This window comes from Haemorhous mexicanus, chromosome 4, assembly GCF_027477595.1.
Source record: "Haemorhous mexicanus isolate bHaeMex1 chromosome 4, bHaeMex1.pri, whole genome shotgun sequence".
Taxonomy (NCBI): domain Eukaryota; kingdom Metazoa; phylum Chordata; class Aves; order Passeriformes; family Fringillidae; genus Haemorhous; species Haemorhous mexicanus.
Window position 1 is genome coordinate 34,290,602 of NC_082344.1, and position 144,179 is coordinate 34,434,780.

The window sequence follows — 144,179 nt, forward strand, 5'->3', positions numbered from 1 at the left end:
CTGGCAGGTGGGAAGTGTAGTCCCAGCTGGCCTGTCAGCCTCAGTGACTTTCTAAAGCACCTAAACCCCAAGGCATGACTGCCCACCATGGCCTGTACCCTTCAGAGCCAGGATATTTTTGCAAGGTTTCTCACATCCAGATGATGTGTACAATTTCTAGTTATTTTTCTCAAATGCTGTAGAAAATTCTTCTGCAGATACCAAATCTCTTCCAGGCCGGTATTCATTTCCTAGACATTTGTGTGTTTGTCTCCTGGAGGTGACTGGAAGGCATTGCAAAGGCCCCTTCTGGCACTGTCAGGATGTTACTTGTGCCAGTTAACCTGGGCTTCCCACAAATAAAGACACTAAACCTTTAGCTCCACAGCCACGGCTGTCTTCTTTCTTTAGAAGGTATTTACTGTAGAACACTCTAGTTTGTTGGTAGCTGCAGTGCATAATCTGATCTAATGCTTTAGGTTTAAAACAAAGTAGATGCATCAGTCTTAATAATTCATTTGCAGTCACAGAGAAATATTCCCAAACAAGCACATCACCTGAAACTCATTCTGAATGCCATGAAGATAAAGGAAGGCCTTTTCCCACAGAGTGCATGATGATACAGTGTCCTTCCCATATGGAAACCAGAAGTTGAAATTACTTAAAAAAGAGATTAGGGCAGTTAACAGAAAACAGGGGAGTGCAGTGGCTCTTGAAGGCAATTTTACCTTTACACCTTGTAGCTTACCATGTGTCATGGCAGATGCCAGGCCCCCAGAGGACAACACTGTTCTGGTTATGGCACTCTTCTCCCAGATAATCTGATGCTGCTTGTGGCTGGGGCAGAACATGGGATGGTTCCTGTGATCTTCACTGCCTTCCTTAGGAGCTGTGGATACAGCGAGCCTCCCTGCAGCTGCTTCTGGAGCAAAGTTAAGACTCTCTGAGAAAAGGTTACCAAGGCATTTGAGCTGTGTCCTTGTCAGCAGATGCCCTTTGCTCTTTCTTCTCATGGTACACACACCAGCCCCAGAACCATCACAGAGTATAACTGGGCTAAATATGCACTGGGTGCAAATAAAAGGCTTTGCAAAGCCAGATACTACCACAGTCCTTCTACTCTGGGACTATGATGAATGTTTATGCTCACAGCACTGACTGTTCATTAGCAGAAGCTGTCATTTTTTCATCTGAGATCACTTAGCTGAAGTGTTTTGGCAGTAAATTTCTGGCACCTCTCTTCGTGAGGAATGCCACACAGCAAACTGCTCACCAGCTGCTGCATCTACACTTCTAAATAATTGACAGTTCCATTTTGTTGATTTTTACAGACATTGATGTAAGTGACGGTTCCTTAAGAGATGTCTCTGAGCTTAAACTGATGGCATATCTGAAGAAACAGCAGGCTGGAGATGCAATACTTCTTTTTCCTCTTTCTCCTTAATGTAAATATCTTCAGCTTGAAATGTCAAATATGGGACTCTGCCATATTTTTATTTCTCTATGTATAATCAAAAGGAAACATATTTCCAAAGATGACATTTTTTATTGTGAAATAACCTGTTGCTTTTTTAAATAATGTTTTAATTGTGGTTGTCAGGAGGTTTGGAAACTAGTTTTGTGAATGGCAGTTCTGAAGGCAGGAAAGAGGGAGGTTTTGCTGTGTTTCCTCATGGGAACCACTCTATGCTCGCCTGATCTCTGCCAGGTTCTTGTGACTGAGACATCACACAGTGTAGTTGGGTGTGCTGGTCTGCAGTGCTGCAGCTCTGCTGGTGACACTCAAACTGGAATTCAACCTTCTAATCTAGCTGAGACTACACTGGTCAGTGTGGTGGAAGACTAGGACCTAAGCCCTACACCAGAATCCAGAGAGAGCTGTAGGGCTGGAATGCAGGCCCAGCCTCCTCTCCACATGGAGAAGGCAAGCAGCCACGTGCTGCAATCACAAACATCCTGCCCAATGGTCACACATCTAAATATTCTATTAGACTCCATGGCAACAAACAAAACCAGACCATAAATGCAGAAATCTTGCAGATCAGTAGATGGGCTCTGAGCTCTTGGATACTAGACTACTTGGATTAAACTGTCTAGCTTCATAATGTTTGTGGGGCAGGGAAGGGAGGGGCCTTAAACCCCTCAGTTTATTTTCATATCTAAGCTCTTGCTCACATTTTCAAACAGATGGAGCAGATACTCAAAAGGGAATATCACTCTCTGATGGAGTCTTTACACAGTTTTGCATAACATATTAATGAGTTTACTTGGCTTGTTTATAGTGCTCTGTTGACTAAAAAGTATGACCTTTTTTTGAAGAAATGCTTTTCTCTAAAAAATGTTTGTTTAAATCAGTCAAAATTCTTTGTGATTTAACTGATTTTTTTGGCGAAAAAAAATTGGACCTTCAAACAATGCAGAAGTTCAAATGATTTGATTTGTCATTAAGTTGAACTCTTTTGTCTCCTGGTTTACTAAGGACTCAAAAAACCCATAAATGCTTTTATTTGAGCTGTCAACTAAATCCATTTTTGGTGGTGGTTATGATTTTACAAGGACATAATTCATTGAGCCTTCTTCACCACTTCCTGCAGTTTTGGGGGGTTGTCTACCAACCCCAAAAACTTATGGTCTTAACACCTCTCCCATGCAGGCAGCCAGTGACAACCATTTGTCCTGCTTACTGAAATTTAGAAATGCCTTCCTAGTGAGACTTGCTGCTGTACAGCATTAATACTCCCTAACCCTTCTGATCCATAAAGAAAGAGTTCATAGGGAAGGTTGCAATGGTCAAAATGCTCAGGGAGCTTATGATCTGCATGGACACTATGCTCCAAACCTGGGTGCACAACCACAGTTTTCCTAAAGCTGGGTCTATTTTTACCTACGTGGGACTGTCTGTTGTGTCTAGAGCTTTTATTTCATTAAATGTAGCACATAGGAAGTTACTCCTCTTAAAGCCCTCTTGGCTCCACTTCTCCTGCCAGTAGAGGCAGTCTCTCCCCTGTGAAAAGTGCTTGTGCTATTGCCTCCTCCTAACACTTCAGTGTTTTACAGTAAGCAGTTCCTTGGAAGGTAAAGGCCCCAGTCAGCAGTTTAGAGGCCTTTCTCATTTGACTGGATCTGGATTTATTTGGTGCTCAGCAGGATAAGTTCAGCAGATGGAAATGAATACTATTATCACTGTCATGCCTCAACTCTAAACCCAACCAATATGCAACATTTTCTTGAATGACAAGTGCTAGAAAAGGACGGACTTGGCACAGGAGTCTCTCTGCAAAGTACAAACATGAGAAAGTCCCCACACCACGTAAGGTCTCCTTTATTATAGACGCAAGGCTGAAGGCTCAGCTCACATTTACTTAGACAATTGAACAGGCAGCCTGAGTTAATCCATTAGCCACCACGATTCCCAGCTCTCTCCTTGGACTGCAGAGTACTATGACAAATGTGGCCAACATTGCACCAGGGTAGAGTGCCACACCAGAACCAAAAGTATCTGATTGACCCCTTTCTGCCATAAAACTTCCCTTGGGGGCTTTTCATTCACTGGTCTCTTGGTTAAACTGCAACTTTACTCTTTGGGCCATTGGTAAAAGGTAAGAAACTGCACAGATCTAAGATCTGATCCTGTTAATTTCATGGACTACAGATCATAGGGGTTTTACACTCTTCTTATGTCAAAACTAAAACAGTCAGGAAAAACAATACTAGACACCTTGTATCATTACAGCAATCATTAGCAAGCAAATTCACAAGCTCATGACAGGTTTTGATGAGGCTGTGAATTTACTTCATGAATTATATTGTAAATTATACAATATATGCAAGAACACAAATTTTCTACCAAACTATATTGTAAACTATCTTTTCCCTTACCTCAGTCTCACCTCTGTGAACTGACATTAGGTATTTTATTGCTGTTTAATTCCCTCTTGAGTCACATTTCCAACATTTTGTTCGGCCAGGCTGACAAGCCCACAGTAGTGACTCCAGTTGTCTCAATGTCAACATTGACTTAATATTTACATTTATGAGTTCCCCATGGTGTGAGGGACTACCACATTTAAAAACCAGCCCCTTCTCATGCAGCTCTTTACAAACTAATTATTGAGACCTGTGGGTTAATCTATTTGACTATGTCAATGGAAAGCATTTCATGACCAGTCAGAATAAGAGCATCACTTGCTTGCCTCTTCTATCTGCCACCTCCAGTATTTCCCTAACAGGAACTTCAGTGCTAAGCCTTTCTGCTTAGCTTCATCCACTGCAGCTGACCCAGCTGGATTAACCAGTTTGAATTGTTTAAAAGCAAAGCCAGCTGCAAACCCAAGTAACAACTCCTCATCTTCACCAAGCCACAAAAAGACAAGACCTTTCTCCAGACATCCTGTGCAGGAGCTTAGTGAGAACAGACTCAGCATGTCTGTCTAACTCCAAAGTGGGGTGCTAAAAGCTCTCAGGATGTTTTCAATGACAGCAGCCACAGCAGGAGGGTGAAGTCTGGGTTTTTGTTCCATGGAACTTAGGACAAAGCAGTAAACATTCAATCTTCTCACAGGAAGCTTCTCTTCACGCTACTGTTGTTTTGTTCACCCAAGTCTGAGTGAACTGGATCAAAGCTCCATCTAACCCAGAAAATCTAGTTTTTTTCAGAATATGTTCCCAAGTTCCAGCCACTTGTGGCTGGAGGATTTCCTGAGCCAGAACAATGTCTTTCTATGAAGGTCTCTGGAAAGGGTTTTCTTCCACAAATTTTTGCCGGACATTTTTAAAGTTTGCATACAAACACAAGCCTATATATATAGGCCTATAGCACATTGTTGTTGCTATTGATACCTTAGTTCAGAAGAGACTATGTATCATTGGTAAGCAAAATTATTGTTAGAATAGCCGCTTAGCAGGGGCCAAATGGTTACATAAGCAAAATGAAGCCAATTAAAAGTCCATTTTTCCCCACAACCACAGTCTTCTGAATCACTCATTGTTCAGGCTGAAGTTTTCCATGCCTAAAGAGAGGTTTTTTTATCCCCTTACAGTCAAAGCAAAATCCCTGCAACCATTTTTAGGTTATGGGAGAGTGATTCTAACCAAATTTTTTCCAGAAGAACTACAGCAAAAACAGATGAAATTTGACACTTGGCCATGACTGAGTAATCAATGAAAATTAGTGCCCTTGCATGCTTTGAAAGTAATTTGCTTTAATTTAGCAAATTTGTGGCTTTTCACAAACAGCGTGCTGTGTACTCATGGCTAAGATGTTGTCCGCAGGTGGACATACTGAAAGGGTGAGTGAGAACGTGCCCTGATTTGAAAAAGATCTCTGTGCTGCTGCAGAGCCTGCCATTCACTGAAGTCACACTGTAGAAGAAATAATTCTCTTTTATGGGTATGGAGATCTGAGCTAATCCAGCCCTTGAGTTTCTTCCTAACTCCACCAGGAGTGAGGGCCTCGTACTCAGATGTAAGAATAGGGTAGCACAGGTAAAAGGGAAGAATCAATAAACCAACTACCTTTTCTAAGAGCTTTAGTGAGTTTGAAAAAAATCTGCTTCTTACTCTTCCCTAAGAAAATCCTTGCATCAGCTCAGCTTTGAAGATGGGAGAGTTCTCCCTCAGAAAAACCAGTGATCACCAGGCAGTCAGGGATTCCCTGAGATAAAAATGTTGGCAGTTCGGACTCTTACCTCCTAACTCTTAGTTCTTGGATGAGAGCTTTTACTCTTTTACAGCCATGGAACATCAGGAGTTCTGGGTCAACAGAGGCAATCTGAGATTCCTGCTGTATTCTGGGCATTCCTTAGGACAGTGATGACAGCCAGGTCATCTGAGCATGACTCTTTAGAGAATCAATAAAGTTAAAAGCTGATTGCTCAGGGCACATCTCTAGAAGTACCTGTTGCCTCAGTAAGGAGTTCACTGATTGAGTAAATAATTCAGCATAGGCAAGAACCTTGGCATGACCAAATGCTTAGAAAAGTGATAAGGCAGCGACTAAGCTAGGCTACTTGAACCTCCCACTCTGCTTTTGGAGGGAATATTTCTTTCAATGGTGGCCACATCCGATTGTTTTAAAAGTTTCATTGTGCTTGAAACAATATAAGAAATCACATAAGGCCGCAACCAGCAAAGGAACAAACAAAAATCAGCCTCAGCTTCATCCAGCCACATTTTCTGAGAGTTCTTCTAAAATATCTCAATATCCCTGCACAACAATCATCTGCACCTCTTTGTTTACATGAATAAATGGTCCCCACGATGTCAGAAAGGTTTCAATTCTGGCATTTATCTTCAAAGAAATTCTTATTACGCAATTTCCTCCATGTCAATTTTTAGCACTTTAAAATAAGATTCCTCCTCTGGGAATCCTTTCCTTGGACAACTAATTACAACAGAAACTCTTTCTTGGCAGAATTTATAAATGCAAGGATATAGAAAATAACACCATTCTGACTAATCTGAAAATTACTGTTGTCTTTTACCTCTTCTTAAAGTCTTTAAAGCATTTGGATGATACAGACAGACTATTACCTTGAACTTATGCACCACTGGGAAATGCCATTATCCACCAGGCAATACTGAAACACAGATCTCTAGGAGTTATTTATATGATTTACCCCTTTTGTGTATTTGTCTTTTTATTGTTGTTGTTAAGAGCTTATCGTTTTAATATATTTATCTATTTTGTCATTCATCAAAGCACACAACTTTCTCTGAGCCCTCTGGGAAAATGAAGTGAAGAAACAAGGTTGGCCAGGTACAATCACATAGAAAGTAATGCAGAAAAATGATGCTAGAGTCACTTTCAATATTGAAAACACTATCATGGATGACCAGGGAAGCATTACATATGAAGAAAAAGAAGTCTTCAATTCTGTAAAACCTTAGGTTTTCACTGCTTTACAAGTTCAATCCATTTGCAAATTTGCAGCTATAACTGAATAAAACCTGCTACATAATACCAAAGAGAAAAAAATCCATGACAATTCCTATTTCTTTGAAAACACAGAATTCTTTTCAGTACTAATTTTAGCAGTAATCAAGACTGAAGTGTGAAAGGTATCTAATACAAAATAAGCAACTTATATGTTCTTTCCAAAACATCAAAGATATTTTACTGCTGTGTTAATCAACCTCTAATGAGCAGTGAAGGACCAGCTGGAATACTCCAAAGCATCTCAACACAGGCAAGCAAGAACCAAGTCAGACCCAAGAAGATTAATTTTTTAAATTCTTTGGCAACATAATAAAGTTGTTTCTGTTAAAAACCCTAAATTACCTTTTCTTTTATAGGCTCTCAATCCCACTTTTCAATTTTTGTCACTTGCCACGGAAAGACTTTGATCATGTGGTAAATGGTTTTACAGTGGGCAGGAGTGCAAGTGGCAAGATGCAGAACAAGGAACTTATCCTCAAGAGTTTCATTTTGATGGGTTGCCTTTGATCCCACAAAGACCAGATTACAACTTTAAAGTCCATCCTAGCAGTGGGTGCATCACCTCAGGAGCCCACCAGAGAACAAAGCACATTCCAAAGACAGAAATTGCAGGACCTGGCTTAAAACTCTTGAACTGCAATTCAGGAACTTCACCAAAAAAAGAAATCTGTTACTTGTGCCAAGCCATCTAACAACCACAGAATTTGGGAAAGTGTTCACTTCACTTCCTTTTTTATCTGTTTGTCCAGTCTCCAGCTTTCCCCTTCAAGATCACCAGGTTTGTTGACAGCAGCCACTGTCAAACAAAGTTATTACTTGAATGTTGTATTGAATTTTATTCTCTTTTGCCTATACCTTGTGCAAATGACAGGAGATGTTTAACTTTTATGGGAATGCAACAGAGAAAAGAATTTGAAATTCTTCAAAAGATTTGAAATGCTATGCAAGATGAAAAAAGTAAGAAAAGCATTCAGGATGTCTACAATAAAAGAAAGAGAAGGAGACAAAAGAAGTCAAAGATTTGTTTTTCCTTTGGTGAAAATCAGCCAGGAATTCTTGAAATTCTTCAAGCTACGTTGAGCAACATCTAGATCTAAATGTGAAGCTGCACAGGATTTAAGCACATGTTTCCATAGACTTTTCAACCACTAGAAAGTTTTGCTCTGACAGAAAGACTGTCTCTTATCTTATTGGGACTTTACATCTTTTACAGCCTATTCATTAAAGTTGTTTCTGATTCCTAAATTTGGTTTCTGAGTAGTGAGTTTTGTGAAAGTCATAAAGTGTTAGAGTTAATGCAGAAGGAAGCATAAAATGATGTGATTTTTCATGCTGTGAGCACTCTTCCACATATCTAAGAGGTCTGTCCCGGGTGAGGATTCCCACTGATGCCCCGGGGAAGAATTGGATTCAAAGGAATCATTCCCAAATGGCTAAGTTACAGTCTTACACTTGCAGGAACTGAAAAGATGGAAACCTTGTGGCTGATGTCTAGAAGAGGAAAAGACATTAGAGAGAAGAAAAGCAGTGGGACTTCTCTCTCCTGTGTCCCCTGACAGAAACAGGCTCCTGCCTTGAAGTCCATTCGAGAAAGGACATCATATTGCATCTGAATTGAGCACTCAGAGCAGGAGGAACATCCACAGGAAAAAAGAACTGATTAAACCACCAGCAATCCATTTAAAACAACAAAGCCTGTTGGGAAAGTTCCTGGGGAGGAGGTACTACTGTTGAACTTGAGGCAGTTCCTCCTAGATTTCCATATACAATAATACAATTATAGGCTGCAATGCATAAAACCTGGTGATTGAATCATCCCTTGAGCTACAGATGATGCTCTGCAGAGTATCAGCAGATAGGAACTTGGGACCCAGCTGCGGTAGTTTTGGATGCACAGAGGATTCAGACACCAGTCCTGTGAGCAGGGTGATGCCTTCCCCTAGTTGACTCTTCTCTCCTCAAAATAAACTATGAATCTCATAAATGGAATTAGCCTGCTCAGAATAAAAACTACTGATAAACCTAATGAACTGCTTAGGCTGCAAACAAAATATTTAGTTTAATTAAAGAAAACAGGAAGCTCTTCCTACCTGTCTATGGTTAAAAAAAAAAAAAATCTGTCTGTCACTGATCATGAGATATTCTGCTTTAACAAGTGCCAAAAGTTCTGAAGATCCTTTTTAGAGGTTTCTAAATGCATTATTTATAAGTTCCCTTCCTCTCACAGAATTCTTTATAGTTGGAATTGTAGTATTAATGGAGCTTGGCTTTACAGGCAGAGACAGAAATAGAAACAATAAAACTTTAAAACTTACTAAAATATTTTACGAATAAGCTGCTGTAAAATATCAGGCATCTACAGAGATGTGGTGTGAAATGCGCGGCTTCTTGGAGATGACCTACATAACTCACCCACAGTACCTTCACTCAGAAATACTGAATCTTTCCAAATGCACACTGCAAAACTTTCTCAGACCACATTCCAAAAATGTTACAATTTTTATATCTATCCCAAACACCTATCTTCTGTACTTTCACATCTCTAAAATGGAGTGAGATGATTCAGTAATGCAACATTTGATAGCAAAATATGCTTTCAGCAATCTGACTACAGCTCTCTGGTTTTACTTCAATTCCCAAAATAATTTTTGGCAGGAAGAGATATTGTTTGGCAGGAAGAGATATTGGGGGGGGGAGAAAGAGAGGCAAGGAAACAGGCAGATTTGTGAAACTGGAAGCTTAAGTAAAATGTGCCTGCCTTTGAATTTTCATCCATTATTTATTAAATGTGAACATCTCTATTACATTTCAAAATACCTTGATGAGAATTCAACCAAAATATTTTTAAATATTTGAATCCCTGGGCAAATTTTGAAAAAAAAAAACTCAATTGGTCCCAAACTCTCATCAAGAAATGGCAGTTCTAGATAGCCTAATGGATTAAACAGAGCTCTGTGAGTTATGGTGCCCTGAAGAGTACTGAAGCCCATGCCAATGTGCACATTCTCTATTGTGCTTGCATTCATGTTTTATGCAACCTTTTCAAATGATTGTATTTTCATTCTCTGCACAAATAAAGGTAAATTCTTTCTTCAACTACAAGTGTGTGTGAAATGCTGTTAATTCAGGAGTGTTCAATACTTCTTTCTGGTTTGTTCTTCTGAAGGAAGAACATGAAGAACCTCCAACATTATTTATGGATTATAAGCATTGTCCAGTCCATTAGTTAAGTGAAGGAATGGAGATGTTACGAAGGTCAGAGAACACATAACTCTGGCTGAGTCAGACGCTGGGGTATTTTGCATACAACAATCAAATAAAAATTGGTCTACAAATATAAAGTTGCAATTATTTTTAGTATTTAGGAACACTGGAAAAACAACTGAATTAAAAATATTTCAGGGTGTTGAAAATGTAGGTTCTGATGACAGCCACAAAAATTTCTCAAGGATTAGAGAAAATGACATATGGTGTGACAGTAGAAAAGGTTAAAGAGATTAAAATAGATACAGTTACAATGAGCAATCACATCAGGTGCTCCTTAACCTAAAGCAGAAAAAGATATTATATGATCCAATAGTTGGTGGATGAAATTTGGCCAATTCACATATGAAATTATTCCAAATTCCCTTTTTTAATCTGACCAAACTCTGTTTCAATCAGCCTTGTTTCTGTTGCTGACTCGATTGGAAAATATTAAGCAGTCCAGAAAAATCTCTCTGTCTCTACCAATGACCTCGCTCCAACTCTATTTTTCCCTGCCAATATACTCTGCAATAAATGTATCATGTTGCAGTTCTAGAATTAACTCTTACTTGGCACTGTGTCAAATGTCTTTCTGAATCTCAAATACATGAATTCCATTGAATTTATGCATTTAGCTATCTTCTCAAAGAGTGCAGTGTTTGGGCACATGATCTGCCCTGAAATTCATGCACAATACTATTGCATCTGTTTATCCTGATTTTTGCCCAAAGCTGATTCCATTCCAGTGGAGGTAACTGTTGGAGAGCTGGGTGAATCCTTTTATTTTCCCCTTCTTTGCTAGTCATGACTCCATCATGACTTCCATAGGCACACTTTTATCCTTTTCTTGGTGAAAAGCCACACCATTTCGTGCCTTACCATACCATGCTGTTGGGCAAGCTAGCTCTGCACCCACATACCCTATTTCAGCCTTAGGACAAGAACTATTATTTCCCCTCTCTTAGAGTACATTTTCTTCACCTTAGGGGTTATCTCTTTTCCTTCCCTGCCCTTATTATTACCTTTGTCCTGTCATTAATCTCATGATCATCATTACCGGTAGCTTCACTGCAAATTAAGGTTAAAAATGCCTTCACTTTAGCTAGAGGAGATTATTTTTAACCTCTACCTTGATTTTCAGGGTTCCGACTTATTTTCTTTCTTTTTATGAGCAAAAAGCCTTTGGCTTGCAGTAATATTCTCAAACCTATTCATTGACTTTTTGCAATCCTTACACTTTGTCCCCTTTTAAACATAAGCACTTCTTACTGGACAGTCCATACCCCATGGGGTTTTTTTGCCCTGAATAATCTTTGCTATCCAGATAGCTCCAGCTAATGTTCACATCTTTGGCTTGATACAATTCTAAACCTCTCGAGCATTCAGACTGCTGTGACCCAATGCCTTCACCTCTATATTTATGAAAGTTTGTTCTTTGAAGTCAGTAATCCTAGAATTTAGTTTATATGACACAGTAGGGAATACGATCAAAGCCTTCGTGGGTAGCGTAGCTATGTCAGTGTGATGTTCCACTTGAGCTAGTGAACTTTGAGTCTGTTAGCTGGAGCAAAGAATGTGGCAGAACAGCTTCAGATATTCAAATCAGCCCATTCAGAAGTAATCACTTTGCTAGGTAGATAATGTTGTGTAGACTTAACTCCTAGTTACACACTTATTTCTTCCTTTCTTTGGAACAGGCTTTTAATTTTTTTTAATTTTAACCAAAGTAACTTTTGGTTACAGATACAAGCTTGTTTTCTGCAGTAAAGTTTTCTATACAGATCACCTTTTGTCAATAACTTTGTGAATAAGTGTGTTAGCTCTATATAATTAGCAATATCTGTTTACCAGCCATATATATTATTACAGAAAACACCCCAGCAGTACAGTTACAGAAAATCCTATGTGTACATATATACTTATGCCTAAGCCAACCTTAGAGGCTACAGCTGGCTCTGTAACCAACCAAAACCTGGACAGAGCACATTTTTTGAACTGGAATAATTACAATTGGAACTCATCCCACCTCCTCACCTGATTTTTCTCTTCTATTTAACTAAACCAGGCTTGAGAGATTATATGTGTGACCTTCTCCACACTGTCTTCCGTTATTCCTTCCCTCTACTTGGCTGACCAGCAGAACTCTGCTGAAGGTCACTGTCATGCTTTAGGAATGGTGTTCTCCAGTTTAGTGCTCCCACACTGCTGCTTGCTCCCCCTCTCCACCCTCACTCCTGTGTTGGGATGGAGAGGAGAATTGGAGGAACTAAAGGCAAAAATCAAGGGTTGGGATAGGAACAATTTACTGGAACGAGCCATAAGACAAGAAAATGAACAGTAACAGTAACAATACTAGTGACAGAGGGCATAAGAAAAGAAACAATTCACAAGGAAAAAAAACACCTGACAATCGAGAATAATGGATTGCTCCCCTCCAATGCAAGGAACTCCTGTTCCCTAGCAGAGATTTCCCTTTCCCTGCCCTCAGCAATGACATGAGGTGGTATAGAATAGGCCATGGCCCCTCCTGGCTACTGCCGAAGTTAACCTTGCCCTGGCTGGAAGCAGGACAGTCATCTAGACTGCAAAGTCCTGATGCCCCAGCTTTTCATCACTATCCCTGACAAACTCCAGCAGATAGTGTCTTTTGTCAGGAGACTGCAAATGAGCAAATAAGTTTTTTTGTTTCTCAGAGATTATATCCGTGTCAGGTCTTTAACATGTAATTCTAATTCTGACCCTGGCAGGGAGCACAACATTAATTTCCGAAACAGCTGAGCTGTCAATTACTCAGTTCTCTCTAACAGGGAGTCCTCACTACCAGAGATATACTCTATGTCTGTTATGTATCTTTGCTCTTCCATTCAACTCCAGTTTATCCCATCTTCTCTTCCTTATCGTAAACCTTCATCTCTCCATTGCTGACACTCACATCTCTGCTGAGGAGAGTCACCCAGTAAACAAATATATATACATTTCAAAAGAATGTAATCAGCAGTCTCTTGAAAGATTTGGCTCAGATTCATAATTAATTTCTCTCTTAGGAAGAACATCCCAAAATCTGTCTTTTTATTATTTATTTTAGGCAAGTTTTTGTAAACTACAAGCTCAGTAAGTGACAGGTTTGATGGTGTTGTTTCAGTTCCCATTGTTCCGTAAGGCATCACTAATTCTGGAATGGGATACAGTATCAGGCACTTTTGTTTATACATGTGAGAATTATCATTGCTACAAAACAAAAGAACAGTAACAAAGGACAAGCAGGCCAGCACTCCCCAAAGTATTACCTTGCAGTATTAACACAAGATATTCCTAAGGAGTCAAGGTCTCAAGCATGTGGGTGAACAGGATAGGCCTTTTACTCACTGTCATATTTTAAAATTTGGTTATCAAGATGTCCTCCTTGCTTCATCATTTTACCTTTGCACTAGTTGCAGTAATCAAATCTCCTTGTTGCTTTTTATCTCCGTGCTCTACGTTTCACTATTTAACTCTGCAAATCACAGAAGACTTCATTAGACCCCACACAAAAACTATTGGTAAGAGGAGGCTTGTGTTACTAAACCTGCATTTAACTCTAATTATAATGATAGAACACACCACATTCTTTTAACAGGAAATACTCACAACTCGGCTCCACACCTTAAGTGCTTAGGGATCAGAATGCCCAATTTTCAGTTATTAAAACTAAGTTAAAAGAAGTATGTGAGGGCTGAAAATGGTGAACAGTGAAACATTTTAGCTACATATGGAAAAAATCTGAAGGAAAAGTGGGGAGTTCAAACATATCAGCGATCAAGCCTAGAGTTTATGACATTCAGCAACAAAATCAAATACACTTTACTGCAATTCTATTGCTAGAGAAAAGAGCAGGCTGCTGAAATTTACCAATCTCTACCCAGTGAATATATAATCAGCCAATGGCACAAGATGCTCCATTCATGTGGTGGAAGACAGATTTCAAAGTTCAAAAGCTGAAGATTTCAGCCTAAACTGAAAAAACATGTGCATCTCTCAAAAAACACAATAAAAAAATCAATGCCACAAAATCTCCCAAAACCCAGATAAATCCCCAAAGATCAATCAACAATTCCTAAACCCTTCCTGTTTACCTTAACAGTTACTAGGATAATTTTGAAGACTAATTCAACCCTGTACTTGATCTCAGGTAGACAAGTAGAGAAGAAAGTAAAGAAATCTTTGTCTGAAGGTGTAATTATTTTGTGCATTCAGTAAAAGCAGTAGCAAATCAGGCAGCCAACTATAGTTTACATAAAAGAAGAATAGAGAAATAGTAAATGACCTTTCACTTACAGACCTTCCCAGATTTCCCTAAAAGTCACTCCAAAATAAGCATATAAAGCAAGGTTTGCATCAATCACCTGGAAGCACAGAGGAACCTCCACTCCAAATCCCAGCCCCCTGGCCCATGGCTGGTTCTACTATTTTCTAGGCTCTCGATTTCTCTTCTCTTAATGCTCCCTCCTGTGGGTTTACAGCCCTGCACACTGGGGAGCCAGCTCTCCACTGCCACTGACTCTTGCAGGAGCATCAGCAAGACATATGTTGCCCATTTCTTCTAAGTGCATTTTTTATTCAAGTCCCACTTAAATCAGTGGAAGAAGTCTGGGATGTTGGATCAGAACCCAGCATTAAAAAAAAAAACCAACTTTGAAATTAAATAGAACCTTCAGTTTGTTAAAAGGGAGATGCTGGAAAGAGAGTCCGCAGCAAGATGGGGGTCGAGACAGAACTTTCAGAGGTCAATGCAAACAAGTTTGATTTGCTACTCTTTTCTTTTGGTTATGGCACCAGTAACACCATTTTGGAAACTCTATTGAGTTTCCCATTTAAAAGTTTCCAACAAAATGGTGGAGGTGGATACAGGCAACAGCCAGGTATTCTCCCAGGTCGAGCTAGTGAGTAGGCACCACCCAGCTGCTCTGAAATGCCACTTCTATATAACAGTTAATGGCAGCTGAACAGCTCTCACAACCAGCAGCTTAACTTCCATTTTCTGAGTTTTCTGAGAGCTTTTCATAGACAATCAACATGAAGTTCTAGGGAAGGTGACCAGCATTATGTAAATACTAACTTTCAAAAAAAGTGTAAAACATTACTGTTTTCAAGAGGATAAGGCTACACAGATGTGATGGACAGTGTTTGGTGTGGTTTTTAGGGCAGAAATACCTTATTTTAAACATGATAGTCAAGAAATCTGAGTTTTCTAATTGTAATGAGATTTTCATTTGAAGTTTTGAAAACTATGATCTATTCCTTCAGTCCTTTACTATGACATTTGCATTTTCAGGCATATGGTTTGGCTCCTAATGTTTCATCCAGTACAGGACTTATTAGGGTCAGTTAAACATTTATATAGTAACAAGGCAGCAATTGTGATTTTTGTGATTATCATGAGCTAAAGGATTTGGTACTTTCTTCATTGCTCAAATAACTCATAAGTGTCAAGAAACAGAATAATTTTGTAATTCTAGCCTACCCTGTTGCCTCTCGATATTCCTTACAGATGCTTTTCTATTACTTTTTACACATTACAAAAGAAAAACATCTGATGTTTTATGAAGAATAGCCCTAGCAGCAATGTAAAGTGCTAGCCTTAACCAGAAAGTTTTAGATCTTCATTTTTTCCCTTCTATAAGGCCCCTTTTCTTTTGCTTAGGCATCCACATTTTTTCCAGTGTTTTTAAATGTTGTATGTATTTATGGAGGAATTTTCAAAGCCACCAAGAGGATTTTGGTGTCAGACTGCAGCTTTTTGAATGAATTCTGAACATACAAATCCATGCACAGACTGAATATACATTAGGCTTTCCATACGTGCTAGCAAACAGCTAACAGAACTAGCAACTATGAGGCACCCAAAACTATACTCAATTTGATTCTGCAACACTTTTTTTATTGCAACCAGATCATCTACAGGCAACTGAGCCACACATTGCCATGGTGAGTCGGTTCTGTTGTGACAGACATTAAGAGCAAGAAGCTGCAAAGCGACTTCACTTGCCAAGCAAGCCAAATCCTAAATATAAACCTCCCACCACAGTATATTCTTCAATTACAAAGTCACAACTGCCTCCTATTCCAATTAGTGTTTTTACAAGATTTTAGAGAACACCCCCTTCCATTTGCAGCCAACCACTGCAATTTCCTTCCTGCAAGGATTCAATTGCTCTGTGTTCTTCACCCCCAGAGGGCTGGTTTTCAGGGAGCAATGTAGGCATTGCCATTGGGAGGAGGTCTAATCCCACTGGCCTCACACGTGCCTATGGTGGCTAACTGGACTGCCAACTGGTCTTTGTGCCGGAGGAGTATAAAGCTATATGAGCACAATTGCTAGTCTGGTACTAGCTGATGTTCTTGATGTTCTAGTTTTGTTTTTGTGGTTTTTTTTTTTTTTGGTCAGGGCAGCTTTTTTGCAGTTTATAGATGTCCCAAAGAGAACAGTTAAATATAGTTTTCAGGAAGCTACATGTCAGTTATAGAAAACAAGTGACATGCAGCCCAGAGGATGGATGGCTACCAAATGTAAATGATACTAGGAATTGTCAGTGCAATAGACTTTGCAACAAGGGTTCATCTTTATCACAACTATTTTTACCTAAAACTGCTTCAGGAATAATATTTGTCGTCAGCTGAAGATAAAGTACAAAACAAATATGGACTTGTGTCGGTAACTAGTGTTTTTAGTATCATTTTAGAAAGCAGGCCTACAATGTTATAATCTGTAAGTAATGGGTTCCCCGAAAATATGAAGGTTTTTTCCCTTTGCACAGAAATCTGCTTGAACGTCAATATAACAATTACTACCGGTAGATGGAATTTTTATATCCATTTGGTAGTGATTTACACCAGTGTTTTCAAGGCTGCCAACAAGCAAATCCAGAAGGCAGGCAGCCAAAATTCCAGAAGAGACAACTGTCTTTTATTTTATAGCTTATGCTTTTTGAGCTTAATATGATTTTCCACTAACAAGTTCAGTACCTTCTCCAAAGTGCTAAAACTGGTGTGCAGAATTGCAAAGTAACACAGCCTCTTCAAGGCAAGCTAATATTAAAGTCATGGTAAATTATAAAAGTTATACTGTTTACTTAGGGGAAAAAAACCAGTAAGGTTAGAAGAACTGTGCACGATTTATTGCAGGCACTTGTTTCAACGTTTAAGTTTTTGAGCTTGACTATATATGACACAACAATATATTAGCTAAGCGTTGTTTCCCATTTGATAAAAAAGAAAATCAATAAATACTTAAGAAACAAGGAGAATATTGCTGTTACACTTAAATGGAGCACAAAGTATTCATTGTTTATATCGTGTGATTGATAAATAGGATGCAAATCATATCTAATCTTCTTAGAAAGGGATCAAAACCAAGCTGAATTTGAAGGAGCTAAAAATGCACAAACAGAAACAATTTTCTTGTTTTTCAAGAACTCTAGGAGGTGGGCACCCATTAGCAAGGTGAGGTCCAAATATCGCCCTAAATATGATTAGTGATGCTTTCTAATGATTTCTAGTGCTAATGGCATTAGAACATTTGTAAGAGCCATATTAGCAAAGAAAAAGCTACTCATCCATTAGCAGAGACTGTATACATGAAATGAAGGCCTTGTTACCTGCTTCAAATCCATCAATGTGAAGGATGAAACAATTTTGCTGTGCAAAACATTCATTCTTCCACTGATCCCATGCTGAAAAGGTGACTCCTCTCTAAGGATGGCACGTGCTCATTGCTCACCAGAGCAATAGCTGCCACTTGTCCATGACCATCTGAAACTAAAATCAAATTAGGGAAGTTGTTGACTTCACAGAAAAGGTAGCTCTGCATGCCTTCTGATACTATACCTGAGCAGAAGTCAACACCCAAAGAAGACCTTTCAGTGTATTAGAAATTACTTTACAACTTCAGACGTATAAGTTAAAGCCAATCAAGCTGTATACGGACATAATGCCAACAGACAGAGTGTTGACAGCAGAGAATAACATTCATTCTGAAATTATGTCCTTTAGCTGAATCTCTGCGCTTAGATATGAACTGGGAATTAATTCCTCGTTTTTCTTTCTTCTCCCTGGCACAGTTTTTCGTCTGACGACAAAACTTGCCATCCCATCTTCTTTCTTAGTAAAATTTGTCTGTCCCAATGAATTCCTAAGCTAAGTCTCATTTCCAACTCTATGGCAGTACAAAGAAGAAATGTCAGTTTTAAAAGACACATAGCATCATGGATCCTGTTGCATGTGCAAGATATACAGTGTCAGTGTAGCCTCAGAAATAGGATCTTATTCAAAGACTGGTTATGAGCCCACAGGCTGCAATTGTTGACATGCATGCTTGAGGAAAAGCAGCCACTGCACACATGCTACTGATCCCACAAAATCACTCAGCCTAACCACACTGCATGCTTTCCCTCCACCTGGTATGACCTGCGCAATACATAACTCTGTATACATGCAACTTGTAGCAGCAGACTCCTAGGTACCAATTACACATTTCTACGTGTGATGCAAAGGACTTTGAAACATACATTGAAGAAAAACCAGTTATTCTAGATGTATTGTCTGTGTATTTTATTGATCAATATACAAGCATATACAGCATGTGTATGTGTCTGGATATACATACGTACACAAAATGCCATGTGTATGATACATACAACAAACAAGGCCAGATTATCTGGTCTTGCAGAGATCTTTGGTCCAGCACAGAACCAAAGACCAGGGTGGAGGCATACCCAACCTTCAGAACTGTAACACTGTCTGCTCTTACAGCTGCCTGAGCCCCAGGGCACCCTCTGTAATGCTACTAAAAGACAATAGGTATCTACTTCAGAACTAGCAATAGAGAAGATGGCTGCTTTTATCTTATCATTGATTATTCCGTTTTCCAAAGGTCATCCATTATTCAGATTATTGTGACTTGCTGGCTTTAAACCAGTAGATGAACAAAAGGGGCACAGAACCTGCTGAGTGGGTTCCACAGCACAAAGATAGCTAAGAAAGCCCACTGAGGAGCCATTGCAGATGATGAAACCACACCAGGCCAAACAGATCGTTGGGACCCAGAGGCTGAGAGGTGGGAAACCTGGGTTAACACAGGAGAAAGAGCTCAGTAGGAACCCAAGACTTATCCTTCATCCACCCCCACATCTGCTGTACTTACGCATCTCTCCAGCACTCTCCTCTAACAGCACCACAGAATCAGTCAGAAACCACCAGTATGCTAACAAATGCTTTCCACAATAAATAATTACTTCCATTCATTTGTTATTAACGTATTTTATAAGAAAAATGGTAAAATTGGTCAAATTGGTTATCAGGCACTTGGCTGTGTGTTTTACATAGAAACCACAGTTGTGAACTGAAAGAGAAACCTCACGCTCTCACAGTGTCTTCTGGGAAGAACAAGAGGTATAGTTACCAAATTTCTGCCTACTTTGTATTTTAACTTTTTAAGTTCATGAAAACAGAAAGAATACTGGTGATGCAGCTCTGACAGGCATATTTTGCTGTTAAAAAGTAACAAAATACATTTTAAGCCATATTTTTTACCATAAAATACTGTCAGTTAACAACCTAGACCTGAATTTCTTCTTCTGTTGCAAGTTCGTAGCTTGGATCAATAAGACATGTTCCTATCATTTTCCCATTAGAAACTACTGGAGAAGCAGAAGGTGTCTGCATGGTAAGTAAAGAGAGAGTAGGAGAAAATCTGGGGGTCATGGTTGGTGGAGGGTATCCATGATAATGGATAATGGGAGAATAAGGGTATTTATTGAAAGCTTGCCCTGATGTTATATTTGGCATTCTTGGTGGCACTGTCCTTATGCCAGGCTGTGCTACTGATGTTATCAAGGGAGGAGGGAAAACAAGAGATTCCTTCTCCTGAGAGAAGCTGTGAATGTGAGCATTTTCATCTTTCAGTTCTGCAATATCATTAAACACTGAGGCAAGAGGTTGAAATCTGGGTTCACAGCTGAGCACATAATCCCAGTTATAACCACCTCTGAGATCCTCATCTGAGGTGCCAGCAGTTGCAAGCAAATCATACCCAGAGTCTTTCCTATGTGGCATCAGGACATAGTCTCTTGAGAGGTCTGCCATCATGCCTTCCTCTTTTATTCCAATTTCTGTAAGTGTTTGAGGCAAGTTTTTGTGTGCATAGGCTGTGTCACAGGCTTCCTCTCTGCTTTCTCTTTTAACAGTCTGCACATTCTCCATGCTTTGCATGGTAGCTGTGACATCTGTTTCTCCAGAATGATAGGAGAACTGATCAGACTGTCTTGGGATCCCTGAATCTGGCATCTGCGAGCCGTGCTCGCTCAGGGCTGAGCCAATGCTTTTTCTGCAAGGACACTCACAGATCCGTTTGATTTCCTCGTCCTCTGCAGTCTCCCCTTCAGCAGAACCATGGCCACTGGAGTCTGAATGCCTGCAGGAGACATCATCATCCTTCCCCTCTCCAAGTCCTGCTAGGCTTAGCCATTTTGCTATAGCACCCATGGGAAGCATACTGCTCTCGGTACTTTGGATTTTCTGGCAGTCCTCATCTTCTCTTATTGAATTCACATCAGCAGCTGAGGAGGATACCGGGTTTCTTTTCACACAAGCATTCATCAGATCTTTCTGCTTAAGTCTCAGAGTAAGTGTGATAAGACTGATGGCAAACAGCAGAAACACCATCAGTGAGATGGAAACACTCACTGTCAGGCTGTGTGCTGACACTGTGGGATCACTCTCAGGAGAATTGGAAACATTGACGAAAACAGAGCATGCTGTGAACCTTGACACAATTTTGGGGCTATGAGCTCTTACCAACAATTTCAGAGTATCATCATTCCTTTTGATGCCATTTTTCCTTCTGTGAACAGTCTGAGTCAAATAAATATCGCCACTGGTTTGATTCACAGAAAAGAATGGAGAAGGTTTTAGAAGGGAGTAATGAACAACTCCGTCCAGTCCACCATCACTGTCTGATGCTGTCACTCTACCAATCAACTGGCCTGCTTCATTCTTCTCAGGAAGATTAAAGAAATAATGTTCTTGTGTAAACACTGGATCAAATTCATCTCTCCCCTCAATATCTACCTGAACTGTAGTGGTAGCCAGTGAATCACCTTTGTCTTTTGCTTGGATTATGAGACAGTACCTATTTTGACTTTCATAGTCAAACATTTGCTTTGTATGAATATCTCCTGTTAAAGGATCAATGAAGAACATGTCATGGTCTCTAGCAGCTTCACGATGAGTCAAACATGAAGACTGAATGGAGTAGGTAAGGTGCCCATAGGAGCCTTTATCAAAATCCAATGCACAAACAGCACACACAAAAGAAAAGGTAGGCAGATTTTCACTGACGGTGCAGCTCAGACTGGGAAACAAAAAAAGTGGGGCATAATCATTGTCATCTAGGACGCTAACAAGAATAACAGCAAAAGCCATATTTTTTATATCAGTTCCTCCATCTGTGGCTTGGATAACCAAAGTGAATTTCATGGTATCCTCATAATCCAGCGTTTTCGTCAAATTTACAGATCCTGTTCTAGCATCCAAGCAAAAATGCCCCCTGTCATTTCCAGAGATGATAGCATAAGTGATCTCTGCATTAGGGCCTGCATCACAGTCTTTTGCTGAAATTTCAGTGATGCGACTGCCTATGGGGATACTTTCTTTGACATGAACATGATACTCTGGGCTACTAAATACTGGAGGGTTATCATTAACATCCAGCACGGTTATTAGCACTGTAGCAGTTGAATTCAAGGAAGGTGTTCCACGATCAGAGGCAAGGAGAACCAACTGGTGAGAAGCAGCTGTTTCCCTGTCAAGAGCACTGCTCAAAACAAGACTGCCAACAAGTTTGTAGGATGCTTCCAACCCCACGACACTTGTTTCTACGGAGAATAAATTCTCAGCATTGCCACCAATAATAGAGTATTCAACAAACGTGTTGTCACGCGTCCAGTCGCAGTCGATGGCTGAGAACAGGAGGACACTTTCCCCAGCTGAGGCATCCTCACTCAAGCTGAGATTGTACAGAGCCTTTGTGAAGCGAGGGGCACAGTTATTGACATCTTCTATGTGCACCTCTAAGGATGTAACTGCACTCAGAGGGGGACTGCCACCATCTGTGGCCTCTATCAGGAGATGAATAATGGAAATATTTTTCAGCTGCATAACTGGTTCCGTGAAAAACAGTGAACCTGAAAATAAAACAGAATTAACAAAAGCCCACACTTCATAGCAAATAAATGTGATTCCAAAAGCTGATTCTGAAGAGTCATATTTGAAAATGACCCAGCCATAATGGCTGTAGACAACAAAATTACTCTCCTGCATCTGAAGAGTAGTGAGTCAATGTTTGGATGAACATCAGTGACAAGTGGCATCCCCCAGAGGTCTGGGACCAGCGCTGTTTAATACCAGTGACACAAACAGTGGGATAGAGTGCACCCTCAGCAAGTTTGCAGATGACACCAAGCTGAGTGCTGCAGCTGACAGCCTGAGGGATGGGATGCCATCCAGGTGGACCTGGACAAGCTGCAGGAGTGGGTTCATGAACCTCATGAAGATTAACAAAGATGAGTGCAAGGTCCTGCACATGAATCAGGGCAACTTTTGATATTGACAGGGGGCAGGGGAGGAAGGGATTGAGAGCAGCCATGTGGACAAGGACTTGGAGGTACCAGTAGATGGAAAACTGGACATGACCCAACAATGTGCACTTAGAACCCAGAAAGCCAATTGTATCCTGGGCTGCACCAAAAGCAGTGCAGGCAGCAGGGAGGAGGACATGATTCAATCCCTCTGCTCTTGTTAGAGTCCAGCTGGAGTGCTGCATCCAGATATGGAGTTCTCAGCAAAGAAAAGACATAGACCTGTTGGAGCATGTCCAGAGGAGAGCTATAAAAATGATCAGAGGACTGGAGCTCCTCTCCTAAAAAAACGCTGAGATAGTTCAGCCCAGAGAAGGCTCCAGGGAGACCTTATTTTGGCCCTAAAGGGGGTTTATAAGGATGGGAACAGACATTTTAGTAAGGCCTTTTATGATAGGACAAGAGATATTGGTTTTCAACCAAAAGAGGGTAAATTCCCATCAGATATGAGGAACAATTTTTTTCAATGAGGGTGATGAAACACTGGAACTCCCACCCAGAAAGGTGGTAGATGCCTCATCCCCAGAAACATTCAAGGTCAGGTTGGACAGGACACTGAGCAACCTGACCTATTTGAAGATGTCTCTGCTCGTTGCAGGGGGGTTGAACTACCCGACCATTAAAGATCATGTCCAAACTATTTGATGATTCTAAGACATCATAGCTAATGCTGTGAAGGCAAGGCAAGACCTCCCCTCAGTGATGCCCAATCAAATACACATACTGCATTTAGACCAGAAAAAATATGCATGGTTTGGGAACAAACTGAGAACTCCAGTCTTTGATGCAATAGTTCCCCACTGATAACGGCAGATTTAGCAAAAACATGATGGACTTTGGCCATCACAAATGTCCAGAACTCAAGTAATCACTGGCAACAGGTGAGAAAGCAATAGGACTCTTTGATTTATACTTAAAAAGCTGAAATTATAAACCATACAGACTCACCATTCTTGTGATCAATGGAAAACCCCTCACAGGAAGAGAGGATTTTGTAGGAAATCATTCCATTATGTTCAGAATCTCTATCTACGGCAGAGAGTGTCAGAACAGTGGCATTCATAGAAATGAGCTCTGGCAAGTTCACCTGACAAATAAAGCAAAAATAGAGCTTAATAAAAGATTTCAGATATTAAAAATTTTGCCTTTCTTTGAACTTATCAGTAAAACCCACACAATTCCCAGCTTTGGAAGAAGTTTTACCTACCCATTTTCTTCTGGGACAAAACCAGAAAGAGTTGAGATATGAAAAACTATGCCTTCAATATGGCCAAAATTCATAGTAAGCTTTAAACAGTAGTAAAATCCATCTAGTTCATTACGACAGCAAGTTCAGAAAATAAATGAATCACTTTTTTCAAGAGTACACTTACGGACTGAAACTAAAGGCTTTTCCCTTTTCTTTCAAAAACCCCTTAATTTCCATACATGGAATACAGTCTGCAGACTCTGTCTGGAGTATGTGACTGAATGCTAAAAAAGCCAACATGTGCACCCTGAAAACTCCAGCACTTAATCACTACTAGATTATTCCTAGAATTTGACTTTTCAAAATGCTTCCTTTTTCTTTCTTCTAGGAAACCAAGAAAATCCATTCCCTTTTTAAGAATTTTCATTGTTTCAAGTCCAGATACAGCACTTTTGTGACCAAAGTTTCCTTCCACCTTATAAATCCAATTTCAAACTAACAGTATGCTATAGCAGCTACCTCTGTCATAACTTGAAGTGTTAGTTTAAGTAATTTAAACAGAGAGATTATATGTATATAATAACCACATATGTATATTAAGCTATATGTGAGGAGCATAAATACGAAAACACTTGAAGGAACAATAAAAGGGTAAAAATACAGGATGATGAATAGGGAATTATACATATCATCAACCAAAAAGAAGCAGTGTATCTTACTTGCCAAGCAACACATCAAAATATCAGGACTGTGGAAACAGAAGTTCAGTAGTTTACATTAAAATAGTAAATAAAGCTACACTGTTTTGAATCAATTAATAATGCTCCCTACAATGTCTGCTCCAATCTACAAAAAAAAACTCTGGCACAGGCAAGTACTTGCATAAGCTAATCTCCAAAATCAGACACATATGAGGATTGAAGAAAATAAAGGTCTAAAAATCACTTGAGTATTAATAATGCATTTTTTCCAGAGTGTGGATTTATGATTTTTAGGGGGAAATTTACAAATTCAGTAAATTTTTAAATTTACAGGCACCCAAAAGTTTCACAGGTGTCTACAGTTTGTCCCAGAGGTATCTAAGTGACTAAACTACTGTGCCTGCAAATGCTCAGAGGTACAAAATCCTTTACTAGGCCAAATGTTTAGACTTATTTCTTTACTAAAACTGTCTGAGACTTACAAATGGAGCATTATTAAAACCACGTGGTGCCTCATATTTTTGGCTCTGAGGACATCTACCACACACAAAAAGCACCAAGTCAAACAGCTCAGTTCACAGGACTGCAGAATGGCTGGGGCTGTTGGGTACCTATAAGGTGTAATCCTTGGTCAGAGTAGGGTCACCTAAAACAGGGTGCCCACAACTACATACTGCTGAGTTTTGAATATCTCCAGAGATAGAGACGCCACAACCCTCCTGGACAACCTGTGCCAATGCTTAGTCGCTGTTGGAGTTTGAAGGAAAAAAAAAAGTTTCCTGATGCTTAAACAGAACTTCTTGTACATCCATTTGAGCCCACTGCCTCCTGTGTTTCAACAGAGAAGAATTTGGTTTGCCCATCTTTACTTGCCCAAGCTAATATTTAAAGAGATTGGTAAGACTGATCCTCCTCTCCCTGAGGCTGAAACATTTCTTTACATAGAGGGTGGTCAAGCACAGGAACAGGTTTCCTCAAGAGGTGGTCAATGCCTCAAGCCTCTCCATGTTTAAGAGGCATTTGGCCAATGCCCTTAACAACATGCTTTAGCTTTTGGTCAGCCCTGAAGCGATCAGGCACTTGGACTAGATAATGTTTGTAGATGCCATGCATCCCAAACTATTCTACAACTCAATGATTCTATTTTATATATGTTCCACTTTCTTTAATCTCCACTTTTCTTTATGGCCCACAGCTGCCTATAGTCACAAAAAGATTTGCTTTCACTGTTGGACAACTTCACTTCTACAACAGTACCAGTTCAAATGCTTGTCCAGGAGTCCAAAAGCAGAGCTCTGTACCCTCTTCAGTCTCAAGCGATGTTGGGGAGGTCAAAACTCATATCCTTCACTCCCTAGGTGAGTGCCATAGCCATAAGGCAGCATAACACATTGCAAACTTTATGTGCATCATGTACCACAAGGGCAATTGCTACACCTCTGTGGAGCTGTGTAACTGAAAACAAAGAAATCCATGCCATAGTAATTGGGCCATTATAAAGGTACCAACTTGTTTGGTACCAACTTCTTACTCAGAAGTAAGAAGTTCTTAACACCGGACCCTGCTCCCCAAACTGGATTGGATTGTATCCAGTAACTCCTAGTGCATGGTTTATGAGCTAGCATTCACACCAATTGCCTTCTGAAGACAGAAACCAGAAACGTTGGAATTGAGCAGTTCCCTCAGTCCTTTTAGCAGAATTCTTAGGAAGGGGCTGGAGGTCCCTAGAAGAGCCCTGCTCTGTTTCTGCTCAGTAATAGTTTGCAGAGACCTTTCTTCTCTGTGCTCACACGCATTCAAAGACAAATATGAAAAAGCACACCTACTATTTATCATCCTATATGGAAAGATACCACATGCTGATTGTTCATTTGCCACGTTCCCACCTGATAAAAATCTTGAGTAAACACTGGAGGGTTATCATTGATGTCCAAAACAAGGATGGTGAGTTCTGCTTCTGTTTGATGCACAGAATCTGAAACTATGATATGCAGCGTATACGTAGCAGTTTCTTCAAAATCTAATGGTTCCACCACTATGATGACACCAGTGTGTTGATCGATGGCAAATTTCATTTCAGGACTATTATCAGAAATAAAACCAAACTGAAGTGCTGGCCTGGAGTCTGCATCACTTGCTGACACTTGAGTCACTATAAAACCAGGCAGAGCATCTGAAACAATAATTTTGAGAATAAGTCAGAGTTAAAAAATAATGTTACAATTTCTGAAGATTTTGCCTATTTTGTAATATTGGATCTTGGATATATTAAGTCTTTGTGTATAGCTTTTGATGTATTTAAACTTTGTGTTTTACAATAATCACAATAGCCAGAAAAGCTATAGAAACAGTAGTGTATTTCTTCAAAGGTATGTGCTGTATCCCAATTTTAATTTGGGTTTTCTTTAGACTTTCCCAGATCCAGTGTAGTCATACAGTTTCTTCACCAGCAGCAGGAACTCACATGGTTTTCCACAAGCATTTATATGACAAGTATTTACTGAACAATGCCACAAGAATATTTAACTGAGGCATTAGAGACCCTGATCTGTGTAGAACCAGCAAATGCAATTCTGGAGCTTTTCCAAATGAGGAGAAGGCCACTAGAGAGAAACAAGGCCTTCAGACAGACCTACATGGCACAAAAGTATGAAGAGATCAAGGTATTATCCTACGAGATTGAGAAACTAGATACAGACAGCTTTTGTCATGGACCAATTTGACAGTACCAGAGATTGCAAACTGAACCTATTAGCGATCATTTCGCAAAGCCTGGAACTAACAGAAGCTAAACCATTTCTCATTTGCATGCCTTGGGCATGAAGCCTCAAAAATACTGTGCCATGTCCTACAGCAAGTCCTTAAATGGAATACAAAATACTAATTAAGTAACCTGTAGTTTAGAGCTGCTGTGAATCTATGAATTCTGTACTTGTCATTATCAGTGGCAGGTAAACTTAGGAAAGACTAAAATATATCAGAAAAGACAAACTTGATATCAGGAGTACTGGTGTTTATAATTTTTCTGCTGTGTCTCTTAATGCATTCACACATAAGATGCCTGTATTTGAAAATTACATAAGATGCCAGGACTCAAGCTGTGCAGATGTCGAGCTAATGTCACACAAGACACAAGATGCATGGTGGGTTGAGAACTCAGGAGGTCCCGAGTCCTTCTCTTAATGATCATCAACTGGACTTAGCTATAGAGTTTGAGTAACATTTCATTCAAATTTATAGAAAATATTTCTTTCATCACAGTGAAATTCAAAATGTCTCATTTCTAGCAATGCTGGTTTTAACGCCAAACATTTTTATTGGAGAAGAGCAGAAATCAAAGACATATGAAGAGTACAATACTGAAAATGAACAGATTAAAGTTGTATTTCTGCAGACTTTTTCCTCCTTCTAAATAGCCTATGGTTTTATTCCAAACTATTCACAATGTATAAAGATTAAAAATAATGACTCTGAGAATAAAAGCAGATCAAAAATTGCTTTGATATTTCAGCTTTAATACTATCCATTATAATTTTTACTACAGTTGTTTGGTTACACAAATCACCAAAAGCACTAAATCATTATCTGAGAATTCCTAGCCTTAGGAATTAGGAAAGAAACGTAGCTGTACTTTCACACTTACTTTCTGGGACCTCCACTTCACCTAGTGGTTGGACAACTGGAGCGTTGTCATTAACATCTAACACTTGTATCCTCACAATAGTTGTAGCAGAGAGTCTGGGGTTTCCTTTATCAGCAGCTTGTACAACCAACCTACAATTAAAGGAGGCACTAATCGTCACTTTTAATCAGAAATCACTGAATTATCGACCACTATTATAAGCAGGGGAAATTGTAAACCAAAAAACAACAGCCATTTCTGTTCCTCATTGCAGCTCTTAAATCCAATCTTTTTTTCTGTAAGGTTAACTGTGCACAGTTTTAATTTTTGGTTTTGCAGGAAAAATGTCCTGGAGATTCTACATGGCAAAAGAATGATAAAATCATACAAAGAAAAGGAAGCGCTTGTCTGTACTCATTTAATCCAGTTTAATACCAAATCTAAGTGGTTAAACAACTCTTTCAAATAAGACACAGTTCTCCTGTTGGTAATTCAGCAGGAATTAAAACCTTAGTACTAAATTATTATTTGCAGGAACTTGACTCTTCTCATTGTTTATAAAGGGACAAAAGTGATGTGGAAATTGGAAAGCACAAAAACATCCAAAATAGTATTCAGCCAGGATGCCTGCAGACACAGAGCAGCCCTTCTATTACATTATAAATGCAAGCGATAAAGTGAAAACCCTGAATATGTGCACCATTTAACAATGGCAGAGTTCCCACTGATTTTAGTGGGATCAGAATCTTGCTATCAGATTAGAAGAGTTTTGACTTTAAACTTCCATTTCACATCTGCATAAAGATGGGCTGTAAATTCTGTAAACAACATTTCCACAAACAATGTAGCAAAGAAAATGGTGAGCAGCAACATGATAAACATGGATAAAAGGTTTACTCCTTGTGGGAAGCAGCTTCTGAACAATAAAAAGCAAATCTAACTGAGATTATTTGGAAGTCCTTACCACTTCCCAGTGGGGAAGATTCCAGAAACTAATTCAAAATTAAATCTAACTCAACAGGCAATCTTAAAAAAAAAAAAAAAAACAAACCAAAAAAAAACGGAAAAAAGGAAACAACAAGCTAGGCTAAAGGATATACAGGCTAAAGCTGAGCATCTCAGTTAAATGTTCTATGAACTAACAACTGTTTTCATGTTGCACCTCATTTTTTTTTGCCTCCCTGAAGGTCTCCTAAACACTTTGTTTCTCCACCTTTCTTCTAAATAACAGTTAAAAACTGTCAAATAGATATTTTTCTTCCTAAATGTTCACTTGACAATATGGAATACCAAGGCTGTAACTCAAGCTGTGGCTTACACCATTTCCATTTCTTGACCACACCAGCTCTACTCTGGGTATCCTTGTGGTTTCTGATCCAACAGAAGATAACTTGAATTGCAGGCTAATATTCGATCAGTGACCATGCATAATTCCATATAGAAAGTGTATTTTTTCTAGAATGAATATTGGTAAGGTATGCATATGGAAATATTTTACTAAAAATAATCACTTTCTAAGGTTTCAGGAAAAAAAGCCTCTCATAAAAACATTTTAGCCAAGGCATTAAAATTAAGGTTCTGTCAACACTTTCTTTATAAACCCTGTTGTAAGGGACTTAGAACTTCTGGGGATGAAAATGTTCAATTCAGATATATAAACAACTCCTTGAAAATTGGAAAAAACAACAGCAACATTTTGACATCAAACAGGAAATAGTTTTGAAAGCTTCTTTTGCTATTCACTTTTCACCTAACAATGTCCAGATTAATAGCTTGTTTTATAGAGAAGGAATATGAAGCCACAGATTCCCTGAACAAACTGTCAAACTGAAAGTCTAGAATTTTAACATAGATACGGAAATAAATCAGGCTCCCATTTAAAGTGAGATATGAGAATTATTATGCTCTCATGTTCAACATTTCACCAACAGTAAACATCCTTAATTTGAAGGACTAATTCCAGGTGATGTATTAAAGAACTAGTAACAAATAAAATGTAGTATTTAAGTTTTTGAAAATCAGAATGGACGTTCTTGATTGAGTGAAAAATTGAACAAAACCCCCCAAATGAAGTGTCCTGTGTATAAAGTTAAAACAAAGTATTTTGGGGATATAATTAACAAATCAGCCTGAAATTAAAAAAAAACCCACATAGTTTATCAATATTCTTGGATGTGGTTTTCTACAAGTTATTCTCATTCATAAGAATTCTTATTGGATGTTTAAAACTTTGAGGTCCCACTGGACAGGAAAACATGCAAATATTTTAACTGATACCACAACCAGATGGGAAAAAAAGAGTAATTTCTACTGACACATACACAGAAATACTACTTCTTGTGGTGACTGCAATACTTAAAATGGGTCTATTAATGAATCTTCATAGTCATATTTTCTCTTCAAGGCATTTTTTATTTGCTTTCTAATTCCAACTATGGCATGACCCATAAAGAAAAATTGTCATGTCCACTTGGCCATATTTATTCAGAGTTTCAGAAAAACTGGAAAAAATTCCTACTTAGTGGAAGACAGGTTATAGATAGAAACAGTTTAAAAAGAGTCTTTATCACATTATTGAGTAGAAACTTTGAACTATCTACCAAATAAAAATGAGAATGTATCCCTGTTTCTTGGATTTGATTTGAGTGTTTTCACTGTGTCTTTATAAAGTACATTTCCAGAGAGGGAATGGCTGTACAGTTATTAAGAAACTAAAATCCAGGAAATGTCATTGTTCGTATAGTGAATAATCACACCTATATCAATAAGTGTTGTCATTGACTAAACTAGACTATATTTCTTTCTCTAAATTTGGAACTACACAAGAATCTATAGTACAAATGGGCAGCTTTAGAGCTGTTCTCAGTGCTGTCTAGCTTGCACCCAGGTTCTGTGGGTAATGGATATTAACAGGAAACTATGAAATATGTAACATTAATATTCTCAAGTTAGACTGGACAAAAAGAATACATTTTTATGAGAACCTTAAATACAAACCTGTAAGATGAAGTGTTTTCATAATCTAGGCCTGTATTAGTTGCTAGAATTCCTCGCGCTGAATCAATTAGAAATGTTGCATTTTCATTACCAGATACAATTGAGTATTCAGTTTCTCCATTCAGCCCACTGTCAAGGTCAGTTGCAAATACCTGTTTGTGAGCAAACCTGAGGCTTAATTAAAAACAGTAGAACATGATTTCAGAAGGAAAACTCTTATACTACAGTCAGATATTTCTGATTACTTTCCTTTCAACTGCACGTATTTAAATAAATCATCTTTGTCCCCAGCTTGAGTGTTGTGTAAGGTCACAAAATCTGTTCATGAACTGCAATGGGCTGAAAATGAATGAGTAATTTGAAATTCAGCTACATAAAGCATTAGACCTGAATGCAATCATTTTACTATTGGGTTGCTGTTAGAATGCTCTCCCTGTTGAGCACATAAAAATGCACTTTCTCAGTGGTACAGGACTGACCTTTAAAGTATTGCTGCTACACAAACAGACAAAGGATAAAATAATTAAACTACTATGTTTTCAGAGATTTCCTGGAATAGTTTGATAATTACCTTTTAAAAATACCAACCAGAAAATGTAAAAAGGGCAGAGGCAATCTGTAAAGATTTGCCAACAGAATAAAGAACGTTCAGCAGCAGTGAACAGGTTTCTCAAAGAGTCCTCTTACTCTTTGAAGAGTAATCTTTATATTTTTTTGTTGCTGAACAAGCACTATAATGAGTCTGGGATCCAAAACATAGCAGAGGCAACCAGTCAGATTGAATAAAGGAAACATAATAGAATATATTCTGTCATAAAATTCTGATTACACATCTGGCTTGAATGCCTTTTGATTTTTCTCCATTCCTGGACATATGTTTCTCTAAATAGAATGTCCATCAGTTTCTAATCACTTTGCCCTGAAGGCATTTGTAGCTTTTCATTTATTTATTCTCTAGAGAGGGAATATCTTTAGTACCTAACATGACCCTCACCGTGACCTGACTTGCAATGCAAGAACATGTACTGAGGAAATTATGTGTTCTTCTAGTCCAACTGATGTCTTCTTTTGCTCTAACACAGCCAGCTGGAAACATTTTGGGAGAATGGACCCATTCAGAGGAAGAAGTGTTTGCACATTTAAATTAAGACAAGCTGCTCTTTAGGCATCAGATTTTAAATTGAGCACTGGGGTTTGACTCTACTAGTCTGATGAGTAGAAAGTATTCTTTTTATTGCTATAGTCCTTTCAGTAGAGGCATTAATACAAGACCCAGCCTATATTGTAACCAGAACCACATATTTGAATGGTATTTTTCAATTTCTTGAAGATAGAAACAGAATTCTTTTAAAAAGAGAATTTAAATTCCAGGAGCACAGTTGCCCAGAAGAAACAGAATTCTCTTTCAGCTCAACAGACCTGAATGAATTATCTGATCTGAAACAGGGTCTAGAAGAAAGAATCATGTAATATTTTAGATATCCAAGCAGACTAGTAGCAACACCAAGAGCCCTAGTCCCAGTTTTTAAGACAGAATGGTCCAGGACAGTGCTAACAGGATTGTAGTCATGAATAGATCAGCCAAACTTCTTTTGAACAACAGCACTGTGCTTGGGAAGATATACTTTCACTTACCTGTATGATGTCTGTTTTAGGACTCTGGCCTTCCCATATTGATGTTTTGTAATAGCTTTGCTCAAATTTAGGTGTATTGTCATTCACATCTTGAATCAAAACTGTCACTCCACAGAACACTGAATTGAAGCTATTTTCAGCCAAAACAGTAAGATATATTTTACACTTATCTTCATAATCAAGGTACTTTGGCTCTTTTACTGTGATTGTGCCTGGTTTATTACAAGAAAAAAAAATCTCAAGATGTGACATATTCATTCAGGAAAAAACATGTACAAATGCAGTTATAAAATTCCAAACATATATACTCACCTCCATTGAACACATGCCAGAATTACAGCAAGCTTGCCATTGTGTCCTTTTTCTACCTACCATCACCCCAACATGCTAGGTACTGATAAATCTTGGATAGCTAAGTTTTCACCAGCCACCACTACACTGGCAATTTCTAAAAGCTAAGCCAATTTACTAGCAGAGGAATAGAGACACAGTGTCTGCATGATGTTTCCTCCTCAGCACATGACAGTGAGACAGCCATGTCAGAAGAGACTTTCGTCCTTCATCTGACAGTGGCTACATCTTCCCCTTCACCAAAATCCACATCAGGCAACAGCTGTAGCAATTTCTGTACCTGCCTGACACACAGGCAAAACACTCACTCCTTCTGATGCAGCGAGCCCCCTTCCTCCAAGCTGTTACTCCATCAAAAATAAATAAAGAATGAGACTTATTGAGATGACAAGCACAACTGGCCAGCTCCACATTAAACATGAAATGTCCTTGGAAATCCAGAGACATTGTTTCAATATTCTAGGAACATACTCATAATTTTCTATTACATCTAAGCATGAAACATACTTGATTTGTATATTAATTTTCACTCAAATTCAGTTTTGCATGGACTTTTCAGTAATGATGTCATGAATCTTGTTATCCCAAACTTGGGCTATCATAAGAATGTACCAGCTGTGGCTCCCCAAACTAGTGCTTTTTATTTTTTATTTTCTAGGAAAAGCAAACATTAAATATTGTTTATGGACCTGCATCTTGAACATAAATATTTCAAAGGTGTTTTATTTTCAGCATAACACTTTAAAATATCACATTCTGTATAAAGAGAAAAGAAAACAGACAGCGACAGAAGAAATACATTTCCATATGACAGAGAGCAAACTGAAAGGCTCGAGTGAAGACTGAAACAAATAATCAAGTCTGAGGTACACCACCTAGGAGGAATATGTGAAGAAACAGAGTTGCTCATCCTTCAGAAGTTCACTTGAAGAAAAAACAGGGTAACAATCTTCAAATATGCAAATTACAGAGGAGTTGCCTTTGTCTTATGTCTACTCTTACTAGATTATGAAGGAATAAGTTTAAAACTTTTCAGCAACCATTCAGATAAATATGAATAAAAAAATTTCCAATTGCCAAGACTTTCACAGACTTTTGAGAGGGTTTGCAGAATCACTGTCCCTGATGGTTTTTAAGGACAGTACAAATTTCTATCATATTTTGGCATAATTGATTTCCCTCCTGCATTGGAGGGACAGACTAGTTGATGTCTTTGAGTCACCTCTGACTCTTTCTACAATTCTACAGCATAATAAAAAATTTGAAAATGGTATAGAGTCTTCTCCAAAGTGTGGTTAATTAACATTAGGTTAAGCCAGGAAAGGCAAGTAGAGCAGAGCTTTGGCTGTTCAGAACAGGAATTACAGATAGGGCAAAATTTTGGTACGGCTCAAAATACTTCTGCTGTAGAAGCAAGGGGTAGAGTAAGTACTGGCGTCAAAATTATGCTAATGTAAGCACTGCTCTTCAAAAGTCCTTAAAGGCTGAACTTCAATTAATTTTTTTCTAAGAAACACAAGAGAGGCTTCAGAGGAAAGGAAACAGAAGAAACCACAATGGATCAAATGTCTCAAAAGAAGGCTTGTGACATTCACTGCTATAGAAATTCCACTCCTGTTTGTGAAGACAGTGCTCATGAGACCCTTCAAAGCATCACATAACCATTTTTCGGCCCAGCTTGATAAAAAAAGAGAAAATACCATTTGAATTTTCTTTTTTTTGAGGTGATATTGGAGAAGATTCACTTCCTCAGTAAAAAACCTATCTGGGTCTAAGATGCTCTTAAAGGCCAATCTCGCTAGTTTTATTTCAGTGAAATAAGAAGGACTTGAAAATCAAAAGTATGCACTTCAAGAACCCCTCATCTAAAAAAATTATTCTAGTGGTATGCCATTTGTTGCCTGGAGACATCATGATAATCAGAGGTTAAAGTCTTCAGAAACTCAGAGATAAAGCTATTTATTAAGGATACAAATATTGACACTGTTTCTGAGGAAAACTGCTTACACTGTCTATACGCCATCCCAAAAAGAGAGACTGCAGCTATTCAGCAGGCAAACATATTGCAGATGTTTAGGAGCTGAGAGGTAACCAGAGTAGCTGTGCTCTCTTAGAAGCACAGCTTCTCCTCCTTTTTTAGAGGAGAAAATGTAAATGTACATGGGGAACACCTAACCCTCCTGCACCTGAATTCCAGGCAGAAGAGCAGGCGAAAGCAGAACTGCTGCAGAACACAAGTACAATCACAAAAAAAACCAAACCAGACTTGACTTTAAAATGTGTTGATGTTTGCCTGAAACAAAGAGCATTAAAATCAACAAGTGTCTAATGCTTCTACTTTGGAAGTGTTTTGAAGGATTTTTGTTCATTGAGTTTTTGGGAAACTGTATGATGAGAAACAAGCTGGAATCTCAGCTTGAATCACAAAGCGGTAGTTTATCAACTCCCAACACCTGGTGATCAATAGTAAATCAAAACGGAGTGTTTTAAACAGGTATAGTGGTGCTCAATTTCTTTTTACCTCAAGTTTATAACAGTGCCTGGATTTATTAATGACCTGCTTATTGAAACAGAATTATTACTAGGGAGTACTCTTAAGATATCTAGCCCTTGTTCTTGTGGTAGGAACTTGCTAATGCTCCAAAATACACATAGACACTTGAAAAAAAATATAAAATGTACCTGTAACAGGGTGTATGGAGAATATTTCCTGGTCACTGAAAATGCGGTATTTTATGTCTTCTCCTGTAAATTTGTGTTCATAGGCTTCTACTGTTAGAAGGGATGTACCTATGGAAGCAATAAGACATTTTTATCATGTTAAACAAGAAGATTTTTTCTAATTTTATAGTATTGATATAAATAGCAGATACACAACTACACACTAGGTTAGGTGGTCATTCATTAGTTTAGTAAACGGTAAGAATAATTCTCCATGATTTTTCCTATATTAAAAATTCATAGACAAAGCACTGTCTATCCCTCCTTCCTCAGTAAATTACACGTCTGATAACAACTTTACCTGCCTAAATAAAATTATGAGATTTAACTTTTCCTAATTGCAAATTCACAGGAACCATTTGACTTCTCTCTTACCTGAAGTCATATCTAGGGTTTTTTTTTGGGTTTTGGTGCATCATGTCACCCACAAATGACCAGAAAGAGTGTATTTACTTGTCTCCATTTATCAGGATTCAATTTGGGTTTTCGAACAGTACCTTAAATGAAATATCCTTCAGAATTTTAATTAGTCATCTTTTGATAAAGAGAAAGAAAAGATGAAACTATGTGCATAGCTATGTGTCAATTCACACAGAATCCAAATTCCATGAAAAGACCAATAATTTAATATAGAATGCAGGAGACATGAAATTGAAGTCCCATTTGGAATAAAATGAAAGGGTAAATGTGAAACTCAATAAATTATCCTGCTCAGAACCATCACATTTAACAAAAATATAGTAAGTTCAAAAGGCATTATCACAATCTCCAAATAATTATTCTTTTCAAGTGACTTACAAAATTGTCTAGCATATATGGTCATTGATTTTAATGTTTTTAATTTTTAATTAAATTGTAATTGCTTCCATGCAGCTGTGATGGAATGAGGCAACCTAAGTCTTTCAAACAGCATTAGAGGCAACTAGTTATTATATCATAAAGGTGATAGTCAGTGTCCTGGATGCCACAGGAAAAGACTTTAGTATAAAAAAATGAGAGGAAATATTGCCATTACAACAATCCGATACCTTTTTCATTCCAGCAGTTACATATTATGTTTTTAGAAACCAGAATTTTTCTATTAAGCGTTTACTATTTGCTCTCAAAATCTATCTGCCAAAAGAAAAAGTATGCCAATTTTGACATGTGATTTTCTGTACTTGTCAATATACTTGTTAGATATTTACTAGAAAAGCTCTGGAATCAACGTCTATCTGTTCAATATGTAAAGAGACATGTATGAATGCTGACCTAGAGTTTTTTAGGAACTAAAATGAGGGGCTGTAGGCTGAATTTTTATTGCCAGGCAACTTTGGTTTACTACAGAAAGCCTCAAGGACAATCATTCACACCATCCTCAGAGCAGAGTTAGAGATAAAAAACTCCAAGGTCTGAACAATATCCCTCTTTATCTCTTAACACACTCTGCATCTTTTTGTTTGCTTGTGTGTTTAAGAAGAAATACTACCAGAAATAAAGGAAGCAGCAACATTTCTACTTGAATCCTTGTTTTTCAGAGGTTAGGTTAATAAACTCTTTTTCTGAGTGCTTATATCCTAATCTTTAAGCTCCACATTTTTCAAGCAGATAGAGTTGTTTACAGCTTCTTTTTAGCAGAGTACAAATCTCTTGTTCTGATACCCTTCACAGAAAATGATTCCTCCAAACAGTGAATTTTTACAGTTCATTGTCAAAAAAATATGACCAAAGTGTGAGGTCAGCTGTGACATAAATAGACCCTATACAGATAAAGAGTAATAGAAAATGTCCATCTGCTGGAACTCGCCATTCCAATCACACGCACTTCAGACATTGCCTCAAGCAGAGGTCACATCATGTAGCTCTTAACAGAGAAAAATCAGGGAAAGGGAGCTCTCTCCCTGCAAAACACTTTCAGCACTGATGATAGAGCAAGGCAGCAGGGAGATCAGGCTCAAAGCAAAAGCAGTCAGATCAGCTTGAAATTGACCTCTGAATTAGTAAAAACTATTGAAAGACATGAAGAGTGATGTAAAATATGTAAATCCAGGGTTTTTTTCAGTTTAATTACATACAGTCTGACTGCATATAGAATTATCTCAAACTGCTTTATACAGCCTAGATCCCACCATTATGCCTGCAGACTCAAAACCAAAACACAGCAGAGTGAACATTTGCCTACCTGGCCAAATCAGCTCCAAAACACTTGCTGAATTTGTTAGGGCAAACATGTTTTATATATATGGGGCTTTTTATGTATGTCCTAACACCAGCACCACACAGAGCTGCTGTGTCACTGTAGCATTTTCTTCCTTCTTCAGTCCTCATTATAGTAGTCTCTTTTCACTGTCCTCTGCCATCTAACCTGTGTTCATCCTTGTCATTATTTCTTCAGACCTCTTAATTGCCATGAAATGAAAAGCTTGGCACAGAGATAATGATTCAAGAACCGTCTGGACACAATTCTGTGCCATGTGCTCTGTGATGACCCTGCTTGAGCAGGGAGGTGGCATCAGATGACCCCTTTGGTCCCTAACCCTAACCCAACCTCACCCATTCTGTGATTCTTTGACTTAAAGAATGAGGAGATACATATTTGATATCTAATAGAAAAAGAAAATATAGGAGTTGAGAAATTTTACTGGTGAATCTGTCTCCAAGTGTTATGCAAACAACCATTCAACTAAAAGTTGGGTAAATAATAAAGGTTTTTTACTCTCTGAAGAGCACAGTCACTTGATTATTTATTGATTAGCTTCTAAATGCCTGCTGTAGAACAGTTTATAATATTTAAAGACATTAAATATTCAATATTAAACAAAAAAAAAAAAAGAAAAGTGGTGTTTTCTAAAGGTCATTAAACTTGGAGGTTAAACACTTAAAGAAAATGTGACCACAAGGACCAGTTCCTGAGGCACTTGCCCATTTGATGGGTTTAGACTAAATTAAAACTAAGGACCCTTGGCTTTGGTTTTTTTGTTGTTTATATTACTCATATTTTTTACTCTTTTTAAAATAAACGTAGTGTTTTTCCTCTCCATCAGTTAAGGCAGAAATAAAATTATGAAGAGAAGCCACATTTATTAATACCAGTTCTACAAATAATCAGTATGTAATGTAAATCTTCCCTGGACTGAATACACTGGTACTATTCACATTTGTAGGGGTCCCAGGATCACATCTATCCTATAAGCTAACTTCTATGAGAGTTTTAATTACAATCATGCTTTTCTTCCCCACTGAAATGTAAAATATTTGATATTTATTTATGCTTATGAAAAAAGGAAAATAGTATAAACAGAGACAAACAGTACTAGTATTTGGTAAAATCTCTTATATTCTTAGAAGAATTTGATCTTCTTAGCAAATAGAAGTATTATTAAACACAAACTAACATTTTGTGATCAAACCCGCCTGTTTACCCTGAAGCTTTGCTAAATTTCCTTTAATCAAAACAACTTAAATTGAATCTTAATTATATTTCTATAGATTGAATGGGAGTACACAATGGCATTCTGATACCACAGTTTCTTGGGGCATTTCTGTAATTTCAGGCTGGCTTTTTAGCCTGACCCAGGAACACATCTACACTTTAAAAAATCTAGGATCGGAGCAGTTTATTTATTGCCATAAAGTTCTGATCTTTATTTTCTTTTGTTAAATTCAAAAATTTGGCTTGTAGTCCCAAACAAGCACAGGGGAAGGAATGGCTGAATAACCACAGCAGTAATTACTGCAACAGCCATCTTCACCCTTCAGTCTCTCTTCTGTTTGCAATCATCCAAGAATATTGATTGGTTTTCCAAAATTACTAACACATTTCTTATTTACTGATTCATAATCCAATATACAGGCTGTTACTCATGATCTAGGAATCCACTAGTCTCACAAAACCCTTAGGATATAAGGGAATACTGCCTTGGTTTTACTGAGGGAAGTTTGAATTCTAAAAGAGAAATTACTTGTTCAAGGTGAACCTTATGAGCTGTTTTAATTGAGAATATAGTGCGAGTCAGATCTTTAAATACACCTGGCCAAATAAATAGTGAGACTTGTGGACAGAAATATGTGAAAGCCATTCATTTCTGCCCCTCATCAGGACAGAACCAATCCCTGATGCAGGAGAAGATACCACATCTAATTGGCTGGAGGGATACCTATTAATGTTCTTTGAATGATAAAAAGTAGAGCAGTAATTCTCATCAATATCCAGAACAAATGCAAATAAATCTGTAAGCGCCTTGTGACTGAAGCTGGTTGGTCTATAGGTGGCATTCCATAGTGCAGTCTCTACCTAGAGAGACACTGTAGAAGCATGTCCAAGTGACCATGTATAAATGGCCTCCGACCTTCTCTACCCATCCTACTCCTCTTTCTCCTTCTTGTGCAAAGCCTAAAACTTCAGTAAGGTATTTATGAAAGCTACTACAGTTTGTGAAGGGTTTTGTGAAAACAAGAAATGAAGGTTGCAACTGGTTCCCAACACTCAACTCATCTGAGTTTGTGTGCACTGCCTAGTGAAGAAGTAAATGCTGTCCACCCATCATTGAAGTAATTTTGCTAAATGAATGAACCCACTGATGATTAGACAATGCCTCCTCCATTGCATCTTTTTCATGCTGGTGCATTTGAAAGGGGCAAACAGGTATTGGCTACATCCACATTAACTTTTCCCTGCTGCTGCATGTGAAAAAACAAAAGGTTTCCCTATACTATTCAATACAATTTCTATTCCAAAAGGAGGGGAGATTGGTGACTACAAGAAGAGAGATTTCATGCCCACCTGCTGCACTGTTCTCAGGCACACTTGCTTCGTATAGGCTGCGGCTGAATGAGATCCCCTCCTCTTGCTCTTCTGTAAAGATAATGACCACAGCTGTGGCTGTTCGAGGTGTGCTGCCTTGATCTGAAGCTGTCACTAGCAGCTGGGTACTGAAGTCCTTGGAAGCCAAGGGCTCCCGAAGAATGATGTCACCTGTCTTCACATCGACCTGAAATACAGTTTCTGCCATCATCAAATTAAAAACAACAGCTCCATTTAATCCCAGATCCACATCCTCTGCTCTCACAGTGGCTACTGTCTCATTCACAGCAGTTTCAGCAGGCACAAAGACCCTGATAGGATTCTGCAAAAAAACGGGATCATTGTCATTGACATCATTAATGTGCACCACAACACTGACAGTGGTGCTCCTTGGGAAATGGGTGCTACAGTCACTTGCCACAGCCCTAAAAGTGTACTGGGACTTGGTCTCTCTGTCCAGTGCCTTTGTAGTAACGACGGATCCCGTGACACTATCGATGGCAAATGCTCCATAGGTGCCATCAATAAGGGAGTACATAACTTCACCATTCAGGCCAGCATCTTCATCAGAAGCAGAGAGGTCCAGGATGGGTGAGCCTTCCTCCAGGTCTTCTGTCACAGAGATTTGATACTGGGTCTTCGCAAACAACGGGCTGTGGTCATTTTCATCCAAGACTGTTAGATGGAGCTGTGCAGTGGAGCTTCTCGAGGGACTGCCTAGGTCATGGCACTCAATTACAAGAGTGAAATTGCTGATGTCTTCTCTGTCTAAGCTACGAGTGACCAGCAGCTTGCCTGACGTGTTATTTAGTGTGAAGTATTCTCCAACATTTCCACCTTTCAAATACATAAAAAATTAAATGATCACAAACAGCTACTTTTAAAGAAGAACCCCCTGTGAATACTCTATACTAATTGCAATAACAAGGTCCAATGCTCATACAACTGGCGTGCTCATGTGCCTTTCATATATTTTATTTCTCATAGAAATTAAAACCTGTATTTCATTTAAATCAGTGAGCGGCAATGATAGCAAATGCAGAATGTCATAACAATTTACAGACTGGCCTTTTGGCCAGATGCATATCATTTTTTCCAAACCAGCCCACCTTACAAAAGCTCATGCATCTATGCTGCTCCATGAAATGACCTCTTCCCAGCCTTAGTTACAAATTCCACAAATCTATAAAGCATTACTGACAATTGAAATTGCTTGCTCCTAGTTCTCTTCTACAAACCTATATCTTGGAATTCAAGAGTTGGGCAAGGTCATGATTCGGGAGCACTGGGAATAAATATGAAGCAGTCAACTGAAAAGTCAGCATTTTTAGTAACAGTGAATGGCTTACATACTTTATAACATGCAGACAGACCAAAGGTAACTAAATTAAATGTCATAGAAATCACAACATTAAAACCAAGAAAACAAAGGAATTCATAACTGTTTCTTCAAAGAAAAATGTGTTGGTTTTTACCGCAGTAGCTCTCTGCCTACATTTGAGCTATTGCTGAGAGCCACAAACCAAAGTAAGCACAGCAAACTTGTACTTGTCCAAAGATACTACAGGAGGCTTTGAACAGCTGTGGAGCTTACATTGGCATAGTGGACACAGGGAGAGTTTGGCAAGATGGAAGCCAAGTATGACATTACTAATTGCTGGGTGAAAGAAGCTCTCATGAAATAAAATTTAATAAATAGCATTAAACAAATAAATTTCAATTAATTCTTGGATATATTTTCAAGGGAATATTTACATTCAGACTTCTACAACTGTAACAAAAAGGACAAAAATTATGCCTTCATGATTAATGCCTCGTTCCAGCATTTGGTGGTTTTTTTTTTTTTGTTTCTCTGTTCTGGACTATTTCAAATCCAGAATGCAGAATGAAAGTGTGCCTGGGAAGTGCTTATTAGTGCTGACAAAAGCGTGAAAGATCTCTTTTCTTTTCCACATAAAAGAAGCATGTGGACAAGATGGGAGCTCAGGAGGCCTGGTAAATTCAAGACTAGCCTAAAACTAAGATGCTGCTGTTTAAATATTTCTCTGATTTATACTAACAAAATGATGGAATATAACTTACCAGTTATTTTGTATCTTAGAGCTCCATTATTGCCAGCATCCATATCTACAGCCCGGATAATGTAAACAACAGAAAGCTGTTGGTTCTCTGGAATAAAGATCTCAGAGGGAGGAAGAAGAAATGTGGGAGAGTGATCATTTTCATCCAGCACTGTGCAGATTACTGTCACTGTGCTTGACAGCGATGGAGTTCCACTGTCCCGAACCAAAACTAAGATCAATAAAAAGAAAGCAATTTTCATTCAGTGGTGGTGGTTGCAACAATAAATGCTCTTTAATAATATCAGAGTAGGAGAGTTATTTGTGCTATGCAAAGAGCATATGCTCTTCTGTACTGGAAAATCTTACCACATGCATCTAATTCAGAAGGCAGGAAAAAAGTAGTGCTGATAGTAACACCTCACTCACTCTCACTTCCCACTCCAGAGGCATTCATAGATACTTCACACTGCTACCTTTAATACTGAAAACCTCCTGGGTTTCTCTGTCCAGCGATGCAGCTGTTACAAGTTCTCCACTGTCCGAGTTCATCTTGAATTTCTCATAACCAGCTCCTGGTAAGATTTCATACTGAAGCAAGGAATTCAGCCCTTTAAAACAGAATGGAAATCTTAGTAAAACACAGCAACTCTCCTCACATTCAGGTCTACTTATTTGTCTCTTTCTTTCCCTTTCAGGTCCTTCTGAATGACAATTCCATAAAGTTCCTGATCAGAGCTACCAGTTGTATATAGTGCAGGCATATTAGCCTTCCCAGATTTCTCTAGGAAATAGGCTAAAACTTTTAAAGGTTTTAGAAACCTTTCTTTCAAAGTTGCCCACCTTAGTTGAACAGGAAATGAGACTCAACATTCTTACCTATTATGGTTGTAAGATAATTCCTTTCATGTTTCTTCTAGTTGAAACATCCTCACAAGGAAAGTATAATGTCATCTCCATCACACCTATATTATTACCTTTAATGAGTTTAATCCTACGTTATATATCTGAAGGATTTGACTATTGTGCCCTTTTTTTTTTTTTTTCCTAATTTTCTTACATTCCAGTCAACCATTCTGTGTTTTTCCCACCGAGAATTAGTCTTTGAGTAGGGCAGGGACAGTTGATATGCCCGAAAAATTACACGACACTTCTAGTCATTTGCAAACACTGCCTGCCTGTCTGTTCTCATCTGCTGCAGTCAAGCACAAGACAATCTGCACTGGAGTTGATGGAGAAACACCCACGTGAGAGAAGAAACAGAGTCTACAGTTTTTAACATAGTTGACTTCATTTGCCTTTGAATAGCTTTGTTAAGTGGTTGACAGCGCTACTGAAATTTGATTAAGAGAATTATTACCGTGAATGCATTTGCACCTAAACAAAGCCAAGGGAGGGATGTATACAATACACAGCAGGCAGAAAAATGACTTACAGAAATCCTTTCAGCTTTACAGAAGAAGGAAGAAAAACCACATCAGTGAGGACAGTCAAGGTGAATGTCTTCAAAGTCTCACGTTATATTTATCTGATCTGCCCATATCAGATAACATTCAACTAAATTTTAAAAGCTATTCACAGTTCTGCCTGCATTTATCTATCCTTTATCACCAATATGCTACAGATGTAAAAAAAGAGACACAAAGCTGCAGGTCTGATAGTATTAGCTTTTTGCCTCCTGCATTTGAGCTGCTTCAATGCGGTTCCTTCTCCAGCAGATTCCACAATGGACACTATTCACAACCAGGGCTGAAAAAACATGGGTGCCATCCAAGTTAACTATTCACACAATGCTGAAGTTAAAACTTTTAACCCTTAAAGAACACAGATACGTGACATCTTAATTACATTTATTTACCAAGCATTTACTGACTCCTTTCCTACATCCAACTGCTAGGAGTGTAAAGTAGCATTAGGAAGAAGCTGCACACCCTGCCCAGAGAGGAGTGTGCTGACTCTACACATGCACACACCAGAGCACAGCAGCTAGCACATTTGCACTCAATCCAACCTGCAGGTTAATTATTCAGTAGCACTGGTCATACTTTAGGAGCTGAAATTACAAACTGAAATAAAAAATGTCCCCCCTCCCCAAATCCAGATTCAAGTCTCATCTGTATCGGACTTTATTGTAAAGTCTAATGGATGGCAGTAAGCTGTGTCTCGTAACTCAAAGTCAATGGTTCCTATTAACCTTTCAAGATTTTTTTCCTAAGGCTCCAGACATAACTATTGAACCACAGAGGTGTATATCAGCTTAATAGGAGACCTTGCCAAATGCTAGTTTAGTCTTCTGCAAAGACCTACCTCAAGAAAAAACCCTGACCTATTTTAAATATGCTGCTGGTATCTTTGCTTTGCCATGTGTATTCTTCCAACATGCACATTTTCCAATGTTAACATCTTTTACACTTGCATTTACTGATGTTGAGCTGTCAGATGTCAGCTGGGTAGGGGTGAGGGCATGGAGGGCTCCCTAAAGGTTCCCAAAGTGAGGCCACATAGAGATGCAGTAAGTGCAGATGTTATAACGTCCAGGAGCGAGGTAGCTGAACAAAAGTTTTCAAGGATATTCATGTGAAAGAAAACCACTCCAAAGTCAGAAGTTTTACTTTCCCCCTAAAAAGACCCCCTTCCAGTCACAAAGAATGAAGCAGAAAGGAAAATAAAACAAAAAGTTGATAATGACTGGTTCCTCCCAGTGGTCACTCAGGGAACATATGAAGTAAACAAAAAATTGTGATGGGAGAAAGTCCTTCACTGAGACTATGCAAATATTAATGGGATGTGAACTGCAATTCAAAGAGTGTATAAAAATGAAAAAAAAAGATGGAAAAACAAAAAAGAGGACATCATGACAGGAGTAATTTTATTCCAAAACTGTGGTCCAAAAACATAAGAAAAGTGAGTAACATTATATTTATATGACTCCTATATAAATCAAATTTTCTTACATTGTGAACATCACTTCAATATTAATTTGAAACAATAGTATGACACACCCACAACATGGGGCCAAATCATGCAAATGTAAGAAAAAGACCCAACAGAAGGACTCTGGTTACTGGAAAATGTACTTTAAAAAACTAGCAGGAAGGAACCATCAGCCACAACAGTGCTCCAGCCCAAAGTGTCTGCACAGGCAGGCACGCACTGTGCCACCCGGTACACTTGGAATGCCCTTCCCCTCCACCCTGCCAAGCCACCCCGACTCCTTCCCACTAACTGCTCTGGAAAGTTCCTTTCTGCTGTATTTTCCACAAGACGTGAAAAAAATATAAAGGATGGAAAAGGAAGGAGAAGAATTCAAGCAAACTCTCAGTTGTCTTCTTTATCTTCCAAACCTTTCTTAGAGTATCACCTATTTTGTGATCCACAAAAGAAAGAAAATATTTGGAAGAGTGAGATACAGAGGCAGACTGCAGTACAGCTCAGCTGTTATGGAGCTCATAACAGACAGGGATACCTACATATTCCTAATTTCTAAATACTTTACATACTTGTGGGGAAATGTCTTTTCTATATAATACCTCTACTGAGCCCACATCAGCCTTTTGTAATCAATATTTGCTCTATATTAAAATTACAAATCTTACTGAATACATAAGATTATTTTGCTAACAAGTTCCATTATCTGTTTTTAAATAGCACAGTCTTACACAATTCTAAAGAAAGTGAACCCAGAGTAAACTGAAGTCATTCACAGAGCTGAAACTACCTTTGGGCCAAAGATGGCAGTATTGTAATATTTACCTCTCTTTCCAGATTTTATTATTTATCACACAGACCTTGTGTAAGTGCTCCAGCACACGGACTAACTGTAGCATCATATGCTATGCATTTTAGACAGTTCAAAAGAGCAGGTAGTGGAAGAACTGGAGGGAATTTTTTGTTGCTTAGCAGACTCTCTCAGGTTTAGTCCTTACATGTGATTCTGAGGAGATGAACCATCCCCACATCTTATTTCTCCATTCTGTGTATTTTTGAAAAACAATGCATTAACACTCTTTAGCATGTAAAGTCCTCTTTAAAACCCGGAGCAGCTTCCACTATCCCTTCACAGCCCTACCAGCTTGAAAATCTTGGATGACAGTGCCCCTCTCTGGTCAGAAAAGATAAGCGCATATTTGCCGGCTCTGTTACAAAACCAGGACTCTTGACTAGTGATCTGATTGGGAGAGACAAAATTTTCAGATGTCAACTTTGAATTTAATATCGTTCGCTGATTTATAACCAGGGAACGCTGGCTTTCTTCATGTGAAACCTACAATATGCTTTGTCACTCAAGAACACATTTTACATTTAATATAACCATCAGAGCTGAAGCTACCCCAAAGTCTAAGTCAGAATAGTTCCAAGCTCTAATCAAAGATTGAGAGTCTGAACCAAAACTCAAAAGACAAACATCACCTTGACAGAAGCACAACAGCTGTACACACAAGGCATCAAGATTGGATTGGTCTGCTATGGTCCACAAGTAAATTAGAAGCAAAAGGACACAAATTACCTGCATCTCGGTCCACAGCCTCCACTCTTATGACAAGCTCCCCTGGATCTCGGTTTTCATGAACTGCAGTCTCATAAAGTTGCTTCAGGAATCCCGGGGTCTCATCATTCACATCAAGAACAATGATGGTTAGAACTTGTGTGGCAGAGAGAGCTGGGCTGCCGTCATCAAGAGCCATGACTGTCAAACTGTAGCGCTCCTGAACCTCGCGGTCTAGAAACTGGGCTGTAGTTAAGAGTCCTAGTTTAAAGAAAAAAGGTTTTAAAAAAGTACCCTGGTCCAGATTAGGATCCCAGTTGTTCCAGCACTCACAGCTTCAATGTAACATCACCATGCCACTGCTGAAAGGCTTCTGGACTTTGCAGTCGTTCATTACCTTTGGTTCCCTCTACGGTGCTAATTGGCCCAGAAATACTGCCTTTTGCAGTATTGGGATTCATGGAAAATTCAAGTGAAGTTCAGAGATTGCTTTTAATTTAACTTTGGGCTTAACTTTGTAACTATATTTAATTTAAATATTTGTCTTTTTTTGCACATAAGTTATGCAGTTAGGAGCTCCACAAATCAGTGTCAGCTTCATCACCTAATAGATTCAAAATCAGATTAAGAACCAGAAAATATTACAACAATTAAGGTGATATTAGCATTTGTGAGAGCATAGTATAATAGTGAGAAATCAGAGAATTTCAGAGAGCTGAAGAATGAAATTCATCAGCACTTTGAGCCTCCACTGAACACATTCCACCCACAGTGTAATGCAGACTCCCTGATCTCAACTTTGCCTTTCCTCATGTGTACCTATCATAACATACATGTGTGCACATGCTTAAAGTATGCATCATGCCAAAATCAGAATGAAATCTTTCACTGCCTGCATTTTCTTCCCGCCTTCCTCAATACACTATTGAAAGATACAGTACACCTACGGTACAGACCCAGTACACCTACACAACACAGTAACAGTATTACGCCAAAATTTTTGAGCTGAGTCTCACAGTGCTTAACTACTGTGCTCTGCTCTGCCCTGCTTGTGTGGTGTTCTGCCCAAGGCAATAACTCCTGAGGACAAGAAGTCAGCTGGGCAGAGCGCCACACTAATTTGGTATTTCCCTATTGTATGGTATGCACTCTCAAATGTTACTGTGAGAATCACAACACAAAAAAACCCAGAGAAGAGAAGTCATGGTACCTGTGATTTTATCCAGTACAAATGCTTTGTTTTCATTGCCTGAAAGAATGTGGTATGTAACTTGTCCATTTCTTCCCTCATCAGGATCCTTTGCAAATATGTGGTGTACAAGGAAGCCCACCTCCACATCCTCCATGACATAGGAAAGAGGCAAAGACACAAAACTGGGACTGTTGTCATTGATATCTAAAATAACAATTTTGACAGCCAGGGAATCCAGCCGACGATCAGTCAGATTTATTGCCTGGTCTTCTGCAAACACCGTCAAGATCACAGAACGAGTAATCTCCCTGTCCAGTGGAGAAGCTGTAGTCAAGGTGCCATACAAAGGGTGAATAAGAAATGGATTTTCACCTGCGTTACTTATTTCTAAGGAATACTCTATTTTGCTGTTCAGAAAACCGCCATCTCCATCCTTTGCATTGAATGTGGAAACCAGAGTGCCAATGGGTACATTTTCTTCTATGCCAATCACTACAATGTCATCTTGAAAATGTGGAGAATGATCATTCTTATCCTCTACATCAATACTTAGGAAGACAGTGCTATTTTGTGGGGGGTGATTATAATCCCTTATAATAACTTGCAAAAGAAAGTGTGACTCTGTTTCATAGTCAAGCTCCTTGGAAAGATAAAGGTCTCCTGTCAAGCTGTCTATTTCAAAATGAACATTATCATCTTTAGCAATACTAAAATGCAGTTTCCTGTTACGTGCTAGATGGTTACTCGATGCCTTCAGAGAATCCAACACTTGTGCGGGCTTAAAATTTTCAGGTATGACAAAGTGCTTGAAGTTCTGAAAGAAGCCAGATCTCCCATTGGGAAGTGGGATCACCTGCAACCAAAACACAAAGACTGCAATATTTTCCCACTGTTATTATGAATATTGTAATGTGTAGTGGGCTGACCCTGGCTGGATGCCAGGTACCAGCAATGCTGCTTTCTCACTCCCCTCTGCCACTGGACAGGGGACAGGAAACATAATGACAGTTCATGAGCTCAGATAAGGACCAGGAGTGATCACTCAGCAAATACCATCACAGCCAAAACAGACTAGAAACAGAGATATTAACCGAACTTATTGCAAACAAAATGAGAGCAGGATAATGAGAAGAACAATAAGAGCTTAAAAACACACCTTCCCCCCACCCCTCCCTCCTCCTCCAGGGGTGCAGGGAGACAGGGAATGGGGGGTTACAGTCAGTTCATCACCCGAGGTTTCTCCCGTTGCTCAGGGAGAGGAGTCCTTTAACTCTAACTGTGGGAACAGCATTTGCCTTGCCCGGACTGAAGCTACAAGATATCCAACATTAACCATCTTTAGGGTGACTTGAAAATAGTAGCCTCAATAACATTCAGCCTCTGACAGAGGAGTGCACAGGCGGCCTGGACAAAGCAGCCCCACTGTGGTTTGATGAACAGCAGGTGGCTGGCTATGGAATGAGCACATGCTGCATTTCACACTCCCATGAAGAGCAGCCCTGTATAAATCAGCACAAAGAAATAAGATATCCTTATACGAGGTTATAGAGACCAAATTTAGAAAAGAGAGCAATTTGGTGGAGAAAACAAAAAAGTCTACTCTCTTCCCCACTTTCAGTCCCACTTGATATTTTTATGCCTACCTAGCTATTTTCCTCCTATTTCCCAGTGTTTCTAATGATCTCCTAAAGCACAAGCATCATTTGTTTGCAATAGGATCCAGAATGCTGTTGTGCATTCTTAACAAATCAAAATTAGTCTACTCTCTCATTTCCTCCCTCAACAGAAAAACTGCTAAGCAAAATTGCCATGAGACAAGGTGCTTACAATTTTGAACTTCTTCCTTTTTTCAGTTTATTTCCCAACCTTCTTCCAAAGTTGGTTTTATCATTCAAAGAAACTAAGAATTCAACATAATTGTTCTAGCTGCACAACATAAATAAGTACCTGGATGTAAACAGCAGCACGTCCTTGAAGTGAAGGCATCCCCTGGTCCTTGGCTATCACCATCATTCTGTAGTCAGATCTCTCAGCATGTGACAGAGGCTGGGTTGTTCTTAACTCTCCACTGACAGCATCAATCTGGAAGTATCCTATATCCTCTTCTATGGGGTAAAAATGGATATGTGTTATTGCAAATCAGTAACAGCTTGCCTCCATTGTACTGAACAATGTAATGAACAGTGAAAAAGAGCAGGACCCGGAGGAAAGGAACCTGCTGTACTCATTTGGATCTCTCTGGTTTGTTTGGTTGACCTCCTCTTCATTCATTAAGTACCTAGTTATTATAAACCACTTAGTGTGGATTTAGAAAAATATGGAGAGAAACCCCAATAGAGTACAAAGCAACAGCCCAGTTTTGTACCAGCTTTACTCACACCAATGGTGTGTGCATCGGGAGGGTGACAGATAGCCCAGGACTGGTCCTCCTATTTCTAACCTTGGCAGACAGAGCCAGAGAAAGAATTAAGTCTTATGGCATGGGTCGAGTACGTCCTGTGAGTCACAGATTATGGGGCCAGCAAAGAGCACTGTTGACCCCTACGATACACCGTGACTGCAGCCATGCCACCTGCCCTCCCTGTGCTCTGTACCAGCAGCCAGTTGGGGTAGCTCCAATCTTACATCAGCTGTTGTGGAGCAACATGTGAATATTGGAAATTATGCTCATATTTTTCATCAAGGACTGGTGGCACTTTAATAATAAGTGGCTTTTAATTAAGTTATTTTCTGCAGCCACATCATTTATTTGAGAGTTGTAAAGAATAATTTTATCACAGATGAATAAATAGCTCTTCATGACTTAAAATTAGAGAATAATTTATGTTGAAGAAAGGATCCTTAAGATCATCAAGTGGAACCTTTAACCCAACTGCCAAATTCTCAAAGTCCTGTCCCTAAGTAACATGTCTACATGTATTTTAAATACCTCTGGGGATGATGACTCCACCACCTCCCTAGGCAGCCTGTTCTAATGCTTGCCACCCATTAGGAAAATTTTCCTAATACCCAATTTAAACCTCCCCTGGATAAAGAGACTGATACATAGCTCCCCCATGTTTAAGAAATAGAATACAAATTACTTTCAAATTTTAATAAAATGGTAAAGTATCTATTACTCTGTATACATCACCAGAAACTGAGAAAATCACGATTATTTTAAGTACTTCTCTCTTGAAATACTATCCAAACAGCTTTCTGTTATGTGAATTTTTAATAAGGTGGGCTAGTGGGTTAAATAAAGTCATGCAGCATAACAGCCGCTATTACAGTGAGCGACTGCGGTAAAAATAAATTCAGTGCAGATGGAGCACACAAAACACGCACAAACAACTATATTTCCATAGGCACCTCAATGAGCATGAAGCTGTTTACGTTCTCCAAATCTGCACACTCAAATTAGTTAACTGCACATATAGATGTTCACTTTTGTATCCAAGTATATAATCTGCAACTGTAAAATATTTGCACCTGCAACATTTGAAGAAAACTTTTTTTTGAAAAAAACATTTAGCAAACTAATTGGAAAACTGGGTTTCCACAACCAAAAAATAGGAGTTTTTTTCAATATTGTTCTGCTGTTTTTTGCATGAATATAGCTTTCTAATTCTCCATCAGTCCTTTCTGAGTTGAGTCTTGCTGTCTGGAACATTAACAAGGAAATTGCCAACAAAAGGAAACAATATATAAAGACAATTAAATTGAATGAGACAGTCTTGCATTTTTCATTTTTCATAGTAGTTTCAAAATATTAATGCTATATTACTCTTTTCATAAATAGCTTTTGGTTTACTTTCCTGGTGTAGGTCCCAACAATATGTCTACAGTCACAGATCTGCTAGTTTTTTCTATTTAATGTTTAATGACACAAAATCCCAGATAGGCAAAAGCCACAGGAGATATGAGAAACAGAACACAATGGGAATTGCATGCATATATTTTCAGTATTTTGCCAAAATCTACACTCATAGTTACACTAAAATTCAAATATTGCATGAAATATTTTTGTGCATATTTTGGTGGCAAAAAAAGTCTGAAAATATTGGAAAGAGACATTGTATAAAAGAAAAACCCCTTGGGACTTCCATTCTGTAAGTGCTTCACATTTTCATTTTTCATCTGATGCCACACACTAAAGACAGTCAAAACTGAAATGCCCAATGTCTGCTTTTTTAGTATTTTTATCAATTTATTGATAAAAATACCAAAATTTATTTTTAAAATGTATTCCAAGTGTAGCCATTTGATTGAAATTCAGAAAAAACTTTTACACTGAGAAAAAAGTTTAATACCTACACAGCATGTCAGTCATTGGTCTAAAAACTCATGCTCACTGCACTTCCAGAAATATTTCCTTAACTCTCATCTCCATAAGTCACCTGAACTAGACAACTGCTGCTCAAATCAAACACTCTAAATATGTCCTTTTGTATCTGAGGAGAAAAGGAAGAAAATATAGGAGAAATGGATAAGAAATAAGGAATCTGGAAAGAGCAAATGAAGCATGGAACAGGAAAAAATTGAATCTCTCAAAAACTAGACTCCAATGGCCCCCGTCTCTTCTTGAGCTTAAAAAGTAACCTGCCAATAAATACATATGTTTTACAATTAAATTTTTCACCTCTGTCTTGTCCAACTGTTGGCCAGACTTTCATTTACATGAGGTTCTCCAAAACTCAGACACTCTTTCAGCTCTGTGCTCTCAAAGATGATCCAAGAAATTGTAGCTTAGAACCAAAAAAACAATGGTGCCCTGAGAAACACCAAGTACCGTGTTACTGTGTACTTTGGCTGGCTGAACATTCAGGCCTTACAGAAACTGTCATTTAGGCAAAATGGCCCAGAAAGCAGACAGAAAATAGCACTAAAGATTTCTCAGAAATTAGTGACCTCAGCACACAGTGATAGTCAGCTGTGTATTTTTACCTAATTTCCTAAACAACTATTTCTTTCCTAGGTGTTAAAATACTTAGTGCCCTGACCATGTCCTTCTCCTTTGAGATGATGGAAATTTGTTTCCTTTAACAGAAAAGAGGAAGGCAAGGCCATAGCTCCCAAAGAACCTGAACATGATGAGGGCTTGTGCAGAAATGTAGCCCTCTGCAAGTCTATAAATGCTCCCTGCACACTGCTTGCAAGTCATTCTGGAGAACAAGGACTTCTTCACAGACACATGGGCAGCACTTGCCAATTTGTGCATGTTAGCAGGGTAATTAGGCTTCTCTTGGCACTCACATAGTCAAGGGCTAATGTTGCATTCACATAATTGCTCCAAATATAACTGTAGAAGCCTCTGTCAATGCTAGACTTAATACACAAAGCAGTAGTTCCAGATGCCCTATAAATACTAATTTCTGTTATAAATGCTATACTATATCAGTCATAAAGAAGACCAGGCAAATCACTTTCCTACTGCCAGCATCACTGAGGAATAAACACAGCTGGGATCAACTCCCTCTGAATTAGTGATAACCCAGAAGTTTAAGTAGGGTCATGTGACCACCCACTTCCATGCATATACATTTTTAAAGGATGGTTTGCTTTGATTTTCTAGGAAGAGGAAGGGGCATTTTGAAGGAAAAACTTCCCTGTAACCTAAAATCCATCTGGTGTGTAAACCTCATAGTTCTTTTACAGATTTGCCCTCTGTATTTTGTTGGCATCTGTCATTAACATTCCTACATAGCTTAATATATTGCTTCTATCTTGAAATTTCTTTAATATCTCAAAAATATTAAAAATTACCCAGCAACATTTAAAAGCTTAACAGCTGACACTGACACTTGCAGCTCTCCATCTTGTGCCAGCCCCACCACTGAAGAATAGAGCACTGGTCTGCATGGAGTTCTCCAATTAACCTGCTGTCTCTCTGTTTAACAAATATGGCTGTAAATCAGATCATGTTTCTTCTCCATATTTAAGTACTGAACAGTGTCCCAGAACAAGAAAATACTATTTTAAATATAAACCAGGCAAAAACTTCACCATGAAACAGAAGACCAGATGTTAAAGGCTGTGAGCCAACAAACAACAAAAATTAGTATCAGAGAAGCTCAGCTGTTTCTGGATTTGTTTATCAGGAAAATATCTAGTTCCAAGGCTGGGAGGGATTTTTAGTGTTTTTTTTTTTTTTGCATTTAAAATGGGGGGAGATAGGGGTGTGTTTGCTGCTGTTTTTATGTTTTTGTTCTTTCCAGAGATGGCTTTTGCAAGACCAGTCATATTTTGTGTTGCTAGTTATTTTTATAATTTGAACTCTTATTTACTCCCCTCTGGGGGCTCTACAGTGAAGCCAGTAAGAAAATCCAATGTGCTGTTTGAAGGAAGAGGATATAGTTAGATACACAAACAGGCAGAGACTCCTGAAAAACACTTACTGTACTGCCTGGCCATCACTCTTCAAACAAAGGGTTGCACACTACTCATTCCCTTTTTCACAAAGAGGAACTTTTTTGCACAAAATATTCTTACTCACAACGCAGAAGTCTAAGACACCATCCAATTCCCTCTGGAATAGGCAGTCATTTATAGCCAAATTAAGGGAATCATGCTTTCTTGCTCTGATGAAACTGTAAGATCTACATGCTAATTACCAAAGATTACAAATCCCAGGCTTAAAAAGTATTGATTACATTAAACTGGTAGAATAGAACAGAAACCAAACAAAAAAGAAATAGTCCTGCTGGTGGGAACTCTTACTGTTTTGATGCAATAGTGAAGGAAAGCAGGAGGAACAGACCTGTTTTCCTTCCTGGTTATAGATGGAGTTCTTACTTCTGTGAAAGCATAGCAAGTGGTATGCAGCAAATCCAGACATCACATCTATGTCTCCTACCCCAGTAGGAGTATTAATGCCCCAGTCCCACTCATGTTCTAACTTGGGACTGCTCTGTTATTAATTTTACTGCAAACAAAACTGGATCCTACCACTTACCCCAGAAATGAACTATTACATGTAGGAATTATGGGGGAAACTAAAGAGAAGTGCTTTTAAGGGGCCACGCTATGTCAGGTTAACACACTGCTAAACAAAGGGTGAAACCTGAACTAAAACCCACAATCCTCATTGTTTGCCTAGATTATCTGCTGATCCCTCTGATCCCAGTCTCAGACTATCACAAACTGTTATTTTAGCAGGAAAATTTTCAACTGGTCATGGGAAAAGGGAGATCATTTTTCCTTTAAGATATTAAACTGACTGAAATATTAAACTGTACAGTTAAAGATCATGGTCCTAGTCTTTTCTAAGAGCTGTTTGAACACTCTCTGGCCAGCCACAGAAGCAGCCAAACCACATGAAAGATGGGGCAGAGAGCAACAGGAGGAAAGGCAGCTGCTTGCACTTCCTTAAATACTTTGTAAGACACATGGTGGTGCTGGTCCTATTACAAAGGCATGGTCCTATTTACAAAGGCAGCTTTATTCTACCTGACACAAAATAAACATAACATCTTGTACGATACATGGCTTTTCTAAAATGCTAGTTATTTTCATGTAACTTTTTGCATTAATTAACCCTTGAAATTCTTACCTGATTCTATTGAATATAATACAACACCGTTGTTTCCAGAATCGAAGTCTTTTGCAAAGATGGTGGCAACAAGTGTCCCTGACGGCTGCCCTTCCAAAACCTGTCACCAAGCAGTTCATAAATGATTTGCAATTATACATGGATAAAGCCAGTCTAAAAACAAATCCCTTGCCATAACACAATAGTTTAGCTGCTGCACTATTTTCCATTTCAGTAACATTTAGAGTGTGTAATGAGTGTTTCAGGAGATAGATAAACAACAGAGTTCTAGCAACCCTCTGTCACAGTCTGCATAGAGCACTAACTCGAGCATCTTTACTATGGCAAGCTCGGAGGTCGGAAACCAAAAGGGATTCCACTGCACACATGAACAGAGTTACGCTCGTGCAATCCTTTAGATCTGGCCGTGTGCAGCGCCCTGGTTTGGAAGGGCCCGCAGTGCGCGGGGCAGCTGCAGGGCGGCGCTGCGGGTGCCCCACCCCACCTGTCGGCGCAGCGCCCCCTGCGGGAAGCGCGGCGCGTGGTCGTTGCGGTCGCGCACGGTGATGCGCACAGCAGCTGTGGCGCTGCGCCGGGGCCGCCCCGCATCTGTCGCCAGCACCCGCAGCTCGTGGTGTGCCTGCTCCTCGCGGTCCAGCGCCGCCCAGTTTATGATTTCACCTGATGGCCAAGGAAAAAGGGGGAGAAATTGAGTTAGGTGTTTACTGTGTGCTAGCACTCGTCTTAGTGTGTGCAATTATGCATTTAATTTAATGTGAAATAGTGATACCTGCCCTCTGATACACCTGATCACTGACATGAAAACCACAGCTTTCCAAATCCCATCCTGCAGAAACATTCTGTCAGTCACAGTTTTGCATATGTACTTTAGTGCCCTATTGACATGTTTGACTGTACGCTGGCTGCCCCAGAGCAAATGTATAAAACAGTATGAACCAAAGTGCTGACTTTCCAAAGAAATCCATCTGGCCTTCACCACACTTCAGGACAGATAACACATGAGCACAGGGGTTTAACTGCTAACAAGGGGCCTTTATTAATTATGTACATTAATCATAAACCTTTATGTCTCCCATACATTCTGGTAAACCCAGGAAATAAATCCGACCAAGATTCTCCCTGTCTGCTTAGCCATACCCAATATAGTTGGAGATTTGTGGTTGACCAAAGCTTATCACACTGGTAACCACCTGCTTTTTAAAAACCTTCTTGGTTAACTCCTAGTATTCTGTTTGCTTGTAAAGTTCCATAAGTGTACTCAAAAGCTGCTTTTATTTTGAGATTCATACAGAGAAATTCTGGGAAAGCCTTTTTACTCCCCATGGGGACTGGACATCTGGAAATAGGAATTTCAAACAGCAGATCATCACTTCCTACATAGCATTTTGCTAAACTGGATTATTTACAGTGCCTGTATCCCTTGAATGATTCCCTTCCTTTAGGCTCTCCATGCTCTGGTCTCTGGTGTTATACTGTGTAGACATAACCCCTATCACATGAGGCATTTGAGATTCACTGCAGAGTACACCCTCTGCTGTGAAAAATTTCTCTCAGACAATTTGACATCTTTGATGCCATGTACAACATGAACTCAGTTTTTATGTCAGTTACAGAAGCATTCAAAAGTATTTTAAATCACTTCGTCTAACTTCATAAGTACCTTTATAGTTACTTATGGCTGATCTGTACTTTTCAACTCTACTTGATCACAGGCAAAATTTTTTCTCATATGAACTACTGAAGCTATAACTTAAAACTTTCCCTTTTAATTTGTTTCAGCCAAACACCAAAATTTATGACCAAGTGACCTGAACAAAATCATGAAAAAAAAATACTAAGGGCCAGTCCATTCTTCATGAAAATATATTGGGTTTATTTCATTCCCCAAATTGTGACACTCTGAGTTAAAATATTCATATATCAACCCAAAAGATTCACAGCAGCTCCTGAAAGCTTTATACTTTACTTCCATACCCTTAGGGAAGGCTGCTTTCCAAAAGCAATATTAAGCAGATTACAAATCATAAAATGCTACCTGTGTTGGAATTCATCTTGAAATACTTTCCATCAGACAAGAGGAAATAGGAAAGCTGTCCATTTCTTCCTGAGTCTTTGTCAACAGCTGTAATGGTGCCAACCACACCACTGGGAATCGGATTTTCCTCAATTTCAAAGAAGTAGTTCTCATGCAAAAACATGGGAGAATGATCATTTTCATCCAGGACATTAACTATTATAGATGTACTTGCATTTTGCCTAAGGTTTTCGTCCTCAGATGTGCTGACCAAGGCTCTAAAACTCAGCATCTGTGTGCATTCATAGTTCAAATGTTTCCGAAGATAAACCCAGCCAGTATCAGAGCTGATTCCAAATGGAACAGAATCAGTGCTAGGCTCTAAGGAATACGTCAGACTGGAGATAACACTGTGTGGATCAAGTGAGTGGGCTTGAACCTGAAGGATTTGGGCACCTGGAGAGGTAGCTTCACTGACTTCTACTTGATACACCAAGCTTTGGAAGACCAAAATAGGGCCCATCTTCTGCTCTTCAATAATCACTGTCAACATCAGCAAGGAAGTCAGAGGAGGACTTCCACAGTCTTCAGCTGCTATGTGTAGAGTATATTCCTGCTGCTTTTCTGCCACCACTGTCCTGGTAAGGTTTACCACCCCAAGACTTGGATCAATGCTAAATGCGTCTGACGGCTTGCTTGCAATACTGTATTTGATTGCCCCATTTAGGCCACTGTCTTTGTCTTCTGCATGAGCAATATAGACAGCAGTGCCGGCAGGCTGGGTATGTGAGATGGTTACCTTATCAGATTTGGTGAGAAACACTGGAGGGTTGTCATTGATGTCTGTCACAGATATGTTGACTTGAGTGCTGCTGTAGATGGGGGAGTCACCCAGCTGTGACTGAACAGTGAGCACCACAACAGACTGAGCTTCGTGGTCAAGCTGTTTCTTGGTGCGGATAATGCCAAACTGGGGGTCGACAGAGAACTTCCCATGAGGATCACCGGAGCAAATTCTGTAAGAAACCACTTCTAGTGAATCTAGAAATGGAAACAACAGCAAAAAGTGTAACAAAAAAATGATGTAAGTGATAACATAGACATTGGCAAGAACATCTGGGGAGAATGCATGCTGTTAAATTCAATGGAATAAATGTAAGCTACACAGATGTTTGACATTCTTGGGCTTTTTATGCTTCCTTCTTCCCATCCCTGGAGCCATTCAGTAAAATATGAATCTATACAGTTTGTCCACTTTGCACTCTTGGATTTTCATCACACTGGTATTATAAAACTCTGTAGAGAAAATCACATAATAGCCTCTTGTTTCTCCCTGATCTAAAACACAGAAAAAACATGCCTATAAATTAGTCTTGTGGGAGCAATTTCACTACACACAGGCACTCATTATAGCAAGGAATGAAACAGGTGGCAGTTCCCTGAAAAAAAATATATTTTAATAAACTTACTGTTCATGGGTGACCATTGTTGTAACATTTCTACATCAGATGCTACCTAAAGCACAAGCTGTCTGAAGATTCAGGCTTTTTGTCAAGGCCACGCAGCGGGTGCTATCTCCACCCTGAGGACAGTTCTTCCCAAAAGAAGGAAATGGGAGGATCTGATTAATCAAGCTTGAATGAAACCTTGCCATCTACCACCTTACATTTACATTTGCATCATCAGGCTGTTATGTGGATTCACAGATCCCACTGCTCTGCATAAGAACCAAATATGAACGGCTCTCAGGACAGGACTCTTTATGACCAAGGACTGTCAGGAACTAATCCATTTCCATTTACAAGCGCTATCAAAACCAGATGGATTAAATATATTTTCCAGAGGTCCTGCAAACATTCATCTGGACTTCTCCACTTAATTTGAGACAATGTGGGGTTTTGTTTGGTCGGTTGGTTTTGGTTTGGTTTTTTGAGGGGTGGCCAGGAGTGCTTCTTACAGATCCTCTGAAACTTCTGAATACTCCCTGATTTTAAGTATTGCTCTGAGATTTGCCCTGCATGGCTAATGCTTTAACGTCAGCCAGACCGTCACACTTACTTAAACTTTCACAACATGCTTCCTATCTCCTCGTTTACAATTATAGAAACCCATCACAAAGAAAATGGAGGCCATTGCCAATCTCTGTGGACCACCAAGGAGAGTACCATAAATCTCCAAGTGTTCTAAAGAGCATACTGATAAACCAGCCATTACAACTGCAGCTGTAAATACCAAAGGTAAAGTCTATTTAATGCTTGATAGACCGAATGAATAACACTGAGATTTATGAGGAAAAAAAAAAATCTACAGCTATTTCCAGTTAATGGTCACAACAAAAATACAACATAATCTCTGACTGAGAACGACTTACTTGGAGGCTCCCTGGCCTTTACAGTGCCGATCACGCTGTCTTCAGGTGCATCTTCTGGAACAGAAAAGCTATACCGGGATCTCTCAAATATGGCAGGGACCAAAACAGTCTGAAGGATGTTTACTGTGACAGCTGCATTGCTGGCAGAGGGAAGGCCACCCCCATCCCGTGCAGAAACAGTCAGGAAGAATGCAGAATGTGCCAGGTGGCCAAGGGCTGAAGTCAAGTAAATAATTCCTGAAAGTACACAAAGATAAAATAGCACTTAAGAGAGATGTAAGATAAAATTCAGCAGGCTGTCAAAATTGCTACTCTAAGAGAAAGTCAGACCATGTGGAAAAAAAATCAGCACTCCCAATTCAATTTTTGAGAGCCAAGTTCTTTTCAAACTGAAAAGAAATGTGATCTTTATCATTCATCGAGCCACCGAAAGACAGCAAGTTCTGTTTCAAAACACAGTGTCCATAATTCTAATTTAGAAACATTTTAGAAAATCTAATTTTAGATTCCGTTAAATCTTTAAGAATGCTAAATTTTACTGCTACTACTACTAGTCTACACCAAGTTGGAAATGCATCAGGGTGGAAAACAAGTATTGTTTCAGAAGATTAATTTATTTCTGCATATGGTAAAGTTAATGTTATTTCAAACAGGCTGTAGAGACATTCTGTTTAAGTAACTCATGAAATAAAACATACACACAAATGGAGTCAAAGCCCCAACATATAAATCTTTGGAGCCAGGGGCTCTGTGGAAAGTATCTGGAAAGCAATCACCTGCAGTCTGATCACAAGTTTCTGTCAAAATACCGCTTAATAGTGAATTCTAAGGTCCATTGAATTTGCAAGCTGCTAACAATTACATTTTATATAAACTTTTTGAAGTAATTATTTGAAAAGAAAATACAATGTTCAGTCCCAAAATATGGCACTTTGGAAGTACATTCCTCAGGATAATCTATTTGTCAAGTAAATTTTTCAACATGAAAATGAAATGAAAGGTCACCAAATGCAGGAAAATTTTTCTTAGCAATGAGTGTGTTTAACTAAATATACACTAAATGCTAGAATCACAGTGTGGTAAGTAGTAAAAATGCAGTAAACTCAAGTAATTCAAGGAACAGAGACATCCTTTTACATACCTACAGATATTTTTAAGAAAACACCTATTTTTTTTGTAGAAGCTGGTGAAGACACAGAACCTCTGGCAGTTCAGTAAAACCAAACCTTTAAACTTTGGGCTACCTTTATAATTTCCTGGCTGTCAAGACAAGTCTAGTAGGGATGATGTCTGCCATTCAAGTTGGACATTTAGTGGTTAGACAGACTAAAACTATAGTTAGCTCTAAGTGCCTTAGAAGAATCAATGGGTGATTCAATGAGAATAGATCTCCTCAGAATTTAGGGTGAATTTTCTACAATCCATTTTTAAGCAGAATAATGGAAAAGACACAAAATTCTTATAAATATTCAAATGTGCATGCAGTATACTTTCCAAATATATTGCTAGGATGTTACAATAAGCTGTGTCTTGACATGCTTAAAATGCAGTAAAAGGGTTTTCAGGATCAGGGGAAAATGCTTTTCACTAACAAAAAGGGAAGCTTATTCCAGTGTGTCAAACCCCACTAAAAGCTCAACAGTGATACATACAGATAGATTCAGGGTTCAGTACTGATCCAGCTCCTTTTATAACACCTAATGCAATTCTAAGAAACAACCTTATTTTGGCTTTTCAAAATTTTTTTTCTTCTGATGGTTGAGTTTTATGATTACTTCAGCAGCTCAACAAAGTAGTCTTTCAAGGACATAGACTTCTGGTATTTCCTGAGGTAATCTGAGCAATTATAGCTTGAAGGAAAAAGGGGTTTAAATATTTTTATCCAGAGGATAAACATATACACATAGATTTTTAACATAATTTCTGCCCAATTATTTTAAACCAATCAAATGGACTGTATGTTACTAATTTTCCAACTGGATATTTTTCTATTGACAAGGATATAAATATGTCAGTCTCATTTTAGATACCTCAAGAGATATGTGGGAACTGGAAAACTTCTACAGAAAAGCATCAAACTGAAAATCTTACTCTCAGAGCAGTAACTAAAGACTTCAAAACATCCTTTAGCAAAGGGTGGAGTAAACAGAGCTCCACTGCAGGAGCTCTGAAGACCTGTTGAACAGAAATATTTCAGAATCAAAGCTCCTTCTCTGCTAACCTAGACACATTGCAGTACACTACATGCCAGTTCAGTTACAGAAAGCAAAAAAAAAAAAAAAACAACTTTGTTTTCTTTCTTCATTCTTTTGCTGTGTCATAGGGAAAAAGGGAAATAGGCAAGTACATCTCACCAACTCAGCTCTCTCTTGCACAACCAGGGACACCACAAGAACAAGGGCAGAATCCAAGTAAAAAAGTATGTGTTTTCCATATGGTTCCCTCCAACCTCAAAAACTGTAGTATGCAGAATTTTAATAACCCATTTTGACTTTTAACTGTGTACATTCTGTTTCTTTCAGCATTTGTTGTAGGATGGGGCATTAGCTTTGCAGCTGGTGATACATAATCTATAGACACATTTGAGATAGTTCAGCCATATGTTGGAGAACATGCCTCATTAGGCTCTATTATGGCACCACATAACAGGAAAGAAGAAAGCAGCATCTGGGATTTCACTTTCTGTGTGATTAGGTAAAACAGCAGACTGTGACTGAAATGGACAGTCAGGACCACTTGGGCCAAAAGCAGCTGCCAGCACACCTGAGAGCAGGCTGGCTGAGTGCATTCCATCTGCTGCAGCATGGTGCAGGAGGTGCCCGAGTACTACACTGCAAAGGCAGAAACACAGAGGAAATCTCAAGGAGCAGGAACTGTCAAAGTCACAGGTTCAGTGTGCGAAACTCAGAGGCGTGTCTCACTAAGTGACCGGCTGAACATGAACTGTCGTTTTCCTTTCTTCCCAATTTTGTAATTAAGATTAGAGTTTATTATTGTTATTGCCACAATCATTTGCAGCCTGTAATTCAAGGTTTCACATAACTTAAAAGACAAAAAGGTTGCTTTAGTACAGAATATATTCTTCCATTATGAAAAACAGTTTCTATAAACATTGACAATGAAAAGGGAATAATGAGACACCTCCTCTGCAAGGAATGTTTTACCAAAGCTCCCAATAGGGGACCACAAAGACCACAAAGTGTGGGTCAACTTCAAGAAAAGTGACGTGTTTCTTACAGCTTGGCTTACCATATAAATGAATAGTCCTATCTGCTGCCTTTAAAAATATTAAATATCCATTTTTCAAATTAATATTTATATCACTGCAGTGCTTTGAAGATTTTATCCCTGGTTAATTCCTTATGCTGCATGAGAGAGAGCTAGAATCAATTCTGCTTCACAGGTGAACAATCCTATAATTACACACTGGAAGAAGCATTAACACCCAGCCTCATTCACACCTTGGCAATCTCTTTTTTTTTTTTTTTTTTACTAGATCCACATGGGCGTAACTGATTGCAGATCCCAGCCCTTATAAATCAAAAGCATGACATACAGACTGCCTGCTGCCTGGATGTGACCTGGATACAGACTGCAGGCAGAACCTGCAATGCTGGATGCAGGCTAGCAACTGCCACTGCAGGTTGTGGTCTGGGAACAGCTCTGCTCCAAGGCAGGTCAGCACAGCCATGTTGGAATTCACAGATGTTTTGCCGCAGAACAATCTGTGCTCAGGGGCTGGCAGAAATCCTTACCATGGTTTGGAGCACTTAATGTATGGGGAAAACTAGTACTACTGAAGGCAAAATCATGTAATGACTGCCAGCTCTTTCACCAGCTTCGTACTTCCTCACTCACTGTATATGGTAGGGCAGGAACTTCCAAGAAGTCTTGCTCTTCCCTTTGTTCCTATTTGCCCAGAAAGTGCAAATGCACTAAGGACGGACAGGACTCTGCCACCCACCATCCTCTAGCAATGGCAAAATTTCTCACGGGATTTTGTTGTTCTTACTTTTGTGGAGTTGCACCCTATTCCATGAAGGAGTTAACTGCTGTTTCTCAACAGCTGAAGGCAGGAGAAAGGAATCCATATGTAATGATTCTTTAAAATACATTTTTTTATCATATTCATGATCCTGCGATCAGTCCTAATCTGACAACAGCATCCAGCACCAAAGTAGGCTTACTCACCAAAAGAACTTTTTGTACGGGAAAAAATTATACTGGTAAATCCGATAGGATTTCCACACACATCTCCATCTGAGCACTTTGAAAATCTGCTTTGCACAGGGTTCTCCCATAAGCAAAATAAAAATCAGACCTACATTCATAGGCATTTGTAGGTAAACCAAATGTTTTCCACATTTGGTCAAGTGCTGCAAAGACAAAAATCAGGATGCACTAACTTCAGTAACAAAGACTGGATTGCATAGGTATGCATACTTAAATGGCTTCTAATATTATATTCTAATATTATATTATATTATATTCATTGTTAATGAAATAAAAAAAAAACCAACAACTTTAGAACATGGCAAGAAGAATCAGATCAACAGTTACCAGCGGTGTTACCTAAGCCCTTGAAACCAAACACCCTAACAAACTTTAAATGATGGCACTATTTTTTCAACAAATAACCTAGGATAAGGCAGCTGGCATCACCTGACAGAGCTCAGACAACAAGCAGATGGTCAAAAGGTCCACAAGGTTCCTCACCCCAGTTCACCTTCAAAGCTGGCCACTGGACCTGCTGTTCACTACTGTGCAGGTCAGAGGCAACCCACCGATCTGCCCAGAGCAGCTACCCTAACTCAGCAGCTTCCCAGTGCAGGGATGCCTGCACAACTTTGCTTTTTACGTGTCAGAAAAAACTTCAATATGAGCACAGACACGGTGATCCTCCAGAAGATCAATGCAGTTAGGAGGTGTGCATTTTGCATTAACATTAAAATTAGCATTTTTTTAAAGGAAGAATGATTGTGTTTCTGCTTGACATTTCTATTTAAATTTGTCCAGCTCATTGCCTATGCTGTCATCTTGGCACTGCATACAGGTTCCAGCTTTAGCATTTCACCTGTACTTAAAATGCACCTTTTTTAGTGAAGCTGCATTCTTGATGGTAACCATAGCAACACTCTGCCAAATACACTGAACAGCTGGTTTAATAACGGCCAGGGGAAGGAAGGAATTAAATTGTTATTTACAATCTACCTACTGTAATACATGTAGCTTCACCTCATATGAAAAGTCTTTAAAAAGCTTACTTTTAATGGCACAACTGCTGGTTTGCATTTCAGCAAAGAGGAGGACTTCTTCAGTTTGAAAATATTCAGTGTTTGAATGTTTTCTGCAGTAAATGACTGATTGAACCCATACCAATCTTCTAGCTACATTTGTATTTTACAGGTCTCATACCCCTGCACTGCAGATGCTTTCAACACTGGCCCCACTGCAGCAAATTCTTGTGCTCAATTCATAGTTTTCCTCTTAGAAAGGGAAATAGATATAAAAGGACTTAGTGTTTACAACCAATACTTTACAAGCATACTGTGTTTAATTGCAAGAATTTGCTTAGCACATGAAAGTCTGGTCATGGAGTCTGCACATGACAAACCAGTACTTACAAACTAACATAAGCAGTTTTAACACTGCAGCTCCACCAGAAGCATGACACTACTATTTCAAATACTATAGGTTACAGAGAGTTTTAGTGAGCTAAGAAGTATTCATCAACACATAAAACATGAATTTCTAATTACAGAAGTTCCATTAGTCGCAAACAGAATACCCACCTGAGCATCAGCCTCTAATATCGAGCAAAAGAAGGCATGAGTTTAGTACTAAAATGGTTTTGTATCATCTAGGCTGTTTTCTTTTACACAAGTGCTTTTTAAACAAAGTCTTGTAATTTGGGATGCAAAATTTTATGTCCCTAGAGAGTACAGTTTGCCAGTTTAGAAGATCAGGTGCCTCCTAACTCCATTTTGTTTTATTACATGTTTAAATAATTATTCTCTAAAAAAAGCACAAACAAACAAACAACAGCTTCTGAAAATTCTACTTTTTCAGTAGGACATATAACTGAAGAGATACAATACTGTGTTAGAAGGAGATTTCCTTTGTTCTGCCCTGGTTTATTTCCTTCAATCTGACCTAATAGTAACTCAGAGTGTGTTTGCTGTCTGACTGTGTACAAAGCAAACACTCTCACACAAACACAAATCCATCCAGAAATCAAAGCTTACACCAGTAAGAAGGCAGGACTTTGGCCTGGTGAATTGCTGTATTTTCAAAGACAAAGGCAGAAACCTCCCCCCACAATCTGCACAGCTCCAACCCTGCCACACCTTCTCAACAGGTCACCTTTCCTTGCTTAGCTTAGCAAAGTTTTTCAAAAATGTCTATTTAATCAAGGACCTTGCCAGTCAAGGACTTTTTCAATCAAGCTGCCAGCCTCTGGATCCAAAAACAGCTCAGTGCACAACCTGGTAACTCAACTTGACTGCCGTGTAACCAGGGATGCTATTTCTTTGAAGGTACTGTAGAAAAAGATACCAGGACAGACACAGAATGAAGCCTGCAATTAGCTAAAGAAGATATATTTACTGTTCTTATATTAAGAGCATTACAAAACACTCCAGATCCTGCCCTTCATTTACATGGACTGATTTTCTGCTGCACACACTTCCCTGCTACATTTATTCTAACATGGTACCACAGCTGTCTGCTCCCTTGTTGTGACCTGCCACTTTCTTCTTTTCTTTAGGTTAACTGAGAACACAAACATATTCTGTACTCTAAGACCCGAGCAGTCTCTAGCAAAGAAAAGGGTTGCTTGTCTGAATTTCACTGTATAAATATCACACTATTCATCTTCTCTATAATGGGAGGTTTGTGCATAACTTTTTCCTTTTCACTTTTTTTTTTTTTAAATCAACCCACATCATCTGTACAATGCCAAGGAAGTTCACTCTTTGCCTCTTCTGGTGGATTCTTATGTTCTGAGGTCTGACATTGGCTTAACTAGGACATAGGAGGGTGGAATAGAGTATTTTTGTTGATACTTTGCATTCTTACATGCACAATAATCTCACGTATACTCCACTATTGCATGGTTGAGTTTTTGGCATATAGCTTGTAGGAATATTTATCTTTGTAGATGGTTGATTCTATTGGATTTTATACACAAAAGAAAAAAAAAAAAGACATACATTAGGAGTTAGCAGTATGGATATTTTTTCATGCTGTTCTGCTACACAACTTTCTTTCAGGGCCAAAATCTGCACCCTTACACTTACTACAGCATGTGCTTCTAGGACAACATACTATTTTTTCATTCTTTATGATAAATTTCTCATTAGGTGTGATCTGAGTGAAGGTAAATGCCCACAAATAATTTAGCTGAGACCACTAGTTTTTCCTGTTTGATTTAACCCAAAGTTCTCCAAAGGTGAAAACTTACTGTGCTAAACCAATGTCTCAGACATATTCCACTGATTTGCAGCATTCCAAATACACTGTCAATATCATATGACAGATCAGAAAGACAGTAATTGAAGAAACTGCAGTTTAAAAAAAGAAGTGGCCTCAAAATGTTCCAAAATAAAGCACTCCTAATTTTAAATGTTATTTATGTGAAGCTCTTCATATGCTTAGCAAATGTACTACATGCTGCAGGAAAATGCCAAAAGTAGTTTAAAAATAAAGGATTTTTTTTCCTGCAATACTATACAAAAACATCATCAATCATCATAAATATGGGCCTTGTTTTCTTTAGAAAGGGTGCATCCCCATTTTACTTTGATGCCTAGTACAATCTGCTATATATTAAACACTGTATATTACATGATGTAAAGGAAAGTTTTAGGGTTTTTCCCCCCCCATAAAATAAATGTTGGTATTTCAACATTGCTTTTCAACCTGTATTGCAATAAAAATAAAGCAATGTAAATTTCTGAAGATGCAGCTGTTAAAAAACAGTTTTATTTTTTAAATAAAACTAAATTTTTCAGCATCCTTAACTGGAATGAATCTATTCTGAACCAAATCAAAGTTTATTGTAAGTTAGCTTGCCATTAAATTGCATTTACATATGGTTCCATAGTGTAGTAATTAAGTAGTACAGCACTAAAATACACACTGCCACAAGAAATATATACCAGTGAGGAACTGTTCTGTACAAGCTCTACACAACTCCTCTTCTTGTATCCATTACTAGGCACTGTTGAAGTGACAAGATGCTAGAATTGAATTTGACTTCTGGATAAGGTACTTATTATATTCTTAAATTTGCATGATCTTTAGGTGTATTCATCCTTTTATTCTTTGCCAACAGACTAAGCTCCTAGACTGCTCTAAACCTTTTACGGGACATTTTAGTCACACAATGCCCTTTGCTAAAAAGAAATCAGAGTGCATCTTAAAGTCAAAATTTCCACAAAAGAATGTTTATTTTGCAGGAGCTGTACTTCTGTGCTGAATTTTTTTTATGTTATGTTTTTATGTTTTTTAAATGTTCAACTACTAACCAGCTCTCACAACAAGGCTTGTCTGCTCTCCTCAAAATGTGTTTTTGGATATAAATAAGTAATAGAAAGTATTATAACAAATGGGTGATCCAAGTATCTTCAAGCCAATGGAGAGATCTGCAAGTATCTCAGTGCACTGTGTTTATGTGGCAAGGGTTTGGCCATGTGGGGGCTACAGGAGTGGTTTCTGTGGTGCAGAGCATGGTGAGGCAGCTGTCTCCCTGCACCCTATGGAGGTCCACAGGGGAGCAGAGATTCACCCTCAGCCCATCCTCACTGGAGCAGATGGATGCCCAAAGAAGGCTGGGTCCCCATGGGAAGCTCATACTAGTGCATGTTTGCTGGCAGGACTTCTGACCCCACAGGAAACCCTCACTGGATCATTCTGCTCCTGAAGGACTGGACCCTGCTGAAATGACCTGTGCTGGAACAGAAGAAGAGTGTGAGGAGGAAGGAACAGCAGAGACAACCTGATGTGATGAACTGCACAGTTCCCATTCCCCATCCTCCTGCGCTGCCGGGGCCAGAGGACATAGAGAAAATTGGGAGTGAAGTTAAGTGCAGGAGAAGGGAGGGGTGGGGGGGAATGTCCTTTACGATGTAGTTTTTATTTCTCATTACCTTCCTCTGATTTGATTGGCAATAAATTAAAGTCATTTCCTCAAATTGAGTCTCTTTTGCCAGTGACAGTAATTGCTGAGAGATTTCTCCCTGCACTTTTCTTGACCCACAAGCCTTTTGTCATCATTTTCTTCCCCTGCACAACTGAGGAGGGGAGTAATACAGTGACTTTGGTGGGCACCTGGCATCCAGCCCAGGATGGATGGATGGATCCAGCCCATCTATCAGCCATATTTACAGACACATTCTCAATAAAATACACAAAAGGAAGATCATAGCCTTTGTCCTAGACATCTAATTTATGTAGGAATCACAGAAACACAAGCCTAAATATCTTACAGAATTGAAAGAAACAGAAGCTAAATTATATGCTTACACTTCTGTAACATACAATGAGTGAATGATACTTTCTATACATGGTTTTCATGCTAGGTTTAAATAACAAATACATTCATATGAAGACAAACCGTGGCTGCTGCCTTTTGCTTAGCCTCCATGGAAGTTTTCTCTGCACACAAGGACTAGCTAGGGAATTTGCTTTAAGACTATGAACAGACTGTTTATCTGAAGACTGACACATGAAGTCACACTGGTCCAGAATAATTTTCAAGGACTACAATTTCATCAGTCTGAAACAACTTCTCTGAACCAGAACAATGATGATGATGATGATGATAACCATCTTTTTACCCATCTCTCCAAAAGGGCATCACTAAGATCAATGGAAAAATTCATTACATGCCCTTGGGTGAAGGTAAGTATTAATGCTCTCATTGTAATGGAAGTTTATTAATTCAGTTGTTATTCCTAAAGTCAAGCACTGCATAGGTTTTCTGCCATACTTATGATTGCATCCTGTGACTTACATTTTTAATTACCAGCTCGGCCATAACAATAAATACACGCTCTTTCAGATAGCTAGTTAGGTAACAATGGGAAAATAAACAAACATAGCTCAAACAGTTTCTTAGCCAGAAGAGCTCCTCAACTTGCCCTGTTCTAATCAATTCACGAGTACTGTTCATAGATCATGCATGGATCAGATATCTACAAAAGACAACATAATGAAACCAAGATGTTGTTTACACCAACACTAGAAACAAACGATAGCAAGAGTCACGAACCGGCAGAGGAGCTGGTTTACAGTTTCATATCCATACATTTTTCTAGTTACACAGTTCTTAAAGTGGTTTTTCTTGTGGAAAGTCTATCATCAATCAAATGAAAAACACTTCAACTTTTTCAAAAATGGAAACATAATAAATGTTATTTATGAGGACAAGAGCATATCACAAACAATAAATGCAGTGTCTAAAAGCTAAAATAGCAAACAAATATAACTAATAAAATCTTGTTTAGAATTGAAAAATAATACAGTGGAACATCTTTCTGGTCAATGAAAGGATGTTCCTTCCCACTCCCACTGAATTTATCTATTTACAACATCCACATGTTCCAGTGCTTGAAACAACAGATGGAGCCCCTTCAAAGAGCCTGGATGTGCCTCAACCTCATAATATCTATGTATCACAAACAGTATTGTTATATTCTCTATAGTGACGAGTTGACCAGCTGGTAGGATATTCTGAACACAGCTCAAAGAAAAACTAAGAGATTTAACAAACAAGACCCAGAAGCAAGACACAGCAATGAAGAATTTGGGTTTCAATTGTTATTTTACTGTTTTATCCATTTTTCTTCTAAAAATTCAAAAGTCAATTTTTAGTGAGTATTCTAAGTGCAGCACTCAACAAACACCCCTGAAGAAAATGACAGTGAGAAATTTTCATGCCAGAAAAAGAGAAATTGCAAAAAAAAAAGAAAAATTGCATATGTCATAAACAACAGCATCATCTTGCATATTATTTTAATGTATCATAGTGTAATGTGACACACCATTTGCCACTAATTATTCCAAATCTCATAATACTGAAAATACCTCTGTCCATATAAAATATTAAGGGCTATAATAAAGCAGTCAGTAAGGCAAAATAATAAGACAAAATTACTAATGCACTGACTTTCATTTCTCCTTTCTAAATTCTCTATCAGCAAGTAAAAAAAAACTTTAAAAATAAAACTTATCGGGCAGCCAAATCCACAGAATTCTCCAACACCATCACTGTCCTTTTGTTTAGGTCCTCTAATAATGAGAAGAACAGATAAAACAGAATATGCCATACTGTAAATTGGAAAAAATGCAGAACACAACAGAAGCAGCACATCCATAAGATCAGAAAATCAGAGACCTAACTGTAATAACATCTCCTTTGGCTTTCTGGTTTGAGCATCCATCTCCTGGAGAATCCCTATTCCTTCACATATTTGTCTGTTGCCCTCTGTCCACAAAATGCTGCCCAGCTAACTAGATGAAGTCCCTCACATAACCTTCAGAGAGGCACAGCTAAACTAGCCCATAAATCAGAGCATATGAAGACAGCTTTAGCACAATGAGCACTGGAAAACGTCTCTGTTGTAACAAGAAATAAGAAGGAAGAGCTCAAAATCTCTGTGCCCTAACAGTGAGCCACTTGTTTCATCTCTCTCTGAATACTGAACAGGTTTTCGAGCTCAAAGATGGCAAAACTTCTGTGTGACATATTTGAAATTTTGGGGTTTTTTTGGGCATTTGGCGGGGGCGGGGAAGGGGGAGGTCGGGCTTTTTTTGTTTTAAATGTTTATTTTTTCTTATAGTTTAAAAATTATTCACCTCACCAGTGACTGAGCATAAGCCCTATTTTCAATAGATGTGGAAGAATATAAATGGAAAAAATGTATTCAGAAAAAAAAAAAGCCTACAGCATTAATATTAATAGGTTAAAATTAGACACAGTCTGACCTTGGGAATTACCCAGGAGATCTGATTAAGTGCAATCACATTCCAAGCACTATAATGCTGGGAATAGTGTCTGACCTAAGAGCTTTTCTCATCATGAAATGTCAGCAATAATGACCTCAAGCAACTTCACCCTGAATTTGGTCTGCCTTTGATAAAATACCATGATAGATCCATGAGGTAATAGTAACTTACAAGCTTATAGAGTCTTCATCATTAAGCATGACATTTTTCCTATACAAAGTGCCAAACTGGAAAGAGAGGCCAAAAGGTCACAATCCAAGGAAGAAACCTTTCAAAAGGCTTTCTTTCAGCAGAGGGTTGCAGCAAAGCCAGTGCTGCTAATGTGATCCACAGGGGCTCTCTTCAACAAGCCTGATGGGACAGTTTAAAAATGACCAGTTAAATGCCTGTGGAGATCCAGCTCCCTAATTATTGACTGACCTACGTATTTTTGACATCAGTTATGCTCCTGAGAACCTGACTTGACAGGTAGTTAAAAGTCCACAGTTAAATAAATTCTGAAATAGCCAAGACAAGCAGCCTAACTTCCTAGGAAGATTAGTTTCTTCTGTTCATCAGAATGTTTTGGGAACTGTGTAAAAACAGACACCATTTAGAAAGAATAGAACCTTGAGAGATTTTGAATGCCAAAGACCTAAAATATACACACATGTATCACAGCCTAAAAAGATCTTAAACTTATAAAATAATCTGTGCCATGGCCATCTGTTGATCAGGATACATTCACATGCAAGGGCTGGCCCTCAAGAAAAATGGCAATTTCAGTTTAGTCAATCACCTTTTGAAAAGCACAGTAAGAAAGCTAAACTGAGTCAAACAGGGAGGCAAATATGCCTTGTAAGATTGAGCAGAATGAGGACTTAACACAGTACAGAGGAAGATTAGAACAGAAAAGAAATGAAAGGAGGAACATCCTAAAGGGTATTTTATTGATCTTCAAGAGTAAGCCCTAAGAATTTCAGAAATGCAGATATTTTTGTAAAAAAGTAATTTTATTATTTCTTACAATGATCACTAGATTAGGGCTGAAAATAGTGGATAAGTGGCATGCTGCTCGTCCTTCAATGTGCTGGCATGTACTATGTTTTCCATTTTTCTGCTTATTCCAGTGAATGCAAAGGTTTCACATTAAACCTAAATCTTCCATCTACCTCTAGAATTATTTTCCATCAGAATCTAAGTTCCACCTGTGTGACATGACTCCAAATACAAAAAGCATAATCAAGGAGAATACATATCCTGTAGAATTATAACCTTTCTGAATCATAGACACATACAGTACCTGTGGATGTATCCACTGTGAAAAAAGAAGAAAATTCTCCTGGGACCAGTTCATATGTGACAATGCCAAATATTCCTGAATCTCTGTCTGTGGCAGCAACATTGATGATTTCTGTTCCTGGCTGTGTGTGACTGCTGATACTTGTCTCATAGGTGTCTTGTTCAAAAACAGGCTGATGGTCATTAATATCTTCTATCTCGATGCGAACAAAAGCTTGCGCACTCAGACCACCCTGTTGGATAAATAAGAAAAAAAAAAACCCCAAAAAACAAGATCATTTTTAAAATAGGATGGTACATAGCTGGCTTCAGTCCATCATTACAAAATGGAGCATGCTGCAACAATATTGATCAATGAAAATGTCCATTAAAAGCAAATTACAGTATCTGCAATACCCCAAAACACTGCACAGAAGTAAGCTATGTGCTCAGCACAACACCAAGGGCTGATGGAGAGCATAAAGAAATTTAGCTTCTCTACAATGGTGAGGCCTGAACACAGTTTTGTTAACGCTAATGAGTGCCACACATCAAAAACTTTGCTAGTCTAATCTCACATGCTTCTGCTGACATCTCCAACACTCCACTTATTCCTTCACAGATAAAAATCAGGGCTTTATGCTCCAGGAAGACATGCCCTCAGATGACTGTGGTGCTCCAGTAAAGCAGGAATAACTTCTCTCTAGGAGACTTTCAGATGTAAAAGCATGACCATCATAATGGTGAATATGAGGCTTTTTCAACCAGGGACACAAACTAAAAGCAGTGCAGGACAGCCAAAAGCTGACCTGTCAGGCTGCTGTCTACAATACCTATGCTCAATTTACTGACAGTTGCCCTGCAAAAGCCCACTAAAATACCACATGGGACCACATTTAGCCTTGCTCTGGTGTAAAACTGGAGAAGAAAGGAACAACTACAAGCTGGCTTATCACACTATGCTACAAAAAAATACTGATTTGCTATGACAAAGCACTGAATTTTGTGACGATCTGACAGTTCTCTGGGTACTGAAGTGTAGACCCTACAGGCACCTGAGTGAAACTAGTGGTAATTTACCTCTCAGAAGACTCCCTCCATGTGTTTGGAGGGGCTCATGTTTCCAAGACTATTTTGTAGCCACAGGAAGAATAAGCATTTTTAAAAGAAAGCAGGTCCACCGAGGCAGAGATAACTGAATTCTGGGGCACTGGCATGCTCAGAAGCACAAAGCAGCACAGGCATGCACAGCCTGCACATGCTTTATGTGGTACATTAAAATACAGATGAAGGAAGAATCCTGAGCTCTTCAAAGTCCACTGAGCATGCTGTGCTTGTAGCAGTCACTTTGAGAAACTGCTGACACAGATCAGATGTTCATGCATGCACATAAACAATGCTGAGCTAGTGCAAACTTCATTTTGCAGTCACAGTAGCCGTGATACAGAGAAAACCACACCAACGCAAAACCAACTATGTTGCCTAATTCTGCAATCAAATTGTTCACATCAATTAGTTTTAAACCTGATCTTCATTAAACTATCCAAAGATTCAGACTGGATATGACTCAATTAGACTTTCCCTGCCATAGAACAAATCTCCCACAAAACTATTTTTGAGTGTTTGCTTAGTGTATCCATAGGTTCAGACTAATTTTTGAAAAAAAAAAAAAAAAAAAAAGACTATCAGCATTTACTTTCATATTTTCATTGTGATTTTTTGCTTTATCCTGTTGTAGTTTTTTTCCTTCTGTGTTGGAAATGTTACCTCTATTGGGTGAAGTGACATTCCCATAAAGGCTCAAGTAAATGGAAAATTAAGATGATCTTATGTATCAAGTGTCTGTGTTTCACCCACAAACAAGGAGATCTATCCCACATCCTCCTAGTGTGCTTCTGAAGAAAATAAGGCATGGTGTGCTTCCAGGGCTCATGCTGCTGCACAGGCAGCCAGCAGCCAGGACTCCTGCCTGGAAACCAGAACTCTGAAGGACAGTAATCAGCCTACAAATTACTGGGGCTGCCATGAAACCCCATGCCAATATGGAGAAATGGAGATGGCAGTGACCCCAGTGCCAACACCCCCACTTCAGGGCAAGCCCCTTCCCCAGTACCTTCATTTCCATGATAAGGGATGCACAGGAGCTAAAAAGGGAAGGAAGAGGAAGGGGAGGGAATGTGCTCTGCTCACTGTCAGAATACGCTCCCCGTGTCCACAGCTTTCAGGTACTTTAGAACAGAAATCAGAAGTATTTTTAAGGGAAGAGGACCAGGGAAGAAGCGAGGTCAAGAATAAAAAGCATCTAAAAAAGATGGTTGGAACAGCATGAAACCAAACTCACAAAAGCTTGTGTTAAGCTGTTTCAAGCTTCATTATTGCTAAACAGACATGAAATATCCCCAAACCCCATTTTTCAGCCAATTTGTATATGTGCAACAGAGTTATGTAAAGACTGAAAAGTCTTTTGAAATTGATTCACTCTAAGTGTACAGAGAAATTTCTATTCTCTAAGAAAATTGACCAATATTTATGATAGAGACAGAATCTTCTTTTCCTGAAGAAGCACTGTATACCTTCACATGCTAAGCATGACATTTACTTAATAACTTAATGATATTAACTGGGTATGGCCCAATTCTTGCTCTGATATCTGAAAAAAAGTATTATTCCAATTGAGAAGGAACTAAAACTCCTATTTTTAATGATGTGGATATACTTCATCTGCTCAGAAGCAAGCAAAACATGTATCTTCCAAAACATGAAGACTGACTTATATAAGATCTATTGTGACAGAAAGTTACACTTGTCAAAACATGTTAACAAGCAGCAGAAAGCCACAGCTGTTCATTTTAAAATCCCTTATCTCAAATATTCGAGTGTTTTTCACTACTGTTGTACTCTCTGGTTCAACAAAGTCACAATTACAATGACTTCTCTGTCCGAGTCCTGAGGGTTGCATCTCTCGTGGAAGAAAAAGGGGACATAAACTACCACCAAGTCAAAATAACAACAATTAATGTTTTCATTACTTCAGAAGGATCAAATGTGTGTGAATAGCTAAAACTAGTAGACCTCTTTATCAAGTCTTAAAAAAAAAGAAATATCCTGCCTTAGGCAGGGGAAACTCTTTGTCTTAATAAGTAGAAATGATGCTGTTTTGAGCAGCTGTATTTCTTTATTTTGGTGCTGTAAAATGCTTAAAACTCTATCAAGCCTTTCATCACAGCCTCCAAAGTTTATGCCAGTTAACCATGCTATCAAATTTTTGTTCCAAACTGAACTGTTAGATACAGAATCTCTGACATAAAGGCTTTTTTTTGGTAAACCTAAAGGATATGTCAACTTGAAGTAATGCTGTCCAAGTGGAGAGATGTCTCCAAATATTTCAAAAGCCTTAAGTTCTTCAGAAGCTTTGCCTGTGAGTGTCAAGTGTTGATATCTAGGTTTCAATTGCTCCAATGTAAAAGAAAAATAACATTGGATAGGCAGGGGGGATTACCAAAAAGCAAGAGACAACATGTCTCTATACAGAAAGGCAGTAAGAGTCACTAATACCCTGCTGATGGTGTACTGAACCCTTTGCAGTGATGATGAAGCAGCTGAAAAACTGAAGACACTTATCATTCCATATAGGAGAGACAAGGATACTTCTTTTCATCTTTGCTTAATCAATGAGAGTACTCCCACAAGCTCTCACAGGATGTTTATTTAAAACCAGTTTAACAGAAGCTGTTTTCCACCTGCCTCTCCATGGGCTCTTGTATGCAATTAAAGTTCACTCCTAACATTTTCTACACAATGCATTAGAAACACAACTGACAGGTTCTAAAGCCAAGTAATGGAGTAGCCAGGAACAGGTGGAGGAAACTGATAGTTTTGCTGTAAGATAAACTGCACACCACCTGGAAAATACTTTATTTTCCTCCTCATTTCTAATTAACTGTTTTATTTTCTTTCCTTTTCATCTCTCTACCCTTCTTTGTCACAGGTGACCTTTCTTCCTTCCTCTCTTTTCTGTGCACATTTCTCCTCTGATCACAGCCTCTACTTTGAGCCCCATACCTAACATCTTTAATCCATCAAAATCAGCAGCAGAATGCCAGGAAATAAGACAAATATCCTACTACAATTCTGCTTTAAAGGTAGAGAGTTGGTCAACACAACTTCAGGTGCACTAAAAACTTTGAAAAGCTGATGTTGAATTTAGGTGCTTTAGTATTTAAGTGTCAGGTAGGCAAACTTCTACAAAGTGCTGACTTCCAGTAAAAAGATCAAGCCTTACCTGTCACAAACAAGGCAATAAAAAACTGAATCTTTCTCCCCATTACTGAACTTCTGAAAACACAAGGTCCATAAATTGAGATAAATGACAGACCAATTTAAAAATTAAATACCCAATAGTTTCAAAGCATTGCCTATTTTCTTTTAATTTAAGGTAAGATTTATCAATAGAGCAGTAATTTAACTAAAAAAACTAAGGCATCAAGTTTTTCTTCATGCAAATATATTTTCTTTCAGATTTTCAAAATAATTTTCTGTACCTGACTGAGTATCTTAGAAACTTCACAGAATTTCACTACTATTGGTCAGCTCTCACATACCCTTTATTAGTGATTAATCTTGATATTACAGACATGTGTATGTGTCCTTAACATTTATACAGCTTCAAAACACATGAATGATAGGAAAAATAAAATTATGAAGTATAGAAGAAAGCCTAATTTTCTGCTGTTATACATTTCAATACAGACTGCTTTACTCTTCAAAGTTTTTTGGATATATTCAAGTATAAATTTTGAAGGCAGAAATCACATACAAGTGAAATTCCAAAATGGTCAGATAGAACTACCTCTGCTATAGACATTACAGACAACGTCCTGGAAAAACCCACTCTTAAATCCTTATATTAAAATCATAGAATGGTTTGAGTAGGAAGAGACTTTTCAAAGGTTTTCCAGTCCAAACCCCTTGCAATTACCAGGGTCAAGTTATTAGAAATTCAAATCAGACAAATGGAAACAAACGTACTAATATATTTATGTAATTTTTTTCTGCTCTAAAGAAATCTATGAGGAATAAAAAGCACACTGCTAAAGGCAATATTAATTCAAGAATATTTCCGTAGCTTCTGAAATGAGCACTGAATTGGGACAGCTAAAGAAAAAACATTGTTTATCTATTACACAAATATCTGAATTCAACAAAACAGATATACCCTCAATGGCTACATTCTCAAAATGAAATAATTAATACAACCATCAACTTTTTAAAAAAAGTTATATTAGATACACATAGGACGTTATCTTCAATGCAATTTTAATATTCAAAGTAAGAAATAAAAACTGCATAACCCAAAATAATTTCATTTCACTGTTTTTCAAGACAAATTATACTGCAAAATGTGACCTGAATAACATTTCAAAAAGTGTCCTTATGTAATTTTAACATTTGAAGGCAACCAATAACCTTTTCTTCAGCTTCTTCACAATTCACTATTAAGTTGAAAAAGGAAAAGACAAGTATGAACTGGGCCTTATAAAGCAAACAACCTCAGACTGCAAATCACAAAACAAATATTTTGTAATGAAAATATGATTAATAGTTTTCTTCCATTATTTTTTGGAGCTTACCAGCAAAATTTTTTGTTACATGGCATCAGGTGGGCAAGGTGTCCATCCCCAGACATCTTAATATGTTCACACCACAGCAAATGTCTCCTCACCCTCCTTGCCAGGATCTGCCATGGACTATTTCAAGCACACACAACTACCCTGCCCTTGCTGTACCATGAATGCTTACTTCCAAGCACCAGATCTTGAAAAGTGGGAAAATTTCCAGACACGCAGCTGCAGAGAGGCTGCACCCAGCCACAGCTGCAGCAATGGCATCAGCCAGCTAGAAAGGACAAGGAACTTACCCAGGATAGTCACTGTCACCCACAGTAGCCATGCAGTTCTAGGCCATGGTACTGTCTTATTACTGCTGCAGTGGTCTTGAAAGCAGGGAGCAGAAGTAACTTGGAGTCCATTGGTTCCAATAGGAAGAAGAAAATTAGCAAGGACTAACATCCTAGAAACATTTTTCCAGACTTTATTTAGGAGTTATTGGGTATTTCCCAGCCAATTGTATCAGTCTGTGTAGAAATTCACAGTTCATTAATATAATTTTCTGCTCTCTTTAAGGACAAGACATTTTATTCAAATTTATGCAATTTTTACATAGTTGCGACATTCTCATCTAAAAGTATACCAGACATCCAGATTTGCAAATGCATTCACAAATCTGGCAGTGTAGAAAGGTGAAACTTACCCCATCTGTAGCTTTTACTAAGAGATCATAGGTGGTTGGATCTCCTTCTCTGTCAATGTCTTGAGACACAAAGATCTGACCAGTGTGTGGGTCAATCTGGAAAGCTTTGGATTTTTCATAAAAATTAAATCCATCGTAAAGAGAATACTCAATTTCTCCAAACTGGTCAGCATCCGCATCTGTTGCTTTGACCTGCAAGGAGACAACAGAGATAAAATGAAGCCAGTGAAAATATTACTCATTAAAACAAAGTGTCTGTGATTTTTGAAGCTGTTTGTGTTGTAAAAGCAAATGTGTGTACAAAGAATAAATACAAACATGTTCTGCTACCTAAGCTGGCTGCCAGCAGTTCGGAAACATCTCTGCTAATGACAGTGTAAATATCAATCCTCTTCCTTTCCCGTGACTGGAAAAGCCATGCTCTTCTTCCATGTCCATAGGCTATACCTTAAACTATTTTCCATTTATTATGTTATTTTTATGACTTTATTATGTTATTTTTACCAGTTGAGGTAGCTCTTACGAAAAATCAGAAAGCTCTAATGTCACATGTAGATCAGAAAAGTGCTGCAGGACATCCTTACCTAATGTATTCTATAAAAGACTCCCCAGATCTTAATTTAGTTTTCACTTGAAAGAGGGCTTGGTGGCACTCATGCTTTTTGACCCACAGGTGGGTTGATTTTAAATGTATTTGATAAACACAAAAGTTTTGTACATTGCTCCTTCAATTTTATTCCCTTAAGATCTTTGATAAGTGTTTTGTGCTGAGTTTGGCTCTTCTCTAGCACATTCCATTGTGATAGTTTTCACTTAAATTTAGAAACATTTTGGTAGAAATTAATTTACAAAAATATGTACACATTAAGAAGGCCAGTATTTTCAGTTCTCTAATTTGCCATTATTGTAGACACAAAGAATTTCTCCTTCACAATTGGATTAATTTTCTAGTTTTTCTTTAAAAATGGTAATTTCCATGGGTTTCCCATCAGCCTGTCTGTACAAGCACAATGCCTTAACAGAGGCATTAACAGAGAAGACCTTAACAGAGCTTTGGAAACTTTAGTATCACAAAGCCCAAGAGTTAGAATTGGTGGAAGGCCACAGAGAAGACCTGTGCCAGTCAGTGTCTGCACCTGACACAGGTTGATAAAGTGAGACCCACAGCCATCAACCACAGCCAGGGCAGAGGTGAAGGTCTGCACGTGCCTGCCTGTACAGAAAACCATCTGGCACAGTTTCAGGTAGAGTTTCAAAAGAAATAGTCCAGGCCAGGGAGTATTCCTAGAAGTAAGTTTGGATTAGATCACCCTGTTTGGGTGATATAAATTAATTTAGTTGCATGGACACAAGCTGTGCCAGGTCACTTGGCCATGGGACCCAGAACAGTCTTTGGCTGCTGCTCCTACCAGAACAAATGTGGCCATAAAGACCAGTCAGTGACTGCATCACAAGCTCCCTTCTTTGCCCACATAGGAATTTTTTTGGCACTAAGATACTTAGCTGGGACTGAATTAAAACCAAATGAACAAAACATGTCTTGGGAAGCCTGGAAAGCATGGAAGTGGGGAAAGGGAAACCACATAAAAAGTGCCAATTCAAATCATAAAGTTAAAACTTACTCTAGACAAGTAATCAGAATTTTAAAGTGACAGCCCAAAAGATACATGTGTTATTTCAATTATTATTTTTTGCTTGTTGTGGTTTGGTTTTTGCTTGCTTTTCCACTTTATGGAAACTCAAGATTTTTTGTATTTCAGAAGTATCACTGTGACTGCACCACATGCTCCATAACATTCTTTGTCCCATAGGAAGGTTTTTCACAATGCCAAAGGCCATCATACCAGAGTTGACAACAAAAAAACTCCTTTTGGGGAGCCCTGTGCTCACAGAGCCCTTCAGGCCCTTTTCACACCCTTGCAAGTTTGCATCCCACAGCTGCAGCAGTCTGCAACCCGTGGCCACTCCTGACCTGGGTCCAACCACTCGTTCTGGGCAATTTAAAGGCAAAACTCACAATCACGCACAGCTAAACAAATATCCAGTCCTAAAAATGCTTTACAGCTGTATGTAAATCAAGTCTACAACATGCACGTTTCTCCGGCCTCGTACTTTGTTATTTCTGTCATAAAAAGAAGAACAGAACGTACGTCTAGTGTGCTCTTATTAATCTACTACCCTAATGTTATGGAACAATAATTCACTTGGACCTTAAAAGAAAAGTATTTCAATTTATTTCTTTTGCCTGAAATCCAACAGGGGTGACAGTACTGAAAGGTTCTGTCTGACTGTGCCTACATGCAGTTACATGTGTAAATGCTAACATTTTTGCCTGCAACTGAGCATGAGTGATTAATTGCAGGTGAAATTTGAGGGTATTGTTAGAAGTTTAGCTCATTACGTTCGGTGACTTGTTTCTTTGTTGTAAATTATGCAGTCCTCAGACTCTGAACAGTTCATGTAAAGGCATAATGAGTGATGAATTTAAATAAAAATGCTTGAGTTCAAGGCTATGCAAATTTAAAGGTCTAATTGTGATCAACTTAAATTACTATAATCATCTTTCAGGCAGCAGAACTCAGTGGCATCCATTTTCTGAGAAAAATATAATCTTTCTCCCTGTTCAAGTACCTCACATCCAATCAATTTCTACCCACTTAGTAGTCCTTTTTTTAATCACTCACCATGGAACCTTTGATCTGAAGAGGGAAGATCTGGAATTAAAAGCAAATGAAAAATCTCCTGCAGCAGAGAGATCTGACATTGAATGGCACTACACTTGAGGTCAGGGAAGGTATTAACTATGATCATAGAATCATTGAGACTGAAAAAAAACCCTTTAGATTATCAACAAAATGCAAGCTGATTTAGAAGGAGGAATTCAATGAAAACATGCCAACGAATTCAAGTTTTTTGACACAATTAAGTGACCACATTGTTGAAGATTTTAGGAATTAAAGCACACAGCAGTCACTGTCTGAAACATTTTGGGTTGTGATAGCCTACTGTGAGTACCAATCCTACAGAGTATTGCAGCAGTTAACTGCCCAAAAGCTGTGAGTTACAGCAGTCCAAACAGGAGGAAATGAAGGCAGCAGAAGGAATTTTCACAGTGGACTGATCAAGAGAGTTGTATGTTAGCAATATCCCAAAGGTGATAGAGTTGAATGGATTTATGTGCCCTGAAGAAGTGGGAGGCAAGAGAGTACCAAATATGTAACGCCTCTGACAAGCCTAATACAAGATTGGAATCTTGGAGAAAAATAAAGGGGAAGAAAAGGAAGGGTTATGCTCCCAAGGTCTTTCTCCTTTCACTAAATTTGTTTTCAATGCAGTAGGTTGATTATCCAAGTTTTTAAGAAGTGTAAACTTGGGAATAAGTTCAGAACAAAGTATTTCCCCAAGAAACATTTTTTAAAGCCAACAAGAGTCATTGTATGGATAGCTCCTGGCTGGACTTCTCCCGTCAGTCATGCTTCCTGTAGCCTACATCCTTTGGTCAGTTTGTACAATATCTAGACTAAAAATCTGTCAGAGAAAAAACCAGGATTTTTTGCCCTGTTGACGCTACCAATAAAGGAATTAGATTTCAGATATCATCTCAGGAGGAGAAAAGAGGGGGACCTAAAGAAATGTTGTGCAGAACAAGTAAAAAATCTGACCCACCTGTATGATGTTCAGACAGACCAGTGCAAGAGGAAAATAAATGGTGTCAAGTGGTAGATACTAAAGGGTGTAAGAAGACAAACAAATAAAATTCAACAGTGCTGGAAGTGCAGAAGTAATCTTATATTTGCATATGAAAAGAGGGGATGATCTCAAAGAATCTGTGATTTTAGGGGTAACTACCCTAATTTCCTCATCCATATGTGCACTTCAACCCTGTAACACAGATCTAGGTTTAAACAGAAAAAACAATTGCTGGCAGTTCACTTAAATAAGAGAGAACAAAACTATTTTTACCACGATGCTGAGAAAGTAGAGACTTCAGAGCTTACAGAAAGCAAATATTTGGCAGATCTTCAGCCACTTTCATTCACTTCAGTGGAATGATGACAACTCATAGCAATGGGCAATGTCCCCATATTTAACAGGCATTGAATTGTGTTACCAATAAACTAACAGTAAACAAGATTATAGATAAACAAGAAATAGATCTGCTACTAAATTCTACATTGCTTTAAACACAATGTCATTTTAAGAGAAAACTCCCCTGTTATTTTTTTGTTTTTTTAAAATTTCCACTCATTTTTAACCTCAACAAATTAAAGTCCCTGTGGTTATATTTACCTTTATTTTGATGCCTAGATATTTCCTAACAAATGAACATATTTTGAAAAGCAGAGTAAATATTTTACATTATATGCAAAGTGGGGGAAGTGTCCCCCGCACACAAAACCACAAGAGAAAAGATAATCCTGTTATCTGCAGATCAAAGATTCAGAACCTATATAAAAAATACTTTTTAGGATTTAGAGTACGCAGCCTTAAAGATGACTGATTGGTAATGCTTAATTTCACATGTGAGTGGCCAGGATTAATTTTACATCTTTCAGATAGACCAGACCACTGGAAAGACCAGGCCTGAAAGATTCAGTTAAATAAGTCATCACCATGGTCATCTGTGATAGCAATTAAATGAGACTAAGAAGTATTAAATCAGTTCTTCACAGCATAAGAATTTTTCTCATACCACATATTCTGTCAAGTTTACTTCACTTGATTTCAGTTAAACAAGATACAGATTTGTTAGCTGTTAAAATCTGTTTGGTGGACTCAATGTCAGAGCATAAGGCAGATTTTGTGCATTTGTTTTTTGCACAAAAAGCATGTTTAATTGTTTTAGTTCTACTGATATAATAAAAAGCAATTTAATTGCCAGCAGCCAGTTTTACAGAAGATCAGAATAAAGGGTAAATAAAAGCATATTACACTACTGAGGACAACCAGGGGATCCAAGAAAGACAGCTTCTGCTAGACTAACCTGATCTCTCTTTATGGCCAAGGAGGCCAGTGGTGTCTTGGCCTGTATCAGGAAGAGCATGGCCAGCAGGACCAGGGCAATGACTGTCTCCTGTACTTGGCACTGGTGAGGCCACACCTCAAGTACTGTGTCCATTTCTGGGCCCCTCACTACAGGAAGGACATTGAGGTGCTGGAGCAGGTCCAGGGAAGGGAAAGAGAGCTGGTGAAGGGTCTAGAAGTAAATAAATTATATGATGCGCAACTGAGGTATCTGGGAGGGTTTAGCCTGGAGAAATGGAGTTTCAGGGGTGACCTTACTGTTCTCTACAACTGCCTGAAAGGAGGCTGTAGCCAGGTGAGGGTTGGCCTCTTCTCTCAGGTAACAAGTGACAGATCTAGGGACATAGCCTCAAGTTGCACCAGGGGAGGTTCAGGTTGGAAATCAATTTCTTTACTGAAGGGGTGGTTAAGGAATGAAAGAGGCTGCCCAGGGAAGCAGTGGAGTCACCATCCTTGGAAGTGTTTGAGAGATGACTGGATGTGGCACTTATTTCTATGGTTTATTTGATATGGTAGTGTTTGGTCAAAAGTTGAACAGGATTTTAGACTCTTAGTGATTCTATGACTGTGTACTCCACAATATTCATCATCCAACTGTAAGACAAGACTAAATAGACAAAATGGTGAAAACTACTCCTAAACTACAAAAAGAAATAAAAAAAAGAAAGAGGAAACTACCAGGGAGCTGAAAAGAAAAGGTTCAGTGATAGAGTTCAGTTGCCAATGAAGGGTGTAGTTGCCAATGAAGGGTGCAATGTCTCTATCCTGCAGTCATCAACAGCACAAAATCCAGCCTCCTTACACTTGACATACTGAAGAACAGCAGGCCTGTTCCAGGCAGTACAGCAATACCTGATGGCAAACCCTTACCAGAGAAATGTTTTAATTTCTCACATAGGCAATACAAGCACCATCAGAATGGTTAACTACTGTGGAAGCATCTGCTCTACCAGACCTTCATGTCCATGACCACAGGGAAGGAGAGGAGCAGTCTGAGTTGGTGGCATGCTGTCAGCAACATGTGACTGTAGAAATATTAGCAGTGAAGTTACTGGTAGAAGACATTTTTCAAGTTACTTGGGTGTATCTGTACGATAGATTAGCATGTGTGCTGTCACAATCACACATCATCAAATGTCTTCAAGCCAGTGCTCTGACTTACAACCATGGTTAGTGAGAAAATAGCATATCAAATACAAAGCAATGATCTCTACCTCACAGCTGCCTGAGGCAGCACAGACAATAATGCTGACACCAAACCTAAAGAGTGTAATAAATACATTACTTTGGAATTTTATTTATCTGCCTCAGCACCCACGATTAGCCTGCTCCCTAGTGCAGCAGGTTTAACATATGGAAATGGGAATAAAGCTGCAGATCCACTTGAAGTCCTAAAAGCATGAGCCTTGACTTCAAGAAAAGGAATTGTTTGCCTGAGGCCTAAACAGCTGGTCCTTGACAATTGCACTGACAGCAGAAAAAGCCCCATTCTTCATTCTCAAACTGGGCTGCATCTGGAAAGCCACAAATCAAAATAACAACTGAAATTTAAGCTGCTAATTTAACTGGCATTGATGCTTACTCTGTCAACCACCACTGGTACCAGATACTCAAAAAATCCCCAACAAATAAGAAAATCCTTAGTCCTCATCCTTGCTCTGATACAAAAAAACCTTCACTGTGATGGTCAAGTCAATGGACTTGACTAATGTCAATTTTTCTGCATTCTTTTGGTCTGCCTTAAGATGAAGACTACCACAACTGAACAACTGACAATAAGTACTGCACAGACACAACCTTGCTAACCTGTACTGAAGCTGATACTGATTCTTCCAGCCAATTTCTGATTCACTCCAGAAATTGCCATCAGTTTTATGAAGGTGCTAATAAGAAGCAAAACATTCAATAATTCTCAACAGCCTTTCAAGTGAAAAGAGAAAAACCTAAATGCAAGCAGAGACAGAGGCCAGGCAGCCTCTCTGCTCAAGGACAGCATGTAAAATGGGGTATTCACTGTAACCTCAACTAAACATAACACTTCTTAATTATGATAAGGCTTTTGTTTTGGCTTTTCAAACAACTATATCTGTTTGGTTCTTTTTTACTGTTTGTGCCCTCATGAGTTGTACAGGAATTCCAATTAACTACATGATTTTAAAATAAAGTAAAACTAACCCTGCTTCACAAATGAATCTCTCATAAAAGATCACACTAATTTTACCATCTTTGTAATACACCATTTTTTACAACATTCTATATCTTCCCCACAACAAACAAATGAAAAGAAACTTAATTTACATGATGAACGATTATGAGATCTTAGTTTTTTGCCTTCTCTGCTCTTCTGTGTATCTAACTGATGACTGTGAACAAACCTGCCAATAAAATATTGACAGATCTTTGATTTACTTCTCTCAGTTAGTCTACAGAAAGCAAGAAAAATTAAAATCACTGGAGGAGAAAACAGCCTAAGTACATTACAGCATCACTCTTTCATTCTGAACAGCAGACACTATTCAGCAAGTGAAGTCCAGATCCAGGAAGAACTAGGCATTTCAGTCTGTATTGTAATCTGCAAATCCTGCTCTGATGCTAGCCACAGCCTGAATTCACTCCAGTTTAATGCCTTAAGTTCCTGACATGCCTTAAATTTTGCTACCAAGCCTTCTGCAAAACAGCACAAGCAGCTAGATCCCATTGAGGTGAGCCACAATCCAGAGGTATGGGAGGCAGGTCCAACCTGGAATGGCTGACCTTATCACTCTTATTACACTGATTGGATTGGACCGCTACAAAATACAATTGTCAACGTCTGAATTCATAGCAAGCAGCTGTACTGCTAAATGCCTACTTATCATATGGGGTTAAAATGTCATTTTGGGAGCAGAAAGCTTGAGTTTCAGCACTGAAAATGTCTGCTAAAAGGACTATCACCTCCATCAGTCTGTTTGGTCTACACTGCCTTCCTTCTTATTGTGCAAATATAATCAAATAGAAAATAATTTAATTTTACCATCTATGTAAACTGAAAGAACAGAAATTAAAAGATAATGTATTTCTGAGGAAAGAAAAAGGAATTAACAGGAACTAGCAAATATTTGCATGACTAAAGCCTTATTTAAATCATCCAAAATCAAACCCCCTACTTTTCAGTGAAAGCAGCTCCATCCACTTGTTAATTCTGTTCACATACTCTGATGTAATTTTAGATTTTATAATGTGCTAAAACCTTGCTATGCACAGTTAAGGGTTTAAGTACAAATCCATTTTTATTCATTAGTAAGCTATAGAGCCCCAAGACTGAATACCTCTGCCAAGGAACAGCAGAGCACAAAAATTTCCCTATTCTGTGCTAATTGCATAAAACAAGGAGCGATGGGTTTCATAAATGAGAATATCTATCTCACAAATAACTATTCATACTGAATATGCTATTTTAATAATTGTACACTGGAGCATGTCTTAACTTTTAGTGGTGGGATGATTTTAGAATTACATTTAGTAAGTTGTTTTAGAAAGCAAAACTCAAGGTTCTCAAATTCTATTGATTTGCTTTTTTTTACTAAATTGCCCTATCTTGTTTACGGCAACTTGGTAAAAAAAGCAAATCAATAATGTAACTTATGATTAGTATCATGTATTATAGGATTAATAAAAAATTGTTAGAATAATTCCATTTTTTTTCTTAGATCAATTAACATTATTACTATACTTACAGTTACAAGTATATACTTATACAGCTGTAATGTGATATATTATTTAACTAAGTTATTGAAGTATGTATCCTGAATTTAGAATATGTGTGTGATCTTAGAACACTAATGACAGAATCTTTTGATTATACTCATATCTGTGATAGACAAATTGCAGGAGGATGCTACAAAGGAGAGAAAGAACTCTCTAAGTAGAAAAGCAACCTTGCACTCAGTTGCATTCCTTTTGGCACAGTTTTGTGCAAATGGCTTTTGAGACAGATCAAGAATAGGATCCAATAAAAGCTCATAATAAAAATTTTGTTATTGGTGCAACATCTGACTTCAGCTAAGTCAGTTCCTGATTCAACTGACCTGAGGCAAATGGTAAGAAGGTGGTAGGAAAAGTTCAGTCCAGGTAGAGCCTAAACCCTCTTTAAGCAGTGGCACAGCCTTAAGAGAGGCTAAATCTGAACACTTACATACATTTGTGCAAATATTTTCCAAGCCCCAAAACCAGTCTGAGCTGCTAATTCCTTCCTGCAAACCACAATGCTCCAACCAATATTCCTGACTGGACTGCTACAACTATTTATGGAGCTTTGTTGTGAACAAGATCACTAAGAGTAGTGGTCCATTTAAAGAAAAAGAAGACAGAATGAAACCCAAGAACCTTTATTGGTATACAGTCAGATTACTGATTTTTTTTTCCTATTTGTTTTCCGAGTCACATTAGCAAGTATCAGTGAGCAGCCAAGATTAAAACCTCAAACTTACTTTGCTGTCAGCCTGAAAGGATTTGTTATTGCACCTTTACAGTAAGCAAAGACTATGTGTGGGCTGCCTAAATTGCCACTTACAAATACACTTGTAAGTTGCTGCACTTCTTGGGTAGATGTGGTGTTTTAACACCAGGGAAAGGGTACTATGGCAGGCCAGCTGGAGGCCTGCTGTCACTGGAGAAGAAAGCTGTCCAAAAACCCCTAGCTGGGTTAATGCAGAAAATGTACAGTTTTGCTCAAGTCTAGAGAATATGTCAGAGAGGGTCAACCTAGACCCAGTCCCTCTCACATCTGTATTACAGCTGTGGGTATTCCATGCAATTTACATGGGTGCTTGCCAGAGCAGCGAGCTGACTGGTCACCACCTTTCCATAAATCAGGAAGGAGTCCTCATTTAAAAAAAAAAACCCACAAAACAAGCAAGTTGATCAAAGTTAGATTATTTTTCTTTCCTCATGGCATCAGCTGTTTCAGTTTATTAATTTCTTCAAATAGTGGTAGGCTTCCTACTACCCATACTCTATTTTTACAGATACTTACCTTTCAGACTGCTACCCAGGTCAATGAGTTAAAAATGACAATGGACTTGTTTAATTTACCTAGTCATCCACACATTCTTGAAAAGCAGGTATTTCTATTTCATCCATGAAAAATCAGGCTTTTAATGACTACAGCAAATGTACTAATGTAAGATAAACAGCAATATTATTATTATCATCATCATCTGTCCCATTTTATTTTGATCACTGCGGGGAGGTTCAAAAACACCACTTCAAGACAGGCTTTGCAGAGCACATAAGAAAATGAAGGCAAAGGTTTCTATCACTTTGCATGTCTAATGCTCAGAATCTGAATGCTCATTTCAACAGACTGCCAAACATTAGCAAATATGAAATGCCTTCCAGAATCCCTTCAGAAAGCTGGCCTCTTCTGTCCTGACTCCTTCTGAATATCTGTTAATGCGCTTATGTCCAAAATCACTGTATTAATAGCATCTTCTAGCTTGGCTTTCAGAAATATGGCCTGCACTACTTTCAGTTATTGCCTGCAAAATGTTGTGTTCCTAAGTGCTAAAAGAAGAATAAATGCTCTTCTAAGGAAAGCACACATTTTTGTGTAACTGTAGTCTTATAAATCATGTCCAATTTATATTTGGAAGAAGTAAGCAGATGAGGGCTCTTTTAGTTCATTTCTGCTTTTATGGAAAATTTAAGACATGGCCAAACTCACAGCTAGAATATTGTATTCACAGCACTTGAAAAAAAATTTTTTCATATTTTCTTCATTGTGGACTAAAAATTAGCAAGGGATCTTATATCTCTCCTAATAATTGGTGCAAAAATGAAGCCTGACACAAAGTATTGAGACGTCCCCTTCTCCTCCCTCCTAAATCAATTTTTTCATACACACACCAATGTTGTTTTCTCTTCCTCCAATACTGCCTGTCTACATTTCTAGCTATTTTTGCTCTATACAAGCCTCACACTCACAGAACTTAGAGGCTAGCAGAGGACAATGTGCAACAAGAAACAATCCTCAGAAAGAACAAAAGTCACAGAACATGCAAATGTTAACCTCAATTGCATGAAGCAAAATCTGGGATAATGTCTAATAAAAAAAATCCTTTAGCAATTTATTTGGTTTGAAATACAAAACCCACTGAGTGCCCAATAAATGTAACTAAACCAGCAAGTTCTTCAATTTAAGTTAGCTGTATATTTTACAAATACGATTCAGATGGACCAGCTTTGAATATGTGGAGGTGGCAGAGCCACTCCCAAAGAGTTAAAGGGTATCACCTATGATCCATAACGTTTGAACAATGATATGCAGAAGCATGACAAACTCACCACCACTCTAAATTTAACACAAGACAGAGCTTTTAAACACTCTCAACACTTAAAACTGAGCTTACCATAAAATAGTTCCCAATCCCAAACTAGAAGTCCTGATTAGTATTATGAGAATTACACTTACTCATACAACAGAAATTCTGTTTGGTGAAGTAAAATTTACCTGAAACACATTATCATGCCAACTAGAGTCATACACATCAATAATAAAAAGAATTATGGGGCCAGAAGTACTCTATGCCCTTTTCAGACCAGGCTACATGTCTGAATGAAACCATGAGATGCACCTTTCCTTCTACAATCAGTGCCTGCTCATATAGCCTCCACACACAAACCCAACCACATGGCAGCCACAAGACCAGCGTGTTATATGTGCACAAATCAGGATACACATCCAGACTGTGCACTGAGTGACAAATGAAATATTTGTCACAGTGAGGGATGCATGTCCATCAGATGGGAACCCAGGAGCAGACCGTCCCACTGACCTGCACACACTACACAGAAATGCAAAGTTACAAAAACTTTCAGGCCAGAATAGTCCTGAGCCAACCAACAGGGCCAATGAGAAAGGGTCATGAACCCGCAGCACAAGTGGACACCACCCCCCTCCCCCCCCCAACAGATTTCCAATTCCTACAGTTATCCTTTGTTCATGAGTTCAGAGCATTTAAATAGCATGGTCCAGCACCTGACAAACCTTAAGACCTTTACAAAAATACACCCCATAAGTACAGGAACATCATATGAGGGAATAGTTCAAGCAAATACACAAGCACAGAAAGTGGCTAAGTTTCATACTGTAACATTTAAGGAAAGCACACTGTGTACTAGCAGCAATTTTAAACTAGTAAAAATAACAGATGCATTAAGTTCTGGGAAGGAAATGAGAGGGGCTGATGGTATAAATTGGCCCCATCAGTGATACAGACACAAGTCCTTTCATTTGACCAGGAATTCTCCTCCAAACAGGACACTGAAGTCCTATACTGTTCCTATACTTGCACAGAAGTCAGCTGTTTTGAAGTGGGAGATTATGAAAATCAGATGGTTAGGTCCATTTGCTCAGCTCCAGAATTCTCTAAAGTCTTTTGTTTTCTCCTAGGAAAGAAAATACTCTGTTCTGGAAACTGGTTCTGAAAATTTTTGATTTAGCCCCTTTCAGTTATCAAAAGGGTTAACTGGAATGAATTTCAACTTCAGCAATCAGAAGAATGAGATTGTCCTGGCAACTAGAGAAATTCTTCAGTATTTTCTCTTCAGAAACAAAAATTAGAAACGTAGCAACTCCAAAAAGAAGTGTATGTCCAACTTGGTATATACAGAATTTATACATCCATAATTTTGGGGAGAATTGAGGCCTCCCTGAATATTCAGACAGTATGTCTCTAATACTAAATCACTTTATCACATGTGTTGCTTTCAGACAACCCATTCCCTATTTCCTCATTACTTTCTTCTCAAACTAATGGGTGAGACTATTTGAACCATGGTATTTAAACTATAAACAGACCAGATATTCTGATTAAACCAGAAGGATCCCTGCAGTTTTGTCGCATCTATGTGCTAAATTTGTAGCCCTTTAACTTCCATTGCTGTATAATGTTCCCCCATTTTCTGGAGAAGCTATAAAGACACATTAGAATAGCAAACTACTGAATAATGAGATTCTGCTTTCAATTGCTTCCATCTTTCATGCATATTATTGGTACCTGCCATGATGTTAGTTATTCTCAGCTGCTTTCATTGGAACTTTTCACCATATGGAGAAAAAAGTGGCTTGTTTTTCCTGACCACTGCCATGTCATTTCATCCCTAGCCCTGGTCCTGTCCTTTCCCATACCTCCTCAGAGAGTGGCAGCTCTCCCTCAACAGCAGTATACAGCAGACACAAAGCAACAGTCTCTTAATGTAACTTTTTAAACAGTTTCTTGCTGAAACCTGGCTCCTGCTAAACAACAGAAATGGGAATCACCGCAACTAAAGTTTCACAACAGAAATATTGTATTTCATCCACACAAGAGACCCTGGAGAGAACACAGAACAGAGATGGGAATATCTGGGCTTTTTCTGTGTGCTCTTTCCACTTTGCACCACTGGTTTCCACTTTGCTTGTAAATACACCAGCATGTTTTATTTTCAAGATCTCATTCCACTACACAGAATCAGAGCTTGTTTCCTAGTTTGTCTCACCGCATTGCAATCTCTTTTTTTCCCCTTCCTTCCCAAGCGAAGCTGCAGCTTTTGAAGGAACATTATAAAGATATAAAACTTCAAGACTGGAGAAGACCAACTGAGCCCTTAGTGCAGGACCTGGTTACTGGACAATGGTCAGTGCCAGGGTCTGAAGATCTGAAGAGCAAGATGCAAGAACTGCACAGTCAACTAAACTACTCTCTCCCCCTCTACCATGAAGTGCTCAATGTAAGTATAATAGTTAAACAGGCTAATAAACAAAGGTCAGGATTTTATTATTTCTTTAAACTCTTCTAAATGAAATGTCTTGTGTTAAATCCATAAATATACAACTTTTCTCAAAAAAAAAAAAAAAAAAAAACCCCAAACCTTGCCAAGACAAGTCATGGCTACAAATCTTCCCAGGAAGAATGTTCTCGTAATTTTTTAATTTATGCCTTTTCAATGTAATGAAGTATTTTCTATTGTTAGACAAGGAGTGAAAATCTCCTAATATCTACACTGAAATATTCAATTATTTCATAATTCCATTACTTAGTGTCCCTTTACTCATTTTCTGGCCAAGACCAACAATACCAGTCTCTCTCTTCTCTTTCCCATTTCTGAAATAGGAAACACTTGACATCAGTCACAGCTTGTGTTGGGATGCTTGGCTAATGTATCTGCAGAGTCCCATCAAAAAGCACTAAAAATTCCATTTCCTTAACAAGTATGGAGCCAGCATTGTCCTAGAAAAATGATGGAGCAGTACCAGTAAAGACCCTTTTCCACAGATAAGGATCTACTACGGATTGCAGTAAGGTCCCTTTTGCCTGTGGGAATGTCGGTAACGACTCATAATTAATTGCTGCTAATGATCACTTAGACATGAAAGTTAAAAAGTCACAAAGTGATCTCTTAAAGGAGTGACCTTAAGCCATCACAGAATATTCTGAGTTGGGAAGAACCCACAAGAATCAATCCAACTCTTAAATGAATGGGATTATACCCATGGCCTTGGTGTCATCAGCACCATGCTCTGACTAACCAAGATACTCTCAGTTGACCCTGAATAATGTACCAGAGTCCTCCATCCAGGAGGAGGATGGAATTGGTTGGCCTGCCTTTATCACTGTTGGATCTGGTATCAACAGGCACCACTGTGGCACACCTCCACAACAACTTCTGACATTTAGATTCACTTCACCACAAAGTACAGATCTTGCTTAATTGGCAGCTGTTTCAAATTTGAAAATACACCATTTATGGTAGCACTTGAGGCCTCCAGTGTGCTAAGAGAAAGGTAGGATGCAATAATGGTGCATGGAGCAGGATGGAAATCAACTCATAGAAAGGTTAAAGAATAAAAACTGACATTATGGAATTACAGAACAACTCATGCAGTCTAAAATGAGCAGCTCAAATTAACCCCAGCAGAAAAATGATGGCAGGGAAAGGGTCATACAGTTGGGGGACATCCACTGTCTTAAATGAAAAAGTTGAAAAAAAAAAAAAAACTTGACATTTCAAAAAAGTCAGTTCCACAGAGTTGGGGAAAAAAACCAATCAAAACAAATCATCATGAATATACACATGTGCTACCATCAAAGAACTACTTTCCAAAGCGGTGAAACCTAAATGTGAAAAAAAATAGTCTTCACAGGAAAATTAAATGCAAGAGAGTAATGTTTTTAAATGTGATTCTTTCTACAAGATGTTACAAAATACAATTCAGAAGTTTATGAAAGAATTAATTTTGACAAGAGTGATGGGGCTTGGTGGGAAAGCAACTGCTCTATCACAAAGTAAGCATACTTCATCTGGCCCACCAGCTCCACACATGCACACTTGGAGAATTAAAGAAGCCTGAGCACTTTAATAACCAGGTACTGTAAATGCAGATGCAGTTTTTTGGGATGGGAAACAGAAACATGATCTCCACATAGCCACCATGCTCACAATTCACAACTCTGTCATTTGAGCTGTTTTCACACCAGTAACTCAATGCCTCAGCCTGGACACACATCTGGCAATGTCATGCATGTAGCGTGCACTGGGAGCACAGGTGGGCTGATATAAAATGAGTGTGTTTTGAAGCAAATGCAGAATGGATTGGAAGTACATCTAGAAATAATTGAATACTGTGACCATAACAGTAGCAACCAAAGCTCATGAACAGTGAGCTGTCTTAAATAATTCTTGGAAGACCTACTTCACCATTAACATACAGGTAAACAGCCTACTATGAAGAAACAAACTGTCTTCTTGACAGTAACAGAGCTAAACAGAACTACAAAGTGGCGGGATTCTCACCAACTAATTGTTTATAATAATTATCTGCTAGGCTGTGCAATATGCTCAAATATATGCAAGTAAAAGTAAGCAAGGGAAAGATTTATAGAAAAAATAAACAACAGAAATGATACTTTGTATTCTCACTGTGGGGCAAAACTTTCTTTCAAGTTACAATACATTCTCTGCCTGCCAGAGAGGCAATTTCCAAAGGCACCGTAAGATGGAACAGTGAGATTTACATTTATTTTCCTCTCACTAATGGCAATTGAAAATGGCTTTTCTGTCTCTGAAAACTGTCCAGAAGTAGCATAGTATTCCTTACTCATAAAAGATTGTCACTATAAGGAGAAAATCTCAGGCAAATAAAGCACTGCTTCAGACATGCACTACTACTACTTCTCTATTATATGAAATGCAAGCCATTAAGGCAAGGAAGTGCCTTTTGCATGTTATTATGTTATTGTGCTAGGAACACACAATTACAGTGAATGGGAGTTGATTATATAAATATTTCAGTGAAGTCAAAGGAGATAGATTAATGAGTTATGCATAATTTAACCCTTAAAAGACCCTTCTCATCATCCTCTGATTCTTGTCCAATGCCAAAATCATGGTGTCATTTCCTGCAGCCTTCTCTACTGCAGGATTTGGTCTACTTCTGCTGTAAATTCAAAATCTGGAACTACAAACTGATCCTCTACTAAATCTTTCACCATTTTTTTTCTGTGAAGAAGTACTTAATTTCCACTTGGTTCTATAGGCATCTTCCATAGGCACAACTTAAAAAGCTACAGAATGCTTCAAAACCAGGAGCTGCTTAGTCATACTTTGCAGGACAGACGAAGATTTGGATTACTACAATTAGTGATAATGAATACAAGCTATGGCAATATCAACTCATGGGCTGAGTACTATGAAACTGTGCTGTGAAATTTAATTACAGAAGTAGGAATGGAGCAGAGGGCAAACTCAGCACAAAACTCCAGGAAAATGAGATGATGACAGAAATCCAGGTCCCCAGCTTTAAGAGAAAGAAGCAGGTACACATCATGAGTACCAGGTGGTAGAGTCCTTTGTACTAAAGCTGCCCTCAACAATAACACCCTACTGGCTACAGCATCTGGCTTTTAACAGCCCACAATGTGAAAGTCTACTTTCTGATTCCTTGAAGATCCACTTCCAGCAAACTAGAGTAACTCACCCATTCATAGCAAAGAACATCAATTTCCAAGATAGTGGTTTTTGGCTCTGAAATTATCTTGGAAATCACTGTGGTTTCTCCACATCAGCCCACCACCAGTAAAAAAAAAAGTTCAAGAGAAAAAGTAAGTTTAGGAACCTAATCTAATTACATTAGAAAGAAAACTTAAAATATTAAAGTAAAGTAAACAAATAAAAAGACAAATTCCATTCAAATTTTGTTGGTGTGTAAAGAAATAAAACAACTTAAGGGAAGAAGAATAAGCTGTCATGTAAAGACAGTGATACCAGCATTATGCATTGCTCTTGCTTGTCACAGCTTTTCCAGGATTATGTGCAGCTTCACACAAACTTAAAATCCCAAGAGCAAATTCAAGTTCATATTTGTTTAATAAATATACAGCCAATATCTCCTAAAGTATATAACATAGAAGAAGGTAAAGGAAGGATAGGATGAGACCAACTAAAGAACAGAAAAAAAACTGTAGAAGGTATCTGAAGAAAAAAAAATAAAACACTTTGTAAAACCATGAGACAGAATTGGAGAAAAAGTGGGGGCTTTTTTCCCTAATTTTAAGAAAAGGCAGGAAAGCAGTTCTGAAATTCCACTATGAAATTAATATGAAGTTATAACAGGCAAATAAAATTGGCAAAAAAAAATTACAGGTTCTATGACAAAGATTCTTAAAAACTGGCAACATTGCTGTGAATTCCAACTGTTCTGTAGCACAAGGAAGTCAGGATTTTAATAACACCATCACATTAGCATGCAAGGGCATTTGCAAAATGTATGTCAAAATCAATTTCCCAGCACAGGCAGTATTCTCTATTTCTGCATGAAATCCTGAGGGACTGGTTTGAACTGACCATGACGGCACTCAACACATTTTGAAACCAACCCCACTGTCAACACCTGTGGGTTCCAGACAAAAGAAAACCCCTTTTTGCAGGCCAGCATGCAGAAAAAGATCCCTTTCTCAGCATTATTTTCTACCCTGCAAGTATCTCCTTTCTGTACCACCATCTAATCTACAATCTGATGAAAAATAACTATCTGCTCTACTTCTCTCCAGTCTAAATTACTCCTTTAGTTACAGAAATACATCTTCAGTGTTTGATTTAAAATTCTTAAACTAAGAATTTTCACAAATAAAATCTTACACAATTTCTTCTTCATTATGAAATTAATAAAAATAGATTTAATACAAAATTCAAACCAAATTGTGTCATGGCATATTTGCCCTCCTTTAATAATCTTTCCCCTTGCAAAGAACTACACTATTTTTTAACATGATAGCCATGGACTGGGAAATTTCAGAAATATTACCTTTAGCCTTATAACATCATCACTTTGGCAATCAAAGGCAAATGAATGCAGACTTTGGGCCTTTATTAGGGCTCATTTTACACCTAGTATAGAAAATAGTTACACTCTGTGGCAAGTAGTGCCAGTGATAAACCATGAGCAAAGTCATACTGGCATGTGTTTATCTCACACTTGCACAGTGAGATAATGTACCCAAATACAATAAAAATAAATTACTAATAAATATTGGCAATGTTTTGCAAAACAAATAACTGGATAAAGACAAATTATAGGAAGCATTGAGTGATTGATTAGGTTTTTTGGACTGCAGCTTCATGACAGCCTAGTGCTTCCAGCATGACTGCTCCTATCAATGATAGCACTACAAAGAGCCCTGCCCACAGCTCAGGCTGCCAGTGCCAAAATATTGAATGCCACAAGGAATAAAAGATACATTTCTGGAATCAAACAGACTGTACTGTTCATGCATTAAGTATAAATTCTCCCACTGTGAAACTGAAATCAAAAGCAAAGACAGTGTGTCAATAGTGAATGGGATAATTCCATGACAGAAGTGAGAAATGTCTCTTGCTGCAAAATACAGTGAAACAAAGTCTCTCCAAGCAAGTAATATTACAGCAGACCTTAACAAAATATTTAAATCCTTAATACCTGCTTATCATATAAGCATGTCTGTCAGAGAGATCTCACCATGAAATCAAACTCATTAATGCAAAAATCAATAACTACATGACAGAAAATGACATAACTCAAAAGATCAAATGTAGAAAGCCACAGCCTTTAGTTAACAAATGCTGTGGTGAGCATGCATGTACCATGCCTGTCTGTTTTACTTTATATGCAGCTCCTCTGCATTCTTTGAGGAATGCTAACTCCAAAGATCATCTGGCTTCATCTATGGGCCATTGACAGACACACTGACAATTTTTAAAAGCTTCTCATCTTCACATCTGTTACCAACAGCAGTTGGGAAAGTAAGCTGTTTCTGCTGCTTTGCAGATAACATGGATTTACACTTTTGAAATCTGAATCAGTGGCAATCAGAAAAACCTGCTTGTTTAGTGCCAAGACAAAGTTCTGAGGTGAAACAGGATTTTTCTACACCACTTTAAAGTATGAATAATATTAGATTCTCTCTGGTGCATGCAAAAGCAGATCATTATGTGGACATAGTCTCTGTATGAAGCTGTAGCAGCTGTCTCACATTAACATGCTTAACAACACAAATACAGCTACAATATAGATGCAAAATTACAAATGTTGCATTAATTTTAAGCTATATAGTTTTAATTTAATTTTAAGTATATAGCTGATACTAGCCCCTTTTTTCAGTGAGCATCAGAATCCCATAAATCTGAGCTACTGTTGAGGTCTTGGTCCTTATTTTCTTTGGCTGGGTTATAGCTAAACATAGCTACTTTCCCTCTTTTTTGAGCTTTACTCACTCAGTAAAGTAACTATTATTATTTTGTCTATTGGGTTAACCTGCCCACAATCACATACTACTTTTATCAAATTTGAAAGGTCACATAGCAGCTATTTTGTGTGCAACCAGATAATGCCATGTGAACAACTGCATTTGGACATCTTAATGTCAACAAGTCTAATGAAACTTTATTAACTTTGTGGGAAACTCTCACATATTTCCTTAACATACATTTGGTTCCCATAAAAGCCCCAAAGAGCCAGGCCTGGCAAAATGAAACCTCTTCGCTCTTCTGACAAGACAAGTTCCTGTTGGAGTGTATCAGCACCGACCACAAAGGAACCCACTTTTAGTACAGTGGTTTCACTATCTGTACAGTTTTGGGCTGTTTTGTTTTTCACTTGGCTGCCAAAAGGACTAGTCTCTTTCACAGTGTGTTCTGTGACAAATGAAGCAGCAGTAACAAGTCCAAGATGACAAGTCCAGTCCCATTCATGAAGAATAAGACGGTGTAAAAGTAAGACTGTTCATTTGTTACATGCTACAAAGCTCTTCCTAAGAATCTGGGTTTTTAAGATCAGGGCAAATTTAACTTTTCCCCCTTGTTTTCCAGTTATGTCATACTCCCTGTCAAAAATCTTTTGAGAAGGATCTCCTTTGAAGCTCGCCATATTTGGCTATCAATTTATTTGACTCCCTTATTTACTTACTGTCTGTAAACTCCCAGTTCCTGAGGAAGCCAAGTGACATTGACAAGACAGCATTTGACAAGAATTGCCTCCAAGTCTAATCAGGAGCTGCCAAGAAGTGGGATTCTGCCCGGTTGAGGATGTAACTGCCATAGACACCTCACAGGGGTCACTGGGCTTGTGGTGAGCTGGTTTTAGAGCTCTTTTCAGAAAATCCAAATGTTCCTGCTCTTCCTCTCCCCAAAACCACTGGGGGAAAATGAAATATAATGGCTTATGTACTGCCAACATCCCTCTCCGCTATGATATACAGGAGCATGATTTCACAGGTATCCAAGATGTAGGATATGTAGTGGACAGCTGATTGAATCCTAGTAATCCTAAGATTGTCCTAGTGGAAAAGGAGAGTTGTTATAAAACACTAACACCTTTCAAGTGTCCTTCATATCAAATGTAATCTCCCTACAGATTATGAGGCTAACTGCTTTGGTATTCATCTGAATTTAACATCCTTCCCAAACTCTCAGAAAGCCAGAACACCTGCAGGTGAGGAGATGGGGGGGAATTGGGGGGGTGGGTTGGCCCATTCCTTCCACAGCTGGATTTCATCACAATGATCACAAGTTCTTCCACCTTTAGGCCTCACAAGTTTGACTGCAACAGAGCAGATAACTGAACACACCACGGCCTCAAATCCTGGAAGGGCTCCTTCCAGACTGAAAAGCAGCACAGCAGTTGCTCAGCAGTCACAATTGCTTAGCACATCTCCCAGTTTATTTTCCTTTGACTAACTCCCCTCCCATTACATAGCAGATCAAATACTAGGCCTGCAAGAACCATGGCTAAAAGCACCACTAGATTCTGAATGAGTAAGATGTGTCCTTGAACAAAATCCTTCCCTTGAACAAAATGAAATTGTTCCAGATGATTACAGAACTTCCCTTCTCAACAAGGCAATGAACAGTGAAGCAGCTGTTCAGTGGGAAGAATATTCAGCTGTGGTTCAGTCAGGTGCCACAGTGCAAGAATGAAGGCTTTAAGAAGCACTGACCAATTCTGGAGAGTTAGAAGGCCACTTGGTGATAACACAGTTACATAAAGAAGGAGAGGGAAAGGAAAGAACAGAATCACTGGAGGGAAACTACAGCAAAAGAATTACTATCATTTGGGGCTGAAAGAAAATATGTTGTTGACATCCATTACAGGAAGGAGATCTGCCAAAATGTTGGGGAGGTGGAGGAGCATTCTCACATTTTCAACCCTATTTATATAAGTCTATCTGTTAAGTTCAAATATTCTTGTTGACAAACATAAAAACCCTTTCACTTTAAAAACCATACAAACACAGTTGAAGAGGAGACCTGAAAACTTATTAATGTAATACTTCACCACACCTTTTCAACATGGCCATTTCAACAGGCTAAGCAGTTATGTAACTACTAAATGAAAACCACCTAAGGAGGGTTTATGAAAACAGTATTTTTACAGTATCATCCAATGTGCTTAAGAAAAATAGAATTTTTTTCTCACACTAACAAATCGCAGTGCCTTAACAAGTTTTATAAATTAGACTTAATGGGATCCTTTTCCAGTCATTTATATCACACAGTAGTGCCTCGTTTTGCACTTTAATGACTTTTTTGCATATATCATCTGGCAGTGCCAAGCTTCCCATCCAAGAGTCTGAATAAGGAGGTAGCACCAGAGCTCTTTTCCATAAACTCTCAACTCCCAAGAAGCAGCAGCTACACTCCCTGCTTTTGTCCCAGAACATAATGCATACAACTCCTTTACTGTAACTGCATCTGCCATGCTTATAGTGCCAGCATGAAAAAAAAAAAAGTACTTTTTACTGGTTATTTCAAGCTCTGCCCAGTGGACTTTCCTTTGTGGGTTTGTTATGCAGCCATCAGAACAAAGTTACTTGTGAGAACAAGTCTACTCACACCTACTCATCCACAGTCAAAGCTGAGGATAAACAGCCATGGAAAGAGTTATCACCCCAGCACAAAGAATCATATCCAGGCAATGGAAGGAATGAGAGTATTTTCAAGCAGTCGGGATTCTTGCTGCCTAAAGACAATGACCACAAGTCATGGAGGCATGTTTTAATTTCTCTCAAGAGAAATTAAAAGCAGCTGTTGAATTTCTCACTCTCCTTTAAGCCCTGATTTCACCGTGAGGAGTCAGTATCCTGTTTTACAAAGGAAAGTGGGCAGCTGGTTTCTTTTTCACAATAGGAGCTGACCTGTTGGGTCTGGAGTTCCGCACATGAAGGCACTTGGACACACTACAGCTGCTGCGCTCCGGAAGAAAGCAAATTTCATTCTGTAATAAAATACTGCCCACAGTCATCCTGAAGGTATAAAATGTATGGCTTTAAATTGGTTTTAGGATTGTTGTTGATGAACTGTATCTGAAAGATACATAGGCTATCTACACAGCTAGAGTGGAATTTTTCTGCAATAAAGACACCTGGAAATTTGACAACTACTCTCAACTAAATAATCTCAAAGCTTTTAATTCCTGCTGATACAGGAATTAAAGCTATCAAAGCTATCAAAGAATTCAAGCCTTGATTCTTATCTTAAGCATCTCTGGACTCACAATGAAATCAGGCAGCTCCTCATTTATAGATGCATCTAAAGATGGACTACAGAGAATCAGAAAATTTGTTCAAAGTTGTGATACTCTTTACAGTATCAAAGAGACACAGAGAAAAAATTCACAATACAGAAAGTTATTATGTAGAAAACCTCAGAGATAAAGTTAAGTCTTGTCTTCCTTTTTATATTTACAAGCCAGGCGACCACATATACAGGTACTTAAATGTCTCAGTAAAGTCCTAGCTACTAGACATGTTCAAGGGCTTAAGACAGGAATAGGCTGGAAGACAGCTTTTTTTTTTTCCATCACATCCAGAAACACAGGAGAAAAATTTACTTTTTGATAGAAAAAATAGTAACATTGACAGAACCAGAGAAGCTTGGCAGTTAATAATCTAATCTTTGAAGCTTGGAAAAGTTTGCTAATGTATCAGCAATTCTCTACAGGAATGAAACAGACTGACCACTATCTTGGGTAGGACTATATGAGATTTATCAACCAGAAGACAGAAAGACACAGAAGAAACCAAAACTGCATCTTTTGTTGACTTAATTAGGAAAAGAGAAACCCTGCCAAACACAAAAAAAGCATGAGAGGACTAAATGTTCTGCATTTGTCACATTGATGTTACTAAAGTGTTCCTGACTGCTAAAACATGGAAATGCAAATACTGCTGACAAACATAAAAGCCAGCTGTATTATTAAAAGCATGTTTTTTATAGGAGAAAATTTTTAGCACACAGAACAAGTCACCATCCTGGTTCATGCTATGAAAGTTTGTAATGCTCTATTACACTGATGAATATTATAATACAAAAGCTTAACATGAGCAATTGGAAACTCCATGTAATAGATAAAGTCTCTTTGGAGACTTGGAAAAGTTTTTCTATCACATTCAGTCTTCACAGTCTGTTATGTCTTACTTTACTATGCTACAGCTCACAACATGAAGAGTTTCACAAGATAAAGCACACTGCAGCAAACTCATATGTTTTATACAAGTGAATTTGGGAGGAAAGTACCTGTCCAGACAAACCACACAAGACACATGTAAGAAGCTGAAACAGCTTCATTTACAAATCAAATAAGAAAAACAAACTAGTCACATGATCTAGGGTAGACATACTAGACACCTTGATAAAAAAAAAATTAAAAATACAGAAGAAACAAGACTAAGTTCTGTAGTTAAAGCAGAGGACTGGGAGAAAAGTACCATCCCTCCCATTCTGATTTCAAGCTGCTCATTAATATAGTCTTACCTGAAAGCACAACTGCAAAAGAGCCTCAGCAACCTGAGGCTTTAGAGGACAAAGTTTTACACAAGACTGAACATGGTTTAGAGCTGAACTAGAGAGGGGAAAGGTAGCTAATTACTTTTAACTCCCCTTATTACAAACATCAGCATCACCAGAAAAATTCAGTGCACTGTTTTGCACAACTCCCATAGAAAATCCTGATATATAAAATTCACTAAGGATATTTTTTTAAAGTACCTGCTAGACTTTTAAAAGGCAATATAGGTACTACCTTCATTAAGATGTTAAAAAACCCCTAATTTTTACTGTGGAGGTTTACTACAACCTGGTATATATATTTAAAGGGGCCTTTCCAATCAAATAATAAAGCTTGCTGGTGGCAGAATAGTTGATTACTTTCAACTGGTAGCAGGATAACTGTAACACATTGTTCTAACGATCTTCAGGCGGGGAAATTTAAATTGGGCATGCCCTTACAACGTCTTAGTATCTTAGCAACACCTTTCAGATACTAGCAAAATTAATAAAGACAACAAGATAACAAACACATCTACTGTAACTTCTTAAATCCATCAATTTCTTATTGCAGGGAACAACAGCAAAAACTCTAGTTAAGCAGAGTTCGCAGAAAGGCTGTATTTTTCAAAGGAAAACACAGTCACTGAGACTTTCAAACACCTTACATACAACTACCAAAATGGAAAACTTTGTGATCAGTGGACGTTCAGGATGCCATCTACACTTACAGAGGTTTTAATTACAACACACAGGTTTAGTGTGTTGCAATTACTGTGCCCAGTAATCCATTTTTCCTATTCACAACACATAACCAGGAACAGACTAACACATAGTAAACAGGTCAGTGATAGAATAGTTTGCTAAGTGGCGAGTGAAGGCAAGGGGCTCATTAAATGCTGAACAGGTGAAATTTCTAGGGAATGGGAATGACTACATGAGTAATCTCTTCTGCAGAAATTAAACCTATTAGGCAATTAACTGAAGTGTTATATCCCCACTACAGGGATCACAGCTGAAACTGCCCCCCTCAGATTGTTAACACCTGGACAAAGCCATTAGGCTTGGAAGTAAATCATTGCCTTTCCCCGAAGCTGATCCTGCAGAAGCATTCCTGAAGACTTTCATGGTTTCATACCCATTTCTACAACTTCCCTGCAGGTTCCCTCAAAAGTCAATCACTGATATTCAGTGTTTTCCACGTTACATTGAACTAATTAATTCAAGATAATGAAGTCAGGCTTTCAGTATTAAAGAGGCCTCTGGGGGAAATAAACTAACAGCATGGTAGGGCAAGAGCACAAAGAGAACTGAAATTTCACAGTAAGTTCTCCTTTATTCTGGGGTCGGCTGTCTGTCTCTGCCCCCAGACACGCTTAGGATGGTTCTTGCACGCTGGGCTTCAAAGGATGAGACTGGACGCTAGGTTTTTTCGGTCTTTAGTTTGTTTATTATCTCTTATCTAAAAAGTCCTTTCTCTGCCTGAAGGATTTGACTAACACGGCAGCCAAAGGCACTCTGCCCACCCCTAAGGCGGTTGCATTTTTTATAACAAAAACTACGTATATCATATTTACATTTTGTCTCTAATACTTATCATCTTCGTCACTAAGTACACTCTTATCTTAGACTAATCTACAAGTGCCAACACCACTCTAGAAGATGGAAGACAGGAAGAAGAAGGAAAAGTTTGGTGGCACACTTAGATTCTTCTATCTTGTCTCTACTACTCCCCTGTACTGAAACTCTAAAATTTGTAATTCACCTTATAATAATATCTTCTCTTCACCATTTACACTTGAGTGGTTCTCGCATGTTCTATTTCTTCATATATCGGTGGCACATCTCTAGATGGATCAAAATCAAGCTACTAAGTGCTTTTGGCAACATTCTAGGGCTCTCGAGCCCCCTAAGGGTTCTCTCGGTAGCTCTGGACATCAGGAGTGATGTGCTGAGCTCTCACACTTTATGAGAGAGGACCTTGCTTTACTGTCCAGGACTTTTCTTTTTCAGTTTTCCTCTCTTAAGTCTTATTTCCACAAGATAAATTTCATGTCCTGGATTTATTATAATCAATTTCCTGGGAAACATCCTGGCATGCTACAGCATCTCACCAGATTAATATCACAATGATTAAGAACACCTTCAAGACTAGAAATGCTTTCCAAGCACAGGTCTGCAGCTGTGATTGTGGAAAACATATATGGAGTTTTCTCTGGTTTTAATGTACAAGCAAAGGCTTCACCTACACATATCACACACCCTTTTTCAGAAAAAGGAAAATGGGAGCTCGATTTCTGCCTCTGTCACTTTATGACTGAATTAACAACTGAGCTATCGGGGGGGGGAAAAAAAGGAAAAAAAATATAGAGATAGAAAATTTACTTTATTAACTTCTTTGCTTCCCTAAGGATCAAAAATATGCTTTATTTCCAAAGGATGTCAATGTTTTGTTCAGCCCACAGCACCCTGTTAAATTCATATTTTCATATTTAATAGGAAATAGAAAAAAAGCAGTGAAACAACTTTCAGGATCATTCTAAGTGAATGCCTGTATTAATTTTTTAGCTCAGAAAAGGTAGGATAAGATCTAAAGCACTGAACCAGAGTAAATGTGATAAAAGAGCCAAGTCATATCTCTGGGGATTTGAACCAGAGAAGATAACAACAGCCTAATCCTGCTACTACTTATTTTGTGCTGCTGGTCTAAATGTCAAAGCCATATTGACGATCAAAAAAATCCACCTAAAAGAACTTCTGACTAACGGTACTGGAGTTACTGGAAATTAACAAATTACTCCAAAACACAGATTGAAAGAGCAAATTAAAGATGGCTCTACCAATCAATGTTTGTATTTTAAGGTTTTAAATAATACATCACATAAAGATCATCCATATTCGTTGATGCTGCAGCTAGATGTGATCAATATACTTACAGCTTAGTAACCCTCTGAAGATATAAAATCCCTCTGCAATTGTCACAAATACACACAATGTTCCTAGAATCTAAATCTGTGTACTACATTATGGTTTCCAAGGCCTGAAATGCCTGTACATATGAAGAGAATGTGAACTAATCCAGTGAGATGAATGATTCTAGAGGAGTTCTATGCAAAAAAAGTGTTCTGAAAGTTCACATTTTAAATGAGAGTAGCCAAATAACTAGGACTGAACTTACGGTTCTGTATCATATTGAATCCCATTTTTATTATAATTTAAAGGATAAGAATTAACACTACAACTTTATTGCTGCAAAAGAATGTAGCAAGAATACTGAATGGTCTTAGTACTTTATACTTGGTAAAAAGCATTCAGATATCTAAAGAGAAAAAATTATTCTAGATTTATATGGTATTAAAGGGTGCTATCCACCATGATAATGACATAATGCCTCTTTTTTCCCAGCTGCTATGGATGGCAGCTTAATATTCCAGTCTTATCTCAGTATTTGTTAGTCTGCCTCCTTCCTATTATCTTAAAACTGTTTTTAAAATCTTCAATCAGAACTTTAATTACCTGTGTAATCTTTTCTCCCATTTCATACGTGCAACAGCAAAGCTATAAACAAATGTAGGCTGAATTATAGCCACAATTACATCATGCTTAAGAACTTCACAGATTCAAGAGGAATACAACTGAGATTTTTATTCTTCCAAGTCAGAGATCCTATCTCTTGCTTACAGTGATGTATTTTATTTAATTCAATGAATATTAATTTGAAGAGGGATTACAGATATTCTAAGTATTCAGAGGTCCTGAATTTTCTAGAGGATTTTTAAAAGCAGGGTGAGGAATATGACAGATGACTGTCTATCTCTTGAGGCTCTGTGAAGGCTTCATTAACAATTCCACTCAAGAAAAGCAGTCTTAGTACTGCATGATGAGAATATCCATACTCACTGTGACAGTCCAGGAATCCTCCCTGTAAAAAACTCATTAACTTTGTCTGACATTTGGAAAATTTTTTATCAATATTGTTTTTTTTAATTGACTAACTCTCATACACACTATTTCCAACCATACCAATCGAACCAGACCGAATGACTGGCCATTAAGAATAACAACTGCTTCATTGAGAGAGATGGATTAAAGTCAGTTAAGAGTTTTCTTCTGCTTGTCCACAAGGAGGAAGTGGAGACAGCAGAGAACACACATCAAGAAATATTCACTGAGCAGATAAAACATAAGCCTAAAAAAGCTTTGAAAGAAAAGCCTACATAGGAGGCAATCTCAGACATTTTCAGGGAGCAGAAAGGTGGTCTTACTTAGTTGGAGACACATAAATTCACGTGAGAACAAAATGTCAGAAAAGCTTTGTTATGAAGAAAAGCCGGAAAGTGCAGAAGCCAAGAGGAGCTGGGCTGAATCCCAACAGTCACTTGAAAGATTTATGGTATCTCCAGAAGGTGCTTAGAGACCCCACAGAGGTCCAGATTCCAGGGGCTTAAAGAATGAATGGCCTAATGAAATAAATCCCTAACACATAAGCCAGTGAAATGTCCCACCAGAGGAGGAACTCTACCAGCAACCCCGGTTAACCTGTATGTTATTAAAAAGGAAAAAAACCAGAATGAATTCATGTGCAAGTCCATGAGCCAAGAGAAACATAGATGGTTAGTCCTCAGAGCAAGAAGATGAGATTTTAACAGCTGCAAAGTGTTGAGCTAATGCTACATAGGAAATTCTGCTGTTTGGTGGATTCTTTCCCTCAGCATCACATGGAGTAAAGCTGAGTATCTGCTCTAGGTCTCCTTGGTCCCAGGATTAGACTTGAAGATATACAGAGAGAATTAACATACTCTTGGAGAAAGAATATCAACAGGAATCATTTCTTTATAAGAAGCTTTGACTTCTCAGAGACTCATAAGCCAATGAAAATAGCAAAGCCATTGGACCTCAATGTTTCAGACCATGTAATTATCACTTAAGTTTAAATTAAATGGAAGAATGAACAACAGTTACCCTGTATCTCAAAGTTTTTGTGATAAATACATAATGCTCAAATGAGCAGTTAACAGAGACAAAAAAACCCCGGAGGGCTGGATACGAGAAAAGGCTAGGACTTCAATTAAACACTGAAGTGATTTTTTTTTATATTAAAAATATAGGTATTTCTGGACAGAAGAAAATGAAGAGAAATGTGTGTACTAAGATGAAATGAGAGCATGCTGTTACAATCGGCCATTTTAATTGGCCATAGGGGAAGGAGTGCCTTCCCCACTTCTGCTATCAGCAGTGACTGTGGCCAGCATTACTAACTACAGTGAGGACACAACAGGTCCTCACAATTCAAACAGCATTCCAAGTGGGAGGACCCAATATAGAATTATTATAAAACAGACAAATCAAACTGCAAGCTTGCAGCTGTAACTATTCTAGATCTTAACAAAACAATCTCTCTAAAAAATATCAAATGGAGGGACTACTAGAAAAGGAGAAAAACTGAATGTGGCAACTACAATCCTATCAGCCTGACTTAAACAGACTATTGGAACAACTTTCAAGGAATAAAGACAGAAAGAAACACAAAACATTTGTCAAGTACTTCAGTATTTTTCCAAGAACAGATTTTTTTTCTAGGCACAGAAGAAAGCTGATCTGTATTTAATAAAGCAAACAATAGAAATCACATTTCTTTACATACTACTTAGTAGAGACAGCATAACTTTTAGTCAAAAAATTATGTTTTATAAAACTAGGTAAAGAAGGAATCAAAACAAGTTGTCTCGAAAAAGGGAATCAACAAGTATGCTGGTTGTATTGATAACCAGCTTGTTAAATCTATTAATTAACCAGAAAAAAACCAGAACATAAGCAACTCAATAACATTCATTAATTCCTGAAACTAGAAAGCACTATCAGTGTAGGAGATCAAGAGGATCTTTGTACAGAAGAACAAGAAGACTGAAGTAATAAATATAGAATGACAAAATATGAAATTACATTACAAACCAAAAAACTAATATCTCTTGCTGTGACCTGGGAATTTATTAATTGGAAACTGAAGAAAGAAACCACAAACATGGATGACTATAAGTTAAAGAGATCCAGCCTAAAAAAAGGATAAGTGCAAACTGATTAGGTGAGATGTTACCACTTAAGTAATAACATTCCTCTGCAAATAACTTGTCCACTTGGAAAACACTGAATATAGATGATGTAGCAGAAAGGTCCTGACGCTGTAATTCAGGGATGGAAAGAAAGACTCCAGTCTTCAGGTGGATCAGAAGGCAAAAGTGTTTAATGAAAGTAGAGGGTCTTTTATAATGTGACTCCCTAAGGTGATACTTGATTAGTCGCAAAGTAGAAACATCTCACACTGTTGGTGAACTGTGAATAGCACACTGTGGAGAACCGTAACTATAAACAATGGTTACAGAAAGAGAGATAATAATTTTTTAAATTCTTTTGCTCTAAAATTCCCAGGCTCAGCCTGGGAGAAATTATCTCTGTTCTTTCTTTGACTGAACTGAGAATATCCACAAGGTCCAGTGGTCTGGCTAGAGCCAGTGACTTGATGAAAACACCTGCTGACCATGCATTTCAAAAGGCACAGCAGGTCTGATATGTTTCCTAGATATGTGGGGTAGGCAAGGGGAGGTGTAGTGACTGGGAGCCTCTGAGGATGGTGGGTACTGAGATTTGCACCCAATAATCCCTACCAATGTTTCTAATTTTCATCCATACTTTCCAAGAAAAATCACCATGATTAGTGCACGCTCATAGGCCGAAAACATGGTTTTCATTAGAAGCAATTAGCAAGAATGATGGCGTAGCATAAAATCAAAATCTCAAAAAGTGCATTATAAATGGCCTCCATTAAGATGTAATAAACATGGAAAACATTTGTGCTTCCTGGTGATTTCTGAACATGGCATTTCAACAACGTTTAGAAACTGAGGGATAACTTGTGTCCCACAACCACAGGGTACTGGAAATGTAACATATGGTCTAGTCTAACTCCCAAATACTGGCTAGGGTCTTCCTTTCAGACAAACATTTCTGAAAATTAAAAGCAGTTAGCCTTTCCAAAAGGCTGTTTCAGCTGTCAGGTCTTTTCCCCCATCCTGAGATACAGGCACAAGTGGATATTAAAATAGAATTTAAAAAACCCAACCCAAAATTTTGATTAGTTTTGAGAAAATGTAAACATTACTTCTTTAATTGTATAATACAAACATAAGAGACCTAGGGTTTGTTTTTTATCAATGGAAAGACAACACAAAAGAAGTCTGGTATCATAGCAAAATCATTATAAAGCTGTACCCCTGCCAAAATTATTTCTAAATACACCAACTTCAAAGACAGCTAAAAAAGGAAAATAAACAAATTCCAGGATATGGAATTTTACTTTCATAGTAACAAAAGGGAGCAAACAAACAAACAAGGGGCAAATATATGGGAGGTTGCCATTCTTCTTTCTTTTGAAAACCAGAACGAAATGCTCTCTCTTAGATCCTTTAAAAGTTATACAAATCTAAAACTAAAGGAGAAAGAATTTTCTAACTTGTGACTTCATTTTCAAATTACTCTTTTGGGGAAAATAATTATTCTATTATTACTAGAGACAGCAACACATTGTTTTGAAATGTGTTACATTAAGAAGGGGTTCTGGGCTCTGGGAAAGCAGGTCACATTTAATTTGTTTAGTATTAGTCTGTTTCATCCCCTTGCTTCTACAGAGCATGCATACAGCACTCTCTTCCCCTTAGAAACCCAAAGACACACATTAAACTAACTGGGATTTTAAAAATGCAGAGGACCTGAAAATCCCCCCAAAGGACAAGCTGTGGCTGATTTCATTGCAGAATATGTTCCTGAGCTCCCTGTATGTTTGAAAAAGAAAAGTTTTTTGAAAAGATGCTCCCAGTTCTCCCCACTGTCTCTCAACTTGTCTAGCCACCAACTGGAGTGATGTTGTATACACCTTCGCAAGCACAAGGCAGAGGCAGGAAACACTAGGTTTTGTCTATTTTAAAACCCATCATTACCAAATCTTGTGGTCTGATTCAATGGAGAGTGTTCATTTTGAGCAATTTTTGCCCCATCCTGCTTTTGCACCATGAGCTGGAGACTAGATCCTGATGGGACTCCAAACACCAAGTGACCCTTGGTACTACTGGTGCTGAACAGCAACCCCTCACTAGAGCCTCACTTAGAATAACTACAAGTGTAAGCACAGCATGCTCCACAACATCCAAAGTGATTTATTTTCTCAAAATGCTGTAAATCAGGTTCTGTTGCATGTCTTCATGAGCAGCAGTACAGTACACAAAACAGGTTTTAAGTGTTTTTTGTACTGTACTGAGCAAGCACTGAGTTGGTGCTTTAAGGTTATTGTTTCCCTTCCCCTGATTGTAACTGCTTAAAGTTTAAACTCTGAGTTGATACATGTATGTAGATGAATGCGTTTTCTATAATACACCAAAAACCCTATCTATACCACACACACTTATGGTTCCATGGATGGCTTAAAAATTAACAGAGGGATAATCCCTTTCTCCAAGAGATTATTCTCCTCCATTTGGGAGCATCTTGACAATCTCTTCAGAAGAGAATAACAGACATGCTTTACTGAGTCCATGTCCTTGTAAACACACATTAATCCTACAGAAATGTCAATTAAGCATCATAGTGATCAAAGTACCAAACTGAAATGTATCTATAAAATTACCTAATTAATAAAAATGCAATAGCCTATCCGATGATTAATGAAATAACCTTAAGTAAAAATAATTAGGTGACTACGTTCCTATGCAGAGTATTTAATATGTGACCTTACTGGTGTAAAGAAGCAGAGATGAAGATATCAATATATCTGTGACAGCTTATGAGAAAACAGTTTCATGCAAATGATAGGTTTAATATTAATGCCACTGTACAGAAGGACACGTGGAAAAAAGGCTTTGGTAAATCATTACTCTAGTATGTCTGGACCTGAGCTCAAAATTCAAAGCAGGAAAAACTGAATATGTAGAATTAAATTCTATTCATTGGGGGTTTATGCAACTGAAAACAAAAGGTCATGTAGAAGGTAATGCACCAGAAGCAGAGTGCAGTCTTCTCCAGCAGTTTCTTTGATTGGTAAGATACATCCAGTTCCTTGGACACTGCATTAAACCATATGTGTTTGTTTTTAACTGTTAAAAAAAGAGGATACACAAGTTGTTTGTCTCACATATGTTTAGCCAGACATTAGCAAAAAACTGCCCTTCCTGTTGCCCCTTTCCCAGTACCAGATGTAGGCACAAGTCAGTGGAAGTGGAGCAGACATAGGCATGACATATATAATTCCCTGCATGAAGGAAGTAGCTGGGGACGAGGAGGGGGAAGGGGAGACATAAGCACTTTACACAAGGTCAGCGCAGGAGACGGAGACATCTGTGATGGCTGGAAGTTAGTACATTTGCTTTTATTACAGCAAATAATGTTAGTACTGCAACAGTTTATGCTGAAAGCAGTGCAGCCTGTGAGCATAACTAAATAGGCACAACTATCCTGATTTTTATTTTAAGTCATATCCCACAGGAAATGGAACTAGTAAAGTCTGGCATAAATGTAATGCTCGTTTTCATTTACTACAGAGAACAGGAAGAGAGAGAACCTAGAGCTGCATCTCTAATGTACTTTCAGTTATAGAATGAAAACCCACTTCTAAACAAAGCACTTCAAAGCATTTCAAAGCCCATAGATTTAACCCATCTAGAGTAACCCAAGTTATCAATGGGAAGCTTGTGGAAGTGAGGAAATAGGCACAAAAAAGGACTGCCACATAAGCATTGTCTGTCCCTTAAAACAATGTTCTGCTAACTCTCCCTGTCAGATGCTACAATGAAGCTTAGGCTGTACTGCCAAGTTCACCCACTTAAAGAAAGCCCAGTTAAAATTTTCTTTATCCTATTTCATTTAAATGGGATTAACTGAGGAATATTATTTTACTCCATACACAACACAACTTAGCAAGTAACCACCTACTTTGGTACATATTTCCTGCCTCTACCCCAAAAACACTTAACAGGTAGTTATCCAGAGGAGTCAGCAGAGATCTTATATCCGAGCATATCCAGCCAGCACACAGGTCCTTACAAACATCCCTTCTGCATCAGAGTGCACTAGTAGTTACTATAAATCCTTACAGTTACTACATTTGGTCAAGTGTGTGTTGGAAAGGATACAGCTATTTAATTATTAATTATTTATATATAATATAAAATTATATACACAAGTTTATATAGGAGAGTAGTTCAGCACAAAGAGGTGAGTAGTAGCTGCACATCTTCTGTTGCAATGCTAAATACAACACCACTCTTCAGGCATGACAGAAATCCCTTGCAATTCAATATTCTGAGAAGAATTATTTTACCTAAGTGCCAATGAAATTAACGATTTTGTACAGCTTCTTATATACTTGTCTCCAAGAGCTTAGAACTGATTGAATGAACTGTGATTTATGAGCATCATTTAAAAAATCCATTACTCCTCCTAAAAGAAGTGCCTTTTTATTCAGATTAGTATGCTTTTCTCATAGACTGAGCAAGGCACTATCTTCTATTAATTCTATAACATGTGAACTTTCTTCTGCTACATTTCCTTTGTAAACAAGGTTTAATTTTATATTTTCATCAGTGGCACGTTTCACCATTTGGTGTTAAAGAGTAGCTGCTGGCCAAAGGCCTTTTTTTTTTTTTTTTTTTGCAGCTAACAAGAATGAGTACTGGAAATGAATGGAGAGGTGATACAGCAGATGTGTGAAATCAAAAGGAGTTGGACCAACATTCTCTTTGTCTCTCGGCTGAGACAAAAGGTGCTTTCTCATGGAGTAGGCAGCTGATTGACACACCCACCACCACAGCATATTAGGGCCAATGATATTTGGGAAATGCTGAGGTGAGGGCTAGGTAATTTTCACAGAAAAAAAAATCCATTCAGGGTTGCAAATGTGCAGAAACTAGCTTGCCTGGGATGTCCTCAAGCTGAAAATGGTCAAACACCAAGAATTCATGAGGAAAAATGTCACGGTTGTCCTGCTCTTGCAGGGTGTATGCTTTTAGCTTCTATAAGAAGAAGGATATGGGGCTAGATGGGATATTTATTGGTCTGGTACAATACATATAATGACTGCTGCATATAACACCTGTCCCAAATGAGCTGTGTGATATTTTACCCCAGGAGTTTTGTTAGCTAGTATCTCCACTTCCATGCTGTTCACACCTGCAGCAGGATTTGAACAATAAGTTGGACAGAGAGCCCCATTCCTCACTACAGAAGTGTTCACAATAGTTTGACACTCAATGTGGAGTACAGATTGCTCAGACAAATTTAAAATAAACATGCAGACTCTGGAAATCATTGAATTTTTTTTCAGCATGCAACTAGAAGTTTGTTTTCAGGAATGAACTGAGCCATGAAGTAAAATTAAAAGGCTCATCCCGCTGTGTGTCAATCTGCTTGCATAGTAAGAGGAATTTAAGAGATTCCTAACTCATCTGTTTCCCAATGCTTTAAAGCCTTCCAGGAAAGACTAAGCATTCTGCTTACCCAGCAATTCATGAAAATCTGTAAGGACGATAAAATGCCATTAATATTTGATAAACTGACAGAACCAACCATACCCATCCATTTACAGCTTTTTAATAATTTGCTCTAGTGTACTATAAGACAACTGCTGATGCCAATTCTTTGTATAAAAGTGAACAGCGGCAAAATCCATCTGTTTCTGAATTGGGATGACTTCCATCTAAAAAAGTAGTTCAGGACCATTACTCCAGAAGGTCAATGGCTATAAATGAACTCTTGCTGGACACTGAACAGAAATGCAATTCATTATGCTGCATAAAAATCTAAAAATTTAACAGCCAAAGGTATTCAAAAACTCTGTCTTTGCCACTGGTGCTCTGAGTAGGCTATTAGCTGATATTTTAATACACAGCTCTCTGCAATATAAAGTCTATGATTAAGACATTTTAATATCATTACTCCTCTTTCATAGTTAGGGACACGGACACATCTAATTTCTCCAACAAGAATATCTTTATCCCATATGCTTGTTTTACTATCACAGCTATAGACTGGAGTATGCAGAAAATTTTGGACTTAGCCACACATTAGCTTTCAAAACTTCCCTTTTTCCAGACCCAGTTTGCTGACATCAATTAAAATATTTTCCTGAGAACTGGGAAAAAAAGGTAATTTACTGCAATAACTTTTTAAATGTTTATGTTTTTAAATTTTACCATAATTTTTAATTCTCAAATAAAAGCCAAATGTTTCCATGTCAATGTGTTTTTGATGTTTCAATATTTCATATGTTCTCAAAATCAAGGATTAAGGTAGCAAACAGCTGTAGATTTATTACACAGATGGGGGGCAATTACCTTTGGAGAACTGGTTTTTTGCAGGTGTTAGACACTGAAAATTTAACACTTGCCACATTTAAGAGTAACCACAAACTAAGAGAAGCAAAGTGAAAGGCTTCCAATTCCAACTTCCCAGGATCAGAGCTTCTCATATCTACAAAGCACCCATTCGGAGCCAGATAAGGTTTGCATCAAGGAACAGTCTCATTCTTACAAACACTTTAATTATTAAATGGAACAGTTTTTCTATTTTTAAAATGCTAAAGGGCCACCATAAGAGAATTCTTAAGCAAAAGTATTTGGGGAATTCCAGTTCACCTGAAGTAACCTAATGACTAAAATGATATATTTTGGGGGTTGATTTATTTTTTTTCCTTCCTGCAATCAACTCAGCATGGCCATCTACTACTGCTGCACAGATTCAAAGAAACATCTATTTATCTTTGAGCCCAGACCACCCATACTTCCTAAAGCCACATATTAATAGATCACAAAAAGCTGTGCATAGCCACAAAAACCAATTTTATATCCACAAAGCTATGATAATATACTGAGAATCTACTGAACAGCTTCTGGAGTGTGAAGGGATACTTGTGAATTTAGAAATAAATAATTGCTACAAAATTACATATCTAACAGATAAATGATGACATGTTAACTGCTTTCAGACTCAGTATAAGAATAGAAAATTGGATGAACACATAAATAGTTTTGCATTATAGTTTCGGATTAGATGATAAATTTCTTTGCTGTTACCGTAGTTTAGTCTGGGGTTTGGTCTCTGTTGGCAGCTGTATTAGTTTTAAAACACAGTAGCATTTCAAGTCAACAAACAAAATCTGTCTTTTCTGCAACTGACTTTAAATTGAATATAGTGAAAATAAGACCTGGAGAACTCAAGAAGCAGAGGAATTCATAGCATGACATCTTTAGCTTCTTTCTGGTTTACCTCCAACAGGGATGAGTTGGATTTCATAACTTTTTAGAATTTGCATGAACCTTCTTTGCCAGCTTCATTTCTGATTTTATAATTGCAGTGTGGCTTAAATGATCCAAAACCAAAACCATGAGGGAAAGGACTGTCCTTTTAGCTCCTTGTTTCAACATTCAGGGAAAGAAAAGGAAGAAAAGATGGTCTGCAGCCAATGCTGGTGCTACCTGCTTAGTGTCTCAATGACAGATTACAGTCTCTAAGTCTCCATCTCTCAAAGCAGGGATGTATCCTCCCTTCCTTTTTGTCCTCTTAGTTTTCTTTTTAATTTTGCAGAAGGCAGAGAAAAATTAGAGAAGCTGCATGTTATTATGTCCTTTTAGAATTCTCTCTTTCTGCAAGTAGCTCTTGGAAATGTGTATTTCAAGAAAGTACAAATACCAACTCTCAAATATACTAAGCACTTAAAAAATCCTCAAACCACATGCATCATTCTTACATATATTATACCTTTAAACAGTATTTTCTAAAGTCTCACTGCTTTATTATTCCATAATTCCTAGCATACCTAGATTAGCTTTAAGATCTTAAACAAAATCTTTGATTTCATTGTATTTACAAACCTCCCAAAATCTCAGCATCAGAAAGTCTGTTATTTTTAAATAAAAGGAATAGAGAAACTCTACCCAGTAAGTTGAAACAGCCTCCTTAATGGACCAGAAAAGTGCAAGTTGTCAGAACACTGGAATGCTTGTGAGTCTCTATCATATGCCAGATAACATATGTTTTTTCTCTTCCTCTGCTCTTTCAGAAATGACTCTAAAGCCAATAAACATGAGTTTTCTAATAGACCATAAATGAAAATAAATTTACTAAAAAGCTACTGACATGGCTGTTTCTAATTCATGACAATGTTCTCTTCAATATGCAATTACAGGTACATAACTTGTTAGACTTTTCATAAGAATGCATGTGCACTGTTAGAGAATGACCATCACACATTTATACACTACAAGTTATGGCACACTCTGTCAGTGGAAGCAAGTTTAACCTACAAGCCCCAAACACATACAGAATGTACTATGCTGTATAACACAAAACAAACACCTTCATTAAGTTCAAAATTTGAGTTGAGCTGACAGCTGTCACCATCACCAAATTGTTAAGCTTTGCAGAAGCCCTTAAGTGAAAATACTCTTTTATGTAGGAGTCCATGGAGGATAAGAAAGAGAATGTGGTGCTTCTACCCCATCTAGTTAAAAAACAGGCAAACTGTTGCCAACATGATGTGCTGATTTCTCCTAATTCAGATAAAGTTGCAGCCTGCTCAGAGACAGAAAGAGAGAGAAAGAATATTGCCTTTCAATACTTTACTTCAGCTAGAAAACAGGAAATCCTGACAAATCTGGCAATACAGTATTATAATTCAGAGAGATATTGTGCTAAAGAGAACCATAGCAATGAGTATTGAGAAGCATTACAATCACCAAAAAAAGCTTGAAAATAAAATTTGTAACCAGAATTAAACCTCTGTCATCAAGGCAGGTCTATGACAAAGCTTTATTTCTTAATTCGTTCAAAGGATAAGTGAATGGCTCAGAAGAGAGACACTTTGTCACACTCCCTTACCCTTAGGCCACAGAGGTGCAGTTATCAAAGAGTTACACATCTTCAGATACTAAATCTACCTAAAAATGTCAAGCTCACACCAAAGAGTGCAGAAATAGGACATAATCACCACCATCACTCAACAGCCAATGGACATTTGTAATCATTGGTCTTTGAGAAAGTATAGTAAGAAAGGCAGGAGAGCACCCAATGAGTTCTCACTCATTCCTTCATCTTATTCCATTTCTTGGCCATGCTGAAGATCTTCAGGAAAATAGATCCGTATTATGCTGAAAGATCATCATAATAACTGATTAAGGCCAGTGGCCACTCAAAATTAACATGCAGTACCTCTACATGAAGAAACCAGGATGTTGATCCATTTACAAAAATCAAAGCATTACTAAAATGTCTGCAGACATCACAAGACACCAAGAGTGCTTCTGCTGCTTCGGTTTTAGCTACTAAATAGCCTTGATCTACAATTTATTTCTGGTTGTGTTCATTTTTACCTTCCTGTACCTTTTTTTTTAGGCATGCCATCACTAATGCTTACATTTTAACAAAGGTGTGTCTATAACAACTGGTAACAAACCAGAAGTTCAGTATCAAAAAACAGGCCAAAGTTAAACAAATGCTGTTAATGACTTCAAAATTCTACTTACATCTTTCACTGCATACATCTGCTCTACTTTCTAAAGTCTGATAACCCACTACTTTTCCACTGATTTTCCCTTTCTTCATTTAACTTTCTCCCATTTGTCTGCTCAGATTTCTGATCTCCACCTGCGTTATCTAGCCTGAGGATGCAACAATTGCATCGCCACATTTCTTTCTTATATTAATTAATGCAAACAAATTCCATTTATTTTTCAGGATTCAGATTCTCCCTTACTGGTCAATCTGCACTGGAAGAGACAGTCTTCTGTTCACAAGGAAAAGCCCAGACATATGACTGGAACAAAGCAGTACTTCCAGAAGTGGTTGAAAAATATGTCTTTTAAGTACATGGTTAATTCTACTAATAGGTAAATTCCTACAGACTAGGAGGAAACACTAATACAGACTTACATGCAAGTTGATCCATTTCACAAGACTAGCCTCTGTTATGGGCTACATCTCTGGAGAGTAGGGGAGAAACGGAGATAACTCAAACGATCACAGTAGGAGTTCAAGATTTCCCAGAAGGAAAGGAATCCCCAATTATGCACATGCAGTCAAGAATATATAGGAACAAGTTGTGCAGTTATTTAGTGGCTGGGCAGAGGCACAGCAAAGCACAAAGGTAGAAGGCTCTAGAAAAACAGTGTACAAGGCAATGGTTTGTCACCAGCTGGTCCCCAAGCAAAGGTTACTGATGAACATGACTACTACAGTAATGCCCTCTGCTTGCAGAGGGAAAAGACTAGAGGGTTTAGAAGACTTCCAGGTATCATGATTGGGACTCAAATATAAAACAAATGTTAACTGAAGCTGTCCGCTTCATGACAGCCCTTCCTGCTCACAGTGTCTGAGCAGAAGGTTTCCTTTCCTGGGGGAAAAGATACCAGGATAATTGTAAAAGGTGGACATGTTTAAGCATCACTACAATGGACATCACTACAATGATCCTGGATTAAGCTGCAAGCAGAACCAGCTTCCTTTCCTGGCAGGCCATAGAATGCACACCTGCTACTCTTCCTGTGCATGTCTCTCATGCCTCCTTCTCATTCATGTTTGGCTTTATTAACCCTGATTCAATCATCACCAGGACATGACTATTTCTTTCTACTATCTAAACAGCATTATAGCAGCATGGTGACACTTCCAAAATTCAGTGCACCGTGAGTGATATCCACACCCATCACATAACAGTGCATGCCATGTGCGGCCCTAGAAAATCTGTGCTATTAACGCACCAAAACATTCAAGAAAAAAAAATTCGTAAAACGATTACTGGTTATTCGCTTTGAAACACTCAGGAACCCTTCGGGAGGCTTCTAGCCGCTTCACTCAGAAGCAAACAGTCGCTATCCGCCAGCCCGGCCGCGGTGTCAGGCTGCGGCAGCGCTCCCCGACGGCGCCGGCCCCGCTGCCTTTCAGCACCACGGACGCCCGCGCCCAGCGCCAGGGCCGGGGCTGCGGCACCGCCCCTCGCTCCTCCCCGGGACATCGCCACCTCCTAAAATTTCGTTATTATTCTTCTTCTGGGCTTTCCTGGAGCCACCGGTGCACGATATTCTGGGGTTTTTTTTTTGTTTGTTTGTTTGTTTGGTTGGTTGGTTGTTTTTTTTCCCCTCCATGGTGTTGAAAGAAAAAGAAAGGGCTGTGATGGCTTGGGATACCAAATGAAAAGCTCCATGGGCTCAACCTGCCCAAGGTTTTATAGATTAAATTGTATTAGGGCTGTAAAAATTGTATACTTTCTGAGTTCAGAGTACAACTGGAAAAAAGACAAAAAATTATATAGAGAAGGAAACGCCTTTTGTTCCAATCAGCCATTGTCAGACCCAAAATATCACCAATGACTTCTGATTTGAAAAGAAGAAAAATAATTTAGTAGGCCACCTGAAGATAAAGACAGATTTTTTTTTCATCCAATGTACTGAGGAAGCACATTGCAGTTCTCCCTAGGTCTCCTCTTTTAAGTGCTGGCTTTTCCCAAATTCATGTAAGTTATGCGCAAACTCAGAAGCATTCACAGGCCCAACTGCTGAGAATTTTCTTCTGATGGAAAAGGCTTTGTTCAGTTCAAAGGTATACATTCTGCAATGCTTTTCCAAGCTAAAAGCAAAAGGCCTCTCTGTCAACTTCTGGCCCTCCAAAGCCTCCAGTCAACCTCACCCACAAAGAATAAAATGGGGTTTTTACAAACAAGTAGAACTTTTTTCTCTATTAGGACTAATCAGTTTCTGCAAAGGTAGGGTAAGTTGATTTACATCGTTAGCAGAAAGCTCGGGAACCATCACAAAGACCCTGAAGTGCATTTTAATTGTGTGCTACACTGTCTACCCTTCTCTCTAGCTCACTTTGGGTCAGGCTGCTTTCAGGGACGGCTCCTACCGGCTCTCTGAAGACCATCTCAAGTCCTCAGAAGTATCACAGCTGGTTTAACTCCCTCTGAGGTTTAACCAGAGCTGATACTTGAAGACCTGAGCTCCTGTGCTCATTGCCCACGCTGCAAGTGTTACGGGACAAGGAACGCATTTCTCAGGGCGCTTGTGAGGATGGCGGTACGAGGGCCGCGCTGACTAACCGCGCTCCACCTGCCGCGCTCCCTGCTTCCCGGCAGTGCTGGAGCGCAGCGCCGGTGCCATGGAGCGCAAACGATCCAGGGCGGCGGCCCCGGAGGCCGAACCGTGCAGGGCCGGACCGTGCCGGACCGAGCGGGGCCGGACCGAGCGGGGCCGTGCGGGGCTCACCTGGAGGAGGCGGCGGCCGCGCGCGGCGTGCTCGGGCATGCGCGCGCGGTACACGGCGCGCTCGAAGCGCGGCTCGTTGTCGTTGGCGTCCTCCACGCGCACACTGAGGCGGCACGCGGCGGCGCGCGGCGGGACGCCGCCGTCCCGCGCCACCACGCGCAGCTCCAGCGCCGCCTGCCGCTCCCGGTCCAGGCGCGCGCGGGTGCTGACGGCGCCGCTCCGCGCGTCGATGCGCAGCAGGGCCAGCGCGGCCGCGTCGCCCTCCAGCGCGTACCGCACCTCGGCGTTGGGCGAGCCCGGCTCGTCGGCGTCGGAGGCGCTGAGGCGGAGCACGGCGGTGCCGGGGGAGGCGGCCTCCGAGACGGCGGCGCGGTAGTGGGGCTGCGGGAACGCGGGCGTCTCGTCGTTGAGGTCGGCGATGCGCAGCAGCAGGGGCTCCTCGGCGGAGAGCGGCGGCGTGCCGCCGTCCGTGGCCACCAGCCGCAGCTCGTACAGGTCGCGGCTCTCGCGGTCCAGCGGCCCCGCCACGCAGAGGAAGAAGACGCCGGCCCCGGCCACCCGCAAGGCGAAGGCGCCGTCGCCGCCCAGCAGGGCCAGCGCGATGCCGCCGCCGTCGCCTCCCGCGCCCTCCTCGTCGCCGCTCTCGTCGGCGTCCGAGACGGAGACTCGGGCCACGTAGTCGCCGGGCCGCGCCCCTTCGGAGACCCGCGGGCCGCCGGTCTCGGTGAGGTAGAGCAGACGGATGGAGGGCCGGTTGTCGTTCACGTCCAGCACGGCCACGGAGACGAGGACGCTGGAGACCTCGGGCTGGACGCCGCCGTCCCGCGCCTCCACGACCAGGCGGTGCAGGGCCCGCGCCTCGCGGTCCAGCGGGCGGCGGAGACGCAGGACGCCGCTCCGCTCCTCCACCGCGAAGTAGCCGTCGGGGTCGCTCTGCCGGCGATTGATGGCGTACCGCACCTCGCCGTTGGCGCCCAGGTCGGGGTCGGTGGCCCGCAGACGGCAGACGGCGGTGCCCGGCGGCGCGTCCTCCCGCAGCCGCGCCCGGTACTCGCCGCGGCTGAAGGCGGGCGCGTTGTCGTTCTCGTCCAGCACCCGCACCGACACCCGCAGGCGGCCGCGTCGCCGCGGGCTGCCGCCGTCCCACGCCTCTACCACCAGTCGGTGGACGTCCGCCCGTTCGCGGTCCAGCCGCCGCAGCAGCACCAGCTCCAGGGGCTCCGGCCGCACATAGCGCAGCTGGAAGAGCGGCGGCTCCCCCGCCGCGCCGCTCTCCTCCAGCAGCGCGTAGCCCTGCGTGCCGAAGCCGCCGGCGTCGGGGTCGCGGGCAGCCGGCAGGCGGAAAGCGGTGCCGGGCGGGCTGAGCTCGGAGATGTTGAGCTGCAGACTGTCCTTCGGGAAGCGTGGCGGGTGGTCATTCACGTCGGTGACAGCGATCTCCACCTGCACCACCTCGCCGCGCAGCGTGGCCGCCGCGAAGCTGTAGCGCGCCCGCCGCTCCCGGTCCAGCCACCGCGCCGTGCGGATGATGCCCGTCTCCGGCTGGACGTGGAAGTCCGCCAGCACCGCCGACTCGCCGCTCCCCTCCGACAGCAGGAAACCCCCGGGCGGGTCCGCGCCCGGTGGCAGTCCCGCGCGGATGTCGCCCACCAGCGTCTCGGCCGGCAGCCCCTCGTCCACTGCCAGGCTGAGGTTATACACCGGCGCCGCGCCGCCGCCCGCCGCGCACAGCCACAGCGGCAGCAGCAGCGCCAGCGCCCGTCCCGTCGGGGGAGCGGCGCCCTGCCCGCCCCGGCACCTGCCGGTCCGCAGCCGCCGCTCCATGCTTTGCCGCTAAGCCGGCATCGCGGGCAGCCTGCGCCCTACTGCTCGCCACCGTCACGCAGGTGCCTCCGCCTCGCCGCCGCGGGAGCAACTCCGAACGCCGCCGCCGGTGATGGGAAGGACGAGCGTGTGCGAGGAGGCGGGAGAGCGGCTCCCGCCGCCGCCGCCCCGCGCAGCCCCCGCCCCACCGCGCCCCCGCAGTCCTGGGGGCCACCGCCCGCCCACCCACCCTGCGCCCGGGGGGGCGGCCGCGTCCCCCGCGCACGGACGTGTCGAGCTGGGTCGGGATGGTGTGGCGCTGCTCCAGTGCCGCCCTGGATCCGGAGAGTTCTTCGCCGAAATTGATTACTCGGGGAATCAGCTGGCTTCCTGCTGATGGGGCAAAGCGTGACTAGCGCACGGGCTGCCTCTAGATGCAGAGCCATGGCTCGTGAAGGAGAGGAATTTAAATGAAACAGAAATCTGCGAGGATAAACGAGTTTGCACAATTCAGCAAGGATTTGTCTTGCCTTAATATTCTGGTCCTCATTTTCCATTAAAAGGCTTGCTTGTTATCCTAGCACTAGATCAGTAAATAGCAACTCAGCATGGCAGGAAAGCATTTACCAGAAGTAAAGCTTTAAGTAGAAACTTCAATCAGTTTCAGCAAGACTGGAACTTCTGTCCTTTACCACTATTCCTGACTCCCATATCTATCTCAGAATGGTCTAAGAATTAATAAGTGCTTTTCAATGACACCGAGAGTACACAGTGTCATATAAATGCTAATCACCAACCATCCACCTATCCACGAAAGCCAAGTACACTACTTTAGTGGTTACTAGTCTCTTGCTGTTCCCACTGATTCTTTACAAACTTAACTTTAGCTTTCAGGCAAGAATCTAACAGCTGTTCAGAGAAAAATAAATTCATCCTAGGTCAGACAAGTAAAATCAGGGCAAAGACAGTAGCAGGAGGAGTTACTATAGCTTAGTCCTCTTTTATGAAGGGGCACTTGAGAGGGCAGCTTTTTTTCTATTTGCCCTTTTTCAAAGTCATGAAAGAACTACCCAAGTACACTACCAGAGCACTCTAAGGAGGGAGCAAACTCAGTGCAAGTGAGGAGAAGGTGAAGAGATGTTTTTTCCAACATTTTTGAGACCTACACAATACCACATATCCGAGTTAAGAGAGAGAACTAGGTTCTAAAGTAAGTTTAGAAGTCCTACTGCATGTGTGTAGTTGCATGGACAGGAGGGGGAACACATGAGATCACATCCACTGTATCTGACTTGCCTCCTTACACAGAGAAAGGGGGCAGAGCAAAGCTTAGATCTTGTCAGATCTTAAGCACATTCTGAGAAAGTGTATATTTATACACTGTGATAATTACAAGCATAGAAGCAAGAAGGAAATGCAGAGACCCTTGCCAGCTTCATTCATTTTCATTGAGAAAACACATGGATCCTCCCCAAGTCACAGATGTTCAATATGAAAATGCCTGAATTCCACTGAATCACAGCAAGTTCGGAAAAATAGCCATGTCCCTTGCAGCCCATGCTGTCACTAAGAAAACATGTGAATCATGTTCAATCAGGCACATTCACCAAAAAACTAAACAAAACCTGCTGTTGACATGGTCAGGCAGAGCAAAATTCTGTCTTCAGATACAGCATGCATAAAGATAGCAGGGGAAAAATAAGACTGACGTAGTTATCTGTGGTTCTGGCAGTATTCATGTATTTTGTGAAACTAGGACACTTTAACAGTTTTATGTGAAGTAAAGTCATATGAAAGCACTGCCCAACTACAGCATGTTTCCAGAAATACTTCATCTTGGAGACACTATAGATTTTGCCTACTGTGAGCATGAACTTTACCTCTTAAGTGTTCCTCTACCTTCTTTGTGCCTCTGCCTTCTCTGAGTCTATTCTTTCTTCTGTTGCTTTCTTAAATATTTTCTCTTCCTCTCTTTTGCCATGTTCATGACCTCATTCTTTTCTTACACAAATCACAAACAGAAGTTTCTAAATCTTGAGGAGATATTTGCCATCTCCTGGATATATTTAGCTGCCCCTGCTGTTCCCCATCTTCTCAGTGACATGCTGACCTACACAAAAAGGAGAACTGACAGTTCTAAGACATGGTGGGAAGCTGCCACTATGACATTATCCCAGGGGAAGCAGGGTGACAAAGTTTTAGTGCACTAGCCACCTCCTACATCCTCAACAGATGGATCTCATAGTGAAGACACTTGTCAGCTCCTCAGATCTTCAAAGTATTCCACTGTAAAAAGTGGACAGGAGGAGAAGCATATTATTTGAAGATGAGGGATGTTGGTTAGAGTACACAAAATGGCAAAGTATTCCAGTTTAGAATGGATTGCCTGTTCTTGAGCCAGCCTGCTCAGTTAGATAGAAGACAGTTAATTCTCCTGCTGTTCTCCAATTCCATTCCTGGAGGTGGCCACCTTTGACTTCGTGAACAGCAAAGGAATCCACTTTTAAGCCTGTGTCTTCAGGCAAACCTACATGAGCATCCATCTAATCCACTATGCAAGGCAGTGAACTCTGGTGCTCCTGAGCAGCTCCACGTGCTAAATTCAGCTGTCCTGTGGCAGGGACACAATCTCCCGTAAAGCAGCAAGGAAGGAAGCTGAAAGGTGATAGCTGTATCAGCTGCTCAAATTAAATCAGCCCATATTTGCAAATCACAATTTACTATAGCTTAATCCTCCTTGGATTAATTGGAAATTCTTTTTCCTTCAAGGAGAATTAAATTATAGCAAACCAATGCTGGGTATGACACTGGAGTGCAAAAGATCACTGAAACAGAGATAGTGTTGTTACAACCATGAAGGTCGATCAATAACAGAGTTAATTCTACCTACAAACATTCCCTCACCCACGCAACAGCTGTGGCAGCTGAAGATGTGACACTCCCATGCTGAGGACATGGCTGAGGTGGTAAAGCAGTGTGACCACTTCCTCTTCTGCCACTCGTAGCTCACTGCAAACCATCTTCAGCAGCAGCAGTTTAAGCCAAGCCACCTGACTCGGGGCTGACACAGGGCGGGAGCGCTGCAGGATCCATTCCAGCACTCATTAGATGGGCGGTAGCAGCCAGCTGAGGGCAGAGCGTGGCTGAACTGCTCCAGACAGAGCTGAAGCAAATAAAATAAAACCTGAAAAATTTTCCATGAAGTTATTTCCTGCTGTTTGAAGACAGCATGGTCTCAGCTGCTTGTTACTGCCTTTCAGCCAGTGGGCACCATGCTCCCATTTCTGCCTGCCAGGTGGTGTTCCCTGATCCTCTGTGGGTTTAGTTTAAGGACAAAGATTAGTTTAAGCAATGCTGAAACAATGATTTCCATTAACCCCAATGATTTTTTTTCCTATGCTGGGTTACAGAATGCCCGTATAAATCAGCTTTCTGACAAAATTGTGGCGTGAGGAAGCACTAATATCTTCAACTTTTGCAGCTGGATCTAAGAAAGGATGTTTGTCTCCAGCCTCACTGGCTGGGGTCACTATGGATATTCAGCCTGTAATATGTGATATATGGAGAAAGCGTTAACTTTGCAGAGCATCAGGTGTTTCATTATTTATAGTTCCCCAGGCACACATATATTGATTTCAGCAACACCTCCTTGAAGGAGTGTCAGCTGCACAAAAGATTTGCTGGTGACCACATGGAGGCTGGTCACAGTTACAAAAATAAAAAGCTATATAGGGACTGCTCTTCTTATAAATGCAGAGAAATGTAATTAAGAGTATTTTTTTTTCTGGTAGCCATCATTTAGCTCTTAATCATGAGCTAATTTGCCGAACTCCTTTTGCTATGAAATAATAGAAGCTTTGCCTTCTCTGTGGAAAAATCGTCTAGTTGCCAGAATCTGATTGGAAATAATATACCTGAGTTGGTCTTCAAAAGTAGGACAGACTTTCAAACTGTTTGTAGTACAGATAGTAGTAGTGGAGTTTTTCAGTTTCATTCCAGATATACCACAATGCCTTCACTCCACCTGTAGAGCATGTTGCTGCTGCCTTCTGTGGGCAATTACGTCAGAATTTGTCACTCTGATATAACCATCTAAGTAGGATTACTCAGATCAATATTTTCACATTAACTTTATTTCTAGTCCACTTATCTCATATGCTGTCAACTGGATTTAATAGTCTGTCCCAGTTTTGTGTTTCCATTTTATGGATCTTCATTAATCTCTTTGCTGTCGATCCCATTCTGTTTCTACAAACCTTCCCAGCTGCAAATCCAATCACTTTTCAAGATGATTGCTCAAATATACTTAGATTTGCTTGAAAAAATTGGCTGTGTCCTACACATGTTAAATTTATCCCGCTATCCACTGCAGGATGAAGACATTTCTCGTTATGAACAATATATATAACTGATCCTTTATTATGAACAATGTTTATAGAAAAAATCAAATAAAATATTAAAAATATTAACATAATTAAATTAATTATACTATGTAGGTGTTAATTCAGATTTTGACATCCTAACTAATTTTATATCTATACTTATATTTAGTTTATAAACTTGGTCACAGATTTAATTAATCTAGCAATGAGATTTTATCCAAAAGTAAAAGACCCCATACTTAATAGCTGTTCACTTCCTCATTTGTAATTAACATGATATGGTGTTATCTTTAAAACAGAAAAAAAGGCTTCTTTCTTTAGCTGCCTGTATTCCAACAAGCTGATGCAGATTTGAAGCAATCTCTTTAGGATGGCAAAGGGTTCACCCTTACAGGCCAGGAATAAACCCTCAAGAGCTTCCCACTACATTGGTTGCATTCCACATAAAGCTGTCCTTTGCCATCTGCTTGCCACTGCTGAATCCAGACTTTGGTGGCCTCTCTAAAACCTGAAAGGTAGCTCCAGAAAGTTTGAAAAAAAATATCCCAGGCTGGATTTAATACTCCTTGGATATAATATCTCCCTTGACCACTATGTTGAATTTTCACATAAAATTTATGAGATTATCTACATAATCAACTTTTCTCACACAATAATAGATTATAACCTGCAATCAGATCCAGTAGTCAAATTCTATGTGTGTAGAAGAACAAAAGAAAAAAAGATGCATGCAGATGTGAGAAACAAAATGGGACCAAATCCTGTTATCTGATGTGTTTCTCTGAACTGCAGATGATACTGAAAGTTTGCAATGACCAAACACATTTGCAGTAGCTCCAAATCCAGATAATCTTCATCTGGATGCAGCTTCTTAAATCAGGGATGTGAGTGCAGCATTCTGAAAGTTATTCCATATCTACAGGAGATGCTGTCCTAGCACTTACTATGCTTCCCAATCTATGTCTTTCTAAGCTTTGAAGCTTTAAAAATCAACAACTGGCTGAGAGCATGCAAAACAAAATCATAACAACTATATCTAAAGGCACGGAAGTCATCAAGCAGAGGATTGCTCTGAATTAGCTCTTCCCAGATTTCCCTTCAGTGGTGTCAGTTAGCTGATGTTAATGTTGGCCAGCACTGTGCACAGCACTAGTGGTGCCAGCAAGCCAAAATACAGTAGTTGGAAGTTAAAAGTCAGTTAGCAGAGTTCAAGCTGCAAACAAGATGCAAATAGCAAGAACAATTGCAATGGCATGCCATGGGATAGGATGCATTTTCTGTCCCTTGCTGTCTTTAAATCAAGGTTAGACAGCTAACAGGCATGTTCTATTTCAGCCACAAATGACAGGGCTTCAGGCAGGAATTACCAAGTAAAATGAAGTCAGGCTAAACGATTAGGCTGTTCCTTTCTGGCTTTCCCATCTATGAAAATCCAGCTTCCCAGGGCAGCTGCCCTGATCACAGAAGAGCAGCCCACACAGTGTGCTTGAGACTGGAAACCTGCTGCTATCACTTCATCAGCTGAGGTCCCTGCTGAGGACTTGTGGCACTGAGAGGAGGTAGGGTCTACACATAAAGCTGTACCTTAATATGCTAAGCCACTCTGCCAGCTGATTCCCTTGCTGCATTGAGCTAAGTAATTATTTTAAATAGCTGTAAATCAGAAAAGAGTTTTGCTTTTAAAAGTGAAATATGCCATAATCCATGTGTGAATTAATGCCCCTGGCTATTTTCTCTCTCTCACGTGTACAAACACTAAAAGCAATGAATTCACCAGCAGTTTTTGAGCCTTTGTAGTCTTCTTCTGAATGATAATTTCATAAAGAGTTTTGATGCCTGAGTTTTGGCTGCTGTGCTACAACTGACACTACCACAATTACATTCCTGAAAGGTTCACATGTTTTCTTAAACAGTCTATTAAGACGAAGCTATAAATACACAAGAACAAAGCAATCCTCCTTGTCTCAGTATAGGTGCCCTGACCTGCTGATTTTCAGGGCACACAGTATTATGCAATACTGCGTATTTCTTTGGGGAGATGACAGCTGGAGGTGTGGCTGGATGGGGTGAAAACCCCCCATCAGCCATGGGGGAGCTGATGTTTGTGTTACCACCTGTAGCAGGTTTGTTTGTATTGGCAGCTGTAATACAAATGCCAATTTGTACAATTTCTGGGTAATTCTGCTCATGTCATTTTGGTCAGTGCTAGTGGAGCACCCAGCCCCTTCTCCATAGGCACTCATTTTTACTAGATGTGAAAACAAATTTGTACAAATCTTAATTAATGAATCCTATTTGGTTGAACATAAGCCAGACTGACTGCTGGAGACAGAAGCTGATTGCTTATTTTAATTTAGGTCTTATAAGCTGCATCTAAAAGCAGTTCTGACAGCTTCCTCGAGCCTCTTCATGTCAGCAGGGGGAAATCCTACTTTTACAGTGCTGTCACTGAATTATCCAAGATCTTATAAATTTTTTAATGGGGTTTATCACTACAGAATCTTTATGGGGCTGAGAAGGTTCATAATCACCATTCCACAGAGGACTGCAGGCAGATGCTAAGATAGGGCACATTTACATCTTGCAATGGACAGACACCTCTGAGGTGAAACTGAACCTGCTCTTCAGCTGGAGGTGTCACAGCACCACCCTAAGGGGCCCCGGCCTGAAAGAACAGAGCCAAGGGGGGGTTATATGCCAGAAAAGCCCCAACCAGCTCACCATCACAGTTTCTAGTGCCAAACAGTCTTTGCAGTTCTGCGAAGAGAGTGATCACAGACAGTGAATGGAGGGCTCCCATGCGTGCATCAGCAATGCAACCTGCACTTCCTGCATCCCAAGGCACTGGCTTTGGGCTTGTTCTTCCCTGCTTGCTTTTCCCAGCCTGTTCTAGTTGTATTTCACTGCTGACCTTTTTTTTTTTTTTTTTCTTTTTCTCTCTCTGTGTGTGTGTGTGTGTGTGTGTGTGTGTGTTCAAGAATAAAATAACACAGGCTATTACCAATTTTAGCTATATATTTTCTGCTCTGGCAGTGGGAATGTCAACTATGAGATGCTTGAGATCGGAGCATCATAGCAGTGATTTTAAAGCTTCAAACATGGACATCACACTGTTACCCACAGCAGATTATTCCCCACCATAAAATAGTCAATAAAATATGTTTGTAAATGCTTTTTTAATCACTCCTAGGAGATTCACGAATATTCACATCTTTGACCATGTTACATTTAACACACCCCTAAGTATGGGTTGCAGTGCTTACATGTTTCAGACTGCAGTAATTACAGAAATCAGTGTATTTCAGAGTGAACTCAGCCAAAAAGGATAGGAAAGAAAAGTTTCTTAAGCCTTTAAGTGAGGCATAAGATAAACTTCTGCAATGTATTTAGAGGAAAAGGAAAGACTGCTAGGCATCTGTAAAAGGAATGCAGGACTTCTAAACCCATGTACATTCATGCAGTAGAATATGACAACAGGAACAAGAAGATATCATAAGAAGACTAAATTCCTTCAGCTAATTTTAGGCAAGAACTGTCTGTAGGCCCAGCTTACTATTTCAATTACATTTGCCATGTGTTCATGCCTGACTTGACCATACTGTTTCTGAATTTCTGCATCAAAGGGTTTATGGCTGCTTCTTTCAAAATAACTCAAAATGCATCCCATCTCTGAACTGTGCTGAAAAATGCCATCAGGAAAATGAAACTGGATTCCTAAACATGTTCATCAGAGTAGGTGTCCTGGGTACAGCACAGCTGGGGTGGCCTCTCCCAGTGCCACAACACCCCCAGCCACAGTCATACTCTAAAACTGGGCGCCAGCACTTTGGGGATTAGAAAAGTGCATCTATTTTTAAATAAATTTTTGACCTAACAAGAGTTACTAGCCTTTTTTAGATCATCTAGGAAAAGAATTAATGCTATGCTTTTCAGAATTTACCAAAAAGAATGCTATGACATTCTTGAAAAGCACTGTGAAGTGTTTGGGTCTAGAACAGGACATGCAGCAGATCACACTCTGCTGGGAGTAGACCTCAGGCAGAAGGAGGTGTGACTGCCTGGAAGGGACAGTTTATACCAGAAATCCCAGTGTTGTTCACATCTAGAAAAAATAAACCAGCACTGAGAAGGGCATAAAATATCCTAGTAAATTCAAATGACATTGTTCCTCTACAGCACAGTACTTATTTGACTGAAAATTCAGAGGACAGAGAAACTGGGCACTCTGCTGACTTTGGGCTCTGCCCAAAGTCATGGTACAGATGGGCTCCTCACTGCCCCACAGGGGCAGGGACATCAGGCTCCAGAACATGCCTGCCCCACACAGGGACTCACTCTGCCTTCCAGCTTCCCAGCCCTGACCACCATGTCCCTGCCTCTGCCCACACCGAACCTACATCTGCCTACCACCTCCCAAATGAAATCAGGCAAAATGCTCAGACCACCACACAAACCCAAGTAATCACACAGGGCAAAATGACATTGTCCCTTCAGTAAAACCTGCACGTGTTCTCTCTGACTCCATCTTCAGTTTATTGCTGCATGGTGGGGAGGGGAGGAGGAGGGGAGGAGGCCATTGAACTCACTGTGGCTGTAGGTATTTTTCTAGGTCTGGGAGCAGTTCACAACTTCCTCACTTATTCTAAGGAAAACAACACGCACAAAAGTGCTCCTGCAGGGCTGAATATGGAGTCTCTCTCAGGCTCAAATCTCAGTTTACACCCATAGAAAAAAACATATTGCCAGCATGAGCTCATGACAGGGTGATCTCTCTCTGAATGCTCATTTTGGCTTATGCACTTGGAACAGCTTGCTGTTTTCTCTGTAGCTCAGTTGTGCGATATTTCACCTCACTCTTCATCAAGAACCAGGAGGGGTCTGTAGTGCAATGGAATGAAAAAATAACAGCAGTTTTAATTTAACGTGCATTTCTTTTATGAGAGGGCCTTTTGTAATGATAGACAAAATTTTTATTTTCATACACAAAGCCATTCTCTGCTAGAGGAAGAATTCAGGTCTGAATTTTCTCTTTCTTTTTTCCGTCTGTCATGAATGAGCTTTTGGTTGTTGACACAGGCTGTCAGAATTTCATTGCACTAAACAGATTGTTGGCAGCTGGTGGGAAGTTAAAATGAATGCATCTACATTGAAATAATAGTTTGTATTTTAGAAAGTGGCATTCATTTACAAGCCCTACAGCTCTCTACAGATGTGAATGAAAGAAGCTTTATAGTGATCTATTGGAGGGGTAAGCAGAACATGTACTTCTCAGTCCCAAGCACAGAAGGCACCTGACTTGTCCAAGGTTAGACTAAATGCACCTGAACCAAGATCTACTGAAATCAATAAAACATTTCCTGCAACTTCAAGGCATGCTGAGCTGAGAGCTAAGCTAGTGACAGGAATAGAAAATAATTCATAACCCTCAAATCCCTCTTCTAATTGCTATTTTAGGCTACTTTTCTTCCTTCTGTTTTAGAACAGGCTTAAACCAGAACATCAGCCAAACCACGAAAATTTATTAAATGACAATATGATACAAGAGAATTTGTGTTAAAGCTTTCCAGAAAAAAAAACCCACATTGCAAGGACAAATAATAGTATTTTGTAGCCAAGATAATATTTAAAGGAAATCAGAATGAGTTGAAATATTCCCAAAGGCTTCTTTGCTTGAACACTAAAGCATTTATCTGAAATTTTTATTTACTGCAACAACTTTATGCCATTACTACCTAGGTTAAAGGCACAGGGCTATAGCAGAAGTACCAGCTAGAATTCAGGACTCAGTAATGTACCAGGGAACTGAAAAATCCAAACCACTCCAAACTGTGCACTGTTAGGCTGATAAACAGATGCAAGTCTTTAGCAATGAGCACTTAAATAATCTTTTAATTTAAACCACACCTTTTTAATTGCAGTAACTGCCATGTAGTCATAACTGCAGGATCCACATGGAAATACAGATGTCTCTCAACTACAGGGAAGCAAAATATCATGGCTGGGATTAGTCATACCACAGCAACAGGAAGACACCCAAGTTGCTCTGAAAAGACAAGCTTACTTAGTTGCACACAATACCATCCAAACAGCTCTACTGCTTTCACACCCAAGCTGGGCAAAGCAGATCTGCCAGTAAAAGTTTGGGACTTCTCTACTCTGCAGTCAACAGCATCACCAACATTTTTATCCTACCAATTACTTCTAATATCTGCTCATGCTCTGATTTACATGGGCTTTATATTAGCTATGATTTTATTTTCTCTAGGTGGTCACTTCACTGCATATTTAAGCTAAATGCAGTAATGGAGGATTCCCCCAATTACCTGCTAACCAGAGTCCTGCAACAGAAAATATCATGGCATTAACTTCATCCTCTTTCTCTCCTTCCCTCAATTCCAAACCACTTATTCATCCTCTGGAGATGTTCTGGCTAAGACAAGAATGGAAGTTTCTTCCAGAAACAGAACAGAAATGGCTCTCCAGCTACCCCTTTTCTCTCTTACATTAGCAGCCTTCCAGGCCAAGAGCCAGCCCTAACTGATGGCTGAGCCAGGAAAGGACAAGCTCCTTCAAACTGCTAGAACTTCCTGGGCCAAAACTAACATATTCCAATCAAGGCAAGAGGTGGCCAAAGCAGACTGTGGAGCACAGGCATTGTGCATTCACAGGGGATAAAACCAGCCCATAAAGTCCATGGGTATCGGTTTCTCATCAGGTAGAAGAGGCATCTTCATAAGGTGCATGTTGAAGGAACCTGATGCTGGAAGGCAGAAACCTGGCTGAAATGACAAGGTCTGTGTCCACAAGGATTCTTCAGAATCTCCCCATGCCAGGTAACAAACAAATAAACTCCCCAAAGATCTCCTGGCTACTAATGATTTCTTGAGCATTTAGAAATCCAGCCAGAACGAGGTTGGAAGCCCAACTAGGCCTTTGGATCACAGACATGGAACAACCTAAGAGAGACACCCTCAAAGGGCAAGATTCTCTGCTTTCTCTGCTGATTACAACCCCCTACCAGAAAACTCACCTCAGCCTCCTTCAGATCTGGTTTCAAACATTTTCTTCCCATCTGTGCTCCTTTCTCAGCTAACTCTGTGCAATGCTGCTGTTGATGGATTACACAAAACAGAGATACAAGATGAAGTATGTATTGTTAATGTGGTAAAGATTCTCCCATCCATATTTCTTTCCAAGGACCCCAATATAAATGAAGGCTGCTCCCCCTAAGCCAGAGAAGAACAATCCTTGTATATTCTCTACAGGACTATTTTAGTTCATTCACGAATTATCATAACATATAAAAACATATGTAAAAAGTATCGGGTGAAACGCCTGCCTGACTGGAGTCAATGGCAAATCTCCCATTTACTCCAAAGGGACAAAATTTCATCCACTAAGTTCCAAAATGAACATTTTCTGCCTACATTTTCTTGGATATATATATATTAGGCAGATGCTCTGTGTTTGCTCAACAGCTAAAGAAAGCTATTCTTTTCATGCAAAATGCAGTCTTGTCTCCCCACTAGAAAATAGACTTTGAATAATTTCTTCAGAAAATAATACCAAATTGTCAGCGTTTGTACTGTCTAATCTGGGTTTGGCATAACCAAGTGAACTCGCTGGCTGCTAGCCCTGCCATTAATAGTAACAGCACAGTTTGGGACTTCTCTTTTGGTTTTCCACTTGCACATGCCTCTGTGTCCAATTTAAAACACAGTTAATCATGAGGCAAGGAATAAATGGCAAAGTGGAAAGGTTGAGGATGGGGAAATGCATCAAAACTCCTCTCAGTGAGTAAAAGGGCAATGACCTGAGCACCAGGGAGATTAAACTGGGGCAGAAAAATGCGTTCAGAGAGGATACCTAGCCATCCTGGCAGCAGTTATATCTTGTTTTCTGCTGCTCCTCCACACAGGTTGCTGCCCCACAGCCACAGGACAAGATGCAGGCCAGCATTTCATCTGCTCCCATTCACACCTCAGTGAGTTAACCTCAGCTGCCTCAATTTGCACCAATAAACTGGGCAGTGAATCACAACAGGCTGGGACATAGGCAGGCTCCTGCCAAGGGCTGCCTCTGGCCCGGGCATGGAGGCCAGGCAGGTACATGGGTGATTATCCCGATATTGCAGCCAGCTCTCCCATGCACTCAAGCCACAGACAGCAACATGGTATATCCAGGGACATCAAACTGCTGCTGATCACAGGTAAAAAACTCCCCAAGAGGTGAAGATAACTGGGAAAGTAAGTATCTTCTGGGGGAGGATGAAGAGTGTTAAAATTCTCTCTTGGGAGACTTTGATTTCCTACTAAAATACTCCTTTGTGAACTCATGCCTGGCTTTCCCTCTGCCCATCAATTAATGTACTAAAAAGCCCCACCAGAGTGCTGGGAGATACAATTCCCTCTTCAAAACCTACATCTAAAGCAGCCATTCAATGCAGGGAGCTTTTGTATGCCCAAGTTCAGAAGCCACTTCACATTTTCTGATCTGTTAGAGAGACAAAACTCTTCAACAAATTTCTCAGCCTGGGGATTTTTTCCATCTTTGAAGAAACACAGAGGAAAGGCAAAGGCACAACAATGAGAAAATGGTTCAAACTGGATTTTAAACTGGTGGTTAGACAGAACAAATATTGATCCCTCGGTTCATCACTTTCTGACGTGGGAAAGGACATGAAAGAAAAGCAGTACATTAATGCAGTTAGAACATTTCAGAATTAATTGAAACACCCCATCCCAGCATGCCCAGCACAGTCTCTCTGGCTGCCTCACCCCAATAAATATTTACTGATTGTAACTAATTATAATTGGAAATACAAAACCATTCAATGTGGTAGAAATCACCTCCCCTGTTATGACTAGTACAGACTGAGGGCATAAATGTGACAGCAGAATTTGCTGAAGAGGGCTTATGACCCAAAGTGCTGGCTGAGAAAAGACATTTTAGAAAATGCAGCCATGAGGACAATGCAACTTTTAAATTTCTCTGCCAGTGTATGCTGGGTGGATTTATTTACCTTTGGTCTATTAGGAAAGACTCAAGACTTAGATATCTGTTGGCTTAAATCTCTACTTAAGGGAAAAGAGGAAAAATTAGGAAGCTTTATAGTATGAAGTTTGGGAGGTTTGATCCTATGGCCCTACTTCTGTGTTGGTTTATAGGACACAAAAAGCTTGTGAAAAACCTTACTTTAGTGTTACTTCTCGATACTTGTTCTCTTGTGCACTTTTTATTTTTTCTTCCTTCTGTCAAAGGAGAAGAAGCCCAGAACAGATGTGGAAAATGTAGATAGATGGAAAGTGAGTCAATCAACCAGCCAAGACAGATATTTCAAAAATGTTAGTGCTTCTTAACCACACCTTGCTCTTTTCACCATCTTGTCCCTGATATCTCCAGCATGATGTTCCCAGCACACAGGTGAGGTGGGCAGAGTTCATGGCAGGCTTGGGCTCACACTGGGAGTTTCTGTGTGCAGTACCACACCCATGAAAACACATTAAATGATGTATGCATGAGCAAAGCTGGCTCCAAGATGCGAATCAAAGAGAAAAAGAAGGACATGAGGCAAAGACAGCAAATAACGCCAGTTTATCAGACCATTGAATGAGTGTTTTTTTAATTTCAAATGCAGTATTTAAAAATAATAATAAAGAAACTCATCATATTAACTGAGGCAACTAATGGAAAACAAATGTATGGCTTCAATGAGCCAGATACAGAAAATATGCCAAAGAAGAAATTTTGGCAAGACAAAGAAGACTTCAGAACAGAGCAAATACAAGAACACTTCCTCTCCCTTCTCCTGTTATGGGATGCAACAGCAAGTATCACCATACACACAGAGTGCATATCACAACATTCACATCTTGATTTAAAAGGAGAAAAGAATGTGAAATAGGAACTGCAAATTTAGCTTCCCAAAATTTATTTCCTCAGGAATGTGCACATGCTTTATTTTCTCCGAGCTTAATATCCAGCATGATAAGTAGATTGTTATATGGGGTTTGCATGGCCAGGTTTTGGTAGTGTGTGTTGGTGGGGATGGATGATCAGGCAGCAAACAGCCCAAAGAGCTGGGCACATTTCCAAATAGCTGACACTGGCCTGCTGAAGCTGCTGTCACTGCCACTAGTTCCTAGGAAAGGGTGGCAAAAGGTGGGACATGTGTGGAGCAGCACAGGCTGGATCTACCTCAGTGCCTGTGTGAAAACCTCCAAACTGAGACATGGTCCCCAGGGCTGGTAGACTTAGACCATCTTGAGCCCTGTATGAAACATTTTAGGTTTTAATAGCAAAACTGCTTCGATAGTAATATTTGGACCAATGGCCTGGATGCAAAACCATCCTAACAACCCCTAGAGATTTGTAAGAAACAAGCTTTGCAAGCAACTACAGCCATCCAGCCCCTGAATAGGAACTAAGCATTGCACCATGGGGTAGGATCCATTTCTGTGCTATGCTTAGTTACTGCTCAGGCTGTGTATTTGTTAGGGACAATGATCACAGCAGGGAGGCAATGAGCAAAGCAGCTGTAGAATTTCTGTTTCCCAAACTGCATTGACCTTGCCAAACAAAATTTAGAAATCCAATTGAGTGAATCAGTGACACTTCTCAGTCCCATTTCAACTGGGGGGAAAAAAAAAAGCATACCAAGCTATTTGGAGGAAAACATGAAAAATGCAACTCCATGCTCAGTGGTGTGCCTTTTAGTTGTGGCAAATTATAGATCACAACCATTATTCTTATTGTTGTGATGCTTTCAGACAGAAGAAACAACAATGTTGTCAGCAAAACAGCTTTAGAGCCTCTACAAACTCCACAATTTTAGAAAACATGACCCTTAAAAACACAACTCCAGTGTTTCCAGCAGGTGATATCTTTCTAACCTCTAGGCACCAAGAAACCCATTTCCTCTTCCCCTGTAATACACTCACTTCGCTGACAGTCTCTGGTGCTCAGGAGGGAAACAACAGATTATTATTTTATTCTGTTCATGAGCCAACAAAGAAGCTTTTGGTAGGAGTGGAAGAAGGGGCAGAACTCTGGGTTGGGAGGACAATGATGTGGCTGTGTCTCTGCCCACCACCTCTCTTCATTCTGGAAGGGGCAGGCTGAGAAAGAGGAAGGACAGGGTATGCGCAGGAAGGAGGAAAGCAGCATCTCACTCTGCTGACCACTGTACTAATCAGCCTCAGCACAGGGGGAAATTAAAGCAGTCTAAGCAAAACTAAAAGCACTGAAAATGAATTTGAAAAGTTGAGAATCAAATGCATTTTTGCAAGAGGCTTAGCTGACTACAACTACTTATCATCAAAATGTGAGGCTAAGACATTTTAATTTTTTCCAAGGTAAGGTTCTCAGGGAACATTACCTTTATTCTCTCTCTTGCATAATGCCAATTATGTTCCCCTTTTACTGAAAGAGAGAAGTGACTTCACTTGAACTGCATGTGAGAACATAGAGGAAAATCTTTCAGAAAAGGAAAAAAAAAAGGAGAAAGAAAAGGAAAGAGGATGAGTAAGTGGAAGTGTATTCTTTATACAGGAACATTTCTAAATTCAACCACATACCACTTTGGTCCTGTCTACACTAGAGAAAAGCACTACATTAAAAAAAGTGAGAACTGACATGTCTTAAAGCAAGGAGAACAGTGTGAAAACACAGTATTGCCCTGAGGTAGGAGTGACAACAGCTGTGTTATTTTAAAACCTGCTGGCTCCTAGTGGTTAACTGTGAGGTGTGTCCTGTAGAAAATCACTAGTTCTGTTTGTCACATCCCACACACCTCTCCACACAGGTATTAGTTATCACCAGAGTTGTTTCAAATTAACTGCTGCAGTATAAGCAGGGTGTAAGGCAGACACTTAGAGAACAGCACACAGATATTTATGTTCTGGCTGTTAATTTTATAAAGACACCTCGCCTCACCATCCTTTCTGTCTTCCCTTTGAACAGAGCAATAACATTGAGGCTTTTCTTTTTGGAAGACGTGTATGGAGATGCAATGTGCTCCAGAGAAGAAAGTTCTCCCATTTTCTGCTTGTGACCATTATTGGTAATGGCTCCTTGCCCGTGATTTTTTTCTTTTATTTCTCTATAGGTACTATGTTATCATGAGACTTGCATGTCCTGGAATATTCCTGAGTCCAAAACTTTTAAGACAATTTAGAAGTTTGACCACAATTTAAAGGTCTTTATTACCTGCAATACTAGATCTGTTTACTATTCACATCAACTATTTATGGGGTTTAAGAAACTAAGGAATTGTGAAACAGAAGAAAGCTAGACATTTTCTTATCACAAGGACAGCTTTTCACTCAAAGCCATTTTGGCATTCCTCCACCAGAATATCCCCTGTTCAGCTTCACCAATACAAAGCATCTGCAAGGACAGTCAGCCAGGTTGGCCTGAATGTTTCTCAGTGGAATGCTGAGGTTTAGCAACTATTACTGGGCATGCTGCTGAGCTGAACATGTTAAAAAGAGAAAAAACCCAGACATGATTTACTTGAACATCTTCCTCACTTTGGTTTAGCTTTCCTTTGTGTGTGCCTCATTCAATCTCAGGCTTTACCGCCTGCCTATTTTCTGTTACAAATGAAAACTGTTGTCAGATTTTGTTATTAAAACCAGTGTGAGGCACTGTTAACAACCACTGATCTTATACACAGTGTGCTGTACTTCTATGATTTCTCAAGAAAAATCAAGTAAGGTGAGAGGAACCGTGAGGATGGAAGCAGAACAATTATCTATCAACACTGGGTTGCATATCAGGTTATTCAGTCAGTATTTTCTGTCTCCAAGAACAACTTCCCACCACAAAACACTCCCCCTGCATAGTTCTGTCAGTGTTTGATGCAGCAAGGCTGAAACCCACAAGGACCTGAAAGAGCAATCGATAGCACTGCTCGCTGCACCTGGCCAACATGAAGCTCTCCAGAACAGCTGAGGATCTCACAGGCTCCTCAGGGATGTTGTTGATGGAAGAAGGCCAAGACAAGTTTGGGGGAAAAAAGAAAGGAGTTATCAGATCATAAATAATGAGGCTGGAGATACTGCCTAGAGATAGCTTCCAATTTCTTAGCAGTGTTTTCACCATTAAAGTTTCCCAAGAACAAAAACTGAGAAATTGAAACCTCTGAGAGAATACAAAACTAAAACTGCACTGCCACAGAGTTATGTTACAGGCAGTGTGTGGACCTTCTTGTCAGCGTGTGACTCTTTGAAACTCACTGTGCCATTTTAAGCACAGTCTTTCTATTACAATCACTCCAGAAAAACTGCATCATTGAACTGGCAACTGCATGGCAACTAAAACTGCCAGAAACATCAGGAGCAGTTTTCTTTCCTCTTATATAATTAAAGGACATTTACAACCTCACCTAAAAATTAAAACAAACAAAAAACCAAAAAAATTTTAAAAAACCAAAAATAATCAATCAGGTTTGCCCAGGAAAACAAAAAAATGCACTTCACTACAATAATTTATGTAAGCAGCAAGCAATTTTATCTATGCTTTCATTTAGCTACTGTGATGAATTGCTAGTTACTTTCGAATTTCCTGGTAAAGCTTGATTTAGGGCAACACAAAACTCTTTCACTGGGATTTTGAGTTCTAAATAGAACAAAGTCATTAACAGAATTAATAGATTCTGGTCAGTTTCCATTGCCAAGCTCTCTTTAAAAGAAACATGCTCATTAGCATGTTGCATGGGAAGAAAAGACATTGAATGAGCAGGAAAGAATTAATATACCTACAGGACATGAAATGTGACACATCTGGCAGCTGAAACCATGCTCAAATTTTTGTATGGAGCTCTTATATTCATAATCTATATTGCTGCTTTATTGAGAGCAGATCTCTAGCTGTCAGTGCAGGAAGTTTGCTTGTCAAGGGGATTTACTTGGAAATAGTTAAGTCACATTATGATTTGTAGTGTCTTTTCCCATTAAAAAAAAACCCAAAACCCCCACCTTTGGATGCAGCACAAAGGTTTTTCTGATTGCACAAGCTACATTCTTATCACAACAGTCTCTCAACAGCAATGCGTTCTCTCAGCATGATATTCTGTTGCTATAAACTCACTTCTCATTCCTTAGCTCACCACTTACCTGTCAGAAAAACCAAACTCAGTGTTGTAAGGTAATCCCTACATTCAATCAGCTGTAAAAAAATGAGCCTATTTTTTTAGAGATATTCACCATGCAAACTTTGGCTTCACTATTCACACTATACTTTAAAGCCGTGTTTAGAACTGTGCTTGCAAGCGCTTCCTCATTGAAAATCCCAGTGCAGCTGCAAATCTCTCCAGACTTACCATCCTGCAGTGGTCCACAATTCTTCACTTGCCATTGAATTTTCTGTAGTATACTGAGTTATAATTTGGAGCGTGAGGGCACTGGAACATGCAGATACAGAAAATACCTGTACTTTTCAGAAATGCATTTAGACCTTGCTGTAAAAAGATTTATTTGCATCAAGGTGCCCACATTTTCATTTCCACCATTGGCTGCACCCACATTAACACACTCTTGCTCCTTCATTCTTCCATTTTAATCCAGAAACGCCTCCTCTACTCCAGCCTGCCACGTAAATGTAGCAAGTTTTCAAGTATTTCCTTTCAGACACCATAGCTCTAGTCTCCTTTAGTCTTAATTCTTCCACCATCCTTTTCACCTCCCTGAGAGGTTTCAGTTAATTACAGTTTTCTTATCTGGTCTCTGGGAAGTCTTTTATTTTTCTCTGTAGCCTTTGGTTCTCATAATTCATACTGATGCTGCACTGACTCTCCCTTGCTCTGAAGGACTTAACCCTTCATCCCTTCTCTTAGTGATGCATCACCTGGGAAAAAAAAAAGACATTTGCAGCATCTAAAAACTCAAGAATTGCTATTGGAGCAGAAAGAGTAAAGCTGAAACCTCTTGCAGACATGCTCTCCCTAAAAAATAAAGCAAAGGTTGCAAAAACACATTGGCAGAAATGCGCATTTCACACATTACCTGCACTTCTCAAACACAGGGGGGAATCTGTGCAGGTTCTTTGAAGAAAAAAAAACCCAGCACAATACAAATTTCCCAAGCATTTTCAACTAGTTTTCTTGTCAGTGATTTCAACCTTCCTTGCAAGAATACATTTAGCAGATTTAGCTAACAGACATTTCACTCAATTATTTTACTGCTGAGGTCTAATTTGCAGGTGAGTGCCTCCAATTAATCCATGCTTTAGATCCAAGTCTGGGACTTGTGTACTCATTATATTCAAACAAAAACCCTAAAGAAAGGTTAAC

General features: G+C 39.3%; 2 protein-coding genes across 2 annotated transcripts; both read right to left on the minus strand.

Annotated features, from left to right (window-relative positions):
• Positions 1-18,763: 18,763 nt before the first annotated feature.
• Positions 18,764-80,306, minus strand: DCHS2 (dachsous cadherin-related 2). Its single transcript, XM_059844420.1, is given in 20 exon segments — positions 18,764-22,380; positions 23,782-23,920; positions 26,610-26,896; positions 28,367-28,497; positions 31,343-31,494; positions 32,978-33,189; positions 36,011-36,118; positions 40,812-41,669; positions 42,915-43,124; positions 43,369-43,503; positions 47,400-47,639; positions 48,589-49,423; positions 50,518-50,675; positions 56,102-56,201; positions 56,586-56,761; positions 58,137-59,156; positions 60,487-60,723; positions 73,778-74,009; positions 80,065-80,282; positions 80,285-80,306. Coding segments are annotated over 20 exon segments (8,097 nt in total). The 3' UTR covers positions 18,764-19,753.
• Positions 80,307-122,531: 42,225 nt separating this feature from the next.
• LOC132326994 (protocadherin-23-like) lies at positions 122,532-124,653 on the minus strand. The gene has a single exon (XM_059845664.1). It carries the CDS (start codon positions 124,524-124,526, stop codon positions 122,532-122,534), a length of 1,995 nt encoding a protein of 664 aa, XP_059701647.1. The 5' UTR covers positions 124,527-124,653.
• Positions 124,654-144,179: the final 19,526 nt, after the last annotated feature.

Bases quoted from the DNA above. Each gene is read 5' to 3' on its own strand.
- LOC132326994 (XM_059845664.1), bottom strand. From the start codon at position 124,526: ATGGAGCGGCGGCTGCGGACCGGCAGGTGCCGGGGCGGGCAGGGCGCC.